Source organism: Rhinolophus ferrumequinum, chromosome 5, assembly GCF_004115265.2.
Source record: "Rhinolophus ferrumequinum isolate MPI-CBG mRhiFer1 chromosome 5, mRhiFer1_v1.p, whole genome shotgun sequence".
NCBI classification, from domain to species: Eukaryota; Metazoa; Chordata; class Mammalia; order Chiroptera; family Rhinolophidae; genus Rhinolophus; species Rhinolophus ferrumequinum.
Window position 1 is genome coordinate 14,961,163 of NC_046288.1, and position 144,179 is coordinate 15,105,341.

Consider the following 144,179-nt stretch of genomic DNA (forward strand, 5'->3'; position numbering starts at 1 on the left):
TTCTAAGATAAATATTTGGAGTATGCCAGAAATACAAGGTCTCATATTTCACCATTTAGTGATAAGATTTGAATGAAACACGGAGATAAAATGCATTAATGAGTTTTATTTCCCTTCTCAGTTAGGGAAAGTATTAATTTACAGTGTTTTTGCTTTTTGCTAACTTACCATTTTTTAATTAAAAAATAATGGATAATCAGGATTGCTTGGGAATACCTGTATTTTGAATCTTAGTTACCCAAGAGATGAGTCATTTTGAAGAAATACTTATGTACTTGAGAACACCAGTGGTTTCTAGAAAAACATACTGAGCCTGATGTAATTTTATTGCCAACTTTAGAAAAACAAAACAAAACAAAAACAGTTTGTATGGAAAACATGAGACTAAAATTACTGGTTTAAAATATATAGTCACGCAGCATCCGGGCTTTTGAGCTTGAGAGGCCCATGTGTGATTCCTGTCTGTGACAGCCTGGCATTAAACCTCTCCAGAAGCCTTGGCCTCAGCCTTGATTTTACCTTTAAAAGTTCTAATAAAGATTTAGTGAAATAACATATGGTATCAAAAAATAGTTCCTGAGATTAAATAATAGCTCAGTAAATGACTGTTTTTATTATATCACTGAATCTAATTTTCACTGATTCTGTAAAATCAAGTTAAGGTTCTCTTAGATTAATGGTCAAAGGACATACAGAGAAATTTACCACAGAATTATTTAAAAAAATGGAAACGTTACATTCACTAATAAGCAAATGTAAATAAAAATCCCTAAGTGTAATTTTCACGATTAAATTCAGAACATCATAACATACTAAATTACGGTCGAATATCTCAAACATTACAAGCCTAAATGGATTGATGTAATCATTATAGAAAATAATATGATAATATTGATTTCTAATCTTAAGAACAATCTGGGGATCTTAAGTAATTCAACTTTTGGGGAAATTTTATAATAATAAAAACTCTGAATGGATTTCAAGCATACATTTCAAAAGTCTGTAGATCCCTTGGCATTCATATAAATACTGCATGCCAAATAATAATAAAGTATAAATTTTACTAATGAAATGAAAATTTAATATGATCTCAGTAAGTCATATATGCTGCTGTTGAATTTAAGTGTTCTATGTAAAAAGGCAATTAATTCCAAAAAAGTCATTATGCAAGGAATCTATTAATTTAGTTTAAATCAAAACTGAATAATACTATTAAACTGAAACTATGTTAAGAAGTTATTAGCAATAAATGTTCACTTCTTTTTCAAGATTACTGCAATTTAATAGGTCATTCTTACAGCATAATAGGTGTTTGTTTGAAACCTTAGGGTATATTTGATATCCGATTATACATTAAAAAAGCAAAAATTTTCATTTGAAAAAGTGTTTAAATTAGCAAGCTTTATATTTTCACTAAGAGTGAAAAATTATGCAACAAAGTCCCAATTAAAAAATAACTTGAGACAGTTGCTACTTTCATATGTATAGGGCATATAAATATGGGAATATGGCTCTTAGCATGACGTTGCTAACTGAAAATATTAAGAGTTTCTGAGGACTGACGTCCTTAGCTTTCTGCTCGAGTTTAAACATTTGGAAGGATGCTGCTACAGCTGCTGGGGTAGAACAAATACCTATGTTTAAGTCCAGTGTATTTAAGCTAATCAGTAAAATTTTAGGATATGGCCTGCCGTATTATGACTATCACAGATTTAAGCCTAATGATGTTTTATATAAGTCTATTGAATACTGGGCATCTACTTTTCATGTTCTCTTTTCTGCATTAAGAACTCTGTGCTAAGATATAAAAATTGGGCAGTAAAAGCTTCAGTATCACAGACTGGGGTCTTCATAGTACTTCAACAATTTATAAATCAAAACCATTTGCCTTCTGTAATAAAAGGACAAAGCAATTGAGAGAGAAATGGTGACGCTTTTTCAACTACTTAGTCATGAATTTCACAACTTTAAAAAGGTTATTTTGAACTGAAAAACATCTTTACTTTCTATACATGAAGAAGACTATTTTTGAAGAAAAGCACGGTGACATTAGAAAGCTAGTATCAAAATATCAGTAATGCCTTCTTGAGCTCCCTTTACTGATTTTTAGACAGTTGTTAACCTCACTGAGAGGTTCAACAAAACATATATAATTAACAAGATGTCCCGTTGAGTGCTAGTAGCATCCAGGGCAGTTTTCACAGCTGGGCACACAGTTCTACTCCAGACATTATCAATTAAGTTGTACTGATACAGGAGAGTTAGCATGTCCCTAGGTAGACAGGGAGGTCCCTGGTGGAATAACAAAAGACAGCCATACCCTAAAACTTCAGGTTTTGAAATCACTCCTTTGCTCCAGGACATAATGTAACAAAGCCTTGAGGTTAATCATAAAATTCATTTTGGCCTGACACATGGAGCTGATCTGATAGATAAGAGTGGGTTACACTTTGCTAATTCCTTTAGCATGGGCAAGCAAAACCAACCTGGTAGACCATTAGAAGGCGCCAATTCCCTTCCTCAAACAGTTCCCTTCTCCCAAAAGCTCCCCTGCCCCAAGCAGGCAAGGGAAGGTATAAAAGTAAGAGCTTTTGCCTCAGTCATGGGGCACCCCCCATTTGGGACCCCCTCTCACTCGGGAGCTGCAACCTCTTTTCCTGCCTCTAATAAACTATCCTCTTTTTAAAATTTTTTGCCTCTCCCTGGTCCGTGTTTCCATTCTTCGGCTTCAGGAGACACGATCTCGGCCCACACCCAGAAACTGCCGGCAGATCCAACATCACCTACATCAGTACTATTTGTGCAAAGACAGGGAAACAAACTCAATGAAAGCCTTTCACCTTCCTTAGGCCCCAGGGCACAGAGGGAAAGAGGGCACTTGCCAAAAGAAATTAAACAGTTCTAGAGGATATTTATTGGGGACCTTTGTTGTCATAAATTGTAAATATGTAGACTTAATGTGCAAAGCATTTTCTAGAATTTTTTTCTCTTCACATTTTAATTTTTTAGCTCAATTAATTATAGTTTCATGAGAAATGTCACCAAAAGAAATAATTCAGGCAAAGCATTGGCATAACGTGTGCAAGTTCTTTCAAGCCTTACTTTTTGGTAAATGTACTAACTTTTGAGACTCTGCCAAAGGATTGAGATTTTGTACATCTAATTGTTGCAATTATTTTTTTACAGATGTGCATAATTTTTATTACATTCATTTCCTTTTGATTCTTTCTTACATGGTCCCATGATGTCACAGTTTTTGTAAAAAGAACATAATTATAAAGTAACTGATAAACTGGTTTCTCAGGCATGTACACAAACCCAAAAGGCATTCTAAGCATTTCTCTTTCCCTAATAATGCCAGTGTCTGGAATTACTGGTTCATTTGATATAAATACCAGCTCCCTGGATCATTGCCCCAAAGGAACATAGATTTTAGAGCACTTAGGTTTTCTACGAAAGAATATGAAGTTCTGAACAAATAAACTGTACAGGGCACAAAGTGTACAAGTGAATTTTCAGAAATTAGCTTTAAATACTAGAATTTAGTTGCAACATGCTCTGTATAGTGTGTTTAAAAGCAAAAATAAAAATTAAATATCATACACGTATTTTAAATATGCTGTTATGCCAAAAAAATAAATAAATAAGGAAAGCAAATTTTCATTAATGAGAAAATCACAAATAATCATGTTTTTCATGATGGGAGCCTTTTGGTTTTTGCCAATAATTTCACATTTAAGAATAAGAGAAATGCTCCACACAACACATACAAAAGGCCTACATGTATATGAAAAGTTGTTCAACATTACTAAGCAGAGAAATGCAAAGCAAAACCACAATGAGATATCACTCCACACCTTTTAGCATGGTTATCACCAAAAAGAAAAAAGATAATGTGTTTGTTTCTGAGAAAGAAATGCTTGTGTTCTGTTGGTAGGAATGTAAATTGGTACAGCCACCATGGAAACTACTTAATGGGTACCTCAGAATGATTAGGTTGGCACCTGTAGTAACTCTGTCTTAGTTAGCACTTTTGCTTTTTAGTAATCCTTTATCTGTCCTACTTTTCATTATGACACTTATCAAAGCCAGACATTACCTTTTGTCTTTATTGGTTTGTTTATTGTCTGTTTTTTCACAGAAATAGTAGAGAAGGAACTTTGTCTATCATTCCTTCTCAATCCCCAGCACCCAAAAGGGCACCTGAAACATAGTAAGTACTTAATGAATTCTTATAAATAATGTATTTTATAATAAATATGATCTTAATAATTTGAAAGTATTTATTAAACTTAAATTTTGAACTTATATACTAGTTAAGTTTCTTTAGCTTTTGTCAAAATAAAATTACTTTAATTGTATCTAAATTATAAAAGATATAAGTGCAATGAAGTTATTAAATATAATTAATGATAGTAAAGGAATTGTCCAATTAGTTACCAAACTTTAGACCAAATCAGAAAGAAAACACTTAGTATTTTTTATTTGTGATTTTTGTTTTTGAAGATGACATTCTTTCAAAATGTGGCTTTTCTTTCAAAGTAAATATAAAATAAATTTCTTACTTTCTAAATAGCAAATGTATATGTCATTGTCACCTTCTACATAATTTCTATATCATTTGTAAATCATATTAAATGTCAATTCCTGATTTGCATGAAAAAAATTCCATGTTTCATGAAATAAGATAAAATCTCTTTGTGTGGTTTACAGATAGTCAGAGACTCAAAAGACTGGAAAACAGAGTAGATTATCAAAATCTACAATTAGAATTATTAATCAATCCATGAGCAGAAATTTATTATATTACTACATGTACAAAACACTGCATAATAGAAGCAAACATAAGAAAGTAAAATTCAGAGATAAATAATATGTTTCATTTTAAAAAATAGAGTTTAAAATTAATTAGGAAAACAGCTTATGACACATTAAAAAATTCACAAGCAATGACAGACTGTCCACTGCAGAGTTCAGCTCATTAATTCTAGAGAGGAGAGAAATGAGCTCAGAGGCACTACAGTGGTGAAGAAAGACTCTGAGATTCAAGTAGAACTTGAACCAGATGTGTAGGCAGAATTCCAACATGAATCTCAATGACCCACATGCTTGTATAATCACCTCACCTTATGTATAGGCAGAACTTTTAACTTGCTTTTGACCAATAGAATATTGCAAAAGTGATGTGATATTGCTCTTGTGGTTATGTTGTGTTACACGATAAAGAGGAGAGATTTTTAAGATGTAATTAAGGTTCCAAATCAGTTAAATTTATGTACATAGAAAGGAAGATTGTTCAAACTGGAACTGACCTAAGGAGGTGAGCCCTTTAAAAGCAGATCTAGAGGTCAGAAACTGAAGGAGTCAATGAGATTATTATCTGGCCTCGAACAATCTTCCATGAATTCTGAGCTACAAAGAAAGACATCCTGCCAAGGGCCATTGATCTTGGAGGACCTTGAGCTTCAGATAAGAGCCCAGCCCTGGCTGAAACTTAGATGCGAGATCCTTAGAGGGCAGAGGACATAACTAGTCTGTACCCAGACTTGTGATTCATGGAAACCATGAGATAATAAAAGTTTAAGCCACTGAAGTTATAGTGATTTTTATGCAACAGTAGAAAATAAATACATACATGTAAAAAAATTGACATCTTAGCAATATCCACAGTGACACTGACAGGCCACTTCTTGCAACAAATAACTACAGACTGTGAAAAGCACATATGAGCACAGTATGATTTTATACTGTGAGAAAACTTGGTTGGAAAGAAAGGAGTCGGGTATAGGTTGGGACTCTTGAAAACACAACAGTACAGGCAGGCATTATGTTTATATAGAGGGAGGGAATCACGCTTTGTATTTTGACCCATCTCTGTTCTACTGATGTGTACTGTACATATGAGAAAATTGAAAATCAGATTGATTTCTTGCAGGGTGTAGAACCAATTAGGATGATCTTAAAAACAAACAGAATTTCAACTTAATGTAGTATAATAAAACTTAGAGATTCACTGATGATTCCTGAACACAGTGACATCTGAAAGCTTTTAATCAAGAGGGATTTAGAAGACGTTTGAAGTCTGTATCAGCAGAGCATAATGATGATGATGAAGTAGCTGGTTTCAGACAGCTTGGTCTGAGTCCCAGCTCTGTGGGCACCTTAACTCTGTAAGCTTTGGGCTCTCAATATCTACTTCATAAGGCACCTGTGCATATAAAACAAAACAATATTCATAAACACTTAACACCTTGCATGGCATGTTATGAATCATCACAAATTCAGTTGTTATTGTCATTAATTATTATCACAGCAGAAGAAACAAGGATTAAGGAGACCAATGGAGACAATGTCAAAATAATTCTAGCAGAAATGGGACAGTCTGGGTTAAGGCAAACTTGATTAAGAGGAGAGAATAAAAAATAGAAAATGAGATAAAGCTCCATTACGAAGTGAGTCACGTCAAAACTTGAGGGTTCATTACATGTAGTACAGTAAGAATGACGTAAGTTTAAAATGCCTGTGAATTTCCAGACCTGGGTGAATGCGGAAAGAGCGTATCATTAACTGACAGGCAGACACATTAGAATGGGGGGCCCTAGGGACCATGTTAGGGATCAGATGATGAGTTCACGGAGTTTGTGCTGTCACCATGAAATCAGAGTTAAGATGTCTAGCAGACCTTTGCAAATACATTAATGGAGCTCCCATCTGAGCCAGAGCTGTAGACTTGGGAGATGTCTGTGAAGAGAGAATGACTGTAGCTATTGGAGTGAACGGATTTCCTGCGGGGCTCCACAGAGCATGAGAAAGAGTGAGTTAAATGAATTGTACACAAAGTGGTACAGAAATACCGAGATTAGAAGTGTAGATCAGGCTTCATTTCAAAAGGAAAACACTGTGTATTGCAAACCAATAGGTAAAATAGTTAATGAAAGCGCGATACATCTTTCCACTTTAAAGTTAAACATCTTCCACAAATCAAACTTTTCTATCCCCTGTGGGCTCCAGTTAACAAGGACAACCCAAAACTTGGGTAATGAGGATACACAAGGGAATCGGACGCAACTCTAGAGCTCACGTGGGAGCTGTGTCGTCATTACTGCACTCGGGCTCAATTCTCCTACCCAGTCAGCCTAAATGCTGTATGAAAGCAAGCAGCAACCAGTGGTCAGCATTTCCCTTTGTATCTCAAATAGAATAAGAAACAATAAAGTAACGTTTCCTAAGTGTTCAAGAGCTCACATTAGACTACCTATTTTTGTACTGTGTTTCAAAACTACTAATTTTATTTTGATTTCTTAATTTGAGCTTATAGACTATTTGAAATATTAGCAGCTAACTAGTCTGAAGGTTTAAAAGTGAGTAGCTGTTGATAACACAGATGGTGATTAATTGGAGTGGGCTGAAGTTCGACATGTATTTGTATTTGAACTTGGTGCACAGTAGGTCATTTTAAGGAAAAAAAAATAACTTTCAACTCTTAGGAAGCATTAACCACTCTATCATATTGCGTCTTATTCTATGTGAGATACAAAGGGAAATACTGTCTGATGCTAATATTTTGAATAGTCTGTGAGATCAAATAATGCAGCACTTCTCAGCATTAAATACAGAGGAAAAACTCCTCAAGACTTTGATATTGTGCATTTTAAAGTAGCTACACTAAAGATGATATGTTATAAAATGATTTCAATGAAACAATAATTAAGGAGAAGATTTGGGAACACAATAAGAGGTATTCATATTTAGTAAAGAGAATATTATAGAAAAAAAGTTTTAAATAAAACACATTCACTTGAATATTTTACCTCAACAGAGGTGCTAGAAAGTTCAGTGTGGGTGAAAAAAAGGGATGAATTTGTTGTAATTGATGAATCCACCTATTCCTAGTTGTGTGACCATGGGCTTGAGAGGTGGAGAGCTTTGATCTGAGTTTCTGCTTTCTTATGTCTAAAATGAAGATAATATGAACTCTACATGGATACGTAAATGTTAAATGACTTAATATGGATGAAATACCCTAATGTGAATCTATACCTATGTATGTATGAATGAATATGTATGTGTGTGTGTGTGTGTGTGTGTTCATATTTTGAATGGTATTTTGTCTGTCTTTTTCCTCTTCCCAGATGTATAAGCAAATCAAGGCTCAAAGACCTTATGTTCAAATATTAATAGGCAGTCTAGCAGGAGACAGTAAATGCGTTTGTTCACTAGTAGCAACTCACTGGCTCTCTTCCTTTAGAAAGATGAATGGGAACAGCTTTTTAACACTAAACGAGGCAGTTCAGAGTTTAGTTGATGCCAATAATGCAGCACTTCTCAGCATTAAAAAAGCCAAGGTCACAGCAAGTACTGTGGCTTTGAGAAAAAGGAACACATAACCCTACAGTGCACGGGGCATTTGTCTCTTCATGAGAGTAAGATCCTTTACTTTAGGGTTTTAGAAATTAGAAAAAAATTGGGTGCAAAGAGCATTTTATGAATTTGACTCCAAAGGCAATGGAAGTAAAAGCTAAAATAAACGAATGGGACTATATGAAACTTAAAAGCTTCTACACAGCAAAAGAAACCATTGACAAAATAAAGAGGCAACCAACTGAATGGAAGAAGATTTTTGCAAACAGTGCCTCCGATAAGGGGCTAATATCCAAAATATACAAGGAACTCATGAAACTCAACAACAAAAAAACAAACAACCCAATTGAAAAATGGGCAGAGGACCTGAAGAGACATTTCTCCAAAGAGGACATACAAATGGCAAATAGACATATGAAAAAATGCTCAACATCACTAATCATCAGAGAAATGCAAATAAAAACCACAATGAGATATCACCTCACCCCAGTCAGAATGGCTATCATCAACAAGACAAATAGTAACAAGTGTTGGAGAGGCTGTGGAGAAAAAGGAACCCTCATACACTGTTGGTGGGAATGCAGACTGGTGCAGCTGTTATGGAAGGCAGTGTGGAGGTTCCTCAAAAAATTACGAATAGAATTACCATATGACCCAGCAATCCCTCTCCTGGGTATCTACCCCAAAAATCTGAAAACATCTACACATAAAGACACGTGTGCTCCAATGTTCACTGCAGCTTTGTTTCCATGGTGGCCAAGACATGGAAACAACCAAAATGTCCTTCGATAGATGAATGGATAAAGAAGTTCTGGTATATATACACAATGGAATATTATTCAGCGGTAAGAAAAGATGATATAGGAACATTTGTGACAACATGGATGGATCTTGAGAGTATAATGCTAAGCGAAATAAGTCAGACAGAAAAAGCAGAGAACCATATGATTTCACTGATATGTGGTATATAAACCAAAAGAACAACAAAAGAACAAGACAAACAGATGAGAAACAAAAACTCATAGACACAGACAATAGTTTAGTGGTTACCAGAGGGTAAGGGGGGGAGGGGGTTGGTAGATGAGGGTAAAGGGGATCAAATATATGGTGATGGAAGGAGAACTGACTCTGGTGGTGAACACACAATGGGATTTATAGATGATGTAATACAGAATTGTACACCTGAAATCTATGTAATTTTACTAACAATTGTCACCCCAATAAATTAAAAAAAAAAAAAAGAAATTAGAAAAAATGAGTCCCTGGTGGTCATTAAAACACCATCCAATGTGTTTGGTGGAAGTGGTCCAGCCATGAAAGGTAAATTATTTCCATTTCATCATCATCTTTGGGGAACGTAATTCAGGTTTGTAAGTTTTAATTGCTACTGTATGTATGTATTAATTGCTACCTTGGTGGTGATATGCACACAAAAAACATATATCCCTAAAGTAATTTTCTCTTCACTGTCAATTGCAATGAATATATTTAAATAAATGTCAATGAAAAAAGTATTTTCAAATCTTTTCCATTTTACTTGAGATTTACTGGCAGTGCTATGAACCAATTACAATTTGGAAAAATATTCTCTGTATTGATATGCAAATAAACTCACTAAGCAACCACTTTGCTTTAGAGATTTACATAATTTGATACCAAAAGCCACATTAAATTAATATAAATTACTTGATTGTAAAGCAAGAAAGTTCAGAATTAAGGTGCTCTTCCTCCCATATTTCATCACATCTATGCATGAAAACATTGATGCACAAGAAATAAAAATCTTTTAGGTGTAATATACAGGCTCTATTCCTTGGAAGTACAATACACGGTTTATTACCCCATGATGTGTAGGAAGTACTCCTGACGTGTCTCTTAGACAGAGTCATTTTGAAATCCTTTATCAGAACTCATATTTTCGCAGAATCAATACACTACTGTAAACTCTTCATTTGTTTTTGCACACATCTGTTTTGTTTCTTATTTCTCGCAAATTTTCATTTCCAATTGTCCCTTACCTTGCTAATCAACATGAGAGCTCCTTAGTAATATTTTCATGCTAAAAACCTGGTGTGTGCCCAAGCATACTAGCCTAAATAAAAAAATAACAATACTTGGAAGTCTCATTTCCCACTAAAAATTATGTACTATATTATATCTTTTATTATGTAAATTATTTTCTATTAAGTAGCATTTGTTGAGCCTACATGTTCTAGGTTCCCATTGCGTGGTTATGGTTGAACACAATCTACCAAAAAATCTCTCTCTCCCTCTCTCTCTCTCTCTCTCTCACGCTCGCGCGCGCGCTCTCTGTCTCTCTCTCTCTCTCACACACACACACACACTCATTCAGAAAACCCACTGGAATACTCATTGGAATATTGGAATTCTTGAATCCTGAATTTATTAAAAACATTATCTCATCCATTATAATAATATTAACTTCCTCAATACCAAGGTGATTAAAGCACAAAGGGACCAATTGTTTTGTTGTGTGGTGACCCATTTGATGGGAAAATTAGGATATTCCACAAGAGACCTTACAGCTCATCTTAAGGAGACTATGCCCAAAGGACACTGGAGGTGCTGAAGCAGAATGTGATTCAGCTGTTTGGTAAAGTAAAGTAGGTCACCTGGATGTCAAAATGATGTTAACAAAAGGAGGTACTTTCTTCTAGCTTATTTACAAGTGTTTTTGGAATTTTTAATACACTCATTAATAAAAGCATGGCGATTTGGGGCAAATATGAAGGGCTAGTAGAAACATATTATTCAGGATCTTTTGGCACCATTGATAAATAAGCATTATACTTGGAAAATGGCTATTGTTCAAAAGGAAGTCTCAATAAACTATTATTCACATAATTTTAAAAGTCACTTTTAAAAAGCCAATTCACTCAAACTTTTTATCATATTTCAGGCTTATTACCTTCTGCATTTCTCTATTGTACATATTAGTAAATAGAAGAAAAAAATTAAAAAGAAAGCAATATGTAGCCTTGATACCATAAAACCCAAATTACTTCACCTTTATCTTAAATCCCACCAAACACATAGTTATTGATCTTATGTGTAAGGAAATAAAAGACATCTGTCCGACAGCATTTTTAATTTCATTTTTTTGGTCTATATCCACGTGCTTTAAGAAACTGAGAAACAATTAAGAAAACAACTTGAGCATGTCATGTGATATAAAAAAATTATTTCAGTAACTTTTCTATGCACTTTTTTGTAAAAGTTCATTATCTTGAAGGAAAAGAAGTGCTGTATATACTTGCAGTACCTGTGTATGATAGCTTTAGCAGGCTATCCATTGTTGTGGTACTAAATATTCCTTTGCATTTTACAACAAGTTATGACTCCAAAACATGGTCATTTCTTTGTGGTACAAAGAATTAATGAAGGACCGCCACATTTGAATATCTTTCGTAGGTATCTTCAAAGTTGGCTATTTTATTTGTTTACAGTACGACTCATATTCTGTATCCAAATAGTATTCCTTACATGCTAAGTCTGGGCTAATTATGGTCACCTAATTTTACCTCTTCAGAAATAAGATATAAAAGCTAAATATGTTAAAAATATGAGGGGAAAATACTTCTAACATTCTAAATTTACAATCTCTTTGAATTTACCTTTGACTGATTTCATTATTACCAGTAGCATATTTCGACTTTAGCATTTAACCATCTCACTGTGACAACGTTAAGCTTCATTTGAAAGAATCCCAGATATTGGTAGTTCAAGCTAACTGTTTATACTTGAACAAAGACATCTTGGAAAACTTTATGCAAAAAGAAGTCACTGAAATACTAATACATTTGGATGAACACAGTGTTTATATACGTTACTACCTTTCAAGTGAGTTATAAAATTAAAATATATGTTGACATTTCAATACAATAAAGAAAACAAAACTAAAATCTTTAAAAAATCCATATTTTGTTTGAAATAATTGCTGAAAAAGATAATCCTGCTAGTTGAGTGATACTTATTAATTCTGCCACGGCTTATATTTTACCCATTCCTATTAATATAAGACATCTAGTTACAACCTGAACACTCTCTCTGGAATGTAAAGGAATCTCCATCCCAATATTTTCCAGCCAGCATTTATATTTACTGTAATGTCACTAAATGACATAAATGAAAGATCATAATCCTATTTATCAGATAGACCATCGTGCCTGTCAAATAGTCTGAACAGTAATAAGAAATACACAGCACCAGCTAACTTCTATCATTTAATAATCGTTCACTATGAGAAGTACTGTTTCATGGTTTTTTGCACTGAATTTTTTTTCCATACACATTCAAAACACACTGCCAACTGATAAAAGAAACATAGCGTCAAAAGAAAATCTCCTAAGCGGAGAAAAGCTCTCTGTTAAGCATGCAAGCGGTTAAACAGTGCTGAAATAGCCAGGCATTTTCTCAGCCCACGCTTCCCAATTCTATTCAATTACCAACAGCAGTAGTGACTATAACACAAGCTAAAACTGTATTATTAAATCAGAGCTTCCCACTTCTACCCTAAAGCGGTGGGAGGGGAGGACATTTACTAGTCAACAGCAGAACAAATAGCCCCCAACTTGAAAATACACATGACCTTGGGGTGTAGAATTCTCAGAGACTGAGTTTCACAAGTTTTATTTGGATCTACTGCATAACAACACATACAAATGAACCCAGCATGGTATAAATGCTCCTCTCCCTACCACCTCCCCTCCAAAATGTTAAAAGAGCTCTGCACTTTGCCATCTATGCTTTAAATACCAGAGGTATATTAACTAATCAGAGATTAGTCCACTCAAATATCTTTTTTAAGATTGCATTTGTTTTAAACAACTTGTTGGTTGATTTATTTAATGTAATTCATTAAAATGTTTGGGGGCTTATATTGAATGATTCTGTTCCTTGAGCCATGCTGGAAGTATTGCTCTACAAATATTTATATTTATAAAGCAAGATGTAACATGATGAATTCACAAAAAAAAAAAAACAACAAAGCCCTCAACTTCCCCTCTAGAATTCAGTGCATAATCACCAACAGATGCTCTTGCAATAATAATGGCAATAGTAATTATTAAAATAATTATTGCAATCATTGCCAAAAGTCCCATTTAAAATTATAAAAATATCAACTTGCTTTTTGTATGGCAGTCTGCTTTTCTCTCCCATTTGTAAATATTTATAACAATATTATTTTTCGTACCTTATTTGAAGTCAAAGAAATCTCCCAGAGAGATTGCAAAAAGGTGTGAACATATATATGACAACAGTAATAATAATTTTAAAAAATGAAACGATCTTCTTAGCTGGAGAAAGATGAAAATCGTTTGGTTTAAAACTATAGGAATCTCCAAAGTTACGCCTGAATGGGCGCCCAGGTGGCAAACTGAGCTCTCTCCCACGTCCCTCCGATACCACACTCCTTTGTCAAGTTGATATAGTCCTGCTGATGAAGCGGTCCGGGGTCCGGCGGGGCGCAGAGGGTGCAAGAGGGCGTTGACTGGAGGTGCTGGAGCAACACAGTCTGCTGGCGTCCCACGTTCAGCACCGACAGCACAGAGACAGCACCAGCTCCTGTCACCTCCAGTTTGTCTCACTCACTGAACCGGGCTGATTCTCCCGCCTCCTCCCTAAGCAAGAGCTGCTGCCACTCAACCGGGCGTGCCCCACCCCCTACAGCTGACGTAATATTTTGCATATCAACTCCCTGAGAGGTATGGGGCCGCACCCTTAGCTGAGACAATCGAGGCGGAGAAATCCAGGCTTATGAGCTACAGGAGCGTCATTGGACTTCACGATCCATCCACCACCAGTCCTGAAGAAACTAAATGCTTTCCGCGTCGCATGAGCCTCTGCCTTCACTGGGACTGCCGTTTTTGTGCACTCTAAAGATCGCTGCTGGCACAGCTCCGGCAGAAAGGTGATGGGCGGGGGAGGGGGCAGTGGACCACAAAAAGGCTGGGGAGGCGGGTGGAGAAGGGACAGGGAAATAGAATTAATCAATTCAATCACTCCAAAAGAAGAAGAAGAAAAAATCCCCGATCCGTTTGATCTTCCTGGCCAAACTTTCTTCCTCTTTCTCCCTGCCATTTATTTACTGGAAAGGATGTATTTCGTGTGTCGTTCCCTTTCCTCGGTTCATGGAACTGCTAGAGGGAGTTACTGCAGCAGAAACTTGTTCTAGAGAAAAAAAAGTGCTTTGAGCACGGGAGGAAATGTGAAAGCTTGAAATGCTTATCATTCGTAAACAAAATATTTTCTTAATTTTTTTATATGAGTGCTGCGTAGTATAGACTTCTTATGTGTTCCTACAAAATTTGCATAACCCTCCCTCTTCACTCTCATAGTTTAAATATATCATAAAGGTAAATGGAATTGGAGATTCCAGGGCAAAAAAAAAATCATTTAATAATGAAAAAAGTGAAAGTTCTCAGCTTCAACTTCCACTGCCAACGTTCTGAAGTTATGCAATATTTATTATGTCTTAATATATCAAGTATTCTATGAAAGTGGAGTATACTGGAAACACTTCATAGCCTTTAGCAATTCTCTCCGTATATAAGTATGTGATGTATCTTGTCCCAGTGAGGCTCTAAAGGCCTTGACAGCAAGAGAAAGAGGGGCTGCCAGGCCAGATCCCTGACTGCTTAAAATGGTAAAGAAACAGTGAACTGAACCAATCAGTCATCCCAAAGGGTCATTATTCATACACTATCCACATGTCCCATCTACAGCCATCGGGACTTACTTGTATAAAGAAACAGGCAAATACAATTAACCCTAAAATTTTCTTCACTTGGTTAAAACATTTTTCATAAAAAGTTTATTAAATTCCTTAGCACTCAACATATTGTTTTCCATCAAAATGCACACATACTGATATGTGCCATTATATTCCTGGAGAGTAACATAAATTTGTACTAAATCTACTCATGAGTGTTTTCAGGGACTCTGTTGAAATGAGTACACTTGTACATTTTCCTATCAGGAAAAATAATTAATAAATTTGATTTTCTGCATTGTTTACGAAATTACTTGAGGAAGCATGTTTACTTTGTGGGCATATACACCCAAATTGCATCTTAAGAATTACTTAAGCGGGAGCCAAATTGAGGAAAAAAATCATGGTATTTTTGCATTTGAGGGAAATTTCCTTCTTCTGCTTTACATCCGCATAAACCTTTCTTTTCAGCTTTCTTCCAGAATTTGTCAGTTTCTTTCCCAACTATTAAATTCCCTGGGGATATATCTCCAACATGTCTAGAACATATTATATCCAGGTAATCTGCAATATATTATTTTCTTCTGACAAGTATTGATTTTATGTAAATATATAAATCGTAAATGCCATACCTGTTTGCCCTGCTTACTATTAGGTTGGTGCAAAAGTAATTGCAGTTTAAAAGGTTAAAAATAATTGCAAAAACCTCAATTACTTTTGCACCAACCTAATACATAGACGTACTTACATGCACACACATTCTAATAGTGCCTCAGTTCCCAAAGTGATTTTAAGTGGTTTCTGACACCATGGTAAGGACATTGAGATGCAGATGGGCATTTTACAAATACGATAAAAGCCTATTGAATAATCTGTACTTAGGCTTATAAAGTATGCATGTTATGCTTCCTTGGGAAATGCCACATGGCATCTTTTGTTCTGCTTCATGCCAACATGTCAAAATGTCAGAGAAGACTTAAAAGTTCACTGTGGAAACATATAGAGTATGTTATAAAATTCCACCCAAGTCTATGTCATATGTTGTTTAACAGACACTAATTTTCAGTTCACTCCAGTGATCAGATTGTTTCAGGCTATGAATTCAATTAAGGCAGGCATAACATTATTCAAAAGCCTAAGGGGATGAAACTGGAAAGCAAACCGATGCTTCAAATATGGAAAGAAAAAAAAAACCAGATCACTTTCTCATGGTGTCAACAAAAGGATAGAGAAAGAAGAAATAAAAGAAACAGAACTATTTCGTCATACATTTATGAAGATGCATACATGGAGGAAAGTATTGGGATGACTGCACCCTCCTAGGGTATCTAGGTTTTGCTCTGTCTTAATTGGCTATGTGAGCAAGAGCAAGTTATTTAAATTATTTCATCACAATTATCAAACTGAAAATTTGAGGATTGCACTAAATTATCTCTAAAGTTCCTTACACATCTGTCATTCTGTGATTCTATGTTAGAATTAAAAACTTCAAAAATTTCTATATTAGAATGCAAGACCTTAAGAACTCCCCCCCGGATGCAATAATTAGAATCTGGCTACTAATACTACGAAAATGGTAGCATAGGGCAAGTAGTCTGGGAAGTGTGGAAAGGGGACGAATGACTAGTACCAAGGATGAGGTTAACGAGGTAAAAAAGTAAAATTTACCTACCCAGGAAGGAACTGAGAGGATTAAATGGGTCTGCTAAAATATTCATTTATTTTTATATAAGCAATATTATATTCTCACATATAGTCACACTTGTAATTACTTTAGAATATTTAAAGTAATTGTAAAGCAACAATAAAATGTAAGGCATGCAGAAAGTGATTAAATGGATTTTTATTTGTAAATTGCCATTGGAAAGATGACAAAAATATTAAGGAAATATACTCAAGGAAAATACCTTTAAAGCTGAATGACCAACAACTATTAAGGATTTTAATTTAGGTAATCTACATGAACATATTAAAATGTACTACACAAAAATTATGAAGCTCATTGTGTTGTTGTCTTGTGTGTGTGTATTTATACTTGTACGAAATGTTAACCTTTTAATCATATTGCCTTCTGGTTCTCTATTTTTGGACTTCTGTAGTGTCACCAAATTTTACAAGCTGCTTTCAAATAGTAATTATTCTAATGTGTTTGTAGTATATTAGAATTATAAATACTCTAAAGATAATCACAGTGCATGCTTTGTTAATTTTTCTTTTTGAATCAATTAAGAGAAGGTTTGCTGCAAATTAAGAACATGTTTATTTTGAAAAGCAAATATTCACTTTTCTCAAGGTAATTTTCACTATTAATTTTAGGGAATTAAAATAAAGCAGGGCCAGGAAAAATGTCGTAGCCATAAATGACCATGCCTTCCTTAATTAAAGAGAGCAGTAAGATCAAAACATAAGTACAAAATGTATCTATGTCAGCGATCTCAACTATCCTGCAATATGAGCTTCTAGATGATTGTGCTTTTTCCTGATATATATACCGGGGGTGCCAAAAAAATGTGTACACATGATTTGTATTCGTCTTTTGTTATTGGTATATATTGAGTATTACAATTTTAATATAGTTTTTTCCTTTCTTAAAATGTGTATACATCTTTTGGCACCTTGTGTGTGTGTGTGTGTGTGTGTGTATGTGTGTGTGTATGCGTGTGTATATAGAAATGGATATAGATATAGATATATGGATACATATAGATATGCATATTGATATATATATATAGCAATTCCAAATGCTAAATATGTAATGTTTTACATTTTTTGAATATTTGACACTTTAAAATGTATTTCCTCTTAGCTTCCTCTCCTGTTTTTCTTCCTTACTTTCATTACTTCTTTCCCTTTTTTCTTTCTAACTCTGGCTCTCACAGGGCCTTTCTCTCTCTCATTACCTATCTTTTATTTTAATGTCTTATTAATAAAATATTTATTAGTGATATATCTGTCGTGTTATGGGACATTTAAAAAGAGTATTGTGTTATTGAATGGAATTTTGATATAATGAATTTATGTTTAAATTTCTTAGCTAATCTAGAATTGTGACCTTAAATGCACTTTGTGCATAGTCAGGATTTAGGGGGGAGGGAAGCATTCACCAAAGAACATTTTCAAACATGTTTTCTTTAAAATATGGACATAAGGTTTAGTATATAAAAGTCAAAACCTAAATACTAACATATAAAGCTACAGACTGAAGAACAATATTGAGTTACACACACACACACACACGTTTTTTGACCTAAATGGTATTTGCAATCAACTGCACGGTTTTCATGGGATTGTATTGACTCAATTTTTAAAACTCTCTCTATATGCTGAAAAATGAGAGTGTGCTTGATTTTTGGTCTTCACTGTCTATCATAGTGTGGGCATTGTGTTAGTTTTAAGTAAGAAATTATTACATTTTTCATGAGTAACATAAAAGTCAGTTTTGTTTTTCTTACTAGTATTTACTTTAACACACAGGGAGATACATTAAAAAAACATTTGTATAATTTTCAATCATGAATATGTTGGGACGGTTTTTTCCTGCAGCCCCCCCCCCAAGAGCTCAATCCCCTTCCCCCTCCCATACCTTATCGGGAGATGTCTCCCGCGGGCACCATAGTTAGAGGCGTCCCTGTCAAAACAAATGTTGAAGAAACACAGCTGCTAGGGACAGATCTCCCTGGCACCCTGGCCCTATTTCCCCTCCAACCCGGAGGCCTAAACATATAAAACAAAGCGCCTGACCCCAGTTAGTGCTCAGTTCTTTGGGAACAATCAATCCCACTGAGCCCGCTGGCGTAATAAAGCTGTGTTCTCCCTGATCTCTGCGAGCCGCTTGAGTCTCTCGGTCCTCGTCATTTCTTCCGCAACAAATTTACCATCAAAATGGTACATTTCATAAAGGATTAGCAGTCTTTTTCAGACATACCATGCTAAGACCTGCATGTAACTCTTTATTTATCCCTCAAATTCTCAGACCAATGGACATACGAACTCTGATTCCCACCATGTAAATGGGCTTTTCAAATTCCAGAACTTGTGCAAGTGTATAATGTGATAAAAGTTATAAATTCAAGAAATTCATTGATGTCAATCTATACGGAGATAATACTGAGTAGAGAAAAGCTAGAAGATGTTTCAATAAATGCTGCTTAACTGGAAAGCTAAAACCTACAACATTAAACAGAACAGTCTAGATTGGTTTTTAAAGAATAGACTTGTGCATTATCGTCTGTAACCTGGGGTACATTATTATCTATAATTATCATCAATAATTTGGGGTCAAATTACAATTCTGAATTCAGATTCAGGATGAAACCCTGATGGGCCAAAGGACCAACGTAGACTACAATGGAAGGTATGTACCATGGGGACTGAGTGTGGGCAGACCCATAGAGCTAATATTTATCTTAGGATAAAATAGATGCTTAACTTTATAAGTTTTGTCTTCTAAATGTAAGGAAACAACAAAACTGACTCTTTAAGCATATTGAGGAAATGAACATTAACAGACAGATTTACCAGACTCAGGTTTGTGTTATTAAATCTAGTTTTTAATATTTCATGTACTTTTACCTTCCTCATTTAAAAGCGCCTTTATAGACAGACAGCCTCTGACTTCTAAGTGATACAACTGTTTATCACTCAGAGCTATATTTTTAGAGCTATATTTTCCTCAGAGCTATATTTTACCTTTCTTTTTTGGCTTTTCAAAGAATATTTTTTTTTCTTTTTTAGTCTGAAAACAATGGGAATAAGCTTTCAATAAAACTGTCGTCTATCAATATGTCCATACACAGAATTTTCAGGCTCATAGGGATCGTGTCAAAATGTGTTGTTCTCTAAAAGGGCGTATCAAATGAAATGAAGATTCAAGGAAATATGTTTATAGTACATGTAACTGCAACCTCACTAACCATCAGAGAAATGCAAATAAAAACCACAATGAGATACCACCTCACCCCAGTCAAAATGGCCATCATCAATAAATCAACAAACAAGTGCTGGCGCGGATGTGGAGAAAAGGGAACACTTGTGCACTGTTGGTGGGATTGCAGATTGGTGCAGCCACTATGGAAAACAGTATGGAGGTATCTCAAAAATCTGAAAATGGAACTACCCTATGATCCAGTAATTCCACTCCTAGGTATCTATCCGGAGAAATCCAAAACTTCAATTCAAAAATCTTTATGCACTCCTATGTTTATTGCAGCACTATACACAATAGCTAAGACATGGAAACAACCAAAATGCCCATCGGTAGATGACTGGATTAAGAAACTGTGGTACATTTATACAATGGAGTATTACGCAGCCATAAAGAAGAAAGAAATCTTACCATTTGCAACAACATGGATGGATCTAGAGAACATTATGTTAAGTGAAATAAGTCAGACAGAGAAAGATAAGTACCATATGATCTCACTTATTTGCGGATTCTAAAGAAAAGAATAAGTGAATGAACTAATCAGAAACAGTTTTGGAGACAATGAGGAAAAACTGAGGGTTGCTAGATGGGCGGGAGGGGTGGGTGGTGGGGGGGAGGGTGAGGGGATTGGAGGGCAGTTGGTGATCACAGGATGGCCACGGGTTTGAAAATTAATCTGGGGAACGTAATTTGGTGGTTACCAGAAGGTAAAGGGGTTGGGGGGTGGGGGATGAGGGTGAGGGGGATCAAATGTATGGTGATGGAAGGGGAGCTGACTCTGGGTGGTGAACACACAGTGTGATTTATGGATGATGTGATACAGAATTGCACACCTGAAATCTATGTAATTTTACTAACAATTGTCACCCCAATAAATTAAAAAATAAAAAAAAATAAAAAATAAAAAAAAATATAGTACATGTAACTGAATAATTAAAAAATTGTTTTTATATGGCCATGTGGCTATTCAATTTGGGATAGCCTCATTAGGAAGATGTCACATATTGGCATAAGCCTACAGGGAAATCATTTAGTCCTTGGCTTAATAGAAAAATTTTTTTTTCCTAAACTAAAGGTGAAGAGGAAACATAATTCTATTTTCCAGATTTATATAACAAATATATCTGAGTAATCTTTGTTCCATGCATAAACTTTAACATTAAAAAAATCTAGAAATAGAGAACTATAGTTAAAATAACTTCCACTAATTGAGCTCAACATACTCTGCTAATAGTTTTGTTATAGAAAATAATATAAATTGTAGTAAAACCAGAAAAATCTAAATGTATCAGTTAATTCAACCAAATGCTTTACAACTCAACCTTATCTTCTACGATTAAATTAACCTTAGAGTGATATTCACGCACTATAGTTTTGGCTGCATTTATTGAAATTAGAAATAATCGATTTAAGTGGATCAGATGTATCACTGCCTTCACTGTAGTTTTTAAATTAATTCTGGAAAATTTCCCTTTTCTTTCTTCTTCTATTATTTTAATAATCAGTGTCCGGGGGAGGTAATTTGGTATTTGGTGATCTTAAGAGTGTTTGGAATCTAAAAATATGCTCTTTCACAAGTATAACTGAACTGTGAAAATAAAGTCTAAGAACTTACTGATGCTCAAACAGATGATTTTAATCCTTAGAGTTGTGTTGAAGAGATCTCTTAGGGCACCTATTGGCCAACGATAGTATTGCATTTGAGAATTTGAGTACAATGTGAACCCTACAGTTCTGCGTTTCAAAACAATGATTTAAATACATGATGATAAAGAGATTCATGGTGGAATTTTTTAATATTTATTGTTGGATTTAAAATATTAAGCAAAGACCTGAAAACAGTTATGGTGTGGGAGTTGGTCTTATAAAACTTTTATAATACAATATGTGCATTTTAACATTTTCTAAACTTCCATTGCTTAGAATCTGTAGATCACTGTTGGGATGATCTGCTTTCAGGATTTGATGTAAACTTCTGTATTTTTTAGGACTATCAGAATAATTGTCTTTTCAGATTGCAAAAGAAGCACACAGAAGCATGTGTTTTATTGTATACTCTGAGAGAAGAATGTAAAAGGATATTGAAAATATGGCTATAAATCTTCAGTTCAGAAAGATTATAATATGTAAGGATATACTGCTAGAAGTGGAAATAATCTGTAAATTTGGCAAGATGGAGCAGTAATGTTGCCCAAACTATCACAGATACTTGCTACACATTTGGCACAGCAATGAGAAAGAATGCTGGATCTTAAGGTCCAGCATTTGTGTATGTCGAACATATAAATATATTACATATTTAATAATATATATATTAATAACTCTATAACTAACATCATGATAAATATAATTAACACAGAAATAAAATACCATTGGAAGTATATGTAAAAGGTCACAGGTAAAAATTAATAAAATGTCACAGATGGAAAGTGATAAATCCTGAAAAAGAAGAAAGATTTTGGTGAAGTGAGCAATTACTACTGATCTTTTTCCCTTTCTCATTTAGCCTTCCCTGTATATAAGATCGTCTCAGAGTATATGGATCAGAGCAGCTGTCCCAGTTCGTTCCCCAGAATGGTTCTAGCACTGTCTGGGAGGAAATATGCTAGCGACAAAACAGACCTATGTGTTTTTTAATTGAAGTCTCACTCCATTAATATCTATTTCTGTTGTTTATTAATATTATACAGAAATAATTTGCACTTAAAACGCAAATAACGAAACTTGAACACAATTCTATGGAACTGATTAGGATTTCACCATCTCGTCTGTATTCGTTTAATGCTGCTTTCCTCATGTGAATGTGTCTGAATAACACTTTGTGGTCTCCAGTGGGTGAGTGGAGCCATGTGCCTTCTTTTATATGAAGAATCTGGGCTGAGAATTTAGCAAGATCCTGCAGAGCTCCTTTCTCTCAGAGAAACTGGCAACATTTGAGATAATGGCTCAGTTAGCCTGGATTCCTGAGGGATAACTATAAACTGAGAGGCCTTTGCTGGCCATGATGATTAATTTTATGTGTCAAGCTGACTGGGCATAGGAATGCCCAGATAACTGGTAAAACATTTTTCGGGGTGTCTAGTGAGGGTGTTTCCAGGAGATATTAGCATCTGAATTGGTAGACTGAATAAAGAAGATTGCTCCCACCCACGTGCATGGGCATCATTACAGCCATTGAGGACCTCAATAGAACAAAAAGGTGGAGGAAGGGCAAATTCACTCTCTCTGCTTGAGCTGGGACATCCATCTTCTCCTGTACTCAGACATAGGTGCTCCTTGTTCTTGGGCCTTTGAACGCAGACCAGGACTTCCACTATTGCCCCCCTCCTCCCAATTTTTGGGCCTTTGGACTTGGACTAAAATACACCAGCAGTTTTCCTGTTTAACCCACTTGCGGATGGCAGTCCATGGTACTTCTTAGTCTTCACAATTATGTGAGCCAATTCCTCTAAAAAATGATCAATTATCTATCTGTCTGTCTGTCTGTCTATCTATCTATCTATCTATCTATCGATCTATCTATCTATCTACCTATCTAAACCTTTTGGTTCTGTTTCTCTGGAGAACACTGATTAATGCATTGACCCATGAAGGACGTGTAGCATGAGCAAGAAATAAACCTTGGTTGTTTAGAGTCGTTAAGATTTGAAATTTGTTTTAGGCCACTGAGATTTCAGGTTTGTTAGTCTGTTACAACAGCATAAATAGCTTAAACTAATTGATAATTATCAGCAACTGAGTTGATTTTAAAATATTTATATATGCATCAATCCCTCACAACACATTAATTATACATTAGCTGACTTCTCTTGCTTCCTACATGAAAGATGTCATTGATTTTTCTCACAGGTAGGCTTATTTATTCCCTACATTTCATATTTATCTTGAATTAGTTAAAACGAACCTCATCCTCTTACAATCCACCCTAAAATAAGTTTAGGTTACACTGGCAAAATAAAATTCCCCTATATTGACCAGAACCAAGTTAACTTTTGTATCATTCTGACCCAGATGCATTACTCTAATGATTTGGCTTCTATTCTAGGCTTCTGTAATGGCTCACTCTCCTTTAGTTAAGGATTTCATTTCCACCTACTCACATTTACCCAGAATAAGAACCAAGCCCCTTCCTTGGTGGTTCTTTTAAACTATGCCTTCAATTATCCATTCAACAAATAGAAATCAAGTTCTTACTCTGAAACAAATAGGCTGGGAATTAGAGATACAAAAATAAATACTATCTAAGGCCATAAATAAGACCTTTCCAAGGCATTACAATAAAATGTAGCAAGTACTAAAACAGAGTCATGTGCCTACATCACCTCAGTCCAATAGGAGCCTCATGGTAGTTTATATCAATCAGTACGTCAGGGTGAGTTTTAAAGGCAGACTAAAGTTCTGCCTTTAAAACTCACCCTGAAGTACTGCCTGGTACTTTCCATGGACATTTCTCCTAGATAGAAAATACCTGACCTCTGGATTTCAACATTTCGCCTGCCTATATTCTCTGTTCCAATACTGCACCCAGTCAATTAAGCAACAGTTAGTTAAATGCATATTACCCTATACTATCTACCTAAGATTAATGTTAAATTACTTCCTCCTTTGAATGTTGTAACTTGCTCCAATGGCCGATTTTCGGCAATTAGTCTCCTCGCCTTTTTAAAGCTGGTGAGCTGGTTTCGTTTTGTCAAGTCCACCTGCTTTCTTCCCGTTCTCATGCTAGTCCTAAATTGCAATGATGAAACTAACTACTTAATAAATTTCTAAGGAATTTCATCTAGAGTGCTAAGAAAAGTTAGGGGAAAGAGGACTAGCATTAAATGAGAACATATTTTGCATCAAACACTGTTAGGTACTTTGAGTGTATTTCTCTTCTAATCCACTGTGACACTGAGCTTATTATTACTGTCACAGATTTACGGTTGAGAGAATGCAGAGAAGTAAATTAGTGAGTCCATGGTTGAAGACAAAGGAAATGAAACACACCAGGATGAATCCAAGCCTAGCTCAGAAAGTCTTTCCACTCTACCATCATAGTTTCCAGAACACTTAGTATTTCAAAATTGTTTTGTTGATGTACGATAAAAGGAGTTAGGGGACAATCACTTCTTTTTGAAGAAACAAGGGATTACTTCACAGAAGAGAAAATAAGTATTTTAGGTAGAAGGTCAAAGTGCAAAAAAAGGGGGGGGCTGAAAGATGGTTGTTTTATGATTTATTAAGTAATCTACTCTAGAAAAGCATGGTATGCATAAGATTCATGGATAAGAATCCAATGAGAGAAGAGTTTCTTTTTTCAAGTCAATCCAGTCATTATCTCCAATTTCTCCTCTTCCGTTTAATTCTCCATTTACTGTCATCTTTAAAGTGTTTGCTACAAATATTCTTTGGAAACTGCTTTGGTCAAGATCAAAATGATCACCTTTTCAATAAATGGCAAGGACACTTTTTCTGCTCTGAGCTCTGGGAATCATTTAGCATTACTCCTGCATTGAAACACATTCTCCTTTTGGCTTCTGTGATACTATACCATCCTGTTTTAAACAAATGGCCCAATCATTTTCAGTTTTCCTTCTTTTTTAAAAATTTTCTTTGTTTTGCCTCTTTTGTCCTTTATTTCTCCCTTTCCTCCCTACCCTTCTTCCTTCCTTCCTTCCTTCCTTCCTTCCTTCTTTCCTTTCTTCCTTCCTTCTACCTTTTCATTCCTCCTCCTTTTCCATTCTGAGGTGTTGTTTCTTAGGGATTGAATCTCCATTCTTTCATCATTATTTTTCTATTTTTTTATTGGGGAATATTGGGTAACAGTATATTTTTCCAGGACCCATCACCTCCATGTCAATTGTTTTAAATCTAGTTGTGGAGGGCGCAGCTCACTGGCCCATGTGGGAATTGAACAAGTGACTTTGGTGTTATGTGCACTGCTCCTAACCACTGAGCCAACCAGCTGCCCTCTTTTATCTTTTTATTCTGCATATCATCTTGGAATTCTCCTCTACTCCTTCCATAATCCTCTATATTTTGTTGACCCTATTCAGAGTTCAGAGTCATGTGCCTCACTCAACAACTGCAATTATCTCATTCATAGGCATCTAAAAAGCATCATGTCCCAAATTAAATCCATCTGTCACAATGAAATCTTTTTTTTCTTTTCTTTTTCTTATTGTTCAACATCTCTATCTATTAAAGTTAAAGTTCAAAAGCTGGTTGTAATTTTTCAGTTCTTTGTATCCCAGCTTAGATGTCACTTTCTTTAGGAAGAATCAACGATTCCCTCTTTGCAGTCTTAATTAGGCATCCCAACATTACGATCAATTGCATCTTTAATTCCTTAAAATTATTACTTTTATTACATATTTAAGCATGTCTCCTGTTTCCTACACTATAAGCTCCATGACAAATTTCATTATAGGATCTCTAATCTTAGCCCATACCTGGCTCATAGTATAGAATTAATACTTAATGAAAGTTGTATTGAATATACTGAATTTCATAAGTTCAGGAATTTGAGAGATTCCTACATCCTAAAGGATGTCTTTAACAGGGGACTGACAACATGCACATTGAGGGTAGGCTAGAGAGACAGGATAAAATAACAGGCATTTAGCTCAAATAAAAAGGTAATAGTTGTCATAAAGATAATCAGAGGGATGACAAAAAAGTGATCATCAGGTATTAACTATGAGCAAGTTAGGAAAAATAGCAATTACCCACTGGAGTTCCCAAAGAATTATACCAACTGCATGGGATTTAATTTCCATAAGGTATCAATAAAACTTCACACAACAACTTTCTCTGATACAATAACTCTTGATCTTTCAAAGAAGAATAATAAAATACCACCACCATCACCAACAAGAAAACACTTTTAAGGGATTACTATTGTCTACTAAATAACTCCTGGCTTTGCCTTAATTCCTTTCAAACCTCCCACACAATTAAAATTGAATGGGAGTGACATCATAGGAATGGCGGCAGCAGGGCGCACTTTCTGAGTTCTCCTCCGGATCTTATTACAAACGGGACCTATAACCCAACAAAGAACTCTTTGCTCATCACACAGAACAGCTAAGAGACTCGTGGATTACTTGAAGCTAAGGATTACTTGAAGGTGCGCTAATTGGACGAGCAGGGGAAGGAAGGAAGGGAGCGGAGTGAAAATTCGCGGCCCGTGGCGGCATCCCATCCCCCGGCGGGGTCCCAGCCGGCGGTGGCGGCGAAAACCGTGGTGGCAGCCGCAGTTCCAGGCACGCATGGGATCCCAGGGTGGAACGGAGAGCACAGAGACAAGGAGAACTGCTAAGAGACTCGTGGAAGGATTACTTGAAGGGCCCAGCTTAAGAGGCACAAGATTCAACATATCCAGAGGCCAACTCCAGACCAAACCAGAGTACTACGAGGTTTGACCTACAAGTCACACACCCAGAGGGAATTCTCTGCAGGCACTAGAGCCCATAGAGGCCAAACCACATTTAAGTGGTCAACCCTCATGCAGCAGAACGCCCTGCGGGGCGCAGAGCCAAGTCTCACAACAAGTCAGCCCAGGAGTTAACCCCACCTACTCACAAGCAAAAAGCAATTAAAGATCTTCTTGAACAGGACAATATACACAACACAAGAGTCACCTTTGGAGCACACGCAGAGGAGAAGAACGACGTAGTGCAAGTCAAATATGAAGGACACATACTACATAAGATAATCTAGCAAGAACTAAGAACTCTAGGGGATCTACCTAATACATCAAAACAAACACAGAGAGTCAGCCAGAATGGGGAAACAAAGATACACGTCCCAAATAAAAGAACAGAAGAAACCTCCACAACTGGAACCAAATGAAGCAGACGTAACCAACCTTTCAGAGACAGAGTTCAGAACACTGGTGATAAGAATGTTTAAGGAGCTTAGAGAAGACATAAAGAAGGATGTAGAAATCATAACGAACAACCAGTTAGAACTAAAGAACACAATTACCGAAATTAAGAACTCACTTGAAGGAATTACCAGCAGGTTAGATGAAGCAGAGGATCGAATCAGCGACTTAGAAGACAAGGTAGCAGAGATCACCCAAACGGAACAACAGAAAGAAAAAAGAATAAAAAACAATGAGGATGGCTTAAGAGACCTCTGGGATAACATCAAGCGCAACAACATGCGAATCATAGGAATACCAGAAGGTGAAGAGAGGAAGCAAGGGATTGAGAACATATTTGAAGTAATAATGTCCGAAAACTTCCCCAACCTGATGAAGGAAACCAACATACAAGCCTAGGAAGTGCAGAGAGTTCCAACCAGGATAAACCCAAACAGGTCCACACCAAGACACATTATAGTTAAAATGGCAAAGCTTAAAGACAAAGAGAGAATCCTAAAAGCAGCAAGAGAAAGACGGAGGGTTACATACAAGGGAACTCCCATAAGACTATCAAATGACTTTTCTACAGAAATATTGAAGGCCAGGAGGGAGTGTCAGGAGATACTCAAAGTGATGGAAAACAAAGGCCTACAACCTAGATTGCTTTATCCAGCAAGGCTATCATTTAAAGTTGATGGAGAGATAAGGAGCTTTCCAGAAAAAAATAAGCTAAAGGAAATTATTACCACCAAGCCAGCATTGAAAGAAATACTAAAAGGACTTCTGTAAATAGAAGAAAGATCAAAATAACCTAACTACAAATTTAAAAATGGAAATAACTATGTACCTATCAATAATCACTTTAAATGTAAACGGATTAAATGCTCCAATCAAGAGACATAGGGTGGCTGACTGGATAAGAAAGCAAGACCCTTGTATATGCTGTATACAAGAGACTCACCTCAGAACAAAACACACAGGCTGAAAGTGAAGGGTTGGAGTAAGGTATTTCATGCAAATGGAAACAAGAAAAAAGCTGGAGTTGCAATACTTATATCTGACAAAATAGACTTTAAAATGAAGAACATATTAAAAGATAAAGATGGGCACTATATAATAATAAAGGGATCGATCCGACAAGAGGACATAACCCTAGTAAACATCTATGCACCCGACAGAGGAGCACCTAAATATATAAAACAGATACTGACTGACATAAAGACAGAGATCAACAGCAACACTATCATAGTAGGGGATTTCAACACACCTCTGACAACAAGGGACAGGTCTTCCAGACAGAAAATCAATATGGAAACAACAGCCTTAAATGATACATTGGACCACTTAGATTTAATCGATATTTTCAGAGCATTTCACCCCAATGCTGCAAAATACACGTTTTTCTCAAGTGCACATGGAACATTTTCCAAGATAGACCATATGTTAGGCCACAAAACAAGTCTTGATAAATTTAAGAAAACTGAAATCATACCAATTGTCTTCTCTGATCACAATGCTATGAAATTAGAAATGAACTACAGGAAAAAAACTGGAAGACACACCAACTCATGGAGGCTGAATAACTTATTACTAAATAATGAATGGGTCAAGCAGGAGATCAAGGAAGAAATCAAAAGATATCTCGAGACAAACGAAAATGAAAACACGATGACCCCAAATCTATGGGATGCCGCGAAAGCAGTCCTGAGAGGGAAATTCATAGCTTTGCAGGCCTACCTAAAGAAACAAGAAACATCACTAATCAACAGTTTATCTTCACACTTAAGGGATTTGGAAAAAGAACAGCAATATAAGCCCAAAGGGAGCACAAGGAAGGAGATAATAAAGATCAGAGCAGAAATAAATGAAATAGAAACCAGAAAAACAATACAAAAGATCAATGAATCCAAGAGTTGGTTCTTAGAGAAGATAAACAAAATTGACAAACCTTTAGCCAGACTCATTAAAAAAAAAAAAGAGAGAGGACCCAAATTAATAAAATCAGAAATGAAAGAGGAGAAGTGACAACGGACACCGCAGAAATACAAAAAGTTTTAAGAAATTACTATGAGCAACTATATGCCAACAAATTTGACAATGTGGAAGAAATGGACAACTTCCTAGAGGCGTACAACCTTCCAAGGCTAACTCAAGAAGAAACAGAAAACCTGAATAGACTGATTACCACCAAGGAAATTGAATCAGTAATCAACAATCTCCCAACAAACAAAAGCCCTGGACCAGATGGCTTTACAGGTGAATTTTACAAAACGTTCAAAAAAGAATTATCACCTATTCTCCTCAAGCTCTTCCAAAAAATCCAGAAGGAGGGAAGACTCCCAAACACTTTTTACGAAGCCACTATCACCCTGATCCCAAAATCAGACAAAGACACCACAAAAAAAGAAAATTATAGGCCGATATCTCTAATGAACATAGATGCCAAAATCCTCAACAAAATATTAGCGAACAGAATTCAGCAATACATTAAAAAGATCATACACCATGATCAAGTGGGATTCATCCCTGGTATGCAAAGGTGGTTCAACATCCGCAAATCAATTAATGTGATACACCACATTAACAAAATGAAAAATAAAAATCACATGATCATATCAATAGATGCAGAAAAAGCATTTGATAAAATCCAACAGCCATTTATGATAAAAACCCTTAAGAAAGTGGGAATAGAGGGATCATATCTCAACATAATAAAGGCCATATATGACAAACCCACAGCTAACATCATACTCAATGGGGAAAAGCTAAAACCATTGCCCCTAAGATCAGGAACAAGGCAAGGTTGCCCACTATCTCCGCTTCTATTCAACATAGTGCTGGAAGTTCTAGCCACAGCAATCAGAAAAGAAAAAGAAATAAAAGGCATCCAAATTGGTAAGGAGGAAGTAAAATTATCATTATATGCAGATGATATGATACCATATATAGAGAACCCTAAAGACTCCACCAAGAAACGATTAGAGCTGATAGATGAATTTAGTAAAGTAGCAGGATACAAAATTAATATTCGGAAATAAGTTGCATTTGTATATACCAATAATAAAACATCAGAAGGAGAAATTAAAAAAAAAATCCCATTTACAATTGCTCCAAAGACTATAAAATACCTGGGAATAAATTTAACCAAAGAAGTAAAAGATCTATACTCAGAAAATTATAAGACACTGAAGATAGGAATGAAGGAAGATATAAATAGATGGAAACACATATCATGTTCATGGATAGGAAGAATTAATTTAGTTAAAATGTCCATACTGCCTAAGGCAATATACATATTCAACACAATTCCTATCAAACTACCAATGTCGTTTTTCACAGAAATAGAACATATAATTCTAAAATTTATATGGGACCATAAAAGACCCTGAATAGCCAAGGCAATCTTGAGAAATAAGAACAAAGTGGGAGGTATAACAATACCTGACTTCAAATTATACTACAAGGCTACAGTAATCAAAACAGCATGGTACTGGCATAAAAACAGACACATAGATCAATGGAACAGAATAGAGAGTCCAGAAATAAATCCATGCCTATATGGCCATTTAATCTACGACAATGGAAGCAAGAATGTACGATGGGGTAAAGACAGTCTATTCAATAAATGGTGCTGGGAAACCTGGACAGACACATGCAAAAAAAATGAAGCTGGACCACCTCCTTACACCATATACAAAAATAAATTCAAAATGGCTTAAAGACTTAAATGTAAGATATTAAACCATAAAATACCTAGAAGAAAATATAGGAAGAAACTTCACAGACATTACCCGGAGTAAGATTTTTACTGATATATACCCTCGCACGAGGGAAGTAAGAGAAAAAATAAACATGTGGGATTATATCAAACTAAAAAGTTTTTTCATAGCAAAGGAAACCATCAATAAAACAAAAAGGGATCCTACTGAATGGGAAAAGATATTTGCCAATGATATATCTGATAAGGGATTAATATCACAAATCTATGAAAAACTCACTCAACTCAACTCCAAAAAAACAAACGACCCAATTAAGAAATGGGCAGAGGACTTGAGACATTTTTCTAAAAAGGACATACAGATGGCAAACAGACATATGAAGAAATGCTCAACCTCACTAACCATCAGAGAAATGCAAATAAAACCACAATGAGATACCACCTCACCCCAGTCAAAATGGCTATCATCAATAAATCAACAAACAACAAGTGCTGGCGCGGATGTGGAGAAAAGGGAACGCTTGTGCACTGTTGGTGGGATTGCAGATTGGTGCAGGCACTATGGAAAACAGTATGGAGGTATCTCATAAATCTGAAAATGGAACTACCCTATGATCCAGTAATTCCACTCCTAGGTATCTATCCGGAGAAATCCAAAACTCCAATTCAAAAATCTTTATGCACTCCTATGTTTATTGCAGCACTATACACAATAGCTAAGACATGGAAACAACTGAAATGCCCATCGGTAGATGACTGGATTAAGAAACTGTGGTACATTTATACAATGGAGTATTACGCAGCCATAAAGAAGAAAGAAATCTTACCATTTGCAACAACATGGATGGACCTAGAGAACATTATGTTAAGTGAAATAAGTCAGACAGAGAAAGATAAGTACCATATGATCTCACTTATATGCGGAATCTAAAGAAAAGAATAAATGAATGAACTAATCAGAAACAGTTTTGGAGACAAAGAGGAAAAACTGAGGGTTGCTAGATGGGCGGGGGGGGTGGGGGTAAGGGGGAAGGTGAGGGGATTAGAAAACAATCAGTAACCACAAGATGGCCACGGGGTTTGAAAATTAATCTGGAAAACGTAATTTAGTGGTTACCAGAGGGTAAGGGGGTTGTGGGGTGGGAGATGAGGGTAAGGGGCATCAAATATATGGTGATGGAAGGAGAACTGACTCTGGGTGGTGAACACACAATGTAATTTATAGATGATGTGATACAGAATTGCACACCTGAAATCTATGTAATTTTACTAACAATTGTCACCCCAGTAAATTTAAAATAATAAAAATAAAGAGCAAGAATTAAATGAAAAAAAAAAATTGAATGGCACAAGTTCACCAAACTTTGTAAGTTTATTTTGTCACTGCGGCAAACCTTAATCTATCATCATCTATGGCCAACCATCATCTAAATTAGGTATCATCTATCATTTACTATCATCAGGTTGCCTAACTGATCTTTTTACTTACTGTTCTACCTTTCATTACAATGCATTTCCCATTCATCACCTATAGTTCCTTCTAAAACATATGTCACATACATGTTTCTGTGCTAAAATTTTATATTTCATTTTTTAAAAATCTAAAATACTTAACATTGTTCACAGGTCTTCCACCATTAGGCACTCACATCTTTAATGTCAGGTTCTACTGCTTTGGTTCTCTGCATCAAGTTTTAGTCATTGTAGCATTCTTACTGTTCATTGAGCATATGAAGTTCATACCCATTTTAGTGCCTTCATACTTGATGCTTCTTCTTCCAATCTCCCTATGGGTGAGACCTTAACATTCAGCCCTATGGAACGGCCTTTTTCTGCCTACCAATACTCTATACTACCAACACTTAACCATTATGCTGGCACTTTTTCTTCATAGACTATATTAATATTTGAAAATATCTTATTCATTCATTCATTCATTCATTCATTCATTCATATTATGTCTTTTCTCACTCAAATGTTAGCTCATTGCAGATAAGACAAAATTTTCTCATACCTGCATGGATATTGTTTGGTTACAGAGCTGCCTATACGTGGTCAATATATATTAACTGAATGAATGTATTAATAAATTCGGCAATGCATTAATTCACTGTACCTTTTAACTGTTTTCAAAATCTACCGATTCTTCAAGAGTATATTAAATGTTCTTACTTCATGAAATTTAACCTGATTTGCAAACTGGTTTTCCTTTGAAAACCTGTAGAATTCTATCATAATGCTCATTCTGACTTTATTCAAAGCTCTTTGTTTCAAATTTCTCTCTGTAATCACTAGATAACTATCACCTCAAAGAAAACAACTAGGATTTGTAAGTTTAATTCCTGTAATGTGATGTGAATTACTAGCTCACAGTAAACATATAATCTGGAAACATATAGTTACATATTTATACATTTGAATTAGTTTAGCATTTTTTTTCCTCACATTGCTAGCTTCATCTCCTAAATAAGAACTGGAAAGTAGGAGAAACCCAATAAAAATGAAAGTCTGAACATGATCCCACTGAATTCAACATTTCCTAAAATATTCTTCTACCATGTCAGGGAGAATATTAGCAGCATCATCTAGTAAATTGATTTCAAACCTGCTATATTTTGTTCTAAACATTTAAAATGCTTATTTTAGCAAGCAGTGTCTTAAGATTACCAGAATTTTAATTATGATTAATTATCTGAGAGATGGTTAATATTAATTTAATATTTTATTAATAGTTTAGAATAAAAAAATGATATATTAGGTTCTAGGAATAGTGTGGATAGAAAATATATCATCTGAGAGTAAGCAACACACCTTTTGATTCGTAAGTTTCAACTTATTGACACTGACTCAGATGTCTTACCTTATTCTATTGAGCATTTTATTGGTTCTTAGTCTACTTACATTTGGTAAATTTAGGCAGGAGGGCTGTAAACCAGAATAACTTAAATATATATATTTCAAACTTAGACTGAAGTATAGAAATTTTAAAGTAAATTTACATGGAAAACACTGACAAAACAATATTTGTTAGTCTTACATGGACACATATTCAGTTCCCTTTTACTTCTATGTTGTTAATGACAGAAACACATTTTATAAGATTTTGCACCTCTGTGTTCACTGCAGCATTATTCATGGTAGTGAAACATGGAAACAATCAAAGTATCTTTTGATAAATAATTGGATAAAGAAGATCTGGTATATATATACAATAGAATATTACTTGGCCATAAGAAAAGATGAAATACTGCTGTTTGCAACAACATGGATGGATCTTGAGATTATTATGCTAAGTAAAATAAGTCAGACAGGAAATTCGAGAACCATATGATTTCACTCATATGTGGGATATAAAACTGAAAGCAACAAACAAACAAGACAAACAATGAAACAAAACTCATAGACACAGACAACAGTTTAGTGGTTACCAGAGCATTAAGAAGGGAGGGGGTATGTGGAAGAGGGTAAATGGGGTCAAATATGTGGTGATGAAAGGAGGACTGACTCTGGGTGGTGAATGCAATAATAGATGATGTATAGAAATGTACACTTGAAACCTATATAATTTTACTAACCAATCTCACCCCAATAAATGTAACAAATATTATTTTAAGTAAATGGATGCCCAATTTTTCAGACAGGTGTACAAAATATGGCTGGCTATTATATAGAGGCTGTTTATATGCCCGCTTAAAATAAGTAAATAGTAATGTTTAGGTTGAGTGATCTGTTAAACATGCGATCACTAACAATGATTAGTTGGATTTAATGTATTTGTTGAGTGGTTTTGCTTAAGAGCACTAGAGTAACTGGCAAACTTTAATTTCTACCAATGTGATATTTCGTCCTGTCAGTTAAAAAAATGGTAAGAACTATATCTTGCTTTATGAAGGCAAAAATCAACAGACATTATTTGAGATATTTAAGGAAGCTATAACCTAGTAATAAGAGACAACTTGTGTTAAATAGAATAAATATTTCTGTAGTATAGGATTTGAATGTTGTATACTGATTATTTGCCTACTAATAGAGATTAAACTAATGTAATCTTCGTAAAAAATAAAAATTTAGAACAAGTACAATATAGTTGTTATACATGAAAACAATTATACTGAAATCCTCAGTGGTGCATATCAATTATGAACAATTATATAGTTACTAAATTGTGTCATACAATTTTAGCCAAAAAAGTTTTATAATATTATTTATTTTACATAATGCTGCTTAAATTACTGAAAATAGTTCAATGAGGACATTTTACACTGAATAAATAAAAGTATTTCATTAGCAAGTGAAATATAAGGAAAAAAATTAAAAGTTATAAACAAAGAGAAATAACACATTTTATAAATTATAAATTATGTAAATTATAGTGAATAATACTTTCTTGGAAAGTATTTTCTAGGAATTACTTATATAGAAAGGTAATATTACTAGTTTTTACTATTCTATGTTCAGAAAAATAAATATGGTGTATCTACTTTATTTGCTATTACCATTTTTATATTACTACTACTTTATTTACTAGAAAAAGTAGTTTTACTAAAAACTATTTTTAATAAAGATACTACAACTATATTTACCAAATTGATATGAAACTCCGATATTAATATTAGACTTTTTTTGCTATTATTAGGTAAAGAAAAATTCAGCATTCATCAAGGATATTATGTTGGTGATGAAATTTTTCTATATTGATATATTATTCAAAACCATTCAATAATGAGTAGCTCAAAAACTTCCATTTTAAAAAGAACATGAGGTATCATGCTGCCTGATATCAAACTATATGCACTAGACGGTTATAAAATATAGGAATCAAAATAGCATGGAACTGGCATAAAAACAGACACATAGATCAATGGAACAGAATAGAGAGCCCCAAAATAAATCCATGCCCATGTAGTCATTTAGTCAATAACGAAAAAAAAGAAAAAAAAAAGAAGGCAAAGATATACAATAAGGTAAAACTAGTCTATGAGTATTCAATAAATACTGTTGGGAAAACTGAACAGAAAAATACAAAAAAATGAAACTGGACAACCTTCTTACAACATATATAAGAATAAACTCCAAATGGACTAAAGACTTAAATGTAAGACCACAAACCATAAAACTCCTATGAGAAAACATAGTCAGTAAACTCTCTGACATTGCTGTTAGTAATATATATATTTATATTTTTTCCTAATGTATCTCCTCAGGCAAGAGAAACAAAAGAAATAATAAACAAATGGGACTGCGTCAAACTAAAAAGTTTTTGCACAGCAAATGAAACCATCAACAAAAACAATATATTTCATACATACAGTTATAAGAAGCGGAGTACAGCATTAGGAATAGAGACAGTGGAAAGGTAATGGCTGTGTGCGATGTCAGAGGGGTAGCGGATGGGGGGAGGGGGGTTGTCACTGTGTGAGGGATATAAATGATAAATGTCTAACTAGTACATTGTTTTGTGCACCTGAAACTAATAAAAAAAAAAAAAACAAAGACAGCCTACTGAATGAGAGATGATATTCACCAATCATATATAAGATAAGGGGTTAATATCCAATATTTATGAAGAACTCATACAACTCAATGCAAAAACAAACAAACAATTCAGTTATAAAATGGGCAGAGGACCTGTATAAGACATTTATCCAAAGAGGCTATAAAGATGACCAATATACGATAAAAAGATGCTCAATGCAACTAATCATCAGAAAAGTATAAATTAAAACCACAATCAGATCTCACCTCAAACCTGTGGGAATGGCTATTATCAATAAATCAATAAACAACAAGTATTGGCAAGGATGTGGGGAAAAAAGGGGAACCCTGGTACATTGTTGGTGGGACTGTAAATTGGTGCAGCCACTATGAAAAACAGTATGGAAGTTCCTCAAAAAATTAAAAATAGAACTACCATATGTCCCAGCAATTCCACTTCTGGGTGTTTATCCAAAGAAATCCAAAACACTAATTCAAAAAAAGTATATGCACCCCTATGTTCACTGCAACACAATTTACAATAGCCAAGATATGGAAGCAAATTAAGTGCTGATCAGTAGACATTTATATAAAGAAGATGTGGTACATATACACGATGGAATATTACTTGTCCATAAAAAAATGAAATCTTACAATTTGCAACAACAGGGATGGACCTGGAGGATATTATGCTTAGTGAAATAAGTCTGAGAATGACAAATACCATATGATACCACTTATACATGGAATGTAAAGAACAAAAGAAATGAAAAAAAAAACAGAAACAGATTCATAGATACAGAGAACAAACTGAGGGTTGCCAGATGAGAGGGGGTTTGGGTGGGGCTAGGTGAAAAAAGTGATGGGATTAAGAAGCACAAATTGGTAGCTACAAAACAGTCACAGGGATGTAAAGTACAGCATAGGGAATATGGTCAATAATGCTGTATCCACTATGTAAAATGCTAGGTGAGTACTAGATTAATTGGGAGATCCTTTTGTAAATTATATAAATGTCACCACTATGCTGCACACCTGAAGCTAATTTAGAATAATATTGACTATCAACTGTAATTGAAAACAAAATTTAAAAAGAACAAAAACAATGTAAAATCTATTGTTGAGGTTATCTTTAAAATTAACATGAACTGATTTCACTTATGAAGAAATGCAAATGTCACATTTAACTTTTTATTTATTTCATCCTCGCTGTTTATAAATTGAATGGCATCTATCATACAAAATATATATAGATTATTGAATCACAGTTCAGAATATTGGGCATTTGTGAAACATTAATTACCTGAAAAGGAATTAATTCTTTAATTGGGCTAACATAAATTGAGGACAAGTAGCGATTTTTTCGCTGTTCGAATGTCCATTCTATTACTGACTATATTATTATAGTTTGCCCCTTTTGCTCAAATATATATACAAAAAAGATATTCTGACTCATTCTTATGTCTACTACATGATTATTTTGTTCATTTGGAGATTTCTTGGTAGATTAATGAAATATTTACAAAACATTGTGATGTACTTATCAATGTGATTATTTAAATTTTGAACTGTAAATATTATGACTTTTGCCTTCATTTTGCTGATGTTGCAGTATTCCTATTTTGACTTAATGTTTACTTAGGAAGGAACTGTATCAGTATAGATTTGCATTGGGTTGTGCATGGAATCACACCCACAATCTTGATGCTTGGGAGTTGTACTTTGTAGGAAGGTCATAACTTGCATTCAAACATTAGTTTTATGTTAAAGTTATGAAAGGCATATTACATTATAATGGTTTGGTTGGTTTGCCCTTTACTATTTTTAACCCCTGAATATCTTTCTTTATAAAATTGCCAGTGAAGGTCTTACATTAATAGACATCAGATTAAGTGGTCATAACTAAAATGTCGCCTTCTGCTTGTCCTTGTTTGGATAGGAAAGAAAAGTAATTTCTTTTGTTTGGTTTGAAACATCAAATTAACTTTTTTTCAGGCCTCCATTTTATGAGTTTCAATTGTACTTAATTTTCGTGTTAGGAGGCTTATGCTCTGTGAAAAGGATTTTTGTGCATGTGTAGGTGAGGTGACTAATGTGCTCTGGAGTAGTTATGTAACTACTTTCAAGAAGGTGCTAATTTTGGTTTTAAAAAAAGACATTTATTCCATTTTTACTTGAGTCCTTGTGAATTGTTAATAAACATCATAATCCATAGAGTTAGTTATAAATGCTAATTACCTTACAATCAGTGAATTTAAAAGCTAAAAATAATCCCTCTGCTTCTTTAGAAGTTAATAAACAACTGGGGCTATTTATTTTAGCCATTCAATTACTGAGGACTTATTGTGTGACAGGCAGGAAAAAAGAAAATAAATACCTTTTTTCTCAAGGATCTTACACACACACACACACACACACACACACACACACACACACACACACCATGCAAAATGATAGGTGCTGATGAATGCTATGAGTAAAATTAAAGCAGAGAGAAAAAGTGATAAGAATAATTATTTCAGGCAGGGTGTTGAGGGAAGACATCTTGAAAATGAAACATTTCCATAAAGATCTGAAAGTTGTGAATGAGAAAGCCAGATGATCTCTGACAGGCAAAAAAATCAGTAAGGGCAGGGGTTCTGAAATAGACGGCTTAGCAAGTTTTAGCAACAGAAGAGGCCACTCTGAAGTGGTGGGAGAGAAAATAGTGAAGGAGACAAAATCTGAGATGTATAGGAAAACGAGGAAGTAGGAGGTAGAAGATAAAGCAGAACAACTCAAGGCAGAACATTTTTTACCACCTTCACTCCCCCGACCCCCAAGTTTCCTCAGACCTAATCTTGAAACTCATAACAATAGGACTATGAAATACTTAACATTTTGATCTGGCTTCCTTTCCTCATCACAGTGTTTTAGAGATTAGCTCATGTTAATTAGTGTGTATATAATGTATTATTCCTTGTTGGTGGGTCGTATTACATTGTAGGATTATATAATTTGTTTTCCATTTTTCTGAAGCTGACTTTTATTTATTGTTTCCTTTCTGAGGTTTGTCAGAAATAAAGCTGATACCAACTTTCTTGTTCAAGTCTGTTTGTTGACATTTATTAGTTTTTCTTAAACACTGCATTCATTTCCGAGAGCTGTCATAACAAAGTGCCATGTACTAGATGGCTTAAACAAACAGACATTCATCATCTCACAGTTCTAGAGGCTCACGTCCAAAATCTAGAGGCTCAAGTCCAAAATCTTTGGCAGGGCCTGCTTTCTCTGAAAACCATGTGGGGATCCTTGCTCACCTCTTCCCAGCTTCCTATGGCTTACTAAGAGTTTTTGGCATAACTTGGTTTAGAATTATCCCAATCTCTGCCTTTATCATCGTGTGAAGTTTCCCCTGTATGTTTCTGTCTTCACAAGTCATCTTCATAAAGTCCTCACTCATCCTGGCATAGGGACACACCGTTCTTCAGAATTACCTCATCTTGACTTAATTAATTATACCTACAACAACTAAATTCCTAATAAAGTCAAATTTTGAAGCACTAGGGGGTCAGAATCTCAGCACAACTCTTTTTGGAGGAAAACAGTTCAATTCATAATGGACACTTAAGAGTAGAATTACTGACTCATGTGGTAGGAGTGTGTGTGTGTGTGTGTGTGTGTGTGTGTGTGACTTTACATGGGTCGCCAAGATGTTGTACCACTGTACACTCCCATTCCTATGGAAAATGAATAAGAGCTCCAATTTCACATAGCTGTCCTAGCAAGGGGGAAGTGATAGCTAATTTTGGTTATCTCTCCATTTATTGATATATTCTGCCATTTCTTTAATTTCAAAACTTTAGTGGCAAAGTTTGGAGTTTTCAGTATAAAAATCATGCACATTGTGAATGGGAATTGCCATAATAGTGCCATTTATGTCAAGGGAACTAAATGAAGCCAGGAGTCCGGAGAGAAATGTGCCTTATGCTCATCCCACCCATAAATTTCTGGACTTTTGAACCAGCAGTGAAACCACATCATGAAGTTAACTTCCTCTTTATCGTGGCAACCAGACCATATGCAATTTTCACCTTGATAGGAGCCAATCTGTTTTATGCTTCATTTGCATAGAGAATCTAAATGAGGTTTGACTTCTGTGTTTGCCATAGAAGCACACTGTAGAACTTGCTTACCTCAGGGTCTAACCATCCAGATTTGACCAATCCTTTTTGAATTAGTCATCACACCATGTTAGTCAATAGGAATAGTTTCTTTTATTACAAGTTGTGATTTTTTTTTCTTTCATAAGCTCTTGCTTTCTTTGTCTTCCCTGGAAAAAAATTTGAGTTGCTACCTGAATCTGTGCCCTGTGGATTGCAATCCTTTCCTCAAATAAATGCTCTTCGTTCTTTATTACAGCCTAAACCATTTTTTTTTTTTTTTTGGTTGACAACATATTATTATTATATTAAATTTTAGCTCAGCAGGGATAAATTTCAGCTGTGGGGTTGGTATTGTTATAAATAGAATTTTTATTCTATATTATTTCAAATGTTTTTTGCTAACATACAGAAATGCAATTGGTTTTCTGCATATTGTCTTAGTCTCCTAAGAATTTTATAAATTTACTCATTAATTATAGCAACTTTGCGTACATGTTTAGGATATTCTAGATAAACAACTGTGTCATCTGCAATTTCTTTACATTCCTTATTCAATCTACTGATTTTTCTTGTGTTATTTCTGGTAAGTCATTGAATACGTAGATGTGAATATGAATACTGTGGCATTTTTTCGTTGATATTACAGGAAAAGTGTTCAACCATTGTGCCATTAGTCTTAATATTGTATATAAAACTTTGTAGATGCCCTATACAAAATGTAGAATCTTCTCTTCTATTTCTACTTTGTTGAAAGGTATTTTTTTTAGCCATAAATGGATGTGAGATTTTGTCATATAATTTTGATGCATCATTTGGGAGGATTATGTGGTTTTTATTCTTTATCCTGTTAGTGTGGTAACATATTTTAATCAAATTTGAAATGTTAAAAAAACCACTTGATCCCAGGATAAAACCCATTTTCCCTTATTTTATCATATTTTTGTGTATTGCAGAATTTGATTTGTTATGTGATGAAAATTTGTGTAACAGGGTTTATGAAATATATCTGTCTGCCGTCTTCTTTTCTTGTAATGTCTGAGCCAGCCTTGAAAAGAGGATGAAGCTAGCTTTACCATATGTGTGAGTTTTGTAGTGTACTTTTCCTCTCTACTTTATGAGTTTCTCCAAGCATATTGTTTTGTCACCCTTAAATATTGGATAGAAATCAACATTCAACCCATCTCAGTGTAAACTTTTCATTGAGGGTATTATATGAATACAAATTTAATTACTATACTTCTAATTATATTTAGTATGACTACATTGTGAGAAATAGTATTTACTATCGGTATTCCTAATCACATTTACCTACACTTCTTTTTCATCCTTTATGCAAAGGTCTTTTCACCACATAATAAAACTATTGGAGATAGCCTCATTCTTCCATAGTTTAACATTAAATATGTCAATAAAATCACAAAGAAGGAATTATTTTTGTACCCATGCTGATGACCTTCACATCTTTAACATTTTTAGGATTGGCAGTGTATGTACTTTCTAGGCATGTGGAACTACACTAGAATTTTATTAGCATTTCACTTTTGAGTAAATCATAATTCATTTTTTTCTCATGGGAATCACATATTGCTGGAACTGAAGTAGTCTCTATTCAAAATGAGTAAAACTTTTCTAACAAAATGTTTCTTTGATGAGAGTGATGTACCAATTGTAAATTGGCAATTTCTCTTGTCTTTAGTTGAACCACATGGCTTATAATGATAAATCTTTTCACTCATATATAATGACAAACTATAACACAGCTTCAGGTACTTGTGTGTTTCTTGTTTATTTTCAGGTCCTAAAGACTACTGTTTTTTTTTTTTGTTTTATTTTGTTTTGTTTCCTTGTTAGGAAACATAAAACTGTAGACATTTCTCAAACAATAAATACCAGTTTTACTATATCAAATGTGAACCCCCACTATCTTTTTCAAGTCTTTTTGTACAAAATAACTTTTTCTTTCAATGCCAAATCATAGTATAGTCTTTTTCTGGAAGGTGTTAAGTGAAACTCATCATGTGTAGTTCCAAAAACATACATAACTCAATTGAAGTAAAGGCAACATTGATAGCTCTGGCCAAGATGTTGTACGCATGGGCATTTGCAATTATTTTGTGTTTGGTTGATCATGATTATAAGAATCTATGGACTTTAAAATACAACCTGATTTTCAACTTTTTCATAATGCACAAATTTTAAAATTTTATTGTCTTATAATATTAGCTAAATCTTCTAAAATTGTGCTAAAAATATTAGTAAAAGTTGACATCATTATCATATTCTTAAATGTAATAGAAATATCTTCAAGGTTATTTAATATCATATTTCCTGTTATTTGAGGTAATTAAATTTTATTATGTGGAATTAGGTTCCTGAATTTATGTTTTGAGTTTAGCTTTTATTTTTATAAAGGTATCAAAGTATAACACAGATTTACTTTAAAGTATTAAGTAATTCAGTAACATTCGTTAAACATATGTCCACTGTCTTCCATTTATAATTTCCCAGAAGTATCCCATTGCTACTTTTTTATGTGATGCTTTGGCACTAATTACCCCATCTCTAAATATGCTTATATGTTATTTATTATATTATAACATTTCATATATTTTTTGTTTTCATTTTGGTTTTGTTTTTTATTCTTCATTTTGGAAGTGGATGAGTTAGCTCTATTATGCAACACTCAACACACACACACACACACACACAATTTCCATTCCCTCAATATATTTTGTGTATAATATTTATTAGATCAAAATTCAAAATTAAGTGACTAAAATACTTTAGGTAAGTCAAAATTTCAGAGAATAACCCCCTGGCATTTTTGAAAGGTTATAGGAGCCTTGTTCTTGGCATGCCAAATTAAGCAGATTGCCGGGGTGAACTGATGGAGCTGAGAAGAACAGAAAGATGAAAAGAAAGGAAGTTGGTTCTGCATTTCTCCTGCCTTGATTTATATAAAATAGCTGGGACCACCATGTCCCATCCACTTTCTACCAGGAGCTTCAGCCAACTCATCTCATTGGACCAGTGGCTTCCTCTCACAGGGTGCAGAGGCTGTCTTTTCTCCCAGGTACCAACAGTGATGGAAAGCCGTGTTTTTAAGAAAAACTATGTAAAGAGGTAGAATTTAAATCCTGACTGCCTGGCTCCAGTAGTTTACAAATAACATGTTGAAAATGTTATATGTAGAAAACAGAGTAAAATGATTAAATTCCCAAAGCTGCATATCCGATGAGTGTCCAATTGCAGTTCCTGACTATAACACATCCCTCTGTGGGTTAATGGGATGGTCAAGAATCTTTGCATTCTCTTCTTGAGCTTTGGTTTGCTTATTTTTCCAACAAACATTATCTGTAATTGTATATCAGGTTCGCTTTAACCCAAGCCCCAATGCCTTTGACATGCCAAATCATATTATTCTTAAAATGAAACAACGGTTTTTATTAAACAAAATTTCTGTATATATTGTTTTATGAAAGGGCTTTTCAATACTAAAGATATGTATTATGTGAAGAATTAATGATTATGTTAGTTTTCTTCATGGCTAAGTAGATTGTTGAGAGGAGAAAACAAAATGAACAAACAAAATAATTACAAATACATACCAGCTGTTGTATTCTTAAAAAAAATCTATATGGTCAATTCCTTAAATTGAATTTTTGAGTATGAGCAATATGATTTATTAAATAGTGTATATCAAATCAAATTACAAATTAAGATAATTATATTCAACCATTGCAATCACTAATCTGCAATGAACATTGAAGTACATATATCTTTACAGACAAATGTTTTCAGATTTTGGGGGTAGATACCCAAGAGAGGGATTTCTGGGTCATATGGTAATTCTATTCGTAATTTTTTGAGGAACCTCCACACAGCCTTTCATAGTGGTTGCACCAGTCAGTATTTCCACCAACAGTGTATGAGGGTTTCTTTTTCTCCACAGCCTCTCCAACACTTGTTACTACCGTGTTTCCCCGAAAATAAGACGTAGCCGGACCATCAGCTCTAATGCGTCTTTTGGAGCAAAAATTAATATAAGACTCAGTCTTATATTATATGATGTTAGATAAGACCAGGTCTTATAGTAAAATAAGACAGGGTCTTATACTAACTTTTGGTCCAAAAGATGCATTAGAGCTGATGGCCTGGTTAGGTCTTATTTTGGGGAAACACGGTATTTATCTTACTGATGGTCGCCATTCTAACAGATGTGAGGTGATACCTCATTTCATTTTTGATTTGCATTTCCCTAATAGTTAATGAAGTTGAGCATTTTTTTCATATATATATTGGTCATTTGTATGTCTTCTTGGGAGAAGTTCATGTCCTCTGCCCATTTTTTAACTTGGATTGGTCTTTTTGTTGTTGAGTTGTATGAATTCCTTATATATTTTGGATATTAGCCTCTTATCTGATGTTCTTTGCAGCTTTATTTACTGTGGCCAAGACATGGAAGTAACCAAAGCGTCTTTTGAAAGATGATTGGATAAAGACGATGTGCTGTATATACACAATGGAATACTACTCTGCAATAAGAAAAGGTGAAATAGTACCATTTGCGACAACATAGATGGATCTTGCAATGATTATGCTAAGCAAAATGAGTCAGACAGAGAAAGTCAAGAATCATATGACTGCACTGATATGTGGGATATGAAACTGAAAGCAACAAAGGAATAAGGCAAACAAATAAAACAAAAACTCATAGACACAGACAACAGTTTAGCAGTTACCAGAGGGTAAAAGGGGAGGGGATTGGTGGAAGAGGATAAATGGCGTCAAATATATGGAGATGGAAGGCGAACTGACTCTGGGTGGTGAACACACAATGTAGTATATAGATAATGTATTACAGAATTGTACATTTGAAACCTATGTAACTTTACTAACAATTTTCACCCCAATAAATTTAATGAAATAAAAAGAAAAAGAAATCACTATTCTGAGCTCTGAAGGCAGGCAAGTGCATAAAGCTATCTCGCCAAGATTCTATGGTGGGGCCGGCCCGGTGGCTCAGGCAGTTGGAGCTCCATGCTCCTAACTCCGAAGGCTGCCGTTTGGATTCCCGCATGGGCCAGTGGGCTCTCAACCACAAGGTTGCCAGTTCAATTCCTCAAGTCCCGCAAGAGATGGTGGGCTCCGGCCCCTGCAACTAAGTTTGAACACGGCACCCTGAGCTGAGCTGCCACTGAGCTCCCGGATGGCTCAGTTGGTTGGAGTGCATCCTCTCAACCACAAGGTTACCAGTTAGATTCCTCGACTCCCGCAAGGGATGGTGGGCTGTGCCCCCTGCAACTAGCAACGGCAACTGGACCTGGGAGTTGAGCTGCGCCCTCCACAACTAAGACTGAAAGGACAACAACTTGACTTGGAAAAAAGTCCTGGAAGTACACACTGTTCCCCAATAAAGTACGGCTCCCCTTCCCCAATAAAATCTTTAAAAAAAAAAAAGATTCTATGGCTATCTTGTTTATTAATATCTTATTTAAAACTGATAATGAAAAATGATACTTTTATTGTACGTCACATACTTTTCTGCTGTAGAAATCACAGGCAATACTTGCTTTAAATCATTCCTATATGCATGAATTTTAGTTGCCAGGGGTTAGTTAAATAATACCAATCTTCCAACAACATGGGGCAATTTTCAGTTACCATGGTCTATTACTGAATAACTGTGTGAAGTACAGAATTTACTGCTACATTTTTTGTCCACGAATCATGAAGTAAATAATAGATACACATAATCATCTGTGACCAATTATGTCACTCTTTTTCAAAATCTAATGGGGATTGAACTCTGCCTGTTATTTAGTTCACACACGTCAGCAAAGCATGCAGTTGTGTTGTCTCCTTCTCTTCCAGTCATAAACTCATGCGACATTTTCCTAACCTGGATAATGGAAAAGGGAATTGGCCAACTAAGATGAAAATGCAGCAAAGAGAGAAAGAAAGAAAAGAAAAAGAAATAAAAAAGGAAGGAAAAAAAATAATGATGCTGGAAGTAAAATTCAAAACAAATGAAATTATAGAAAAGCACTGGGTGTGAGAATGTTTACAGTGACACTTTTTGGGGGACTCTAGATATGCAGCCACATTCACTAAATAAACTGAGTCACATTAAAAATAGAAATAAATGAGCAAAGTGATTGTGATAAAAAGAATGAAGTGATGTTGGCAAAAACTCACATTGGAAGAACTCTAGAATATATTTCATGACATTAAAAACACAAAGGATAAAATGTCAGAGCTTATCCAAATTTAGAAAGGCACAAGAAAGATATTTCCTTCATGATGTGTTACACACTGAAAAGAAGGTAAAGACTGTTGATGCTACTCTGATACGTTTCTTTTTTTTTACAAAGGAATATAATACTTTCATTCTAAAAGGTTCTAATGTTTAAAATTAAAGTGTACTACAGAAATAATAATTTACTATCTATTTTTCCATTCATATTTTATCCCTTAGACCCAAGCCAGTGCTTGACCTCTAGTTACCTCCTCATACCTATACAAAACATGATGGGTGACCATATGTTTCTGATAAATCTTCTCAAAATATGGGAAAATGATAATAAATATTTGGTGCTTGACATAATAAAGAATCAATAATTGAAAAATAAAAAGGAATATATTAGATAAAGTACCTTCCAAACTTACCATGAATAATGTGTTAAAGGATCCCATATGAATATGTGAGTGAGACTAGCCCTGGACAAAGTTCCCTTTATTCTCCCACTCTGCCTTTATTTTCCCCGTACGTTTCTCCCTTCTTCCTCCTTCCTTTATTCCTGTCTCCTCTCTCTCATCTCATCTCTCCCTCTTCCTCCATTCCTCCCTTCCATCCTTCCTTCCTCTCTGCTACTTCTTTTTGTTGTGGCACCGCAAGATGTTCCATGTTCATCGTATATTTTTTCTACACCAGCCCTGTAATCCACCACTTCTGCAAGATATCCAGGTTTCTTTTTCAAATACTCATGTTTAGAAATGAAGTAAAGCCCTTAAACATGACTTTTACTATGAGAAGTCTTCACTTCCGGGTCCTGCCAATGATCAGGCTAGGAAATATAAGGCTGTATAATAACCCACCCCTATACATACATTTGCACGTCTGTGCTTGTGTGCATATACATATCCATATTTACATTCATAGCTATTTATCTATCACCTATCACTGATCTATCATTTATCTAAAACCATGTGCTCATTCTGATACCTTTGATTCCAATCCAATACCACAAGATTAAGTGCAGCATTCCCTTGTCCTCATTTGTAACTTCCCTAATATTGTGAAACCCAGTGCTTATTGTCTACAATACATTTAGTTATATTTTTTAATTTCAGTATACACATATGGTTGTTTCAGAACTGTGAGAAACATATTTACTGATGAGATTGCAGTATTTATGATTACTTTTGTCTTAGTCTTACAACATTCATTCAAGATAGTGTTTTCCATAGTTCCTTAGGTTAGTTCTTTTCTTTCTCAACTCCTTCAATGTGCATAGCTTACTTATTAATTATAAGGTTAGGCCCATTTGTTAGGGATTATATTCCATTTTGATTTCTCATATCCTAGTTGGTTTGAATTGCTTGATTTTCAGAGTATGTGAAGTCTATATAAAAAATTTCTATGGTTCTAAGATGCAGAACTATACAAAAAAAGATATATTCAGAGAAGTGTCACTCACTCCTCATCCCAGCTCCCATGTTCCCATTCACCCTTCTTTCCACCTCTTTCCCAACAACCCCCATATGGGCAAAAATTCTCTTTAGTTTCTGGTTTATACTTAATTTTTTTTATCATTTATTATAAATGGGCACACACATGTATTTTTTACATCCAAATTTTTGTTACACAGAGAGTAACACATTATAGATATTCTTCTGTTTTTATTTTTTACTTAATAGCATGTCCTAGAAATCACTAGATATCAATTTATAGAAATCTTCCTCACTCTGTTTTACAGATGCATATACTCAATTATGCGAATGTAACATAGTACCTTCAACCATTTTCCTTCAAACAATCTAAATGACTATTTAGGTTGTTTCCAGCATTTTGTGATTGCTGCAAAGAATAACTATGTGCATTTGCATTTTTGAAATTTTAGAAGTGTATTTTCAGGGTATACTGTTAGAAGTGAGATTAGTCAAAAGGTAAGTGATGCAATTTCTCCAACATTTAAAAGGTATTCTATACAAGAGAATTCTGTGTATCAAGTGTGCCATATTGAGAGAAATTAAAGATCTGTATCCTTTTAAAAAGTAATGTTATTTCTATTTGGAAAATTCTGCTCTATAGCATTCAGGAAAGTTTCTGAAAAGCTTCTTAATTATGATAATAATTCTGATTTCTTAGACATAAAAACCAGTATATTAATACCATCCATCAAACAGTAATGTGGCTATTTTTAGAGACGTCAGAGACCATGAAACAGATTTGTTCTTTCATTTGTGTACCATGCAACTTGTACTTCAAAAAAAATGAATGCTTTTAGTTAATTTGAATCTAAGTGCTATTCTCATATGCTTATGCTTTATTACGACTATTTATAGCTCAATTAAAAACAAAACAAAAAATAAACAAAAAAAATGAGCTATGACTTAATATTCACTAGGATTAACTAATTAATTTTTAAAAAGGCAACAAGTGTTGTTGAGGGTAGAGAAATCAGTGCCCTCATACATTGCTGATGGGAATGTAAAGTGCCCAAACACTTTGGAAAATAGTTTAGTAGTTCCTCAAAAATTGAATATAGTTTTACCATGTGAGTCACCAGTTTCACTCCGAAGAGAATTGAAACCAAGAGAACTGGAATCAAGTATAAAACCAAGAAAATTGAAAACATATATCTAGGTAAAAATGTGTACAGAAAGTTCAGATCAGTACTATTCATAATAACTTAAAAGTGGAATCAAGTCAAGTGTTTATAATTGATGAATGGATCAAAAAATATGGTACACCTACATGATAAAATATTATTTGACAATAAAAAGGAATTAAAGATGGATACATTCTACAAGGATGAACCATGAAAATATATTGTAAGTGAAAGAAACCAGTCACAAAAACCCACAAATATTGTACAATTAGATTTATATGATATATCCAGCGTAGGAAATCACAGAGACAAAAAACAGATTAGTCGTTACTAGGGGCTAGGATAGGGGAAAACAGAGACAGTCTTTTCTCACACATAAGGTCTCCCTGGGAGTGATGAAATGTTATAAAATTAGATAGTGATAATGGTAGCATAAGTCTGTGTACATACTCACAGCCACTGGATTAAAAGGATGAATTTTATCATACGTGTATTTTTATCTCAAAGCTGTTATGGCAAAAAAGAAATAGTCAAAGAACTTATGATTGTATTTGATGAAGTGGATTTGAAAAATGAAGCAAGTTTTAAGTCCTTATGTGAATAAAATTTTCAAAGAGCAGAAAAAATATAAACGAATTTCCTCATTTTGATCAGGAGGAAATTTAAATTGATCTATATAAGTGATTATAAAATTGATCTATGTAAGTGATCTATATTAAAACAATGATCACACTTTTCGTTCTTTGTTTTTTGAGGCTCTTTTCTGTTTTATTTAAAGCTGTTTACACTAGGATTTTGCTACTGCTAATGAGTATTTGCTCATATTGATTTTTCTGAGATGGTATTTTATTTGACATATTAAAGGCCTTATGCAGGTCTTCATGCTCCAGGGTTGTTGTAATGCACGCTTGAAAGCACAGGAGTCTTTTATGAATCTCCGTTTTTCCTCCTTTTTCTTTGTCTGATATAATGTGAATTATGCTTATTAGTGAATTGCGTGTATACATGAATTCTAATTAGGCTACAAATTATGGCATTAATTACAATTTATTAAGGATAAAAAAGGTTGTTCAGTATAGAACCACAGAGGTTTATTTAATCATTCTGAGGAAATAAAACCGGTAGTACAATGTATATGAACAATCACTTAAGTTTTTGTGATTAAAGTGTTATATTTTTAGTATTTTAAAAATGTAATACATTGTGATGTATTAATGCAATTATTAAATGAGGATACTTTCTTCAATTCAAAACAGAAATCTTAAATTACATATAATACAATAAATATCTATAAATGAGTTATCTTACAGGGAATTAAAAAATTCCATGTATATCAATGATTGCCAAATTTTAGCCTTTATTATTCACTTCATGTTATTAACACTTGCATTTGCCTTTGGCTAGTACAATGTCCCTCAAAATATGTGTCCTATAGGAAACTCAAATAGTTATATTCACTAGCAATGATCAACTCTGTCTACCTGTTTCTCTATCCCTCCTAGGACAAACAAGATAGCAATTGTTTATTCAACCTTTCACATAATATTTCTCATACGTTGGTACAATGGTTCCTCGTCTTTACTGGGTCATCATTATTTTTGAAAATAAATACACTTATATTTCTCTAGAAATAGAGTTTATACCTTCATGTGCCTGTGCGTACACACACGTGTGCACACACAACACACACATGCACACACACACACACACCCTAAAGCCAGAGGTACCAGAGTGACTCTATATGGCCTTTATATAGACTTAGATAGTCCTGATCTACTCGTATTCATCTGTATCCTCTTCTTTCTATTGCTCATATCCAATTTTTCATAAACCAAATAATATCAATTCTGTCACCCAATCTCTAAAATAACCCCCATCTCACTGCTGCTTTAGATCTTGACTACATTATCTATTAACTTTTATCATCTTGACTTATTATAATAATCTCATATTGTTTTTCTGCCTTCTGATCTCATGCTTTCCCAATAATTTTTTATATTGCTACCAATTTTTATTTTTAATATATGTATTGGGCAATATCAGTGCACTTAAGACCTCCAAAGCCTGTTATTGTTATGCCCACTAAAGGCCAAAAACCAATCAAGATATTTTCTCAATCCCCTTATGTACTTTCATCTCCTAAAATTCCCTTCCACAAAATTGGCATTAAACTCCTTAAGACATTTGCTCTTTGCCATGTTTGGGCTATTTTTTTTTCTTCTTAAGTCTAATTTCAGGATTAATGTAATGCTGGAAAAAGTCATTGTATAAATGATCACAGACAATGGCATTAAAGTAGAAAAACCAGTTATCTGAGCCTGTTGAAATTTACGATTGTGATTAAGTTTCAAAGGAAACAGTATGCTACTCACTGCTTTCTTATACCACATCGTTATTGGACATCTACTTTGTGCTTGGCACTATTCTCAGCACCAGGCTCATCAACAATGAGGAAGAAAAAAATACCTGCCTTCACAGAACTTAGATTCTAGTACTAGTAAGGAGATGATAAAGAAAAGAAATATGTACGAGTAAAGTCTATATAGCAGGCTAGATTACACAATGTTTTATTGAGGACAAAAATATGGGAAGGAAGGGGGATAGAGAGATATTTGTGGGGTGGGATTTGCCATGTTAAAATAGCATAGTTTTTTGTGTGAACAACTGAAGGAGAGTAAGTAAGTTCTTCATATTATCTTGAAGAGATGCATTCCTGGCAGAAGAATATTAAATAGAAAGAAGACAATATGGAGTCTCCCTGGTTGTTACGGAAAAAGCAAAGAGGCAAGTGTGTATAGAAAAGAGAGAGTGACTGGTGGGAACAGACTAGGGCAGAGAGGTTTGATGAAATTGTGGCCTTGTAGTTCACTGTGGAAACATTGTTTTTTTGCCTAAAATGAGTAGATGGTGGCCACAGGCTCTGAAAAGGTGAAAGTCAGTTCTAACAGAAATCAATCTGTCTTTTCCTATCATGTTACCAAAATTGCTGAAAGAACAGTCAAGACCAAGTTACAAAACAACTGTCCTTAAATGTTATTGCTTTCTGACTAGCACCAAAACATGCTTCTTGGTTTCTAAACAAAGTTTACCAAAATACCTAATTGCTAAGCTGCCCTGCTAATTAACAGTATCTAGTCAAGGAAGGAAAGAAAGGAAAAAAGGAAGGGAAGGAGGGACGGAGGGAGGACACAAAACCTCTGCTTTTCAAACTCTCCCCTTAGAATCTTATAATAGGGTCTCCCCTTCAATCTTGTCTTACTGAGATTCTCCAGGCTTCCTCTGATGAGCACGTTCTCTTCGTGCAGCAAGCTAAATAAATCTTGATCACAAGTGTGTTACTTGTAGGATTAGATAGTTTTTGACAGAGAAGTGATAATATTATACTTTAGATTTCACATATCATCCCAACTGTTGTGCTAAGGGTGGACTGCAGTTGTACGAGGGAGAAGGAAAACGAATTAGAAAGCTAATGCAAGAATTCATAGGAGAGATGCTATTCTTACAGGAAAAGGGGGTCCTGGGCTTCACGTAGGAAAGCATTCAAACCCGAGCTGATACAGCGTTTAAAGAAAGTAAGTTAATTTAGCCTAGAGTAAGAAAACAATGGCCTCCCCATAGACAGAATGGCGGTCAATCGCTAGTGGAAGAGAGACCACCCCCAACCCCCAGGCTAGCATTTATATGTGTTTTCTGCTCACATGGAAAATTCATTGGTATTGCGAGAAAGGAAGATAGAAGAACAATGGCAAGTTTATCTTTAACTTCAGTAAGATGCAAGAATAGGGGCAGGTTTGTCTTTAACTCCTGTAAAGCACAATTTGCCATGGGCTTAACTACAGGGATGGTCCTAATGGAATCCCCGGTCTTCTGGGTGACAGCTCTGTGTCATTAACAGCTGCCTGAGTTCTGTGTCCTGGGGCACATATGCAGTGGGCTTGGAATCCAGCCTCTTAGTTCCTTCTGCAAAAATAGTCCTCATGCCCCTTCTCTATATTGATATGGCTTTGAGCACAGAATGGGGGAAGTAATTGGCTAGAGAATCTATTTGAGGGCAGAGTTGACAGCATTTCCTGAATGACTGCATAGAAACATATAGAGAAAAGAATCTAAGAACTCCAAAGATAGATTGGGCCTAAATTTCTGGTAGAAAAATATCGTCATTTACTCAAATTGACAAGACTGTAGGATAAGCAAATTTACAGGGGAGTTCTGATTTGGACATGGTAAATTTGAGATAGCATTAAGGTGAAGATACTGAGCAAGCAGTTGAATGAATGTGTGAGCCTATAATTTAGGGGAGAGTTTGGGCTGAAGATGTAAATTTATGACTTCTCTCCGTATAGATGATACATAAAGCCATGAGACTGGAGAAAAATCAATGACGAAGTGACTGCATTTTTCTTGTATTAATGTTTTCCAAATTGATTTGCAGATTATTTTATTGCTTTGGTCAGATTTGGCTTTGTATGGTATAGATGTTGGTTGTGGTCTCTGTAAGAGATGCTCTGTAAGAGAGGTCTCTGTACGAGATCCTCCCCATTCTGTCTATGGGGAGGCCATTGTTTTCTTACTCCAGGCTCTAAGTTGTGTAAATACTTTTAAATATCCAGAGTATTTGTTTCCAATTTTTAAAAAGTGAAAGACAAAATCCAATTTCGTAATTTCTATTGGAGAGAGACCTTGTAACTGAACAATACATAATGCATGCTACGCATAGAGGTATGCATAAAATTCTACTTTGGAATCAGAAAAAGGATAATTAAGTTAAACTCCAAAACAGTGAGGACATTCAGAGAGTTAATGAGTCTGTTACATATTTAGAAATCATCCAGATAAAGAAATAGAAATAAAGACGTTGCATTCAAAAGGAATAGAATGTATGAAGACATATATGGAAGCATTTGACGGGAGGTCTCATTTGGGCAGCCATGAGTAGTCTGAAAGGGCTGAATAGCTATGTTCACATGTATAACTATGAAGAAAAGCCGACCATGAGGCTTGAGATACAGACGTGAGCTAGATGATTAAGAGCTTGGGTCCTAAGCCAGGGGCTATGAATATATATTTATATTCATTTCTGTGTTACTGAGCTTTGAAAAATGAGAAGATGTGATACCTAGAACTACAGTATTGTAAAAAGCTGACACTAAAGCAAATCTTATGTGTCAAGAGAAGACATTTCAGTGACTTTTGAATTGTTCTGCAACATCTGCCTCTTATTTACAAACACCTTTATGGAGTAGAATTGTTTACTGGGGAAAGAAAAGTTGTCCTAGTAAAATATATTTGGGTTACTGGGTTGCCTTGGGGTGTAGAAAGGATTTTGATTCATAATTAGACCCATATCAGAATTACAATTATTATGTCACAATAAAAGCTCATCTCTATGTAGGTTTTCAGGGAAAATAATTTTAAAACGAAAAGAATTACTAAGTTTTTGTTTCTTTGTTTGTTTCTTTTCCAGCTGCTTTCTAATATTATTTTGTTCTGAGCAGCCATGTTACATGTTATATGCATTTATGGTGTAATTAGAAGAACAGAGAATGTCACATGTCCTTTTTTGAATAGAACATCACATCACAGTAATATTAGAGCACGCATTAGAGTATATTTAAGCCAAACGACTTTTAAATGAAGAATAGGAGACATAGAGTGTTAAGGGGAGGACTCAAGGTCACAAACAACTGGGTGAAAAATTAAGGTTTGGAACACAGATTTTCTCAGCTTTACAGTAATAGTTTTACTTTTTCTCCCATTCCTTAGTTTGATTCCTGGGTAGGTTCCCTGATTTTTTTTTTCCCCCAGGAAATTACTAAGATTTTAATAGAGTTATATGTTAAATATGGGTACTGTGAGGAATAATTTTACACTATTGAGAGCAACAATTCTCACAATATGCGCAATACCTAGAATCATATTATATTTAGTTTTGAAATATTCTTGTTAGAAAGGAACTTGAAAGACAGTATGAAATGTAAAGTATGTGTTTTTTTCTCCCTCCTACTATAAGACTATGTTAACAGTTTACTAGGAAAGATCTTTCTATATACATAGAGCTGTTATTTGATTAATTTTGGTAAGCAAACTCAGAAGAGTTTTGTTTATCCAAAATGTTCTCTGGTAATCTAAACAAATAGGATATATAATATTTTTCTACAGACATCACAAATTGCTTTGCTTTTCCCAAGATACTTGGTATTTTATTTTTAGTTGTAGCAAACTCTAGATATGTAGTTGTATAGAAATTTTAACATAAATGCTAAGTTCCTACTGACTTCTTTAAATTTTTGAAAAACAATATGGGTAATTCCTAAAGAAAGTAATTACAAAATTATTTTTTACCCTGCCAAAGACAATTTCAAAGAAATACTAAATGAACAGATAACTAAAAAGGAGTATGTTTTGCCTTTGAAAAGAGCATAATTTTATAATTGCAGTTCTTCAAACTTATTATTGCATATATTTTTTGATTTTTGATAAAAATACCAATTCTTTGTATACGGATTTAAGAATTATTTTAAAATCATTTTTTTTGTTAAAATTTTACAGTTCATACAAATATATAAAATGAACTCACTAAAAGGGATGTGGGAAAAAGTTCTAAGTCATTTTCGATGTGATAAAATATGTTAAGACTAAAGGCAAAAAGAATTGTATATAAATACATTACTTGGTATAGTGATTTTACACAGGGTTTCAGGTTAGCAATTTTGGTACTATTATATATGCATATGGAACTGAGCACCCATGTAAATAGATGGTAGATAGTGGGATCCAGGTTTCTCATTTTTGGACTGGGCGATTACAAAGAAACTAGGAGAGGAGACTAGAATAATCTATGTGGTAGTGGATTAGAGTTGGAGATATAAATATGAACTCATGTTTAGTTTAACATAGATAGAGATACATGTACTCGTATATACACAGATGTATTTTGTTGCTCTGTCATCTGAGAGAGCGTGGAAGCAATGACACCCATAGAACAAAAGCACAGATAACACTTAGAGCTTGTTTCCAATATTATTCTCCCATAAAGGGAAGCAGGGATTCCTGGGACATGGTTGCTTTTAGGACTGAGGAAGGAAATACACAAGAAGAGCCTGGAATATCTTGTAGTGCCAGAAATTAAAGACAAACTAAAAAACAAACAAACAAAAACCCGCACAACTGAGTCTATAAATAAGTAAATGGGGGGAAGACACATGTTTCATACAGAATTCTATATGATTTATGTAGATACTCTGCTCTCTAGAAGGGGAATCATAACTCCCAAGTCCTAAGTGTGGGCTTTGCATATTGACTTTCCTCTAAAGTTCCCATAGGGGGAAAGTACGAAATAAATTACAATGGAGAAACTGGAAATACTACACACTTATGGGATCAAAGTCAATATCCAGCAGTAAAAATCATGTTGAGAGTAGGTACCCTTGATATAATACCATGAAAATGGCACTTTCATTCTGTGGTCTCGCTCCCAAACCCCGTAACTTCAATCTAATTATGAAAAATACATCAGAAAATCCCAACTGATGGACATTCTAGAAAACATCAGACCAGCATACCTCAAGATGGCCGAGGTCATCAAAACCAAGGAAAGTCTGAGAAACTGTCTCAGTTAAGAGGAGCCCAAGAAAACATGACTACAGTAAAACTATATTAAAAGAAATTAAGAATTTTTTTAATTATGAATTTTAATTAATAATGCAGCACTATTGTCTCACTTACTATGACAACATGTATCATACTAATAATATGAGACTGAGTAATGGGCAGACAGTATGAAATATATGAAAACTGTACAATCTTTTTTTTCTGTTCATCTAAAATGAATCTTTTATTCAAGATATGATGGTCTAGTACCTATAATCCTGTCAGTCTTACAGAAAGGGAGCACATTTCATTTAAGCAATAATAATGATGATGATTATATTGTTAGCATATATTTACTGAAATACTTTTTATGTTGGCCACAGTTCTAAGTCATTCAAATGTTCTATTTCATTTAGTTGAATTCTGTAAAATAGTTCAAATAGAGTTTCATGTATGACAATTTTAATGTCTTACTTGATAGAGGGTTGAGTTTTTCCCAACACTTTTGTCTTTACCTCACTCTTCTTCTCCCACCCCAGTAAAACTGAGCAATATCATTGTATCACCAAGGAGTCAGTCATCATTTATGTTTGATGACATCATTCCAGCATCAAACCCTATCCTGAACTACAGGTTGGTATTTACAACTGCCCGTGGAATATTTTTTCATTAATATATCCCCAAATGTAAAAGCTTTCTTATAGAAAACTAAAATCGAACTAATTTTGTTCTTCCATATCCCCTGCCCCAAACCTACTCTTCTTATACTCTCCCACTGTGTATGAACATTGACTTCCACCTAATCACACAAGACACAAACTTTTGCCACATTTGCTTCCTTCCTCTTCCTCCACATAACCAACACCCATTTCATCACTGTCAAGAGTTTACATAGTGATGGAAGGAGAACTGACTCTGGGTGGTGAACACACAATGTAATTTACAGATGATGTGATATACAATTGCACACCTGAAATCTATGTAATTTTAATAACAATTGTCACCCCAATAAATTTAAATTAAAAAAAAAAGAGTAATAAAAAAAAGAGTTTACATAGAATTGTACAATTGAATCTTATGTGATTTTATTAACCAGTGCCACTCCAATAAGTTAAATAATACAAAAGAGAGTTTTTAACTAAACTACTTCATGAAATTGCTGCTGCCATTTTGTTTGCTCAAGCAGCCTTCAGAGACCTTACACTGATCCTGGCCCCTCCTGCAAACACACGCCCTGGATAGCAGCCACAAGTCACAGGCAGATGTGAGTTCCCCATATGACTTCCCCAATGGCTGTGTGATCAAAGGTCTCCCTGCCCACTCTGACCTCCTCATTATGCTCTCCTTAACTAAGACCCCAGGTGACTTAACAAAATACCACTTTTTTGGTGTGAATTGACCAATTGACCTTAGCCCAGGAACCCCAAAGAACTCCACCCATGGACCCTAATAAATGCATGTGCCCCAATGTTTCCTTATAACTGCCAAACCGTTTGTTCCCCCACACTCTTCCCAGGATTTCACAAGGCAGCGTTTCAGCAAACTGAGGCCCTATGGAAAGATATAGATAAAGCTTCCTTGAGGGGATGTCTCAGCAAACTGAGACCCGATGGAATACTATCAATCCCTCCCGTTTAATGGATCCCCTGGAGTTATGCATGTGTGTGAAGGCACAGTACATGCTGGAGCACAATGGGGACGTTTGGAAAGTCAGTCTGCAGGCACATAATTCACAGATCTTGAGATTAGCAAGCTTTACTTCCTCATTTGTTAACCAATAAAAGCTATGCATTGGCCCAATTCAGGACTCAGTCCTTGAGGCTTGAGTCCCTTGGACCTGCTTGCACTCTATTCTTGGCTACTGTCTTTCTTAACACTGCCCCGCCCTTCTCTCTTCCCACAGCTCTTGTCGCGACATTTGGCGCCCAATGTGGGGTCTGATTCTGGGGCCCGGACTGTGGCACTCACTTGTGCAGATTGAGAAGGAAGGTCAATTTCCAGTAGCAATTCAGAGGTTTCACAGCGTGGGAACCCAAGAGAGAGGTTGCGACAACTACCGGAAAAAAGTCGTGTAACTCCCAGAGAATTTAACCAAGGTAAAAGGGGAAATTTTCTCTTTCTATGTGCAAGGGTATGAATGTGTGAGTGTGTGATTATAGTTCCACAGCTATGGCTACAGAGCTTGCTTGAACCCTAATCTCCGGTTCTGTGGTCAAAGTCATAAGGCAAAACGGTGACTTAACACCTGACAGCATTAACCAGGCCAGGGGTTTATACGGGTGCGCCATAGCCAAGAGAGACCTTAAAGTCCTGGGAGGGACATGGCCAGATGGGCATCTGATTTCATTCTGAGTAAGAGTCTTCTTCTCTATCCTTTTCTCTACACATAATGGCAAATGTTAATAGCCAACATAGATCTTATATTTGTTTGCTTAAACACCTTCTCGAAGCTGGAGGAGCTCGAGTGTCAGATTAGAAATTAGAGGAGCCTCTCAAAGTAATTGAAACTTATTGTCCTTGGTTCCCAAATTTAGAGACGTTAGATTTTAAATCATGGGAAACAGTTGGTACAGAACTCCGCGGATTATATCATAAAGGAGTTTCTCTCCCAGTAACCATCTGGGATACATGGAAATTAATCCAGTCAGTTTTTAGAACCTTTACAAACTGATGAAAAAGACAAAGGAGAAAAAGAAGTACAGGAATCTGAGGAAAAGGAGGAAGGGTCTCTGGAAGCTCCCACTGTAATTGCCAAGTCGTTATATCCCCCAGTGGAGCCCTCAGTTCCTTCCCCTGATCTGTCGCTACCTCAGGCTTTTCAGCTGTGAACAGGATTCACTAGCGCAGCAGGAAAAGAAAAATGCTAATTCTTTTCTTTCCGCCATGTGCGCACCTCCCCTCCTTCAGGAGGCTCTCCTGCAGCTCTCTCTGCTGTGGAGAAGGGTATAAGACAGGCTAGATTGGAAGGGGACATGGAGGCATTTGCCTTTCCTGTTGTCCTTCGGGAGCACGTTACTCCTGACGTGGATCCAAACCACCCTAACATTGTTCAGGAATTTTTACATGAGCCATTTTCATTTAAACTTTTAAAAGAACTTAAACAGGCTGTAATTCAGTACAGCCCTACTTCTCCTTACACCATGGGTCTTATACGGAGTACAGCTCATGGTAATCGATTAATTCCCACAGATTGGAATACACTGGTCAAGACTTGTCTTTCCTCATCCCAGTTTTTGCAGTTTAAAACATGGTGGATTGATGGTGCAGAAAGCCAAGCTAGACATAATCAGGCTCACAATATAGCTATTGTCAAAGATCAATTGCTAGGGAGTGGCCATTGGGAAAACACCCAAAATCAATTAGGGATAAATGAACAGGCTGCTGACCAATTACAAAGAATTTGCCTAATGGCATGGGAAAAAATAGAAACCGAGGGTAAAGCCCCAATGTCATTTCAAAAAGTCTTGCAAGGTCCTTGAGAACTCTAGTCTGAATTTGTTGCCAGGCTACAGGATGGTATCAGCAAACAGGTGGCCAATTTACAGGCAGCTGAGATAATTTTACAAATTGTGGTATATGATAATGCTAATGATGACGGCAAAAAGGCCATCGGGACCATGAGAGGAAAAACTGACACTATGGGATACATCCGTTTGTGTCAAGGAGTAGGAACTGAACAATTTAAAGCTGCTATGTTAGCTCAAGCCATGACTGGATTCAAAATAGGTCAAAATAAATATCCTGGTACTTGCTATAATTATGGAAAGTCAGAACATTCTAAAAAAGGAGGCAGAAAGAAAAATAGAAACAGTTCCCGTTTGCTTAATACTAATACTGTTACGGGACCTAAACCACCTGGATTGTGCCCTAGATGCCAAAAAAGAAATCATTGGGTTTCTGAATGCAGATCAGTTTTTCATAAGAATGGGACCCCTATTCAGGGAAATGGGAGGTGGGGCCAGCCCCAGGTCCCAGTGACAAAAACCAGGGCATATGCAAATCAGACTGCTTTTCAGAATTATCTGGCAGAATTATCTCCCACGACTTTCAGTTCAGCAGTTAAGTCCTGCTTCGTAAGGGAGTGCCGCTGAAGATCTCTGTGCAGCACAAAATATTTTATTACTTCCTGGACAATCTCCTTTACGTGTGCCCACTGGACTTTTTAGACTGATTCCCCCAGGTACTGTTGGACTTCTCCTTGGTCGTTCTAGCTTAACATGCAAAGGAGTTACAGTTCACACTGGTATTGTTGATTCTGATAATGAAGGAGAAATTCAAATTATAATGTCCTCATCTGTTCTCTGGACAGCTAAAGAGGGAGAGTGGATTGCACAATTACTTTTGCTCCCACATATTCTCTCAGGAAAAAAGAGAACTCAAAAAAGGGGAACTGGAGGTTTTGGAAGCACTGGACAGACAGCAATTTTTATAGCAGGAAAGATATCAGGAATTTGCCCAGTTTGTCAAATTGAAATACAGGGTAAAAGATTTACAGATCTTTTAGACACAGGAGCAGATGTTTCTATAATCAGCTCTCAGAAATGGCCAAAGAATTGGAAAGTACAAGAGTCAAACATTAACATTGTAGGGGTCGGCTGAACTTTAGGCTTGCGCCAAAGTATCTGTATTCTTCCCTGCCTTGGGCCAGATGGACAAAAAAGATTTTAACAACCCTGTGTTGCAGACATTCCAGGTAATTTGTGGGGTTGAGATCTACTTACACAATGGAAAGCAGAAATTTGGATACCACCTGGACAATAGAGTCCTCAGAGTCAACAAATTATGAGTCAAATAGGATATCAACCAAAAAAAGGTTTAGGAAGATTTAATCAGAGAATTACTCAGCCTTTTCAGCCCCCGTCCCAAAAAGGACGAGTGGAATTGGAGTATTTGACAGAAACACAAAATCCTTTTTTATAGAGGCCACTGTTAAAAAGCTACGGACTCTGGTAGCCTTTAAATGGATAAACAATAAGCCTCTATGGATAGAACAGTGGCCCCTCTCTAAAGAAAAATTAGAGGCATTAAAAAAATTAATACAGACTCAATTAGAACAAGATCATACAGAATCTTTTACTAGCCCTTGAAATTCTCCTGTATTTGTTATTACGAAAAAAAAGGCAAATGCTCACAGATCTGCGAGCTATCAGTACTATAATTGAGCCCATGGGTACTTACAGCCTGAGCTCCCACAACCTTTAATGATTCCAAAATATAGGCCTTTAATAGTTATAGATTTACAGGATTGTTTCTATACAATCCCTTTACATCCTCAAGATTGTCTTCGATTTGCAGTTTTTGTTCCTTCAATTAATAATAAGGAACCTATGAAGAAATTTCAATGGAAAGTTCTGCCACGAGGAATGCTTAATAGCCCTACAATTTGTCAGCTTTTTGTAGCCAAAGCATTACAACCTGTAAGAACTAATTTCCCAGATTGTTATATTATTCACTATATGGATGACATTCTGTGTGCTGCTACCTCTGTAGAGCTTTTAATGGCGTGCTTTAAATTACTTAGAAAACAACTTTATTCAGCGGGACTTTACATTGTTCCAAATAAAATTCAAACTACAATAAACAATACCAGTCCAATATTTAGGAACAGTTGTAGACCGCCAGTCTATCAAACCCTAGAAAGTCCAAATTAGAAGGTATCAAATTTCGACTTTAAATGATTTACAAAAATTATTGGGAGATACTAATTGGCTACGTGCAACTCTAGGTATTCCCACTCATGCTCTCAGTAATTTATTTGGTCTTTTGCGCCCCACACCCCCAACTGGATAGCCCCTGCACCCTAACTCCTCAGGCCAACAAAGAGTTAGAATTAGTTAAAAAGAAAATTCAGGATGCTCAAGTTCAACATATTGATCTCTCTTTGCCTTTCCAAATGTTAATTTTCCCTACTCCACATTCACCTACGGCGCTGATTGTTCAACAAAATGACCTGGGAGAGTGGCTTTTTCTGCCTAACAACTTTACTAAGTCACTTCCGAGCTATGTAGAGTTAATCTCAGAACTCATATCACGAGCTCGCACCAGGGTGCTTCATTTAAATGGACAGGAAACAAGTAAAATAGTGGTTCTCTTTAAGATACAACAAATAACACATTTAAACATTCATTCTGAATCTGGGCAAATTGCTCTTAGTGACTTTTTTGGAATAATTGACAATCATTATCCAAACAATGAGTTATTTCAGTTTCTCCTGATAACTAACTGGATTTTACCTAGAAAACTCAGACAGGCTCCTGTTCCTCAAGGCTTTACAGTTTTTACAGATGGATCTAATAATGGTATAGCAGTAATTGTTAGCAAAAAGGTCATGAACTTATTCACACTTATTGTACTTTAGCACAAAAGGCCGAATTGGTAGCAGTTTTAATTGCGTTACAAATTTTCTCAGACCCTTTAAACACGGTTTCTGATTCTGCTTACATTGTTCATACAGTACAAAGTATTGAAACAGCATCTCTCTCCAATAATTCTAATCAATCTCTTCAGCTTTTGTTTACCCAACTCCAACAGATTGTGAGAAACCATCAACACCCTTTCTTTATCATCCACATTCGGGCTCACACTACATTACCTGGTCCTATGACTCAAGGTAATGCTTTTGCAAATTCATTAGTAGGGAGTGCCCAAGTTACCGAGACAACACATTTTCATTCTCTGATTCATATCAATGCTGGTGGTCTTTGCTCTCGGTTTCCTATCACTAACAAACAAGCTCGACAGATTGTTCAAACCTGTCCGACTTGTCAGATTCTTAATGCTCCCCAGAAATGCCCTGAAGGAGTAAATCCTAGAGGTCTTGTACCCAATGCTCTTTGGCAGATGGATGTAACTCATATTCCCTCTTTTGGATGTTTGTCCTGTGTGCATGTCACCATTGACACAGTGTCTGGCTTTCTAGTTGTTACTGCTCAAAGTGGTGAGAATACTGTCCACGTGGTACGCCACTTGTTTGTCTGTTTTTCAATTATGGGGCTTCCTCTAGCGATCAAAACAGACAATGGCCCTGAATATACCAGTGCCAATTTTGCAAAATTCTTTGCTGAATGGCACATTACTCACACCACTGGTATTCCTTACAAACCACAGGGTCAAGCCATTGTTGAATGTGCTAATGCCATGTTGAAAAAACAGTTACAAAAAACAGGGGGAGAAATAGGGGATCCCCCCCCCACAGATACAATTAGCAAGAACTACGTTTACTTTGAATTTTTAAAATTCATCTGACTCAGATACAAAGGCTCACCTTGGACACACTGCAGCTGAGAGACATTTCAATAGTGCAAAACCTTGGAAAATATACCTATTTGGTGGAATAACATTCAAACTAATCAATGGCATCTAAGATCTTTAGTAACATGGGGACGAGGCTTTGCTTGTATTTCTCTAGGTCCTGAAGAGTTGCGTCCAGTGCAACAAGAGCCATGGGAAATGAGAAGGGTGGTGCAGGGTTAGGAAATACAGTAGCCAAGAATGGAATGCAAGTGGGGCCAAAGGACTCCAGCCTCAAGGACTGAGCCGTGAATCGGGCCAACACATAGCTTTTATTGATTAACAAATGAAGAAGTAAAGCTTGTTCATCTCAAGATCTGTGAATTTCACATATTATGCTAGGAAACTGATTCAAACCAATCACCCTTGCCTGCAAGCAGCCGGAACCGTAAGTCTCAGGATGTATGTACCTCCCCAAGGGACGAAACCTTTATGCATCTGAATAGATGAAGAGCTGATGTTATCACATCATTGAATCTCTTCCCAAGCAGGATGTGGGAAGGAATGTAGCCACAGAGGCAGAGGCTCTCCTTAGCCGGGGGAAGGTGGGGGTCTGTGCCCACCTCTATCAACCCCGTCAGTTCTCCAGATGGCCCTTATGTGACTGTGCCTGGCTTAGGTTGTTCCTTCCTTGAGGAATCTTACCCGTCATTGACTAACCAGCCATCCTTTGGGGCCAAACAGGGAGACATTAGGTGTAAGCACAAAGGTGAAGCAAAGTCCACGAAAGGATCTGTCTCACAGACTCTCCTTTCTTTGGGGGCAGGTACGAGGGGACAGACGGGTAGGCTGCTGCGTGGCAACATCTCCCCCTTTTTGTTTTCGAAGTATGAGAAACACAGACCTTGTAGATTTTTCATTCATTTATGGCCCATCAGAGGGCTTGTTGTCCCCACTTGCGTACTAAATAAAATAGAATAAGAATAATTAACAGAAGTGCAATTGCACCCACAAATCCTCCACCTAGGGTTTTCACCCAAGTCAGTGGATTCAAATGAGATAGTTCTTCTGCAGCTGCGGAAAGTGTCTACTCTCCTGGGAGGAGTGAGAGTGCGGCACGAGACATCTGATCTATTTTCTGTTGTAGCTGTAGAATATCCACAGTAAGGCTGGGAGCATGTCCCTGGAGGGCAGTTCATACCTCCAACTATGGGGTCCTTGTTTGGTTGTAAGACAAAGGAGTCTCATAGTAAGTAGAAACATTCCAATCACATTTTAAAGTAATTAAAGTATGGAGATTTTTAAATTGATCTCTAAGAGAAACTACAGTTGTCTCTAAATCAGCTAATCTAACACTAATTTTTTGGTCAATTCTAATTTGTTGATTCTAAATCTTACTAGTATTTCCATGCCAATTTTGAACAAATTAGGTTGTCTGTACAGTCTGATATAATGCTACTCTAGAGACTGCAGCCATGATGGCTATTGCTATAATTCCCATAATTGCTGCAATCAAAATTTTAATAAGTCTTTTAGTCCTATGTAAAATCTTATGAAGCAGGTGTAAAACAACATGAACAGTTGGGGAGCCTTCCCACGCCCTTGGGGCTTGGATGGGTATCCATAAACATCTTCTCTTCCATGGGCTGTCACTCATGGTATGATTTGACACATCGACCATGTATCCACAAAGGTCTTTCTTCAGGACCTGGAGAAATACAAGCAAGGCCTCGTCCCCATGTTAATAAAGTTCCTAGATGCCATTGATTGGTTTGAATGTCCTTCCACCAAATAGGCACATTTTCCAAAGGATTTGGACTCTGGAGACTATTGAAATGTCTGTCAGTTGCAGTGTGTCCAAGGTGAGCCTTGGTATCTGAGCCAGATGAATTCAAAAAACTTAAAGAAAACATAGCTCTTGCTAATTGTATCTGTGGGGGGTGGCTTATATCTCCCCCATTTTGTTTTTGTAATTATTTTTTCAACATGGTGTTAGCACCTTCAACAATGGCTTGACACTGTGGTTTGTAGGAATACCAGTGGTGTGAGTAATGTGCCATTCAGTACAGAATTTTGCAAACTTGGCACTGGATACGCAGGGCCATTGTCTGTTTTAATCGCTAGAGTAAGTTGATGACCTTTTTTGTTGACAATTACTGCTTTACCATTATTAGATCCATCTGTAAAAACTGTAAAGCCTTGAGGAACAGGAACCTGTCTGAGTTTTTTAGGTAAAATCCAATTAGTTTTCAGGAAAAACTGAAATAACTTATTGTTTAGATAATGATTGTCAATTATTCCAAAAAAGTCACTAAAAGCAATTTGCCAAGATTCAGAAAGACTGTTTAAATGTGTTTTCTGTTGTTTTTTAAAGGAAACCACTATTTCACTTGGTTCCTGCCCATTTAAATGAAGCATCCATGTGTGAGCATGTGATATGAGTTCTGAGATTAACTCTACATAGCTCGGAAGTGACTTGGGAAAGTTATTAGGCAAAAAAAACCACTCTACCAGGTCATTTTGTTGAACAATTACCACCATTGGCGAATGTAGGGAAAATTAACATTTGTGAAGGCAAAGAGGGATCAATATGTTGAACTTGAGCATCCTGAATTTTCTTTTTAACTAATTCTAACTCTTTGTTGGCCTGAGGAGTTAGGGTGCGGGGGCTATCTAGTTGTGGGGTCCCTGCAAAACACCAAATAAATTACTGAGAGCATTGGTGGGAATTCCTAGAGTTGGACGTAGCCAATTAATATCTCCCAATAAATTTTGTAAATCATTTAAAGTTGAAATTTGATACCTTCTAATTTTGACTTTCTGGCGTTTGATAGACTGGCGGTCTACAATTGTTCCTAAATATTGGACTGGTGTTGTAGTTTGAATTTTATTTGGAGTAATGTAAAGTCCCACTGATCAAGTTGTTTTTTAAGTAATTTAGAACACTCCATTAAAAGCTCTATAGAGGGTGCAGCACACATATAATGAATAATAAAATAATCTGGGAAATTAGTTCTTACAGGTTGTAATGTTTTGGCTACAAAAAGCTGACAAATTGTAGGGCTATTAAGCATTCCTTGTGGTAGAACTTTCCATTGAAATCTCTTAATAGGTTCCTTATTATTAATTGAAGGAATAGAAAGTGCAAACCGAGGACAATCTTGAGGATGCAAAGGGATTGTATAGAAACAATCCTGTAAATCTATAACTATTAAAGGCCAATTTTTTAGAATCATTGAAGGTTGTGGGAGCCCAGACTGTAAAACACCCATGGGCTCAACTATAGCATTGATAGCTCACAGATCAGTGAGCATTAGCCATTTTCCTGATTTTTTCTTAATAACAAATACAGGAGAATTCCAAGGGCTAGTAGAAGATTCTATATGATTTTGTTCTAATTGAGTCTGTATTAATTCTGTTAACGCCTCTAATTTTTCCTTAGAGACGGGGGAGGTACTGCCAAATAATTCTAAAAAGCAGTCTGATTTACATATGCCCCGGTTTTTGTCACTGGGGCCTGGGGCTGGCCCCACCTCCCATTTCCCTGAATAGGGGTCCCATTCTTATGAAAAACTGATCTGCATTCAGAAGCCCAATGATTTCTTTTTTTGGCATTTAGGGCACAATCCATGTGGTTTAGGTCCCATAACAGTACTAGTATTAGGCAAATGGGAACTGTTTCTATTTTTCTTTCTGCCTCTTTTTAGAATGTCCTGGCTTTCCACAATTATAGCAAGTACCAGGAAATTTATTTTGACCTATTTTGAATCCAGTCATGGCTTGAGCTAACATAGCAGCTTTAAATTGTTCAGTTCCTACTCCTTGACACAAACGGATGTATCCCGTGGTGTCTGTTTTTTCTTTCATGGTCCCTATAGGCTTTTTGCAGTCATTGTTAGCATTATCATATGCCACAATTTGTAAAATTATCTCAGCTGCCTGTAAGTTGGCCACCTGTTTACTGATACCATCCTGTAGCCTGGCAACAAATTCAGACTAGAGTTCTCAAGGACCTTGCAAGACTTTTTGAAATGACATTGGGGCTTTACCCTAGGTTTCTATATTTTCCCATGCCATTAGGCAAATTCTTTGTAGTTGATCAACAGCCTGTTCATTCATTCCTAATTGATTTTGGGTGTTTTCCCAATGGCCACTCCCTAGCAATTGATCTTTGACAATAGCTATATTGTGAGCCTGAGTATGTCTAGTTTGGCTTTCTGCACCATCAATCCACCATGTTTTAAATTGCAAAAACTGGGATGAGGAAAGACAAGTCTTGGCCAGGATATTCCAATCTGTGGGAATTAATCGATTGCCATGAGCTGTACTCCGTATAAGACCCATGATGTAAGAAGAAGTAGGGCCGTACTGTGTTACAGCTTGTTTGAGTACCTTTAAAAGTTTAAATGAAAATGGCTCATGTAAAAATTCCTGAACAATGTTAGGGTGGTTTGGATCCAGGAGTAATGCGCTCACGAATGACAACAGGAAAGGCAAATGCCTCCATGTCCCCTTCCAATCTAGCCTGTCTTATACCCTTCTCCATGGCAGAGAGAGCTGTGGGCGAGCCTCCTGAGGTGGGAGGGTGCATGCGCGGCAGAAAGAAAAGGATTAGCGTTTTTCTTTTCCTGCTGCACTGGTAAATCCCATTCACCTGCTATAAAAACCCTAGAAAGCAGCAGTTCCGGGGAGAGAGCTAAAGGCTCCAACGAGTTGGGAATTACGGTGGGCGATTCCAGAGACCCTTTCTCTTTTTTCTTAATTTCTCATACTTCTTTTTCTTCTTTTTCTTTCTGATCAGTTTGTAAAGTTTCTAAAACTGACCGGATTAATTTCCTTGTGTCCCAGATGGTTAATGGGAGAGAAACTCCTTTATGATATAATCCGCGGAGTTGTGTACCAACTGTTTCCCATGATTTTAAATCTAACATCCCTAAATTTGGGAACCAAGGTCAATAAGTTTCAATTACTTTGAGAAGCTCCTTTAATTTCTGATCTGACACTCGAGCTCCTCCAGCCTCAAGAAGGTGTTTAAGCAGACAAATATAAGACCTATATTGGCTATTAACATTTCCCATTATGTATAGAGAAAAGGATAGAGAGAAAGAAGACATTTACTCAAAATGGATTCAGATGCCCATCTGGCCATGTCCTTCACAGGACTTTAAGGTCTCTCTTGGCTATGGCGCACCCGTATAAACCCCTGGCCTGGTTAATGCTGTCAGGCATTAAGTCACCATTTTGCCTTATGCCTTAGACCACGGAACTGCAGATTAGGGCTCAAACAAGTCCCGTAGCCGTGGCCGGAACCATAATCACACACTCACATATTCAAACCCTTGCACATAGAAAGAGATAATTCCCCTTTTACCTTGGTTAAATTCCAGTAGTTGTTGTGACCTCTTCTGGGTCCCCACACCGTGAAATCTCTTTGAAACCTCTTTGAATTCCAACTTGAAGTCAACCTTCCTTCTCGAGCCCCGCAAGTGAGACCCAAAATCGGGCCCCAGAATTTGGCCCCACATTGGGCTCCAGATGTCCCTCCAGCACAACAAGACCTGTGGGAAGCGAGAAGGGTGGTGCATGGTTAAGAAATACAGTAGCCAAGAATGGAGTGCAAGCGGGGCCAAGGGACTCCAGCCTAAAGGACTGAGCCCCGAATCGGGCCAACGCATAGCTTTTATTGATTAACAAATGATGAAGTAAAGGTTGTTTATCTCAAGATCTGTGAATTTCACATATTATGCTAGGAAACTGATTCAAACCAATCACCCTTGCCTGCAAGCAGCTGGAACCGTAAGTCTCAGGATGTATGTACCTCCCCAAAGGACAAAACCTTTATGCATATGAATAGATGGAGAGCTGATGTTATCCCATCATTGAATCTCTTCCCAAGCAGGATATGGGAAGGAATGTAGCTCAGAAGCAGAGGCTCTCCTTAGCTGGGGGAAGGTGGGGATCTGTGCCCACCTCTATCAACCCCATGAGTTCTCCAGATGGCCCCTATGTGACTGTGTCTGGCTTAGGTTGTGCCTTCCTTGAGGAATCTTACCTGCCATTGACTAACCAGCCATCCTTTGGGGCCAAACAGGGAGACATAAGGTGTAAGCACAAAAGTGAAGCAAAATCCATGAAAGGATCCGTCTCACAGACTCTCCTTTCTTTAGGCGTAGGTATGAGGGGACAGACGGGTAGGCTGCTGTGTGGCAACACTGAAGAACGACCTTTGTGGATACCTGGTCGGTGTTAAACCATATCATGAGCAGCATCCAGCGAAAGAGAAACCTCACTTGGCTGAAACCCTTCACAGGGTACACAGAGACAGTGGAGCCTACAACAATCAAGATGTCCAAACTGTCCTTCCAACCTGTTTGACTGATCACTCATCCAGTGCCCTCAACCCCCATTCGAACTGTGATTCGACAGATAACACAAATGATCGGTGCCCAACCTCCCACTTGGGGGCAACTGAAAAAGTTGACTCTAATAGCAGAAAAAGGTTGAAGAAAAGGGAGTTCTTAAAACTGACGTCAATATGTTTTAATTTATTACTCAGCTTTCATGTGATTCACAATTGTTCAATATTGGAACCCATGTTTTTTAGAATTTTATACACAAAAACATTCAATTCTCAATGTGAAAAAGAGAATTATTTGTTCTTGTTAAGCTTTGGTTGCTAAGACAGAATTATTTCTAGTATATTATTATAAGGCACCTCAGGGGCACCTGTGACATATAAGCAAGCAACTGGATATACTTATTTTGCTTGCTTCTGGCTTCTGTGTTGTGTTCCCATAGAAGCAAATAAACTGCCTTCAAATCACTTGTTTTTCAGAATTCATTCAGCCCATTTTTATAAATCACAGGTAAGAGGCCGGATACTTTTAAACTCATGAAGGAAAATCCTTTCACAGGTTGACAAAGGGCCCAGAAGGAAGGCAATCTGTTTGCGCCCTAAGTGAACAATTGTTTTATTCCTTTCACATAACTCTACTCTTATACTCATGATGTGCAGTACGTTACAGAACTAAACACAAGTTTCAGTCACTGACAGGAACACCAATACCCTCATATTCAAGTTCTACATTTGGCCAAGACATAACCACAATTTAAAAAAAGCACATAAAGGAAATCTCTGAGAGAAGGCAGTAGGGCATGGTTTTTAATTAAGCAAGCATTGGAGATAGAATCCTGCTGCCCATCTGTCCCCACTACCAGCTAGCTTCACTAGCTCAGACAAGTCCTTTATCCTCTCAGCCTTCATCTCCTCTTTTGTAAAGTAGGAAAAATCATAGCCCCTACCTCCAGGGGTTGTTGTAGGGATTACATGAGATAATATATATTAACAACTACAGACAGAAGTCAGTAAGTATTAGAAACCTTTTTTTTCTTTTTTGAATTGGATAAAAAAAATAAATCATGTTATCTTTTTTTTTTTTTTAATTAGTAAATATATCAGAATGCTACCTGAGGATCCTTATAGAGATGTAAATAATGGGAGGATGGGTTTAAGGATTAAATGGATTCACTATGAATTGTGATTAGGCTAGAAGTCCATCTGTCTTCTATAAAAAGAGTTGGGAAACAACTCTCTTTCATTATGAGATTTGTTACAAAAGCTAACATTTAAAGTACTTTTACTATTTATTATCATTCTTAGTTAAAATATGCTGAATTATTCATAATTGTTGATATTGTCAGTGCTTTGTTAAAATTTGAATACATAGTATTTCTATAGTAATCAATAGAGTTTTGTTATTTATTAGTCAAACATTGTAAATGACAAAGTTTTGGCCTGACTGGGCAAATGAATCAAACAAGAAAAATTAAATAAAAGACTTAGTACATATTAGTACACATTTCATGATCCTTAAGATCGTGCCACAATTACCAAAATAATTTCACTGTATAGATGAGAATGATTTCACAAAGACATAGCTTCATCCTCTAAATATACTTCTCGCTGAGATCTTTATCTTTTAGATCTGTGATTATATTCGCATCACACACACACACACACACACACACACACACAAAGTGATATCTGTCTTATAGATATCTTTTTGCCAAGGTTGTTTGTTTCTGTGGGTAGGGAGATGGCACTGTAGTTTCAGTAGAAGGAACGTTGGGGGGTAGATGGAGAACTCATGTTCACCACTAGCCATCAATAAACAATATCCTCAAGCAGAAAACCTCAAGGGTACTCTTATCTTCCCAACCACCATCTGTGTGATAGTCCAGCAAAGCACACAAAATCGACTCTTTGCAAGACTTGGAGGAAACTTCAGGAGAGCTGGTATTCTGTAATGTCCAACTTTTAAGAAAAGGGTCAAAGTAGGCTCTGTCTTGTAGGGATTATGTACGGAAAATGCTTGCAGGGAGGCAGAGTGTTCCTGAGACATAGACTGACTTATTTAGCAAGTGAGAGAATTGGAGGATGAGTTGGAGGACTAACTGAGTTTATTGTGAATTGTGATGAGACTAGAATTGCATCTGTCTTCTCTAAGCTCCCACTGGGATTTGGGAGAAGATTAGCTTTTATTAGTCCCTTGATATAAGAATTAGCTTGGAATCATAATCTAATTACTTGCTATTTTCTACTTTGCACATTTCATTGACTAAGAGCAACATTTTGATATGTGAAATACACTGCATAGTATGTTGTTAACTTGTTTTTGTCTGCAATGAGAAAAAATTCTAGTAAGTATAATGTTTCTGAAAGGTGTCAATAGGTACGGTTTGTCATGATGAGAATGTTTTTGTCTTTATTAAAAGTGATAAACTACTAAGTAAATTACAAACATTATTTCACTTATTTATTGTAACAATTAGCATCATTATCCCTAGTTTCTATATGAAAATGAGACTCAGAAAGATTTAAGGAGCATCAAGTTCATGAAATGGCCAGAAATCAAACCAAGGGGAATGAATTCCATACACGTTTACTGTACTATAAAACACTTCCCTACTCCAGTTTCTGTTTCTAGTTTAGCTCTTTTACAACATATCCCAAAACACACAGTCATATAAACCTTTCAAAAACAGCATGTTCATTATTTGACTACTTATTTTCAGGGATTGCCAGTGAATTTTGTTACCTTTTATACCGAAACATTTATCATATCAGCAAATCCACTTGCTATTGTGTGCCTCGGGCACCCAGATCTATTTCCTTTGGTTCCCTATTGGAAATAAATGTGCAGCCCATTAGACCAATGCAGCCCGCATACACAAGCTCTGCATTGGGCACACATTTACAATGACACTTGTTCTACTTTTCCTCTAGTCTATAGGGTCAAAAGTTTAAATGTTTGATTTTCCCTAGTGCCCTAGCAGCTAGAGGTAGCCATATGACATAATTTTGGCCAATAAGATGCAACCGAAAGTTTCTTAATGAGACTTCTGGAAAGCAATATAAAAGAGACAGACTCAAGCGGCGTTCCTTTCTTTTGTTTGGCCTCCAAGTCTTACCCTTATTCTCAATTGGAATGCATGTACCAAACCTGGATGTAAAACAGATATATTACAACCATGAGGAACACAGTGATATGCTTCAGATACACAGAGTGTGATGGAGTGATAATATTACATATGGGCTACACTAACTTACCTCTCCCTAATTCTGGACACACTTTGCTTTAGACAAAAAAAAAAAAAAAGAAATATTTAAGATTTTACACTACTATTATCAAATTTTCTGATATAAATATTTCTCATCTTATTTCCCCTTCTTTTAAATACCCATTTCCACCCCTTTCTTCCATAGTCATCAATCTAGCATGTCCAATATATGTTCTTAATACACAAATGTTATTAAAATACCATTCCATATCTATATGCCATGACAAAGTTGCCATATATACCATGTTACGTGTCTTCTCAGGTCCTTTCAGAATTTCCCCCCCTTTGGGAACATATTACTGAGGAATGTTACTGAGGAGTAGGATCACCGAATCTTGAGGTACACACATGCTTATTTCCCTAAGTATTGTCAAAGGTTCCCAGCCTTGTCAGCAGCAGATTGTTCACGTTTCTAAACTTTTTCTTTCAGATGTTTTGATTTGCATTTTTTTCTGACTACTTAAGAAGTTAGCACAGCCATTGGGCTACAACTTTTATAAACTTCCTGTTCAATTCTTTGTCAATTTTACCATTGAAAGAAATATATATATGTATGTATATGTGTGTGTGTATACACACACACACACACACACACAAAATTGTTATATATATATATATTTTACTGTCCTGTAATTAAAGCATTTTCTTATTAATATCACTATTTTTAAAAAAACTTTGTTTTTACTTTTAGATCTTTAGAAAATATTTAGAAAAAGCTTTCACTGGTTATTTACCTATAACTTTGATTATGGAGATTGTTAGTAAAGATAATTTTAAATAAATTTTTGTGTTGTGAAATCTGCCTTTTCATTATCTTATGTGTGCTTTGTGCTGTTTAGATCCCATTTAAAAATGAAGCTTTTCCCACCCTTGGTAATAAATGAAAAATTCTTCCCAGCGGTCTTCTATTATCTTTATACTTTTTCTTTTCTTCTACCTTTTGAATATGAAAACATTTTGAGTGCAACACGATTTTGAATAAAGTAGTGATACAGCTATGTTCTTCTCGTAGAGTAGGTTGTTTTCTCAAAACTATCTACTAAAATGACCCATCCTTTCCCCATTTGTGAGAAACCATTTTCATTTTCATATACATATATGAAATACACACAAAGAAATATATATACATACACGTTTTTGTGATCTTTATTTTGTTCTCTTTGTCAAATTCCTTGTTTTTGTAATCGTTTAGTATAATGGTTTCTTAGAACATATCAGTATTTGTCAGTGAGAGCGCTCTCATCTTCTTTATTGAAGTTGACTTAGCCATCTCTGCAAGAGAATGCTTTCATATCTATTTTAGAATAAGGTGGTCAAATGTTTCAGAGTACACAGATTGAAATCTTACTTTGATTGTATCGACAATATGTCTTATTTTGGAGGAAACTGATATGTCAAATGTATAAATGTGGCTATTCATCCCTGTGTATAATATACTTTCCCATTTATTTAAATCTATTTTTATTACTTTATTTCAGCTATAATTTACATTATAAAATGTTAGCTCTTTATGTAGTTTCCTAGGTATTTTATATTTTGGTTGTTATTATGAGTAATATTTTTAGCTTATTTCAGAGTCAGAATCCAAATCCTATCGATTTACTCCAAAGCCAAATAGATACAGCTAAGATTCTATGCTTCTCTTTTCTCAAATTGATAACAAATAAATGTGACTGTCTTTTATTTAGCACATAAAAGTATCAGAGTATAGTAAATCATTTATATTTAAAATATCCTTCATTCTCACAGCAACTCTATTCATTCATTATTCCCTACAGAAAGCACTGAATACAGTATCTGCTGTAATTAGCACTCACTATTCACTTCTCATACTATGAGTATTATTGTTATTCTTGTTACCATCTCTATTTTACAGAGTTAAAAACATTGAACTCAAGAACTGAGTAATTTCTCCTCAAAGTTAGATAGATAGTAAATGACTGAGTAAAAATTTGAAAGCAAATCCGTCAATGTGATACATCACATAAACAAAAGACAAAAATCATATGATTACATCAATTGATGCAGAAAGAGCTTCATGGACAAGATACAACATCCGTTTATGATTAAAACACTTAATAAAATAGGTATAGAAGGAAAATACCTTAACATAATAAAGGACATATATGACAAAGCCTCAGCTAATCTCATAATTAACGGTGAAAAACTGAAGCCCTTTGCTCTACATTCAGCAACATGACAGGGCTGTGCCCTATCACCTCTGCTTTTCAACACAGTGTTGGAAGTCCTCGCCAGAGCAATCAGGCCAGAAAAAGAAATAAAAGACATCCAAATTGGGAATAAAAAAGTTTAATTGTCACTCTTTGCAGATGATGCTATATATAGAAAACCCTAAAGCCTCAATCAAAAAGCTATTAAAAACAGTCAACGAATACAGTAAAGTAGCGGCTACAAAAATCAACGTACAGAAGTCCATTGCATTCCTATATACTAACAATGAAATCTCAGAAAAAGAAATAAAAAATAAACAACAATTCCTTTTGCAATTGTAACAAAAAGAATAAAATACCTAGGAATAAATTTAACAAAGGATTTGAAAGACCTATATGCTGAAAACTATATGACATTTTTAAAAGAAATTGAAGGAAACACAAAGAAATGGAAAGACATTCCATGCTCATGGACTGGAAGAATCAACATAGTTAAAATGGCCATATTACCCAAAGCAATATACAGATTTAATGCAATCCCCATCAAAATCCCAATGGCATTTTTTAAAGATATAGAACAAAAAAATCATCAAATTTGTTTGAAACCACAAAAGACCCCAAATAGCCAAAGCAATCCTAAGAAAAAAAGAACAATACTGGAGGTATCACACTCCCTGACTTTAGCTTGTATTACAGGGCAACAATAATCAAAACAGCATGGTATCGGCAGAAAAACAGACACCTAGACCAATGGAATAGAATTGAGAACCCAGAAATAAAACCACATAAATATGGACAGATAATTTTTGACAAAGAAGCAGAAAAACATACCATAGGTAAAGACAACCTATTCAATAAATGGTGCTGGGAGAGTTGGAAAGCCACGTGCAAAAGAATGAAACTGGACTGCTATCTGTCACCATGTACCAAAATTAATTCAAAATGGATCAAAGACTTAAGACCTGAAACAATAAACTGCATAGAAGAAAACATAGGTACTAAACTTACGGACCTTGGGTTCAAAGAGCAATTTTACGAATTTGACTCCAAAGGCAACGGAAGTACAAGCTGAAATAAATGAATGACACTATATCAAACTTAAAAGCTTCTGCACAGCAAAAGAAACCATCAGCATAGCAAAGAGGGAATCAACTGAATGGGAGATGATTTTTGCAAACAGTGCCTCCACTAAGGGGCTAATATCCAAAATATACAAGGAACTCATGAAACTCAACAACAAAAAAACAAACAACCCAATTGAAAAATGGGCAGAGGACCTGAAGAGACGTTTCTCCAAAGAGGGCATACAAATGGCAAATAGACATATGAAAAAATGCTCATTACTAATCATCAGAGAAATGCAAATAAAAACCACAATGAGATATCACCTCACCCCAGTCAGAATGGCTTTCATCAACAAGACAAATAGTAACAAGTGTTGGAGAGGCTGTGGAGAAAAAGGAACCCTCATACACTGTTGGTGGAAATGCAGATTGGTGCAGCCGCTATGGAAGGCAGTGTGGAGGTTCCTCAAAAAATTATGAATAGAATTACCATATGGCCCAGCAATCCCTCTCCTGGGTATCTACCCAAAAAATATGAAAACATTAACCATAAAGACAAGTGTTCTCCAATGTTCATTGCAGCTTCATTTACGGTGGCCAAGACATGGAAACAACCAAAATGTCCTTCGATAGATGAATGGATAAAGAAGTTGTGGTATATTTACACCATGGAATGCTATTCTGCCATAAGATGAAATAAGACCATTTGTGACAACATGGATGGATCTTGAGATTATAATGTTAAGCGAAATAAGTCAGACAGAAAAAGCAGAGAACCATATGATTTCACTTATATGTGGTATATAAACCAAAAAGAACAAGACGAGCAAAAGAGAAACAAAAACTCATAGACACAGACAATAGTTTAGTGGTTACCAGACAGTAAGGGGGGAGGAAGGTGGTAGATGAGGGTAAAGGGGATCAAATAAATGGTGATGGAAGGAGAACTGACTGGTCGGTGAACACACAATGTGATTTATAGAGGATGTATTACAGAATTTTATACCTGAAATCTATGTAACTTTACTAACAAATGTCACCCCAATAAACTTTAATTAAAAAAAAAGAATTTGTAAGCAAATTTGTTTCTTGCTCTATTTAATAGAACCTTCCAAACCAAGTCTGCCAATTCTTAAGTGTCAAATTCAAAAGAATGGCATCCTAAAACATTCTTGTTTCTTAGATCTTCATCGTCCTGATAGAAGTATGTCATCACCTTAATGATGTATTTGCCCCTTAATAAAATCTCCTGGACATGATTGAAAAGAAATTCTTCCCATATTTAATTAGGTTGTAAAATTATTAAGTCACCAATCCCAACAGCTATTTTCCTGAGCATATAATTTACTTTTGTGAATTCATGTCACCAGAAATACATAAGATTGAAATTGTAATATTAATTTCTATTTGTGTGGCTTTCAAAATATGCTGACCTTTTCATATACATTTTCATTGAACCCCAATAGCAATCGTCTAGAAAAACCTGTGAGACAAGACAAAAAATATTTTACTGCATTTATTGATTAAATAAAGTAACTTTAGAGAAGATGAACAATACGCAAAATCACATAACTAGGAAGTAGCCAGACAGCAACTAGGATCAGGTCTTCTCAGTGTGATTTCTGTGTTTTGTTTTGTTTTTCATCTCATCACACATCTCTGATAACACTAATCCCACTGTGCTTCTGTCCCTGAAGTTAGTTCCAGATTCCAAAAAATATAGTAAAATCGCTCATAAAGGGATGATGTAGCTCTAGTAGATTTTTAACACTGTCCTCTTCTTCAATTGTTGTCTTTTAATTGTTTTCTTTTAGTAAGGGAAACTTATTAAATATGGGATAAAGAATAAAAATGTTCAAAGATCTGTTGTTAGTTATTATTTCATACTCATTACAAAATAAAAATATCTTAAAACGTTTAAATTTCCATGAGAAAAATGTCTTTAAGAAGGAATACCGGCAACTATGGACACTGCTGGTATAGTTTCCTATTAATGTATGAAATTTACACCTCTAATATTAAATATGGAAATCCACTATTTTATTCATTTTGCAGTGGTATTAAAAGTGAAATTGCTAGGGAAAATGACTTCTAATTGTCATTTCTTACTTGTGGCCTGTTAGACTTCTTGCCTCACCACCATTTAATCTATTAGTGTTACTTCAGTATTATTGACATTTGTAGCCTTGTATTTAAATAATAGATTGAAAGTCTTATTTTCAAATGAAGAGCATGCGATTTAAACTTAGTGTAATACCATCTGACTTTTATATGGAAACTAGTATTAAACCACATATGTATGTAGTAGAAAAGAAATACTGTGTGAGTCAATTGGCTGTTTTATTAATTTCCTTTTTTTTAATGTCGAAAGTAAAGAAAGCAATTAATTTAAACCACAAACTTAAGTTCAAGAACCTAATGAGGTATGATGTGATATTAAGTAGAATTTGAAGATGTGTTTGATCTGCTTATACCAAAAGCCTTTTGCATTAAGAGAATGATCAGAGGAAGTCTTACTTCTCAGAGAAGCTAGCTGAGGTTTGTATTACAGCCTCATTCCTAAAGGATTCATGCTTGAGAAGTATGAAAACTAGATAAATGATCAAAAAAAAAAAAAAAAAAAAAAGAAATACAGGAAAGATTGTCTGCCTAAAACTATCTAAGGCAAGGTACACTATATTTCATGTGAAAGTCTCTAAGTCTAAGAGAACGTGTCACTGAAAAGAGAACCCCACTCTCCTGCACTTGGCCAGTGGTGGAGGGAAGCAGCATTGGAACCACTCCCACCTCCACACATTTCTTGGGGTGTATAGGGGACAACAGCCACCGCAGCAGCAGAGACACCAAGGTACTCAGAGCAGTGGCAGCACCTGTCAAAGTATGCACTTCCTAAAGCAGCATCAATAGTGTCTGAGTGGACATGTGGACAGGGACAAACCAAACATACTCAGGATGGCCCCACATCTGCCAGGGTGAACTGTGCAATGACTGCTGAAGAGTGGTGAAACTAGTAGGGAGCTAACAGAATAGCACTTAGCAGAAAATAACTGTACTTGTAAAAGACAAATGGGACACCTCCTGGGGCCTCCAAAAAGTCCATGAGCAAAAAGAATAAAGAAACATTTCAGGGGAAAGATAAAGGATACAAAGGACCTCCATGAAAAGGTGTCGGTAAATGCCCGTGGGTTTCAGGTTAATTTTGCTAATGTAATCCACAGACTTGAGATCTTGGGAAATTCAGGTTACATGTAGGTAACATTTTTTCAAGTATATTTTTCTACAAGATATTAAATTAAACTTGTAACTGCAAAAGAATGGATGGTTTATTTAAATGATTTATTATATTTAAGAAGTTCAATAATTTCCTGAGTTACTACTATTGCTGACTCTTAAATGCTAAAATAAATTTTTAAAAAGTATAACTTGAAACATTTTAAAAGTTACATTACGGAGATGAAAAAAATTTAGCTATTACTTTAAAATCTTAGTATTGCCCAAGAAAAAAGATTAATAATTTATCTGGAGTAAATCCAACAGATTTCTATAATGTATAAAAAGCACTCTTTTATGAAAATATCTTTGCATTCAAAGAGAATATATTTCCTTTGCTTTTTCATGAATTACAGATGTTTTTGATACACAATACTGAAAAATATTGTCAAAGAACTTTCCTTTGATATATGCAGTCCTTAGGTTGTGCATGAGTTGTGTATCGAGAGTTCTGGTTTACTCAATTTGTTCAGTTTATTTGAACACACAAATGCATGCTCCCACACAATCAATATTATAAAAAGTACTTATGTCCTCAGTGCAAAACCACTTTTCTGCCTAATATTCACAATCTCTGAGAGAAGTCGACATCTAATTGGTGGTAATAGAACAGTGGCAAGATTAAGGAGAAGAAAATGGGAATAAAGACTCAAGACCACCATATTACTTTCCTTCATTAAGTCCGTGGGTCACTATATTTATTATCCCTTATACTCCATCATATTCCTTTATTCACTGGCTTTAACATTTTTATTCCAGCCTCACACACACCCCACCTCACCCCTCAAACCCAGGTCTACTTGAGCCCTGTTTCAGGTCCCAGAGAAAGGTACTATGGAAACCTACCTTCCTACTTCCTTGTAAGTACATAAGAAAAGAACAAAAGAAATTCCTCAGATTTGCTTTCAGAGCTAGAATGAAGGGTAGAGGTTGCAGTATGAATAGCTGCCATTCCAAGGTGAACCTTAGCAGGTGATTTATTTCGTCAACAAAAGTGAGAAGACATGGACACACGTAATTATTTCTATCACTTGTACACTACATTTAGTTAGACTCCTTTGCCAATGTCCCATTCCCATGATAAAATGGATTGCTACTTCACTGCCCAAACTGAGAATTTGTCATGTCTGACACAGTGAGTTCACAAGGGTCAGCTTGGAGCCCACAGTCATTCACTGCCCTGTGGTCAGGTGCTCAATCTGTCCTGGAACTTAGAAGCATATCAAAAACTGCTGGTTTCTGCTACATAAATCACAAACTTTCTCCAGAATTGGAGGAGTCTTCACTGCTATTCCTTTATTATTGTTGCCAGAAACTCCATACAACATCCTGATTTACCTCTGGGACTTTTTGGGTCTGTCACATAATGTAAGTGAGCTGAAGAACTGCTTGTACCAGGGCCTGGACCTGCTGCACAGCCCTGTCTTGCTCCGGGTCCATGGAAAACTGTCAGCCTTGAGTTATCTAATAAATAGGTTGAAGCTATATTCCAAAAAGAGCTATATTCTACTCCAAAATCCAAAAAAGCAAACAGAATGCTGTTCCTTTTATTAGCAGTAGGATACGTGAAATGTAATAATTTGTCCTTTCAGTGAAGGAATGTCCTGGGGTCTCCAGATAATTGGAATCCCTAAAGATTCAACAATGTGACAGGTCTTTGAATCACGGCGAGATTTATTTTCTATTCTTCATTGCACATGAATCTTACAGGGGAAGTAAAAGTACTACTTTTCAGATCCTTTTGATGTGATTCATCAATAGAGTTAACTAATCTGATCTAAGGAATATCAAGGTGACCAAATTTCCTTTAAATCTATTTTAAAAACGTAAAGGAAAGTTATTATAGCTCTGAGGCAAGACACTAAATGTGTACTAGTTCAGATCTTCTTTCCTAATGGAGATTGAAAATAGCATGTTGTGAGGTCATTAGCTATATTCCAATTTCCAGAGCTGATTACATCTTTTCTAATAAAGATATCACACCCACCACGGCAGCCAGCTGTGGAACTACCACTTCCCTATATTTAGGCAGTCCACTGTCTTCTGTCAATATCTGTTTGGCTTTTGCAGTGGTTTTATTGAATTAAATAAAATGTGGTGAGGACTAGTAACACTGCATTCTTTCAGAAATGCATCTCTGACATTCCACATGGGACATGACATTGATTTTGATTTACTATCTTCTCTAGGTAGGGGGCGTAATGTTTCAGAGACTTCCATCTGGCTTTTCTCACCATAATGATTTTCATTTCCTGGACCAGAAAACCATTGTGATAGTCCTGCCAACTATGAATTATATTCATCTCAATTGTACTCTTACAGACTAGAGAAATATCCAAAAGTTTGGTCTGCAGAAACACAAGACACCCAGGAGATGGACTTGTAACAGCATGACATTTATTATTTGGCCTTTTCACATCTCCACACTAAGTGGAGAACGCCATGATGGTGTTTTGTGTCAGCTGAACCCTGTAATTTTCAAAAGAGCTTGGATTCCTTTTTCTTCAAGTGTAGTAACTTTGAGAAAAATTTCAGTTCCCTATGGGGAAGACTTGGGCAGATATTTACTTGTGATGACATTGAAGGGCTCTTTCTCAAATGAACTTTGCCTCCCTTTCAAGCAATGAGTTCCAGGATTAGGAACCAGTTAGATCTGGAAATTATGTGAGAGAGTCTGAGTTTCCATTAGACCAACTGGCCTCAGTATTTTGCAAACTGACTATTGATATTTTTGTTCCATAAATTAATATTGCCATGGGATGCCGATTTATTATGTCCTAGGAACACCATGGATCCATGCAAGTTAGTAAACCCATCTTGCTTCTGAGTATTTAGTGCCACCACTTACTCTCAATTCTTCCAGAATAGTATCCTCCCACTGACACTACTGAGCCTAGTTCTAGAGCAGCAACTCTTATCATCAGTTCTAGTCTCAGAGGATTATTGTATAAATGGCCCACAGGTACCTAGAAAGTCATTAAACAAAATAATTTTCAAAACAACAACTCCTTCCTCACAACACACTAACGTTTAAAAGAAAGACTGGAGAAGGAGCAGAAGGAGAAGGAGCAGAAAGAGCAGGACAAGAGTTAGGAAGGCAAAAGGGAGATAGGGGAGAAAGAAAGAGGGAGAGCAAGAGAGACATCATTTAAATACCCAAGTAAAAAGGTCAAATCACTCTTATGAGAGTGATATAAGCTGCAGACAATTGGGAAAATAAATCGAGTAGAGCTCAGATCTCAGAGAAACAATATGACTAGGCAGACACTGACATAAAGACTCATTGTGAATAGTATGTAAAAATTAGCATTTAGTACAAAATTAAATGAGGATTTTAAAACTGAAAAACTATTATGTACAGTCTATATGTTCTTAAAATGTAGATATATAACTATTTAAAAATGGAATGAAATGAGGAGTGCATGTGAACAAATACATACATTCTTTTTTGAATTAATTATTGTAGTAGTATTGGTATGGTTAAATGAGAATAGTGAATAATTATGTGAAATTCTAAGTCTGTTATCTTCTCTATGCTTGGAAGCTAGAACCATCATGTAAATAAAGAGACATATATGTATCTGGGGCAGAAAATATAAGATAAATTTAGAACATCTTGTCAGACCACATAACAAGGAAAACTATCAAAGACTGGTACTGTATCAAAAGGTATCTAAAGTCAATGTGGAGAAGCGATGCTGAAGGTTTAGGAACAGATAACATTAATATCTTTCATATATCTTTAGCTTGAACTTAAGCAATCAAGTAAAATGAAAAAATAAGGTAGGATGGCCAGCCTACAGTGCCTGTCACAGTTAGTCAGCAAAGATATAAAGCACAAACCTGAATGACGAGGAAATATTTACAGAAGTATTTTTCTTACTTTATAATAGAATTTAAACAACCAGATTTTTAATAAATCTTCGACTATCCTTATGACCAAGAGTGATACAAATATATATATATGTGTATATATATATATATATATATATATATATATATATATGTGTGTGTGTGTGTGTGTGTGTATATATATATGTGTGTGCATATATATACATATGTATATATAGATATGTGTATATATATATATGTGTATATATATGTGTGTGTATATATATATATATGTATGTATATATATATATACACACACACATAAAATCATCATTATTGTAGAGACACCAAACCATCAGCAAGGACCCCAGCTGTAATTATTAAGAGGTATCACGCATGCTCATAATATACCCCATATATTTAGGAACGACACCGAGGTAAAATCCAAATCAAAACAGAACAACCTGAGAAAATAACTCACTAATATCCAGTAACACATCACATAATATAATTTGGTCAATGCCTGTCATACTCTAGACACTGTAATAAGCATTTAAAATATATTACCTCTAATCCAGCAATCCTATAAATTGTATCTCTCTTACTTTCCATATGAGGGAGGAAATCAAAAGTCAAAGAGTTTAAATGACTTACCCAAAGCCACATTTTCAAAAGTAGAAAAGTCATATTTCAATTCGTTGGACAGGCTCAGGAGTTCATCATTTTTTTTCTCACTACAAAATATAAAATATTTTCCGCTATAATATGTGCCAAAATAGCTTTCATTTGAGTACAACCTTTTTACTAAGAACTAATTAAGATAATCCAAATTATTTCCTGTTATTTTACTAACATAAATGGATGACTTCTTCATTCTGAGTATTAAAATAACAATATTTTGTCAGTGTTTTGTGATAAACAAATTTCAATATGCTTAATATTCCCATAACAGCTATTAATTCAATTTTGAACCAGTTAGGAATCTAAATTACAAGCTACACGGAACCACATCTCTGATTTTAGAATAAATGCTTCTAAAAATGGATTTGGTTAGTTCACATAACTGCCTAGATGACTAGAAAATTATGTTTGAAGACACACAGATGGGAAAAACACACCAAATTTTCACTGTGATTACTCATCTGAGGACATAATTGCCACAACTGATATGATGCTAAATACTGCAACTGGCTTGGCCAATTCTACATTTCTGGACACCAGTGCTGCCACTGATAACCTAAGCAACTACTTCCTGGAGAGAATCCCTAGGTCACACACACTTGCACACTAGATTCCCACTTTAATTCTGGGGTGAATGAATTTCATTGGTACAGTTTGGGTCATGTGCTTTTGTCTACTGCAAGTGATGGTAAGAAAGTGACTTGCTATCATTTTCTATCATTTTCGTCTCTGCTGGCACTGTTTTCTGGCACAACTCACATAGGAAAGAATGCCCAAAATGTCAGAGAAGGCTTAGATGCTGTGCCACCAAAAGAAGGACGAATAACCACCACAGCCATATTTCCTCCATTTTAAGTAATAATTGAACTTCCTAATATTTCTACAGTTTTTTCTTTAAACAGTATATTTTGCTCAACTATAACTAAATGACTTTTAAAATTATTTGTTAGTTCCCTTCATGTATTTGTAGGACGATATATATTTTAACTAGATAAAGAAAATATGCCTTCCTTTATTTTAATTAGTAAAATAGTCTCTCTCGTTTCATTTGCTTTAATGCTGTAGGACCAGAGATTTGCTTTAACTGCAAATCTCACAGACCCACTAGGGCTAGGAGAGAACAGTGCTGTTTCCCCTCAGAAATCCCAGGAGCTTAATGCTATTTGTGCTGAAGGGTAACCTTGTCTATTCATATCTCACAGAGCAATTTCAAGTAGAAGGAAGCATTGGACTAATTAGATTCTTTTGTATTTACAAGGAATGGTAAGTGATGAGAATAGTTGCTTTAGATATCCTGCTCACTTCCTCAACTTAACTGAAAAAAATAAAACTCCTTCATATCTATGAAGCACTTTTGATATAAAGAGATCAAACTGTTTTAAGACTCTCATCTCATGAACTTACATAACACACTTTAAGTTAGGCAGGTAGTAATTATGACTTTATTAATTTTACTGTTGAAGAATATGAAATGTAGAATAGGTAAGTATAAAAGTATGCCTTGTCCCAATAAATACGACTTCAAGGGCAGGGGAAGAAAGAGAGGTAAGGTCTCACTGGCACTAATTTTTCTCTAATCAAAATAATTTTGAAGAATGACGTTCCTCACATTAACTAACAATCAAATTTCAAGATATATATTGAACTCATATAAGCTTATTTTTTAATGGAGTAACAACAGTTCATAGCTGACACACAATTCTTGGTTGGGTGTATAATTTAATAAACAGATAAATATTAAGGTGAAAACTAGTTCCTAGCATTAGGGAAGACTGAAATCATGAGAAATGTAATTGCTGAGATTTCAAATCACCTTTTTCTTCCCAAATGTAACAGCTAAAACTAAGCGTGTTTGCCCATCCTTCTGACATTCCAACTTAACAATTGAAGCTGAAGTACCAAACTGCACTGCGTGAATGGAGTAGGAAGTGAATCAAGGTTTGAAACACCAATAAACACAGCAGCAACAAAATTTTATACATGTATATATATTAAAAAATCACAACAACCTAGCTATTGTTTTTGTTGTTGTTGTTAGGCAAATAAATGGAGAAATGAAAACTTTTCATGGGTTAAAGGAATATGTTTTATCTCCAGGTTTCGATCTATTTCCATATAGACAGTGAGTTGCCATCAAATTATTTAGATAGTTCTTGGAGATGATCTCTGTTATTTCCTTCATCTGTGTGACATAAAAAAAGGGATCAAATACATGGTGACGGAAGAAGGATTGACTCTGGGTGGTGAACACCCAATGTGATATATGGGTGATGTGTTACAGAACTGCATAGTTGAAACCTATATAACTTTACTAAAAATTGTTACCCCAATAAACTTTAATTTAAAAAAATCATTTCCTTTTTCTTTCTCTGTGCTACAGCAAGATTTTCTCCTTTTAGATGGGCACTACATAAGAATAAAGGGATCGATCCAACAAGAGGAGATAACCCTAGTTAACATGTATGCACATAAGAGCACCTAAATATATAAAACAGGTATTGACTGACATAAAGACAAAGATCAAACAACATTATCATAGTAGGGAACTTCAACACACTTGACAACAAGGGACAGGTCTTCCAGACAGAAAATCAATATGGAAACAGAGGTCTTAAATGATACACTGGACCAATTGGATTTAATCGATATTTTGAGAGCATTTCATCTCAAAGCTGCAGAATACACATTCTTCTCAAGTGAACATGGAACATTTTCCAAGATAGAACACATGTTAGGCCACAAAACAAGTCTTGATAAATTTAAGAAAATTGAAGTCATACCAATTGTCTTCTCTGACCACAGGACTATGAAATTAGAAATCGACTACAGGAAATAAAACTGGAAGACACACAAATACATGGAGGCTGAATACATGTCATTAAATAATGAATGGGTCAACAATGAGATCAAGGAAGAAATCAAAAAATATCTTGAGACAAACGAAAATGAAAATACAACGACCCAAAATCTATGGGATGCAGAAAAGCAGTCTTAAGAGAGAAATTCATATCAATGCAGGCCTACATAAAGAAACAAGAAAAATCACAAATTAACAGTTTTTTCTTACACTTAAGGGATCTGGAAAAAGAACAGCAAAATAAGCCCAAAGGAAGGACAAGGAAGGAGATAATAAAGATCAGAGCAGAAATAAATGAAATAGAGACCAAAAAAGCAATACAAAAGATCAATGAATCCAAGAGGTGGTTTTTAGAGAAGATAAACAAAATCGACAAACCTTTAGCCAGACTCATCAGAAAAAAAAGAGAGGACCCAAATTAATCAAATCAGAAATGAAAGAGGAGAAGTGACAACAGACACCACAGAAATACAAAAAGTTTTAAGAAATTACTATGAGCAACTATATGCCAACAAATTTGACAATCTGGAAGAAATGGACAATTTTCTAGAAGCATAGAACCTTCCAAGGCTAACTCAAGAAGAAACACAAAACCTGAATAGACTGATTACTACCAGGAAAATTGAATCAGTAATCAACCAGCTCCCAACAAGCAAAAGCCCTGAACCAGATGGCTTTACAGAAGAATTTTACAAAACATTCGAAAAAGAGTATCACCTAGTCTCTTCAAGCTATTCCAAAACATCCAGAAGGAGGGAAGGCTCCCACACACTTTTTACGAGGCTCCTATCACCCTGATCCCAAAATCAGACAAAGACATTACAAAAAAAAAAAAAAAAGAAACCCAAGAAAACAAAAAACTACAGGCCCATATCCCTAATGAACATAGAGGCAAAAATCCTCAACACAATATTAGCGAACAGAATTAAGCAATACATTAAAAAGATCATACACCATGACCAAGGGGGATTCATTCCTAGTATGCAAGGGTGGTTCAACATCTGCAAATCAATTAATGTGATACACTACATTAACAAAATGAAAAATAAAAATCTTATGATCATATCAATAGTAACAATCCCATTTAAAATTGCTTCAAAGACCATAAAATACCTAGGAATGAAGTTAACCAAAGAAGTAAAAGATCTCGAGTCAGAAAATGATAAGACACTAAGAGAGAAAGCAAAGAAAATACAAATAGATGGAAACACAAACCATGCTTATGGATAGGAAGAATATCGTTAAAATGTCCATACTGCCTAAGGCAACATACAGATCCAACGCGATTCCTATCGAACTACTAAGAACATGTTTCACAGAAATAGAACATAAAATCCTGAAATTTATATGGAACCATAAAAGACCCCGGATATCCTTGGTAATCTTGAGAAATAAGAACAAAGTGGGAGGTATCACGATACCTGACATCAAATTATACTACAAGGCTACAGTAATCAAAACAGAATGGTACTAGCATAAAAACAGACACTTAGATCAATGGCACAGAGTAGAGAGCCCAGAAATAAACCCATGCTTATATGGTCATTTAATCCATGACAATGGAAGCAAGAATTTACAGTAGGGTAAAGACAGTCTATTCAATAAATGGTGCTGGGAAACATGGACAGACACATGCAAAAAAATGAAGCTGGACCACCTCCTTACACCATATACAAGAATAAATTTAAAATGGATTAAAGACTTAAACGTAAGATCTGAAACCATAAAATACCTAGAAGAAAATATAGGAAGTAAGTTTACAGACATTACCTGGAGTACGATTTTTACTGAACTATCCCCTCAGGCAAGGGAAGTAAGAGAAAAAATAAACATGTGGGATGTCAAATTAAAAATTTTTTTCACAGCAAAGGAAACCATCAATAAAGCAAAAAGGGATCCTACTGAATGGGAGAAGATATTTGCAAATGATATATCCACTAAGGGGTTAATATCCAAAATTTATACAAAATTCACTCAACTCAACTCCAAAAAAACAAACAACCCAATTAAAAAATGGACAGAGGACATGAAGAGACATTTTTCTAAAGAGGACAAACGGATGGCAAACAGACATATGAAAAAATGCTCAACCTCACTAATCATTAGAGAAATGCAAATAAAAACCACAATGAGATACCACCTCACCCCAGTCAAAATGGCTATCATCGGGCCAGGCCCGTGGCTCAGGCGGTTAGAGCTCCGTGCTCCTAACTCTGTAGGCTGCCTGTTCGATTCCCACGTGGGCCAGTGGGCTCTCAACCACAAGGTTGCCAGTTCCATTCCTCGAATCCCGCAAGGGATGGTGGGCATTGCCCCCTGTAACTAAAGATTGAATATGGCACCTTGAGCTGAGCTGCCACTGAGCTCCCAGATGGTTTCAGTTGGTTGGAGCACGTCCTCTCAACCACAAGGTTGCCGGTTTGACTCCCGCAAGGGATGGTGGGCTGCGCCCCCTGCAACTAGCAACGGCAACTGGACCTGGAGCTGAGCTGCACCCTCCACAACTACGACTGAAAGGACAACAACTTAAAGCTGAACTAAGATTGAAAGGACAACAACTTGACTTGGGGAAAAAAAAATAGTCCTGGAAGTACACACTGTTCCCCAATAAAGTCCTGTTAAAAAAAAAAAAAAAGGCTATCATCAATAAATCAACAAGCAACAAGTGTTGGTGAAGATGTGGAGAAAAGGGAACCCTTGTGCACTGTTGGTGGGATTGCAGATTGGTGCAGCCACTATGGAAAACAGTATGGAGGTGGAAAACAGTATGGAGGTATCTCAAAAAACTGAAAATGGAACGACCTTATGACCCAGCAGTTCCACTCCTAGGTATCTATCCAGAGAAATCCAAAACTCTAATTCGAAAAAATTTGTGCACCACTATGTTTATTGCAGCACTATACACAATAGCCAAGACACAGAAACAACTGAAATGCCCATCGGTAGACGACTGGATTAAGAAACTGTGGTACATTTATACAATGGAGTATTACGCAGCCATAAAGAAGAATGAAATCTTACCATTTGCAACAATATGGATGGACCTAGAGAACATTATGCTAAGTGAAATAAGTAAAACAGAGAAAGACAAATATCATATGATCTCCCTTATATGTGAAATCTAAAGAAAAGAATAAATGAATGAACTAATCAGAAACAGCATCAGAGATATAGAGGAAAAACTGAGGGTTGCGAGATGAGAGGGGGGTAGGGATGAGGGAGAAGGTGAGGGGATTAGAAAGCACAGTCGGTAACCACAAGATTGCCCGGGGATACGAAAGTCAGTTTGGGGAATATAATCAATAATGTCGTAAAGATTTTGTAGGGTATCCGATGGACACTTGTCTCATTAGGGAGACCACTTCAGGATGATGTAGATGCCTGATCACTGCACTGTACACCTGGAGCTGAAGATGAACAATAATGAATGCGAACTTAATTTTACACACACACACACACACACACACACACACACACGAAGTGGAGTACAGCATTAGGAATAGAGACAGTGGAAATATAACAGCTGTATGCGATATCAGAGGGGTAGTAGATTGGGGGAGGAGGGTTATCACTTTGTGAGGAATATAAATGATAAATGTCTAACTGTTACATTGTTTTGTACATCTGAAACTAATAAAAAAAGATTTTCCCCTTATATTACATTTTCCCTTATACATAAAATAATTTCCTAAATTTTATAAAAATTCCAACACATGGGTGTAAGGGGTAAGGGAATATGTGTACTGTAGCAACTTGTTTACATTTTGAGTTGTGATGTGTAATTTTAAATGACTAAATAGCTTGTTTTACTCTTGTAGTGCTTTAATATAACAAGATGCATTTCTGTTCTTGAAAACAAATGCAATTTATTTCTTGTCATTATTAGGATAAAAACTCTTCTCATAGAGCATTTTTGACTGATATGTACATGGATATGACATAGAACAAATGATTACAGACTAATTCAGGTACAAACTAAAAGAAAAATAATTCTAGTACTAGTCAACCTTTTCATAGAGGCATTTAATAGGGGCATGTTGCATCTCATCTAATAATAGTGCCTTTTCCATGCCATGGGTCAGATGCCATCAAACAGGAAGATAACCTAAGGGCAGAAAGAAAGAGGGGGAAGAAAGGGAAGGGAAATCATAAACTGGATAATTAACCCTTGAAATAAACCCATGTTGACAGCTGTGAATCAATGACAATAGCTTGTTATTGTTTAAGATTCTAAAACACTTCACAAATTTAATAAATAGTTTAGGTCCTTTTTGCATAATACTTCAGGAATAACTACTCAAGTACAAATCAAGTAAACTATTCATATCTATTCGACTGTGACTTAATAATTGCACACACTTTAATACTGTAATTAGGAAAGAAGCAATTCAACTTCTACACTTAAAAGACAAATTCTGCAACCAGACACAACATGTATTTCTGATTTTCTTACTTTAAGGAAGATTTTTTTTTTTTACTTATGTAAATTGTAATATTGGTTTTCTGCCCACTAGAAAGTCAAGGGGAAATATGGAAAGAAGTTTAGTTTACTTTGATCAAAACTGCACAGAAGTTGAAAATGAAAATGTGTCCTGGTGTTCGTATGTTTTAAATACTAACAGTATAAAGTCATGCACTGTAACCATTGCGTATTCTATTATATATTTTTGGATGCATAATACAGTGGTTTATAAAGAATTTTCAAGTTGGGAAACTATTTTTATTTATTCCTTTACATCAATTAATTTGAGGAAGTTACGGTACAATAACTTCTGACATCCTTCTATTTACCTTACATGTGACTCAGCTGTAACACATTAGCAGTATGGAATAAAAATGGGTTTAAAACTGAAAATAACAGAATGGAATTTAATGTAGTAACACTACAGTATATAGATTGTAGAAAATCTATCTCATAGACGTGTGGTTGAGAAATGGTTTTAGAACACTGATAATTCTGTTCTTCTCCCTCAAGTCTCTCATTTGAGACTCTTAGAGATATATTTGACAGGGAGTTGTCAAAATTAATCATACAACTCAAATGCCAAATAAATGGCTTCTAACTTAAAGTATAAAAACATTTTATATATAATTAAAATGTAATGCAAACTGCAGAGTAATTTTTATCACTCCATCTAAACAAAGCAAAATAAAACAAAAAAAAATTGGCAAATATTCATAAACTGCAAGACCTAAGAGAACACTCTAATGTGATGGAAAATCCGGAAGCAAGCATTGAAGCATTACTGGGTTGTTAGAGGAGGTACTATATGCTCACAGATTGCCCTCTCAGGTGGGACTCAGGAACATGCAAGAGAACATGTAACACCAGGATGAGACAGGTATAACTTACTTTATGTTATTTTACATTATTTCATTGTATCTTTTCACATTGCTCAGTTTCTCCTACTCGTACGTATTTAATCTAGTCTTGGACAGCTCAGAACAAAGGGCACTATAGTCCATCACAGATAAAATACAAGATATGAGCCTACTCAAAAAAAAAAAAAAAAGAGAGAAAGAAAAGAAAGCAGAAGTAAATATTCTATTTTTCTATTATTGATGAATAGATCAAATAGTATTCTAAGGAGGTGAGATGTTAGATTCCTGATTCCACCCGGAGGTGCAAAATCCTAATAGGCATGGAGAAAACCTAAAAAAGGGAGACCTCTTCTAACTTCCTACTTGGGAATCTAGGTGGAAACTGCTGCCCACAGTCCACACATCCCAACAAGGGGGTCAGCAGCCACCTAGAAAAGTGGTGTGGATTAGGTAAGGCCTTCATGGTTCCGGTGGTGTGGATGTACAAGGGCAACCAGATTTCATGCGTTCTGACCTCAGCAGCATTTGGATACACAGCGGGAACAAGAGATAGCACCACATAGTTAACTAGGTCCAGAGAATACAGCACAACAGAATAGACACTAATCGCATAAGCCTCGTCCCCCAGCAGCTTTATGCCGTTGCCCTATGGAATAAGAATAAAAGGAGAAATTCTGTAAGATTGTGCATTTACACTAAGGAGGTTTGAAATGGAAAAGTGGAAGAGGAATTTACTTGTTAAGCTTAACCTCCGTTCTATTCAGTCCTTGTTGTTCTACCCACCTCTCACTGCTCTCCAGAATAAGTAACTCTACTGTAAAGCAGTGTATCATAGTGAATAAATAGTAGACTTGGGATTTCCAACTAAACATGGAAGATTAACCACGTGTATTACTTTTTTCCCCACCCAAGACCTCCATAAAAATGACAACATAGAATTTAAAAGATATAAGAATACAAGTTTAAATAAAATGGGAAAGGTGACTTCAGTGGATAAGAGATGATTAACTACACTTTTAGAAGTTAGAAAGAGGGTGGTAAAAAGATAGGCAGAACAGAAAATAGAGAAACTATAGTTTGTAAGAAAATACTAAATAAGACTCATTAATTGCAAATACCAGGCATAGCAGGACTTTGGACAGAAGCATCCACCCCTACACATGAGACTAGTAGTTTATTTCTCTATAGAAATTGAACAATCTGTTTCTCTTTCAGTCACATCAGACATAGCAAATGGAAGGAATGAGTTACGGACTAGAAAACAGGAGATTTATTAAGTTTTGCCCACATAAAAATGGAACTCCAGCCTTCTCCCTTGCAATTCACAGAATGTTTCCAGCCAGGTATTGGCATTGGGGGAGAATGGGAAATTATTCTTCAGCAAAACTGAGAGGCTTCAAGCAGCTCTCTGAATATTGGCAATTAAGGGGCTTTAAAAAAATAGCTCTATAACTAAGCAGCTTTTCTCAAAATGTATCCATTCACCAGCCCCAGCAGCACAGCTTCTACTGAGCTTTTTAACTCTTAAATGGATATGTAAGGATCACAAAACATTTGAGAATGCCTGTCGTACTATAGACACTAATAATAATAATAATAATAATAATAATAATAATCTGTAAGGATAAATGAACACTGCAATGTAAGAAGCAAAAGGTAAACACAAATAAAAATTGTAACAATTAAGTTTTCTGGAAAGGATTTGGCACTTATAAAAAAATAGAAAGCTATGAAAGAAACCAATCTGAGATCAGGAAATAACTACTTGAAATGAAAAATATGAAAGCTTAAATAAAGCAAGCACTAAAATGATGAAAGCATACAAACAAGAAATCTTCCTAAGTGTACAGCCAAAAGATAAAGGAAAAAATATCATAGAAAATAAAATAAAAACAGAGAGAGTGAATATAAGAATTCCAATAATGGAATAGCAGAAGTTCCTAGAAAGTGTAGGTATATAGAATAAAAAGGAAGACTCTTGTTAATGGACAACTGTGGGCTTAGCTATAAAATAACAGTTGTGACCATTTTTGAACCTAAGTACTAAATATCTGTAAGTGTTATTTAACATTCTCAAAATAAATTGCAAATGAGATATTAGTGCCTCCTCTTTACAGATAAGGATACAAACACTCCAAACATAGAATATACTAGTTCCACCATGCAGCTTTTAATTAATAGATCCTAGTTTCAAACTTAGGAATGTCTGATTCCAAAGTCTATATTCTAGACACACCATAATGTGGCCACTCAGAAAATTATGATACAATTGACTAGATACTGGTGAATTTATACTTCACTGTGACCAATACAACTGCAAAACAGCTCAATGAAATTTATTATATACCTGAGATGGATAGGCAGATAAACAATAGCTCTAAAATATTATACATATATATGATTTATTATACATATATGAATCTATGTATAAACCTTTATATATAATCAACCATACACATCAGGTATGTGCAAATGTTTCCAAGTGACCAAGGCACTCTTCTCTGGAAAGTCTTGAATCAACTTCAAAATTCTCAATACAGTTGTTTGAGAGCAAGCATCAGAGAGGCATATTTCTTACAGTATTTATTTTCAAGTTATTCATGATCTGTACATATTATTTGCATACTTCTACCTTTTTCTGCTGATTTCCTTACCCTCATCTTTAATCACTCTTCCCTCCAGCACTACACACCCACTTGGATGGCTTTCTTTCTAATCTTTGAACTCTAAAATACATCAACCTAGTTCTATCTCTGGGCTTTTACAGTCTTCTCTACTTGGAAGTTCTTTCCCCAGACCTTCACTGGGCTATTTCCTTCAGCCCCAGTTTAAATGTCAACTCCTCAGAGAAGTATCCTGTGACAAAACTGGGTATAGTAGCTACTCCCTGTATCTTAATAATGTTCTAGTACATTATCCTGTTGTTTTCGTAGGACTTATCATTATTTGAAACTATTTTATTACATTATTAGTTTTCCATCACATTTACCCTTAGAATATAAGCTTGCTGAAGGTAAGTCCTTGACTTTCCTTATTCATGTTTATATTCTCATTTCTAGAGTAGTTCTTTGAACACTTGGAACAAATAAATTAACAAATTAATAAAAATATGCATTCATTATATAGGTTGAAAAATACATTCTTGGCATTTTTTAGAATGTATATACATATGTTAGTTTGTTTTACTCCCCTTTTAATTTAATGAGCTTGTGAATAGATGCCAATAAGCATGTCTTTGAGTTGCTTCCAGTTTGATATCTTGGAAAACAAACAAAATATGTGTCACAATTTTTTTTTAAAACTTGATATGGGCAAACATGAGACTACTGAGATTTTCTTCACTACAGTTAATTTAACAATTGGTTTGAGCAGTTTCTATGACTTCAAGTAGATGGCATCTATTTTTACTTTGTCTCATGCAATTGTAAAATTACTTGGGTTAATTTCTTTATCCTCTGAAAACCATGGAAACCTCACAAAACATTGTTTCAACCTACGCATAGATACATACTTCAAATGTCCTCGTTTCAGGAGAGTTCATTTCTGTAATATTTCCCCTTACACTGTGATGTCTTTAGTTCCATGTTATATGTACCTCAATTCTAAAATTCCTTTTTCAAAAATAATTAAATGTAATGTACTGAAATAAACCCTATTTAGATTTCCCATGTCCAAATGTTTTTAATTAAAATTGAATTTAGTATATTTCTCTTCTGCTTTCTAATTTTATACTGATTCACTCCTTCATTCTCAATCTAGACTCATATTTTTTCAAAACAATGATTTTTAACATAATGTTACTATTCATTTATTTTCTACATGGTAAATTATTTCTTTATTTCTTCAATAAAATGCAGTTGATAAAATGTTGGCTTCTTGTCATGAAGAAGTAACTATGACCAGATTTACTCTTTTGCCAAAAAAAAAAAAAAATGAAAACAGGACAAAATACGTGACACAACTTTTTTCTGACATTAAACAACAGGTAGTGTGGTACTGAGATCCTTAAGAGAAAGGAAAGAAACAAATAAGATGATATTATAATTGCTTCAGTTTCTGCCTGATGGCAATCTGAACTCTGAAGAAGGATGGGATTCCAAGTATAATACGGGGATTCACACTGATATGAGAAGAGAGAGATTGGAGTTTAGGAAAACTTGGGAGGATGAAATCTCCCTTCCGCAGAAATCTGAAAAGAATGGAACCCAGAAAGAGCCACAGAGGTGCTCATAGGAGTCCATGAGTATTTTGCTGAAAACTAAGCTACATATACATATCGTGGAAATCCATGAGGCTGAGGAAGAATATACGGGAAGCTGTAAGATGAATAATTCTTAGAACTAACAAAGGCTGGGATCTTTAAATTCTAAAGAACTGGATGAGAGTCTTTGTTAAACACCTGTGCATCCAGTAAAAGTCATAAAAGCGTTATCCCTTACTATCAGGGCTAAATTAGATTTGGAATAAATATTAATCTAAACCCTAAAATGCTTCTTTTAAAAGGCTTTAAAATATTGAGTATAAACAAATGCCTTCTAACGTAACATCCAACATTATTTAAGGGAACACAGCAAAATTCAATCCCCCAAATTAAAAGAATTACAATATCAACATCTAAACATCTAAATACTAGGAGTGGCTGCAAAGATGGTGACATAGGAGGATCCTGAACTCCTTCTTCCCATAGACAAACCAAATATAGTTACACATGGAGCAATTCCCTCTGAAAGAAATCCAGAAACTAGCTAAGCCACGCCTACACATTCCACGAACAAGAAAATAACCACAGAGAAAGAGGTCCGAAGGTTGAGACACGTTCAGCCATACACCCCACCTCTGGCACAATGCCATACAATCGGGAGGAAACCTACAACTCCCAGTGTCTCCTCGAGAAGTGAAGGGCTTGGACCCCACATCTATCTAGTACCTCAATTTTTAAGACTCCCGCCTGAAGGATGGGCCCCCAAAACAGCTAACTCTGAAGCCAATGGGATTTAGCTATTCACCCACAGGAAACACAAGGCTACAGCAAAGAAGCACTCGCTTGGATATCCTCACAGGGTTAGCACAGAGGGAGAGGGCAGAAATAACTACTCTGAATCTCTCCATGAAAGGGGTCTATTTGCTTATTCAAAAAGCTGCTGCCTGTTGGTCAGGCTTTGGATAGGAGAGTTAACATGCATTTTCAAGGTAGAAAGAGCAAGAACTGACAGCTGACAAAATATTTTTAAATGGCAAATATAGCAAAAGAGTGACTATTACTTTTACAGCTAACCATTTGATAAAGTTGTAGGGATTTAAGAGTGGGAGCACATCCTGGATTATCCTCTAGGGGACCTTAAATGTATCCTTGTACTCGTAAGTGAAGAATTAACACAAATTTTTCTCAATCACTCCTAATAAATGGAAAAGAAAGAAGTACTTCCCCACTGAGTCTGTAAAGTCAGTATTACACTGACACCAAAGCCAGACAGAGATATCACAAGAAAACTAGAGACCAGCAACAAATATACTATCTCTTATAAATATTGATGAACAAATCCTCAAACAATACTAACAAAATGAACCCAGCAGTATATAACAATTATACATCATTATCAAGTGAGATTTATCCCAACAATGCAATGCTGGTTCAACATAAAAAATTAATATAATACACCATATTAATATATTAAAGAAAAATACACATAATCATTTCAATAGATGCAGAGAAAGCATTTGACAAAATTCTACAACCTTTAGTGATAAAAATAATTTAAACTACAAAGAGAGGACAACTTCCTTAATAAAGCTGTTGTATCTCAATATAAATCAATCTAATTTAGTACATTAACAAAAATAAAAGGAGAAAAATCAAATGTTAATATCTGGGAAAGATTTGATAAAATTCATCCATTTTTACTTAAAAAACTCAGCAAATTAAAAATGAAAATAATGACTACAAAAAACCTACAGTAAATATCACACTCAATTATGAAATACAGTCTTTCCCTTTGATTTTGGAAATTAGATAAAGATATTCTTCTCACAAATTAGATTTAACATTCTATATACACAATGAGGTCAGAAATGGAAATAAACAGCATAAAGATAGGTAAAGAAGTCACAAAATTGTCACTATTTTCTTATGATATAATCATATCTTTAGAAAGTCCAAAAGAAATCTGTGGGAGAACTATTAGGATTACTAAGTGAATTAAGCAAAATATGGATACAAGGTTAGCATACAAGGTAAATATGTGAAAACAAATTTCTACATTCCAGTAACAAATACAATAAGAAATTCATAAAACTACCATGTCAGTAGTATAAAAAACTTCAAATACATAGGAATAATGCTAATGAAAATATCCAAGGCTTCTACATTGAAAACTGCAAAGCATTGTTGAAAAAAATTTAAATAACTTCAATATATGGAGGGATTACACCATATTCATGTATTGTTAGGTTCAACATTATGGATAACTCTACCCAAATTTTTCTACGAAGTCAATCCAAAACTCATATGAATGAACAGGAAAAAGGGCAAAAAAAAAACCCCATTATTAAAATGAACAGTAGACTTGCACAGAGTATTTATAATAATGTATATCCAAATGGATAATAAACAGTTTAAAAAGTTGCTCACCTTCACTAAGCTTCAGAGAAATAAATAAAAACACAATGAAACACCACCACATAACCCACCCCATCAATAAATGGCTAAAGTATTTTTTAAAATATCATGGAATATACCAAAGTATGGCAAGGATTGGAGCTATTGAAACGTTCATATACTGCTATGAGAGCACAACTATTCATACTTTAGTCATTTGTTTGGCAGTACCTAACAAAGTGTAACACATATATGTTATTACCCAGTAATTCTATTTCTAGATGTATAACCAACCAAAATGCCTGTACACATTCAGCAGATATACAGGGCTAGATTCGAATTTTTATAGCAGAACTACACATAACAGTGTCAAATTTTCAACTTCCCAAATGTCCAACAACAGCAAATGGATATATATTATAAATGGTGATATATTCACATATCGGAATGTGATACAACAAGAAAAAAGGTAAAACTACAACTTCCTACATCAGTATGGATGAACCTCATAGCTGAAACGTTGAATAAATGCCAAGCATGAAAGAGACCATACTGCATTTATGTAAAGTTCAAAAATAGCTGAAACTACTCTTTAGTTTTAGAACTTGTCACTGTGGTGACTCTTTGGGGAGCAAAGAAACTGGCACGAGGTGTTTCTAGGGAGATGAGAACATTGCTTATCATTCCAGTTATGCTTACAGGACTAAGAGTTTTAAAAATTGATCAAGTTATACAATTTACTTGTATATTTTTTTCTATACAAGTTATTCCTTCATACATGCTTTACAAAACAAGCATAGATATGTGAGTGCACACATATTTGGTTTTAATAAATAAAAATATGTGGAGCACCTGAATATAGGAAAAGTATTCTGAAGAGAATGCATAAACACAACATGCCGCATAATGCAAACTAGAAAAATCTTGCAATAAAAAAAGGAAAGAATTTACATCAAGTTCATTTGTCTATACTTTCAAAAATCCAACCCATAATGTTATCTAAAAATCAAGATAATAGAATCATCTGTTTTTCTCTAACCTCTTTTCCCTTTCATGATTTCTCAAGGATGGTCAGCGGTTACTGAATCTGTAAAGTATCCCAGTATCATGTAATATAAATTGAACAAGCCTAGAAGCTAATTTTTAAAAGCAACTGTGCTATTTACTAATGACTCTTCACCTTTCAGAGAGCAGATCTCTTTTTGAATTCTTTGTACTGTATTTCCAGGTTTGAAAGCAAATTCTCTTTTTTTTAGAAGATAGAAACAAAATAGGAGTTGCCCATTTTTTATGTTCAACCTTGTTTCAAGTCAGTCAGTTGACGTGTTCCCAGTTGTTTATTCTAACATTAGATATAACATTAAACATATGGTTTTTTTTGTTTGTTTGTTTGTTTTTTTGGAGCGTATAGTTATTTTATTAAATTTCAGGGTTTTTTGTTTGTTTGTTTCTTTTTTTATTGGGGTGACAATTGTTAGTAAAATTACATAGATTTCAGGTGTACAATTCTGTATCACATCATCTATAAATTACATTGTGTGTTCACCACCCGGAGTCAGTTCTCCTTCCATCACCATACATTTGATCCCCCTTATCCTCATCTCCCACCCCCCACCCCCCTTGCCCTCTGGTAACCATTAAACTATTGTCTGTGTCTATGAGTTTGGTTTTTTTGTTTTTGTTTTTGTTTGTTTTTTTTTACTTAGACATTTATCATTTATATCCCTCACACTGTGGACCCCCCGCCCCGCATCCACTCTCTCTCTGACATCGCACCGAGCCATCCCATTTCCACTATCTCCACTCCCAATGCTGTACTCTGCCTATTGTACATGTATACATACCTATATATACATATATATATAACATTATAGTTGGCATTCATTATTGTTCAGCTTCAGGTGTACAGTGCAGTGATCAGGCATCTACCAAACATATGTTTTTAATTGAGGAAAGTATTTTTTCCTTTGAGCTTCAGCTCATTTCTCATTTAAGGATGTTATTGTGACAGGATTCATAGGTTTATGTTGCTCTTTCATTCTCAGTTATTTAATGTTCTTTTAATGGTCTGAACACTGTATCATAGCTTCTTGAATACAACAATTTAAATTTTCACTTACAAGAATAATATAAGATTTTTGGTATCATAGAATGTAATAAAAACAGTTTCTGAAACTTAGGAATAAAAATGACTGCCAAAGACAGAAAAAGTCAAGAACCATATGAGATCACTGATATGTGGGCTATAAAAGTGAAAGCAACAAAGGAGCGAGACAAACAGAGAGACAAAAACTCATAGACACAGACGTTAGTTTAGTAGTTACCAGCGGGTAAAGGGGGAGGGGAGATACAGAAGAGGGTTAAGGGGGTCAAATATATGGTGATGGAAGGAGAACTGACTCTGGGTGGTGAGCACACAATGTGATATACAGATGATGTATTATAGAATCGTACACTTGAAACCTATGTAATTTTACTAACGATTGTCACCCCAATAAATATTAATTTAAAAAAATGACTGCTTAAAACACATCAATGAATGCATCTGAAGGAAGAAAGTCTCTGCTGGGCATACAAGTAAAGAAATAGAATTTGATGAGTGAAATCAGATGACTTGACAATCAATAAACATATTCTATACGTTAGTTCAGGACACATGCCAAACTTTATTTTGCTAGATATATACTCAGAAAACACTGCCTTTCAATTCCTACACTCAAGCATATTCCTGATATAAAGATTACAGAGGCAACTGCTTTGATGATCAGTGATTATATTGTAATATCAAGGTACTTAGACTCTACACTTCTTGTGACAAGGACTTCAAGCTACTTTATTAACCTTGTCCCTTTCTGGAATTTTTAGAAGGATGAGTTATCATTGACTACCATATTCATAACAGAATACCTAATGAGCAGAGCAAATTTACTTTCAAATGTAATATTTGGCATCCAACTAATCTAATCAGCTTATGGTGTCAAAATTATTTTACTAATTTATGTTGATTTCAGTAAAACATCTTCCAATAATGTATCTAGAGATTTTTCTGTATGAATTTCTTTCAAGTCAAAATAAGTATCTATTCCTTGAAGAAAATGCATGAATTGTTGATTGTGCTTTATGTTCTTTTTAAACAAATGAGTACATTTTGCTTTAACTACTCTCTATTTGGCACCTATTATTCTATCAAGCAAACTGTCATTACTCTTTTTTTTTCCTCTTAATTTCTCCATCACATTTTTTGCTCCACTGGAACACGGTCCCCATCTGTTTACTCTGACATCGTTTTTGTTCCTTTAACACAAAGTATTCCTCGTATCTGTTGCTTTTCCTATCAATTAATCTCCTTTTTCCAGGAACAAATGCCAGTTTTCATCCGTAAATGGTGAATGCTAAGGTACCAGCAGTAGGTGTTGTTTTTTGTTTGTTTTTACTTGTAGCAAGAGGTTTGAATGCCTCTAACTGCAGAGTTTCATAGGGTTTCTCTTGTGACAAACATAATTGGCTAAGTAAAGTCTGGCATTGTGAATTAAATCAATGCAATTAACCTTCATTTGGCTGCCTATTTTGTGTTTTGCCTACGTTGTTATTTCATTCTCAGGACAAACAACCAATAACCATTACATGAACCTAAGTATTTTGCAGTCATTCTCTCCTCGTACATCCTAATTTCAGAAATTGTCTCATGTGCATTTAAAATTGTAATGTGAGATAAAAAGTGAAATATCAGCCAGTAAGGCATTACATACTCTAGTATTATAACAAATCATCCCCATTTATTCTAAAAGACAAACGTACTTTCAAACCACCTAATTTAAAGATACCTTTTGTTAAAAAAAGGGACTTTGAAACATGTTGTGATTCAAAACATGTTGCAATAGTACTGCCATATATTTTCCCTAAAATCAGCACTGATACATGTGCATTCAAATAAATTAATATGTATTTTCTTTTAGTTAGGACAGCCGTTTATAATATGATGGAATAGAATATGCTACATAAAGCGAACCAATGTAAATTTGGGAACATATAGTTACTGAGAATCATTTCGCTCTTGATTTTTCAAATCACGTATATTTTGTAAACTTCAACCACAGACTTCCCCCCCAACACATACACATTTTCATATATATTTCCATACATATTATGTATATATATATGTATATCTGTGTCTATATACATATATATGTAAATATATATACACAAAATTACTAATTTCATAGGATAATTAGAAATTTTTCCTAGTTATGGAGATATAAATATTTATACATCATTTACCGCAGAAAAATCAATAAGGTCAATTATACTAAAAAATAAAAAAATCAGAAACTTAAAAGCATTGTCATCAAAGGTGAAAATTAAAACTCTTTGTTTTTCTTGGCTTCATGGGTTTTTGTTTGTTTCTTTGTTTTAGTGTGTCAACTTCTTTTCCAATATTAAAAACATCTACTTAAAAGTTTGGCAAAAATATCTCTTTGGTCCTAATTAATTTCCTCTTGCAAAAAGCATTTAATACTTACTAGAGTCATTAAGAGTTTCAAGAACGAAAGACTTAGACTTGTTTCAGATTGTATCCTAAGAAACAATTTTATCAGAAAGAATGGTCCTGACCTTTCCTAATAAATATATATTTATCTCTGGAAAAGCAATATTAATCTTGAACATCCTGGATGGTATTTTCACCCTATTTAAACCCTGTTTTTGTGATATATAGCTATTTCAAAGAGACCAGAGACATTGCATTAAGATCTATATACATATATATCTATACCACTATCAATTACTAATCTGCTTATATTTTAAATTTATGAAATCTTTTGAGTTCAAGTATACTGGTGTTTTGAAAAATGTCATGAGGTATTTTCACATAACATGAGATTTACATGTTAGTTAAAATATGCATGTAGACAGACATTTCTCTAGCATACAAGGTATCAGATAACCCTATTAAACTGAAGCATTCTCAAATCCAATGCTTTGAAATGTGAACTCTAATAAACTTGCTATTAGACAGTTTCAGAATATTGTTCTAATAAGTCCCTATCAACTGTGCAGGTTGAAAAGAGTTCAAGGTAATTGAAATCTCTAAGTGTCGAAATGATTGCTTGCTTTAACAGCAGTTGGCTGTTTTCTTTTGTAGTTAAAAGCCGGCCAACTTCAGTTTCTCTTAAAATAAATGTTTAAAGTAGGTCACAGTTGTCTGATATTTCCTGTTGCTAAAATTATAATTCATACTGGAATATTGTTCATCAAAGAAGCCACTTAAACTAAGTCCTTGAATATAATAATCTTTATAAAACTCATGATTTAAAGCCACTGTTCATCGAAAGCCATGATGGTGATGTCATCTTTTTTGTACAGGTAAAGAACTTTGCAAAGAGTTCAAGACTGTCCTCTCTTTGGAGGATGTCACAGGACAACAATGCCTCTATGACTTCATGTACCTTTTGACGTAAATAAGTATAAATACGTTTCCTGGTCATAAAAAAAAATGAAACCTTATTTTGGTCTTTTATCAATAAATGATAAAATATAAAATTTAATCTAGTTAATTGCTGCATTTATGCAGCATTTCTTTAATTTACTTGATTTTGAGAAAAATTGGGGACGCTTTTTTAAACTGCATCTTCCCAAAAACCTCCATCCTTTGGAGTCTGGGAAATGGTCTAGAAATTTATATTTTTAATAAATTCCCTAGGTGCTCCTAATCGTCAAGCGTTTAGGAAGGAAATACTTCACTAAGGGACAAATAAACTTCAACATCTTAGTTAAAATATGCCAAAAACTAAGCTGAAGCCCTGGTACAACTCAGGTAAATTAAGTCATTATATATAAAATCCTTGGAGCAGAGTATAAAGATGAGCATTACAAGTCATGTACCTTAGGCAGAAATCCTGGGATGAGAGGAGAGGTACTTACGTTGTTTACGTTTCCACTCTCTCTCTCTCTTTTTTTTTTCTGAGAGTAAAAAGTGATTTTTTTAAAAATTATAGTTGACATATGATATTGTATTAGTTTCAGTTGTAGAACATAGTGATTCAACATTTATATACCTTACGATGTAGTCACCATGATAAGTCTAGTAACAGTATGTCACTGTCAAGGTTACTACAATATTATTGACTATGTTCCCTGTGCTATACGTTACATCCTCATGACTTATTTTATAACTGGAAGTTTGTACCAATTTCCACTCTGTTCTGAAAGTAGTTGTCAACTTAACTGATTGATAGAATTAGCTGAGAGCTTCTAATATCCTGATACCTAGACCATGATACAGACCAATGAAATCAGAAATTCTGGAGGTGGTCCCCAGGCATCAGAAATTTTGAAAGGCCCCCCACATGATGTTCATGCGCAGCCAATGTTGATAACTCCTGTGTTAAAGACTACTTGGTCAGAGCTGCCTTTTGTGTGAGTAAAATGCAGCTTCAACACCTGATCTCATGCAGATCAAGGAAAGCTAGTAAACTTCACGTTCATTTCTGGATCAGGGCACAAACCTATAAATGCTACAGTCAGAATTAAATGAACTTCAGTAAACAAATTTCTCCCATATTGATCTTGTATCTAGGTATCTTTCTGAACTCTATTATTGATCCATTTTTTTTCTGTATATAATGTTGGGGGTTTTTGTACATAAGCATGTTATCTGCAAATAATGAGAGTATCATTTATTTCTTTAAAATACGTATTCTTCTAATTTATTTATCATTTATTTATTTGTCTATGATATGGGCAGAGTCATGAACTTCCAGCTCAGTATTGTCTGGAAACAATGATTAAGTGTGCCCACCTAGTTCCTGATTTTAAAGGGACCACTTATGATGTTTCTTATTAATATTAGTGCTTGCTGTAGGCTTTTGATAGATTCACTTTAATAAAGAAATGTCCTTCTATTCCTAATTTGCAAGGAACTTGCAATAATCTACTGAGATGCCTGTATTTACATGCTATGCCTATCCATTGCATCGTTTGCCATATCCTTAGTTTATGTTTTTGTATTTAGCCTCATTATCTCCACATTGCTTGAATTTATTCTTTTATTATTTTCCTAACGGATTCTATTATTTTCCTAACTAACTAGTTGGAATATTACTTCGTTAAAATCTGTTTTTTCTATATATTTATTGTAAACATTATGGCTATTAAATTTCCTTACTATAGAAATAGCCCACTTTTTATATTAATACTTTCCTTCTCATTTAGTTACAATTATTCAACCCATGAACTATTTAAAAATTGGCTTAGAAATTTAAAGACTTGTAATCTTAGGTTTTCTTTCCTTTTTTGACTTTTAATTTGATTAAGGAAAATATCAGATATATAGTAAGATGAAAAACAGTGAACCCCTATGTGCCTATTACTGAGTTTAAGCAACTAATGATTCATACCTAATATTTTATTCTTCATATGCCCAACTATTTCCTCCCCACAACCGATAGATTATTTTAAAGCAAAAGACATCCTATCTTCTAATATGTAAATGCTTCAGTAAATATCTTTAAAAGATAAAGATATGTTTCTTTAAACATAAAAATAATACATTATCACAACTAAAAGTTTGCAATAGTCACCAAACATTAAATATTCCATCACTATTCAAATTTCCTTGATTTTATAATATTTTTACAGTTCATTTGTTCAAGATAAAAACAAGGTTCACCCTTTCTATCACTAATATATTCATTAGATGTATTTATTCTATAGGTCTACCTGTCTCTAAAGAAAAAAAAATACACTATTTGTTGAAGAAACTGGGTATTTTGTTTTGTAAACTTTCCCATATTATAGACTTTGCAAATTGCACTTCTGAGTTGCCTGTTTTCTATATTCTGTATTTCCTGTACCCTTTTAAATAGGTCAAATTCAGGTTCAATTTAAAAAAAACAAACTTCATATTCATAGATGGTACTATATATATCATAGAGTACTACATGAAATGTGATTCTTATTAACTCTCACTCAGTAATGTTAGTATTCATCAGTGATCTGGGTCTTCCCAACCCCTTTTTTTTTCAAAATAAAATTTCCAACAGTCTTTCACATAAAGGTATTGGAAGCCATTGAAGATCATTGCCTCAATTTACTATTCCATTAGGGGTTACAAACTGGTGATAACCTTAATTTTATTAGTCCTTCTTCATTTGTTTTCTGAAATTCTTCTCCAGAGAATCACATTTCTCATCAACAATTAACTTGTTATAATTTGTAGACCCAGTAGGAAAGCTAAGTAAATGATTGATGCTTTTCCTTTGTTTAGCAGTTATCGGAATAATCAATTGGTTTGCAAGCAAATCCAAATGTGTAGAGTTTCACACAATTTTTTTCATTTGTTATTTTCAAGGACACATAAGATTTTAATATATTTTTTGCCTTTTATTCTATTGTAGTTTTTGTTCTTTTTAATGTTTAAATTAGCCAATATTATGCTAGTGACAGCCCCTTCGATATGGCTCATGTGTCCTTCTAAATACAACCCCATAGTCTTTGCTTTTTGCCTTTATATTCAACAAAATATTCCAAGCTCATCTTGCATGTTTCCTACCCGATGTAAAATGATATGTTTCTGCTGTCAGCTTCCCTTTCATGGAAAATGGCACTTACAGTATACAATCTGAGCACTGAGGGGTGCTCATTGTTATTGGATAGTTACTTTTTCTAGGCCTATTTAGAGAAAATACTTGTAAGCTTGTAAGTATTAACAACTCAAATTTAAGATTACAGTGCTTTTACTAAGTTCTTTCATTATGTTTCTCTTACATCTACATTTGTGGGTCCCAATAATTTTAATAGAAATACTCTCTTATCCACATACAATTTATATTTATATTTCAAATATATTGTATCATTATTCTTAAAAACTACATTTTTATAGTTTTGTATATAAATATTATAAATACGTAAAATTTCCAAACAGTGATACTCATATTGCTACTATTATTTAGAACAGCTTAATGTACATATGCATTTTTAACATTAAAATATATTCTATTGTGCATATAGAATATACTGCTGTATTTTAAATGCATTTGAAATAATTCACTTCTATAAAATTAAACCATAATATATAGTTCAAACATCCGGGTCAATTCCGACTCTGGTTCTGTTATTGCTTTTTCTTTTGACAATGGGTAATTTTTTCATGTGTTTCGGAGTGTATCATAATTTTTTTCCTCCCCAAGATGTAGCAAATCTCTGCTTTATATCAGTGCAAACTTTTTTGGTAAAAGGCTTTCTGCCCTTCCCACACCACCAGTTGGCCTTTTCTTCCCCCATAGCTTATACTCTAAACATGTGGTCAGATGTTAGTCGTATGGCTACTTTCAGTTGCAATTGTGTCTGAGAAATGTAGTATTTACTTTAAACAGCTAAAAAATAGGATTTTATTATTAAGAAAGACGGGGGAAATGAATATTGGAGTAGTCAGGTACCTCTCCCTAAAAACAAACAAACAAACAAAAAACCTCGCCAAGCACCTATAAACATAATACAAAATAACTTCTGTTTCATTTCAATTTTTAGAAAATCTTTCAAGTAGTTGTTAGTTAATTATTTAACAACCCCGTGGAGCAAAAAGACAGTCCTCTACTGCTAGTTTTTGTTTGGGACACACTTTACAAACCTCAGGCTGAAACATTCTATGAGATGCCTAAGATTAGACTATTTTTAAAGGAAGAATTACATAATCTTTCGCTAGCGATGCATGTAAGGAGAACTAAAATGGGTTTCATAAAAGGTGAGCTTTTTCTGATTTTTCCTTGTAATAGTTCTATGACCTTATGCTTAGTTCTATGACCTTATGCCTCCCGGAGCCTCAATACTTGCAGCTAAAAATAAGCATTATCGTTCTTGAAACTTTGAATTGCAAATGAGAAATGCAAATGAGAAAAAGAAAAATGTTGTGACAAGTAGGGAATGGTGAAGAATAATATGCAATAGGATGGTAAGGTACACCCATCTGTGATAAGTTATTAAAATAAGTAATATATGTGAAATACTGTACACACATTGCCTGGAGTGTTGCTGACAATTGATAAATATTTGTTTACAAAATCAAAAGTGTGAATATTTGTAATAGGTATGGTATTTTGTTTTTATTAATGCACTTTTCTGTTTGTATTTTCATGTACATGAACTAGCTAGCCTCTTGCCCCAGGGTTTTGGGTAGATACTATTAAATTAGTTAAACAGGAGGCTATTAAACCAAGGTGGCTCTAATGCCTTGTTAGCCTATATAATTGGAAACCTCAGCTAGAGTCAATTCCTATAAATGCCTCAAGATTTAGTAACCAAAACTTGAGAACAACCAATCACGAAGAGACTACTAGGCTACGTCAATAAGGCGCCCGCTTGAGCTATCAGCAATCAAATAATTTCCTTATGTGTTTCCATCTGCTTTACAAAAGCCTTTCCCTTATCTCCTGCCGGTGGAAGGCTCCTAACCATTTTTGGTTTGACACTGCCCAATTTAAATCAATGTTTGTCCAAATAACCTATTCAAAATTTCAATATACCTTAGTTTCTCTTTTAACAGTGTGGAAATTTAGTTTGCTAAGATAAACTGGAAAGAAAATAAAAAGAAACTTAAAATTTAGCTTCTAAATTAAAAATAGTAAGTTGAAAAAAAATGACAGGATTTCCTAGAATTCTAGAAGAATTCTGTATATTTATTTCCCATTTTACATATTGATAGCTAGCCTAGCCCACTAATCCACCGAGTTTCTTTCATAGAATGGTTAGGATATTACTTCCTCTGAGGACTGTTAGCCAATGAAGCTTATTATGCTAAGATGGAAAGGATCTTGTTTAGAGAAAGTGAAAAACTTGAAACTCTCACCTTCCAGCTGAGAGGGAGTGTGGGGAAATATGTCCAGATATATGTCCAGATCTTCTCGGACCAAGGTCCCAGATGACAAACTATGCTAGTTAAATCTAGAGTAGTGGTTCTCAAAGTATGGTTGCTCTGACAATATTTTATTATTCACAGCTTAGAAAAAAAAGGCAGAATATTGTACGTTTCTAATGAAGTGGGACACAAATAACTGAAATCTTTTGGAGGAGTATGTCAAAAGTGGCTACTTCTATAGGGAAAAATGGCCTACAGCTGAGGGCTACAAGATGGGACGCCTGTACCAGGACTGGGTATTACAATCAGGTTTTAAGGATTAAGCAAAGCAGGCAGAAATCACACAGGCCTTGTAAAGCATTGAATAGTGTCCTCCAAAAATCCATGTCCATTCAGAACCTCAAAATGTGGCCTTATTTGGAAATTGGGTGTGTGTAGATATAAGTAGTTAAGACAGAGTCATACTAAATTAGGATGGGCCCTAACTTCAAAGACTGGTATCTTTATAAGACAGCCATGTGAAGAGACATTAAGAGAATTAGGTTATCTATAAGTAAAAGGTACTCTCAAAAGACTGACAGACCTAGATTTTCAAGATAGAGAGGAATGACATCTCATCAGAAGTAGTCATGTTCTACTAAATTAAAAACAGAAACTAAATATCAAATATTATGTGTAAACAGTATTAACATATAACAACATAGAATTGTTGAATGACCAGTGAGAGTAAAAGGAACAACATCCTACGTATTTTGGAGCCATTTTACCATTCCTAGTACAAAATAATATCCAGTTATTTTTAAAGTGTTATATTAAATATGGCTGAATAATTTTACTTGCAATAGCTTCCCTTTCTAAAGACCAGCACATTTAAATTATGAAACCTGAAACATACGGACTTGTACCATATGGACTTAATTTCTTTTCAAGCTTTACAGCCTTTTTCATACCTTAAATGAATATTTTTTTCTAGAAAACATTTTATTGCTTTACTTAATAAAAATCCTTATAATTTTTCCCTTTCCTCATTCTACCTGTTCCCAAGCAATAATTCTACAAGACCCAAATCAAATAAAACATTCTGTTATTCCTGACGACGTTCATTACATGTGATTTCTTTCTTCTGAATTCTTACATCTTTTGGTTATGTGTCTTTATCACCAGTATATGAAAGCTTATATAATAGTGATAGTTTCCATTATATCTATTCTCATGCAGGGTGTCATGTGGGGTCTCAGCTCCCACTCCCCACACAAGAGCGCAGGATATGGTAAGGCCAAAATGGAACACCCACGGAGCCATAGATGGGGAGTCATACCACTAGATTTTCACTGAAGTCTGGGTTGGAGACACAGGAAGCAGGAGCCACACGATCCACAACCCGCCGGCCGCTTTTCTGCCAACCAACCTCTCCTGCTAACTGCAATCCGCAACTCCCTGCAATCCCCGTTTGCTAGCTCAGCCACAGCAGGTATATCAGTGGCCAATGGCTAACTGGTTACAGCTGACGGCCAACTAGTCACAGCTGATGACCATCTACTACCCGAGCCAGCACCTTCCCACATAAGGCCGAGAGCCTGGAAACTGCTCTCTGAGACTGTCCCCACATATATATTTGTTTTTAAAAACAAACTGTCTAAGCAGGAACATGGTTTATATGTCTTTATACCCCTTCTCTTCACCTCATAATACCTAGAACAATGCATTTACTTGCGTAAATGAGCTCCTGATTGTTTACTCAATTTCACATACCATAGCCATTAAGAACCTGATTAGATAAAGCTGTCAAACCAAAACTAAACCTAAACACAGAGTAGACATTGATTATTGAGGCTGACAAATACACAATAGGAAAGAGGAAACATGTTAGGAAAGTCCAAACAGGGTGGAATTTTTTTTTTTAATTTTTACCTATTTCCAAACAGAATTATCCTCACATTTATAGCAAGAGTCAGTATAAGAATAATTAAGAATTAGTGTAACTAGATACTGGAATTTAAGAAACTTTGCCAAAGATAATCGTGTCTTATGTTTTTCTATCAAATTAAATGCTACCTGTATTTCTGGCCTTCATTTCTGATTAAATACTGTAAGTTGCAGGTCTGCCACACCCTCCCTGAGTATACTAACTTTCAGCTGCTATTCTTAGGTTTTCAGCTGATCAGAACGGCCCTACAAAGACCCTTTACTAACCCTTCAGACACCTGTGAAAGAGGCCTCTGAATTTTCTTTTTCATCCTTACTCCTGAGTAAGGATATTTCAGTGCAGCCATTTGCAAATATGAGTGAGAATTTTTCATAATATTTTCAAAAACAATCACCAGCCAAGGAACGAATTATCTGTGATACCCCACTCTTACAGAGTATCCCTAGGGCCAAAAATGTGAATAAGGATAATATGCCCCTCTCTCCCCCCATATCCATTTTATTTTACAATATAGAGGTTATGTAGGGTAGGGAAGAGTAGTTGAAACATTCCTTTAAGAACACTGCCTTCCTTTCCTCTTATTTTCTATACAGAGTAATCTTTGGGATAAAACCACTAGTCACACAGGAAATCAGAAATACACTAATTGAGGTTGTTGAAATGGAAGCCAAGCTCGGAAATCATGAATAAAATGAAAACTATTCTCTGTTTGCACGCTCAGGCTCACAGAGAAAGTATATTGCTTCACAGAGCATACTTACTCCTTATTTCCTTAAAGAGTACTATCAAATCTTTGCATATTTAAAGCCCCATTTCCTGGCCTTTCACAGCACACTAAGTAACTTGAATTAATCACCACAGACTTTTTTGTTAAAGAAACATCACTGCAGCCAACAGCTAGCTTTTTCAAAAGCCATATCCTCTATTTCAATTAAACATGAAAAGTTTAAACATGATACGTGGTCATAAAACAAGATTATCCCAGCCTACTTCAAAGGACAAACAATGTAAGAAAAAAAGAAAAGGAAACATTCCACTCACTTTTGCTAGTAGATCTAGATGAAGGCACTCCAAACATCTTGGGACTGAATGATGACAATTGAGAAGACTCATAATCTCTAATTTTCCTCTGGTTATCAAGTAAAACAACAATACCATAAATGGCCTGATGTGGTGAGAATAAACTGTTTCTACCTCCTCTTGTTTGCCGGCTGGTATCTTTGATGGTAGAGAACTATCTCAGTGGCATATGTTTTATTCAGTCTTATTTCTAAATAAAAGAACTTTAACACATTGAAGTGTTAAACTGATTTATCAGGAGGTCGTTAGGACAAGGAGGCTTGAATGCCTGGGCAGCTTATGGAAGCACCCAGAACAACGCCAGCTTATATAAAATCGAAACCTAAGGACAGCCAATCACAACAGGCAGCTAGGCTTTAAGGCTGTAGCCAATCAATAATTTCCTTGCTTTGCGTCCACCTGTCTCCAGAAAAGTCTCTCCCAGAGACCCTATTGGTGAAGCATTCTTAGCCACTTCCCTGGTTGGTGTTGCCCAGTTGGAATTGAGTATTGAGTTTTGCTCAAATAAACTCTGAAAATTGATGTGCCTCAATTTATCTTTTAACAAAAGTAAACAAGGGTTGTAAAGAAAAATATACTGATTTCTGGTTTTAGTCATGTGTGTGTGTGTTTTAAGAATTTTACCATGAACATCAATTACTGAATAATATTGGAATACATCAGTGCTTCCATGGGACTGTGATATCGGCAAAGCTTGCTTGCCTTGGCACTTTCCTAACTCATACAACTTACCCTAATGGTCCGGTGGGGCTTCTGCTGCTTCTCCTGATGCCTCTTGTGATTTGCTAGTTGATGCTTCTGCTCTTTCTTTCTTTGTAGCTGGGTTCTTGAGGGCCAAATACCTTGTCTCTGGGTAGGTTTGTTTCCAGGTATTGCTTCTCAAATCTTTATTCTAATTTGGATCTTCGGTTTGTAAAATCACTGCCCAAATTTCTGATTATAATCTAAGGAAGCATGTAGAAACAAAGTAACCAGAGGTTGCATAATTATTAATTATACAAAATATATCCATCTGCCATCTATGTTTGTGGGGACAGAGCACCAGAGAGCAGTTTCCAGGCTCTCGGCCTCACGTGGAAAAGTGCTGGCTCGGTTATTAGATGGCCATCAGCTATGGCTGGGTGTCCATCAGCTCTTACAGGTTAGCCATTAGCCACCCATATAACTGCCGTGGCTATGCTAAGGGGTTAGTTGATTGACAGAGAAGCAGATGGCAGATTGCGGATCATGTGACTCCTGCTTCCTGTGTCTCCAACCCAGCTGCCAGCGAGAATATAGTGGTATGACTCCCATATCTATGGCTCCATTGTTGTTCCTTTTTGGCCTCTCCATATCCTACGTTCTTATGCGGGGAGTGGGACCAGAGTCCCTGCATAACAATGTTATATTCAATAATAAATAAATTATTTCTTTCCTAAATTCCCATTGCAATTTTTCAGTACTTTTATAGTTCTACATTGTAGCATATTTATTTGTATGCATGTCTTAGCTTTCACACTAAATTTTAATCTTTTTAAGGACAGATGCAAATACTTAATGATTTTTATCTTTTTTTACTAGTTCTAAATTTGTATTTTAAATGAATGAGAAGTATAAAGTACATCTGCTTTGAGATAAAATTTTGTAGATTTACAAATAAATTTTAGCAAAATAATACCTGAACAGGGTAAAACAAACAAGCAGATAAAAACAATACATTATAAAACACTAAACATAGTACCTATAAAGCCGAGTTAGAAAGGGTAGCAACCCTTCCCTATGGCATGTTTCCCCAAACCTAGGTTTCCTCCCGAGTCAGCTATGCTCTCTTCATTTAGCTGTATATGCTTTTAATTGTTTTTTGGTTCTTTCATATCACAAAGTAATTTGCTTATATTGCTATGTCTTGATGTTTCAGTTTTAAATATTAAAATTGACTTATTGTCCATTTTCAAAATCGCTTATCAATAGTTTTCTTACTGTCTTGTCATTAAAAGTATCTTGCTTTACATTATAACCATTCTCTCATCCCTTTTTATCTCAATACAGTTAAGTAGGTATTTTAATGTATCTGTCACCTCTTCATTTAAGGAATGTACTTTAAATCAAACACATATCACGATTTTAAAAGCGAATCACAATAGTAAACCTTTGTTGATGGTGCCTAGTTGCATAAAATAAGCAATCACCCCTCTCCCTCATACCCAAGTCCTGTGTTAGGGTCATTAATGATACTAGCAAAAACTACATTTCCTGGCATACCTTGCAAAAGGGGTAGCTAATAAAATTAGAATAGAAATAGTTTGACGAAGTTCTCAAATAATGCTCTTTAAGGGAGTTAACTCAGCTGATAAGTAGACCCATTTGCCCTTTTCCTCTCTTCCTTCTGAACTTGGACATGAGAGAGTCCATGACGGTTTGCCCTAATGAGTTCATGCTGGGAATGGAAAAAAAATGTGCTAAACAGGAATGGTACAAAAGAAAAAAGAAAAAGATCTTGGCATCTTCATAAACCATGGACCTGCCATACTATTCCTTGGTTACCTATTTCTGAACTTCTACTAAAAGAGAAAAAAAAAATATTTATATTATTTAAAATCATGTTATTCAAGTTTAAAGTCATACCTATTTTGACATATAATTGTCAAACTAATATATAACAGAAAACTTTGAAGTTGAATTCAGAGAATTAGATGAAAGACTGAAACAAGTGGATTATAAAATTTCTGGAACTTTAAATAGCATTGGCTTGTTGGAACACAAGGTTGAAGAAAGAGTCAATCACTTAGATATACAATCTATATAATTAACCACAAGGGGCTGGAGGGATAACATATAATACACTAAGGTAGTGTATGTTCTAGGTCTGCCTGGCATTGATTGAGGTGATAAGGCAGTAAGAATAGAAGCCAAAACAAACCTCTTAATTTTTGTAAGATGTGTGTTAATAAAATTATGACCATTTCTTTGAAACCTCCAAGGAAGCTCAAACTAGTTTTCATTTAGACAGATCTGGCAGCTCTCTATAGGTTATAAGATTATAATCGTGTGTGTGTGTGTGTGTGTGTGTGAGAGAGAGAGAGAGAGAGAGAGAGAGAGAGAGAGAACACCATTTTATGAGTAATAAATTTGTTATAATAGAAATTCTGTATACTGTGTTCTATTTTATAGCTAAAGTACTACTGATAAGCATTAACTATTATCTAATACTATGTTCAGGTACAATTATATTAGTGTACATTTAGTAACTGCTTTTAGTCCTCGAAAGAACCCTCTAATTATGGCACTATTATTATCCTATTTGAGGAAAGTTAGACAGGGAGATACAGGTCATTTGCGCAGAGTCAGGGAGCTAATAAATGGAATTTACCAGGATTTAGATATGGGCAATTTATCTTCAGAGTAAGTACAATTAACCACTTGTCTTCTCATATTATACCGGCTTTTAACAACTAATAAATATTTTTCGAGACATTTTCTTTAATAACCCCCTGCCAACCTATTTACCACCCCTTCCTAAGCAACCCCTTTCTGTGTTTCTTGCATATTCTTTAATTAGTTCACTTACACTGTAGGAAGCTGGTTACTTATAAATTGCCTTCCAAATGACGTCATCAATTCCTTGAGAACCAACTTTAAAGCAATTATTTAAAAAAAAAAGAAATTAAGCTGACCTATAGACAATCATACATGAATATCTAATTAAATGCATGGTTGTATACTTTCATTCGAATGTTTTTTCCAGCTCTGCACTTCCATGTCTATGATACATAAAAAAACTCCACAATACATTTTCACTGATTCATCTGATCCTATCATCTTTTTAAAATCAACTTTTTAGTATTTTTATATTTGTTTCTGACCACTCCACACTTGAAGTTAACAACTTCCTCTCACTCAAGCCTTTATAAACCTTTTTTATATGCTAAATTACTTATATGAAGCCAGATTAAATTTTGTCATTTGCTGATCAGCCTTTTTCTGCTGTCTCCATAAGCAGTATCACTTTATACGTGCAAACACATGTTCTCTCAGCAGCGTTTTTTTTTGGCCCCAGCCATCTCTTTTATTCCAATCTTGAACCTGTTTTATACCAGTTTAATACATTTCATCCCATCCTAGTACTCACTTCCTCATTTCTTCTTTTTAATCTTCTCTTCACTGCCTATAAAAAAGGTTCCCCAAATCATCCCAAAAGGCAGACAGGAATGTATGGTATTTAAGACCTTGTTAGTGATAAAGTTAAATGATTTTTTTAATATAAAATTTGATATTATTTTATATTGATTTAAGAAGCAAAAATGAAAAATTAGATGGCTGAATTGCTAATTATTGAATTTTGAGTACTGATTCCTTTTTTTTTCTTTAATTATAATAAGGTACTATAAGCACTTGCTTCTGGTATTCTAGTAAATACTACCAGTATTCTAGCAAATACAACTATTGTTAGTTATATCCTTTATAAAGAAGACATAAAATCTAGTGACACTTTTTGCCATAAATTTGAAATATTTTTTTAGAAATAAAGCAGTTACTCTACAAATGGAGGTTATAGTAGATATCACTGAATATTAACTAAAAGATTAAGAATATGTGTCAAAAAAGGATTTATTCATCATATTTGTGTACTTTAAAGCAAATGGACAAATTCTCAGTTTAAGGAGGAAAAGATGGAATGGGAAGGGAAGGATAGGGGAAGACAGGGAATACTGGGAAGATAAATTTTGAGAGTGCAAACCTACCAAAGGAACAAAACTCTTCCTTGTGTTTTGATTACTCATTATTCATAGACACTTGTTCTAAACTTTTTGATATAGAATTCCTGCATCATTAACTGGAAAAAGTTCAGAGTCAGAGGAAGTAGAATACAGAGAGCAGCCAATAGCAGTACACAGAGAAACAGCAGGCACGGGTGGATGTCAGACTCCAGGCATGAAACCCAGACCCTTGGATACTGGGGTTTTGTTTTGTTCTGTGTTTTTAACCTCTACTCTTTTATTTACTACATACTGTCCAGATAAGCACACACATAACTTTTTAGCAAAGATGATATTGTACTAGGTTATTATTTTACTGATTTTAACTTGCTTTTTAATTCAACAATATTTTGCTAACACTTTTTAAATAAACATGTCATCTCTATTCTTATTGATGTCTGCATTGGTATTTCACTATATGGATGCACCATAATTTATTTAACCAGTTGCGTTCTTAGAGATTATATGCTGTTGCTAAGTAATGCTGAAATAAACTTCCCTATTTATAACATTTTTCAGCTCTTGTCAAATTCTTTTTCTTTCTCTTTCTTCTCCCCCTAACTTTATTGAGGTATATTTGACATATAAGATTGTGTAAGTTTAAGGTTTACAGTGTGTTGATTTTATGTATTTATATATTGCAAAATGATTACCACCATAATGTTAGCTAACAACTCTATCTCATCACATAATTACCATTTCCTTTTTGTGATGAGAACATTTTAGATTTTACTTTCTTAGCAACTTCCAAGTATATAATACAGTATTATTAACTATAATCACTATACTATACTTAGATCCCCAGAATTTGTTCATATAACTGGAAGTTTGAACTCTTTAATCAACATCTAATTTCCCCACGCACTGGTAACCACCTAATCTCCCAAATCTTTCTCCATCCATCCATCGTTGATGGATCCTTAGGTTACTTAGCTTGTTGTCATACCTTGGCTATTATGAATAATGATGCACTGAACATGGGCATGCAGACATCTCTTCAAGATCCTAATTTCATTTCCTTCAGAAAAATACCCAGAAGTGGGATTGCTGGATCAGATGGGCTTTTAAAGTGCCTAACTATGGAAACGCCAGCTTTCCCTGGTGAAATTGAGTATAGTGCACAACAGCAATACCATGATAAGAAATTCGCATGATAAGAAAACAAAATTCCGATTTAGCCCTATTGTACCATCTCAGGTTTCATGTTTGGTGGGGACAACAGCCTCACTATTAGGCCTATCACAAGCCAGTGTCTGAGGCTTAGTTGTAGCTCGGTGACATGACAGAGCAGTGAGAGCACTTTCCACATCAGTGTTTACACTTGGGGAAGCACCAGACTCCATCAGGTGGGACAGAGCTTAGATCCAAACATTGCTTTTAACTGGGACCGGTTTTCTGAAGCTTCGGGCTGTGACTAGTTTCTATAGAGGTTTTCACAAAGTCGACTCTTTTCTGAGAGGCCAACCAACAGGAAATCTATCTTAAATAAGTTAACCTTTCCCTCTCACTACTCTGTTAGTCATTAGGAAAACTACCATTGTCTCGTTCATCTCACCCCACTGCAATCTACCCCACCCCTGCATTGACACTGTTCATTCAAAGGCAACAATAAGTACCCTTCGGATTGACAAACACATGGTTTTAATTCATTAATATGCTTTATTGCTCTGATGTATATAAAATAGTTGACCTCTGTGTCTTTTTGAATCAATATAAACTTTTAAAATATTAAGAGTAAGAATGCATGCCTCTGGCATTCTCTCAATTCCCTCTCTCAAATAGACATAATGAGATTTACATTATAAATTTTCTTCAAATAATCACCTTAAATTTTAAAAATCAAATTCTCCACTTGAAAAATCAAACATTCTCCAAAATGTTTTAAAAAGCATTTTGTATTTATTGATTTATTTTCCCATCTTCCTTATCATATGATTTTTATATAACTTTTTTCATTTTTTAGCTTAAATACATTGCATTTTTTAAAAATCAGTAGATAGACACCAAAGAGGCATTCAATAAAATATCAATCTTTATACATTTTTTGAAAATTAAAAATAACAAGATACTTCCTAGACATGATGTATTTAAAATTATCTAAACTTTACCCAAGAAAATATATGAAGAGTAAAAACAATAAACAAGTGTTAATTTTCTGAATTGAAATAGAGCCTTTACAAATTTACTTTTTAAAGAATACCTGTGCTTCAAAATGGGCAAAAGGTATGAGAAGGAAATGAAAAAAAAAAAAAAAAGGAGGAAATGAAAGTACTTAAACTATGGGAATGATATTGTCTAACAGCTTAAAAATGTTTAAAAAAGTATTTCATATTTATTTATTTTCCTGTTTTCCTTAATTATATAATTGTTTTTCCAAATTTTAAATTTATGCATTGATTTTTCATTCTGATAAAGTAAAATGAAAAATATCATTAGTTTTTAGAATCAATAACCATCAATATATTTTATAATTTATCTGAATTTGTTCATAACTCTACATCAAAATTCTTTTAGGCTACAGTTTGTCTTCCAAACAGTTACTATGACTGGCATATTCTATTAGTTCCTAATGTTTGAAATGACTTAATTGAATCATCAGTCTTTGTTAGTGTCTATTTATGAGAAGTGTTTGAGCAACAATGATGCCCGCAGTCAGTTATTTCTGAGCCGTAACAGGATTTTAGGCGCAGGTAGTAGCTTTTGCTTAGTGAAAGCAAAGGTGAGATTTGAATAATGATTTTTTTTCTGGCTGCCCAGGGACCCTCTTTAATAAGGCAGGATTTTGAACACATGAGATAATTCATATAAAGGATCTGCCAGGCAGTATTTGCTTATTTTAGTTTTAATTAGTTAATAATAATAATAATAATAATTTTCTGAAAAGCTTTTAATTCAGGAAAAGCTTCCAATTTCAAAGTCTTTAACAACCATTAACAATAACAAAAGCAATAAAAACTAGGCTACTGAGCCCAGCTTTTAATTAACAATTTAATTTAAACTAAGTTGAGTGTCCATTTACTTCAGGAAATTAAAAAGGAATCCCAGTGCCCAACCTTGGGGTGGGGGGTGGGGGGGAAGCATAGTTCTAAGTGTCTCCGAGCAACCATTTAGCTGGTTTTAGAAAAAAGTGTCAAAAGGATTCATTCATCAAGCTCCATCTACTATGTGATTCACATTACACTTTTATATTTTCTAGGTATCTCGAAGCCGCAGTCCTTCTCCAATAAGATGCGGATTGCCAAGTAAGTGGGATGATTTAGATGGAACAGTTTTTTGCTTTTTAATGCTCTTTCTGCAGCAAAATGTTTTGCTTCCTAGGGAACATCTTTTACCTCCATCTTTCATTTCTGGGCAGATGGTACCTGAGCAGGTCCCATGAGTGACACAGGAGGAGCTTAGAACTGAGAGATTTTACTGACGTAAACTTAGATGAATTAACCTGTTTTCATGTAGGCCCTCCCCAAGAAATTCTAAGAGTGACCATAATAATGAACTGTTGATTTTTCTCCCTAGGGTTTTAAAACCACGCGACACGTTCCTTTGCCACAGGACATCTGCAACAGCCAACCTCCCCAGCGCCTCCATCTGCCTGCAGTGTCTGCCTCAGACCTCACTTAAGATAATGTGAAAAGGCAATTCTGAGTATCACTCCACACAGAGTTAAATGTTTTGGCTTAGCGCATTTGTAATTTCAGATACATTGCATTTTATTTCATTTTATAGATACAAATTCCATTAATTTGATAAAAACTCCTGCCTAAGTGTTTAGGATCATACTCATTTGAAGCAGAGTCCATTACGCGGGTTCAGGATTTTCATCCTGAAGTACTAGGCCCTTTTCTAGGAACTATATGAACAAAAAAGGAAAACCTTTACCATACTTAATCCAAAAGACAAGAGGAGTCATTTTAGTTTACAAATTGATCATAAGTATTATAGTTGCTGCTATTAGCTTTAACTTGAAAACAATATTGCTGTTTTCATTTTCCTTTAAGGTTTGAGAAGATAGCCCTAATCTCGGGTTGGGGAACTCTTAGCAGTCGCACTGACTTCAGGCTAAATGCAGATGGTGATGATTTAAGAGACTACATAGTTCGTTGGTTTGCTTTTCTTTCTCTATTTTGAGTCCCCAGTTTGATTTAACTGAGTGCTGTATGACGAAGCTACTTGAAAGAATTTTCTTGCTTCATAAATGTAGAGCAGTAATTTGGAAAGAAGCCAGATTTGAGATAAATGATAATTACCTAGTGTTCCTCTCCTGGAAATGTTTCATACAATTTTAATGTACGTGTTAAATATAAAAGCTACACTGGACATGCTCTTTACCTATTCCACCTCGTTGTTTACAAATTCAGATCTCCTAAGAACTCCATCTTACTAAAAAATACCTAAATTCAAGGCCTAAAACTGGGGACACTATTTATTGATTTTAAATTGAGCGTATATCCCCTGATTTCTTCACTGTGAAGTACTGTTGAAAGTTCAAAATAATAATGGAATGTGGCTTTCGCAAGACAGGTAATGTTCTTTCTGCTTTTCTTTTCTTTCACTTTAAAGCCGACCTTAAACAAAGCCTTACAAATGACTTTTGTTATGTGCCTTTTAGAGAGAAACTCTGAATTAGCCACAGCTCAGTTTGCATCAGCTCAGTGCCAAAACCAGCACCTGAAGCTTTTCAGGTGAAAAAAACCCCTAACTTCTCTAAAGCATCTTGTCCCTTGTGGTGGGAGATAGAGATGAGGGAGAGACCATCTCAGTTCCTGCCCCTTGGGCCTAATGGTCACCAACTCATTCTGAAGAGTGAGATTATTTTTTTCTCTCTTGTGTAGTTATGGTGTCATCACATTGAGGCAATGCTCTAGGGAGAACTTGGTGCCCACGTAGCTCCAGATCCAATTTGGTCATCACCTTGATTTGTAGCCTTAAGTGAGTTACTCCACCTCTCTGAGCTTTAGTTCCATGGTAGAGTGAGAAGGTTGGATGAGATTAGTAGTTCTCTTAACCCTCCCAGACTCAATGCTCCCTTTTATAACAAATGTTTTCTTCTGTCTATTCTGAAATGAAATTCAAAGTTAATATGAGCTATTCTGCATATATACTTTTAAACGATGGATATAGTACTATTATATAGAGCAGAAAAAAAAGAAAGCAGTTTTTAATAAAATAAGATGTATTTCAGTTAAAAAGCTTGCCTATAACCATCCTAGAAGATAAAATTAAATGATCAGATGCTTGCACCTGTACGTAGAATCCTAATGCAGATCAATGTGTGTTGTATTGGCAACGTCAGTATTTTCACTGGATCTGCTTTTCCTGAAATGGTGGGCAATTCCGGGTAAAGTTTTGAACAAAAATCTTATAGTTGTGCCTTGACCTACATAGTAAGTGCATTCCTGGAAAAGTTGGTATATATTAAAACCATGCAATAATTACTTTGTGTTATATGTTGAAAGGTCTTTTCTAAAATCTCAGTAAGGAGAATGCCTACCTATCAGAAGTGTTTCAGGAGTTGAATGTGGAAATGCATGCCCTGATTTGGAAACAGGTCACCCGTATTCGTTTATTTGCTATGTACCCTGCCTGGCCATTTGCCATTTCTTAAGTCTCTGATTTGAACTGTAATCACACAGGGAATGGTAAATAGTCTAGAATAACTTTTGGAAAGGATCCACGAAACCAAAGGAGGTTGACCTATACTCTAATCTAGGCATGCAATTTAACCTTAGTGGCTTTGAAAAATGAAAAGCTCTTACTTCATCATCTGGGTAAATGTTAGTTCCTGTATTATTGGTTTAATATCTAATAATAAAATCAAGAAAAAGAGTGCTTCTATACCTGTAGGTAGGTTCTTTGTAACGAAGTGCTTTCCTTCTAGATTTCCAAGTTCGAAGTCCTTCAGCCATCTCCACTCTGTGAGGCCTGAACTGCGGCCAGGAATTCATTCAGTACACACCACTGCATGCTTGCTCTGGGGTTGACCCGTGATTGCTGAATTCCGTGCTGTCTCTTAATTGCCAGTTTTAGTTTGTTTTGTTCGCAGTTCATTGTCATATTCAAGACACTCTGAGTACTTTACCATTTCTATGGAAGTTTCACTTAATTATTTCAGTCGCTCCCAAAACAAATCCAGATGCCTTCAGTGTTATAGGTAAGGAAACCACGCAGTCTTCTTCCAACGCCTCACATTTCAGAATATTGTTCTATCCTGTTTTCTTTTGTTCATCTATGGACTATAGCATCAATACTTTCATTTGTTCATTCATTCATTCATTCATTCATTCATTCATTCATTCATTGATTCATGAATACTTGTTCAGTGAGTACCTCCTGTGTGCCAGATACAGTACATACTCTAGGAACATGGTGGTGGACAGGCTTCCGGCTCTTATGGAGCTTGCTGTCACGTCCAGTTGCATTCCTTGGTGATTCATCTGTCGTAGAGAACGGATATGATGGAAGAAAAACAAAAGGGAGTCACATAGCACATTTAAAAGGGAGAACGTCACATATCAATTGAAGAATTTAAGTCCATTAACAAGGAGGCAAGTACCCATGTATAAGAAAGTTATGCGAGACAATAAGGGAAGTGGGTGAACCACACAGAGAATGTACCTCAGTGTAATTCAGTTATGTCATCCATGGGGGAATTACTCAGTCTTTTAATAAATATCTACTAAACCCATGATCCTAGCATTCATAATAAAAATGAGTGTGGGAGGAGGAGCTCCTAAGATCGATTCCAGCGCTTTCCACTGCCATAGCTGTGTGCTCCACCTGCTCTATTATTCCTAAGTAACGGCAATTTGCAGACCATGCTAATTCCCTTTTAGTCACCGAATAAACCCTTCATGTGGCCGATCGCTGCCAATAGTGTTCTGTCAAGTTTGGGTTGAGTGGAAGATTTCTTAGTATCACTTTGAATAATAGACATATCTATAATTAAGGGTAAAGCTTTTAAGAAACTAGTATTACGAACTGCATTAGGTTGTTGAAGTGTGAGCCCAGGAACCACATGGGTAACATTCAGTATATGCTGTTTAAATACCAAAGCAGTGAAGTTTGTTGGCCTTAGTACAGTGAGTCAACAGGGCCTTGAAAATGAAGCAGGAACTACTTTTTTTCAATTTTAAAATAGAATGTGATGGGACAATTTCACACTTAAAAAATTGCCCACTGGGTGCCAGCTCGAACATCATACTTTCCATAGTAATACTGGCAGTTGTATATCAAAACTGGATAGCTAACTCTATTTTCTACTGGTTAAGCAACAAAAGAATATGATAAATGGGAATGTTATAGCTTTATTTATTTTGATGTAGGTTAAGCCATAATTTTAGTGATACAACCAAAATAATGTATTGAAATGTGATGTGAAATGTGTTTTAGAAAAGGTCTTTTAGTCATTGAGCAATAGTCAGATCTTGAGTGCCAGTTGATGAATGAGACCCTTTTGCAGTTGATTTCTGGTGTTGGGAGGCTGGAGATGGGACATTACATTTTCCTCCTACTCCTCCTGTCTTCTGAGACTAGGTAACAAATTTCAGATCCATGGCTTCAGAATAACAGATTTCAGGATTTGGCCCAGTCAGTTCTGTGAGTCACACATTAATGTGAGAATGGAAGAAGTTATTTGTTCACTCATCACTCATTCACCTAAGAAGCATTTTCTGATGCTTGTTAAATGTTCCAGGCACTGCGTTAGGCCCTAGGTATACAATGGTCAACAAGACTTTCCGTTGTGGAGAGAATGCGCTCAGCACTCCAGAGCAGTGTGTGCCTGTGGCATGGGGTCTGTGATCTCTCTGAAAGATGGAGCAACGACTGGTGACGACTTCTTGTTTGGGAGATAATTTTCAGTCCATTATGTTGGTAGCGGGCTAAATCAGTCAGTCTTCCATGGCACTGTCACCTGGAAGCCCAGACTTAGCACCAAGTGATAACTCATTCAGGGAGATTTCCCAGCTTAATATAACATATGGAAAAAATGATTTGAGAAAATGCAACTTAAATAATGGGCTAGAAATGGTAAGGAGGGGCATAAAAGGCTTTGTACTTATCCTTGGAAGGAGGCATTAATTAGAACAAGAGAAGACACTTCGTCAGGGTTGTAGAATCTACTTTCCACAGAGGTAATTTTAGGAGCCCTCCCGGGAAGGCCTGGCCACTCACTCACACGTTCTTAGCAAATCCTTGACATTTCATTTTCAAAGGTTACTCAAACTTAAGACTTTGAAGATGGTTAGCATGCAAAAAACTTGGAGTAGTAATCCATAGTATGAATGAGGCTTTGGATTCTTTCCTGAAAGTCATATGGAGGGAGAGTTAGGTCCCTTAGTATGTGATTAGGGTTGGCAGGGTATGTAATGGGAAGGTTTTTCTCTTTGACTGGGATGGTCGAGGGCATGAAACCCAGGTTTCACCTATTCTGTTGCGTCTGGCATGAGCACAGACTTACTGGCCAGTGAGAGTTCTGTCTTTCCAAAAGGCAGCTTATTTGAGAAGTGGTTGCCATAGACTGGGTGTTTCTGTCCCTCACAAATTCATATGGTGACACCTAATCCCCAGTGTGATGGTATTAGGAGGTGGGGCCTTCAGGAGGTGCTTAGCTCCTAAGGGTGGACCACTTAGGAATGGGATTAGTGCCCTTATAAATGATACCCCAGAGACCTCCCTGGTCCCTCCTGCCATGTGAGGACACAGCAAGAAGATGGCAGTCTGTGAACGAGGAAGCAGCCTCTCACCAAACACTGAATCTACTCGTGCCTTGGTCTTGAACTTTCCAGCTCCAGAACTGTAAGAAATAAATGTTTCTTGTTTAAGCAATCCACTCGATGGCATTTTTGTAACAGCAGCCTGAATAGACTAAGACAATGGTTATCTTTGATCCAAGACCCATTTGTATCCGTACTATGTCCTGTTGCTTGTTGACACCTCTTTGCTGCATGTCACTGGCCTTGATGTGATGTGACTGATTCTGGTTTTTTTTGGTTTGATTTGAAATTGTCTAACTAAAACCAAAAAGAGGGAGCGGAATAAAAGAAAAAGTTTCATGTTTTCTTTGATTGGAAAATAAATTTCCTCTGGATGTTATAAAAGTGGTGGCATAATTTAATTCATATATTTTATATTGATAATTTGTTGGAAAGCTTAAGATGACCTTCAGTTTCCCAGAATATCCTCTGTAGAACACTAATAACTAGTACTTAATCCAAAATTTACTATGTGGCTGTCATGAGAGGGGTCCTGCGGGGCCTCTGGTCCCACTCCCCACACAAGAACGCAGGACATGGTGAGGACAAAAAGGAACACCCACGGAGCCATAGATAGGGGAGTCATACCACTATATTCTCTCTGGCGGCCGGCCAAGACACGCACAGTAGTAGCCACACGATCCACAGTCCGCCATTCACCTCTCTGTCTGCCAACCAACCAACCAATAAATGTAACCCCACAGTTACATCAGTAGCCGATTGGCCAACTGGTTACAGCTGATGGCCAACCAATCACAGTTGATGGTCATTCACTACCGGAGCCAGCACCTCCCTCCCCAGTGAGGCTGAGAGCCTGGAAACTGCTCTCTGGGACTCTGTCCCCACGGTGGCACTTTACATTCTTAAACTCATTTTACAGATGGAGAAGCTAAGGCTCAAGATCATTATTAATCACTAACTCACCCCAGGTCACGCAGCTAAATGTTGGAGCAAAATTTCAAACCCAGGTATTATGCAGGGTCTCTGGTCCCGCTCCCCGCACAAGAACGCAGGATATGGTGAGGCCAAAAAGGAACACCAATGGAGCCATAGATAGGGGAGACATATCACCATATTCTCGCTGGCCGCTGGGTTGGAGACACAGGACGCAGGAGCCACAAGATCTGCAATCTGCCATCCGCTTCTCTGTCAACCAACCAACCCCTTGCTAACTACAATTCCCGCTTGCTAGCTCAGCCACAGCAGTTGTATCAGTGGCTAATGGCTAACTGGTTACAGCTGATGGCCATCTATTACCTGAGCCAGCACCTTTCCACATGAGGCCAAGAGCCTGGAAACTGCTCTTTGGGACTCTGTCCCCACACCAGGTATTCGTATGTTGAGCTTACCCTCTTTTCACTGATTCTGAGGGATTTTACCAAGAAGTGGAGTGAAAAAAATGTACCCTATAGCTGTATAGGTTTGGAAAACAATGGATTAAAAAGTAAGTTGAACAAACCACTGCAGGATCTGCAGAGCCCTTCATCTTCAAGGCACCTTCAAGGAGGATGTCATTGCAGCACTCTCCAAATTTATTTCGCCATGGAACACTTTTTTTTTTCATGGAGCTATTGTAGAGGTACTGTTCTAGAAGATGCACTTCAGCAAATGCTTCCTTAGGACCTATTTATTTTTTTGGAATTACAGACACTGTTGAATTGGGAGTTAGGTTTTACCAACTTTTACAACAATGGAAGAATCCTGACTTTATCACCTGATAAGACTTTCATCCAATAAATTAGTTAATAAATAAAAGGCCCCAAATGGAAATCTCTTATTTATTTATCCCTGTTCTTTCTTCTTTTCTTTATTTTATTTTATTTTATTTTATTTTATTTTATTTTATTGGGGAATATTGGGGAACAGTGCGTTTCTCTAGGGAACATGAGCTCCAAGTCGTTGTCCTTTAATTTAGTTGTGAAGGACACAGCTCAGCTCCAAGTTCAGTCACCATTTTCAATCTGTACTTGCAGGGGGCAGAGCCCACCTGCAAGTCTCATGTCCGGAATTGAACTGGCAACCCTGTTGTTCAGAGCTCGTGCTCTAACAAACTCAGCTATCTGGCTGCCCCATCCCTGTTCTTTATACTTCTGCTTATCTTTTTCTTTTGTCTTATTTTCTTCACCCTTCTATCAATTGTATTATAAAATAAAATTCCCTTAAGCCCAGTATTTATGTCAGTGTTGTTTTTCTGGCATTCGTATTTTTCCTTAAATCCCTTACCATGTTATATTTTTGCATCTTCACTTCTATTTTCTTTCTTTTTCAGGGTTTCTGTTTTCCTAGTTAATCTCCCATATGCACATCAATTTACACTTAAAAATAGGCATCTAAATAATGTAGCTATAATCAATGAAAGAGACAAACGGATATCATTTAAAACTAGAACACACTGAATAGCATTCCATATAAAGATGCATTTATATCCTGATTCATATAATGCATTAATTTTACGAAAAATTCAAATAATTATTTTAAAATTTTTGAATGTTTGGTTTATTAAAAATGACAATTCTTAAATTGTACTTAAACTTCCAATAATTCTGAGCTATGCTTTTATTTACATCTTACACCACTTCAATATACATGTTGACAAGTATTTCCCAAATTTGGTGATGAAAATCACTTGGCATGCTTACCAGAAATAGATTCTTGAACTCCTCTCCAAGTATACCGAATCAGAATCTCCAAGGACATCTGTTAACATCACTAGACAAGTTGTAAAACACTGGGCTAGATTTGGCTTTAAGGTCCCACAAGCCAAATATTGGATGAATAATTTATTGTATATGTGATGCTGCCCTTAACTTTCTGAATGGAAAATACTGTATTAATTTAAAAGCCTTTGAGAATATTAAATTATTTGCTATACTCCAGTAATAAATTACTGAAATTTAGTAAATGTATTCTTTATCTGCATATATACACATAAAAATATGACCAATTATGGGCTATACAATTAGATTTTCTAGAAAATTAGAGGATGAAAAAAGAATAATTTAGTTTTCTTCCCTACATTTAAAATTTTTCTCTTGTGTTTCATATTTGGACAGCTTCTTTGTTGCATCTGTATTTCTGTCAGAATACGTATTTCTTATTAAACTCATAAGTCATTCCCTTCCACCCTGTAGATCTGTGTTCACTGTGTACACTGAGAGTTAGAGTCATGGTTAGAATAATGAATAATGCGTCCCCATTGGCCAAGTTTGCCTCGTCATGGTTGTCTGCAAAATGGAGCTAGTCACCTGGATGATTCAGAGTCAGGAACATCTTTATTAATATTCATGAGTCTCTAGAGAGAAATCTAAAATAGAGTGAAACTGACATCCAAATATGAGACCTCACAGGTGGCCTAACCTCAACTGGAATTTTCCCAAACATTGAACAGAGGAGAGAAATTTGGTTTTTTTGTTTACTTTGCAAAGTACCAAATGTCCCAAAGACTTGAAATGACCTCTTTCAACTTCCATTCATGGAAAGTGAAACACTATTTCATTTCGTTTTTAGAGCCCAACAAAATCTTTCATCCCACAAAATCTTTCATCATGATAGTGTCAAAGTTGAAAAGCACGTCCTGAAAAGCTCCTGGAAGGAAATATTGATACAGAAGGCTAAGTGCAACCCCAATTTGCCAGTATTTGAAACACATAGGCTAATAGTTCTAATAGAGATGCTTTGGTGGCAATGATGATAGACTTTCTTCTTAATGTTTTCCTTGTCTCAATTCACCTTTTTTTCATTGAATAGCCAAAGATAGTAATGTAAGACAAAACAACATTGATTATTAGAAACCAAAGTTGTAAAATTTCTTGGGATGACCTCTCCCTTCCTAACCAAGTGAATCCACAATTGGAGGAAATTCTAGGGTCATAAATCAGTGCGAATCTTTGGTGCTCTTTGGGATCTCCAGTTCATTTAGGCCTGGACTTTTCCTGGGAAATGTATAGACATAGCCACATGATGGCAATGTTGCCTAAGAAATGAGAGGATACTAGTAGTAAGACTCAACTGGGAAATAAACAGTAATTCCTCAGATAAAATCTGTAACTTATTTTTACTGCTTTCCATAAATTTGGGGAATAACTTAAATTGCTGGAGGATGGCCAGGCATAAAATACAGAGTATGGTAGAAAAGGTGAAGTGTCAAATAACTATATTATTATACCTAATAAAGGATTTATGCATTTTATCCCCAAGGCTCCGAAAGCAATTCCTCTGCTAGAAAAATTTTTTGTGTGTATATATGTTAATTTAAAAATCCCTTTATGCAACCTAACACCATCATCTTGTGAACTTAGAGTTCTTATTGAGATACAATTCAGTGTGTTAATAAATGTTTTAAACACAGCTCTTTGCTCTTAAACATGGAAGAGGAAAAACTGATAGTTTAATGATCCTCTAAGATTTCCAAGATTTTTCAAATTGTTAGCATTTCACGTGGCTCAAACTTTCCAGGTCCTGGACAGGGAACTCAGTTTCGGAAACCCTTAGGGTTATTTCAAGCGAATATTTCAGTTTTCACCTGGAAGAGAGAACAATATTGCTAAGACACTCTAAAAAATTGCAAGGACTCACCAGAATAACATTGCTAGAATGTTTGAAAAAGCCACGATTCTGTATGAAAGTAAGAAAAAACTTATAGCATTAATAAAAACTATTTTTTCCCTTAAAAAAAAAATACAGAAGCAGAAATGTTTCCTGTCTAAAATGTAGATTTCCATTTTGGCTTCTCTAGGCCTGCTTTTTTTTTTTTCTATTTTATTTTTTAACAAGATAATTTTTCAGAGAATGTTGATCTTAAAATTTATGTGTTTACTGTCAGTGAATTGATCAGTTAAATATGCCTCCTATCAATGACACAGGCCTAAGTTTAAATACGAGTCTCCAAGCAAAATTTTAAAAAGAACTTTCTATTCTCTCCTCCCTCACCGAGGCTTCACCTCCAGCTCTTGAGGTTCTGCGCCATCTTGGGTCAGACTTTTGGAAAATGAGCTCAATCCCCAACTTTTCTGGCACCCTCAGAGATAAAACAGTTCTAGGATATTGTCCCCGATGGCTGAAGGCAAGGAAACATCTTTGGTGTGGGTTTTTTTGTCAATAACAAGGGAGCTGTTAACTGATATCATAAGCTCAGCAAGCCTAGAGCTGTAATAATGCTGTGAGCCTCTACCTTATTGCATTTAATTTTAACAGCTAGCCATTGTGCACTATATCAGCAATACAGAAGTCATTCTGGATAAGGTCTTTCTTAGCCAGAATAGTGTAATAAGACCTTTGCCCCTGAGCCAATCAAGGAAACAGAAAAGTTTCAAATGTTAACAATTGAAGGACAGGGGGTGAGGATGAAAGGAGAGGTTGAAGGGGGCGGTGGTCAAAGAGATCTCTTTGCTAGTTTTGCTTCTGGAAATCTGTCTCACTATCAAGGTGAGGAGAGGTAAAAACAGGATGTCAACATTCAATTGTGAAGATTTTGTTTTTCAGAACCCCAGGGAGTGCGTCTTATTTGGATCACGGGTACTCAAAGTGACAGTCTACAAGGAACTTGGAACAGAAAGGAAATGAAGGCCTGGTTGTCTTCATTTAGCAAGTCTTGTTATGAAAAAGAAAAAAAAAGAATAAAAAAAGCTGCATCAAGCAGCATGCTGAGGGACACAGCTGATTTAAATTCTGATGCAAGCTTCTTATTTAATGGTAGACCTATAACCAACAGCTGTGGACTGGCAGTAGTACTGAGTAGCCCTGATTAGATTATGAGGACAACAGTGTCCCCTGGAATTGTTCATTGCCCAACAGTATGCAGTGGACCTGAGTAAGAGGAGGAGGCTTTAGTGTTCGTTTAATGGCATCTTCAAAGTCCTTGGAAAGCCTCATATAAGAAGAGATTATCAGAACCATTTTGGCTATTCCCCCGATGAGAGAATATAAACCATATTCTTCAAATAAGACTTCTGCCTTTCTTCTGAGATCCTTCAGGAAGAGAAGTATGGACAAGAATCTTAACTAGAGTGAAACAAGTAATACAGTTGCATTGGGTACAGAACAGCAATAAAATCATATTTTAATGTAATATATTTTTTAAAAAAATCAAAGTTAATGAAAAAGTCCATCATGAATAAAGTGTCAGCATTTTAAATAAAAACAGGTGATATTGGTACATTCTCCTGGGTTCTGAATGCATGCTCTGAATTGTCTGCAAACTAGCTCAATATGGCTAGTATCATTGGGCTCTCATGAGAGAGTCACCTTGTGATCTGTATCCTTTCAGTAAAACAGATTGGAAACAAAACAAATCCCAAGGTAGCATGTTTCTGGTCTCAGTGAAACTGCACTTATCAGCAACGTATCTCTGAAGCTACAAAAATGAAAAGTGTAGAACTAAGAAATAATGACAACTTGCCCAATTTCAAATTTCTGTTCACGTGAACTGTGTTACATGGATCTGATCAATATACTTCCTTTTCATACCTAGTCATGTTTCAGGCCAGTACGGGATGGAGTTGCCAGGACCTTACTCCTGGTGGACTTAAAACACATTTCTAATCAAGGGTACAGTGAATAAATGTTTAAAGAGATTCAACAACACACGAACTGTTTTATTTCAGCAAAATATAGTCTCTGATATTCACACTCACAGAGAACATCTTGTGTCAGTAAGAGAGACATTTTCTTGAGAAAAGCCTAAGATAACAGGGGTTTGTTAATTACTGGTTGCAATTCCATTGTGCATTCTTTGCTGGAACTTTCCGAAAAATGTGTCTTGTTTGGCTTTGGCCCCTGTATACTGGAGAGTTGCCTTAGAAAGAGTTAACCTAGTAATTGCAGGATGGGGCAGTGTATAGTAGCACTTGAGTGATTTTGGAGAACAACGAGAATTTTATAAAGCAACTTCAGAAAGACATGCTATTTTCAGACAATCCCGATGTCCCACTAAACCTCCTCTCTTGGAACACCCCTTTTCTAAGAGCAGTAAATGCACTTAAATGAAGTTTTTAATTTCTAAATATTCTTGTGATAATAGAATTTTGAAAATAAAACAAAGCTCACTTTTCCCTCTTCCCATGAACTTGCAGATCTGTGTGTGCTTGTAACCCAGAGGCCCAGGAGTGATGCTGTGTTTTGATTTTTAAAGTTGGATAAAAAGGCCCAGTACCAGTCCTAGGCTGCCACAAATTAGACTTAAAATGAACAAGGGTATCAGCCTAGACTAAGTCTAGTGTCTTAGTCTAGTGTCTAAATTATTTTTTAAAGTATTCTAAAGTACTATTCTTTTTAAGGCTTTAGGAAAAATCAGAATTTGGTTGGGCTACCTTAAGCTTTTAGTTTAGATTGTAAAAACCAAAAAGCATTAAAATGGATGTGAGGGTGATACACTATAATTTCTTCAAGGCTCGAGGTCTCTGAAGGCAAAATAACAAGCACAGGGGCAAAACGTGAAGCCCATCTATCGACGGAGGCCTTTGGACACAGTGGTCAGCCTGCACGGTCCCCACAGCTTCCCAGGGATCAGGGGCTTGCTTGTTATTACCAGAAACCCTGCCTGGAAAAGAGGTCCTTGGTGTTTTGAGAGTTCCCTTTGTTCCCGCTCCTGACTGCCCACGCGCAGTGATAATCCTGCGTGACATCGGAGACCCTCTGCATAGTACGTCTCACCGAGTCCTCTTTGCAGTGCCAGCCCCAACCCCACCACATTGTCTGAGGAGGGAATTCTAGCCACAGAGGCAGCTTTGTGCACAGTGTCTCGGAACCACGAGGGAGTCACACCAAAGAATGTGGAAACAGGAAATCGTGTGATGCTAGCTCCTTAAATAGAATCCTTTTCCCGGTTTCATTGAGAGAAGAGAGCTGGGTTATCTACTTCATCATTTTTCCTCTGGCTAAACTTGGAGAGGACCAGCAGGCTGACGTTCTGGGCAAAACGCAGGGCTAGAGTTATGGGGGGAGGCGGGGCGGTACAGCTGATAGGAGGACCCTGCTTCTCCACCGGGTAGGACCCTGTGTTAGTCAAGGAAACCCCACTGCACAGTGCACAGGTTCTAGGTCAAACCTGGTTCTTCTATGGGCTGCCGTGGAAACACATCACTGCTGGTTTTTTGTTGTGTTATTTTTTAGAATTAATATTTTTGAAACAGTAGTTAAGCATTGTGCATAAAATAAAGTACTGAACAGCACATTGTTTTAACAGCAAAGAAAGCAGACATCTTAAAAAAAACAGGAGCACCCTGCTGCAATGCTGTGGGGACAGAGTCCCAGAGAGCAGTTTCCAGGCTCTCGGCCTCGTGTGGAAAGGTGCTGGCTCGGTCATTAGATGGCCATCAGCTTTAATCAGATGGCCATTCACTGTGGCTGGGTGGCCATCAGCTGTAAGCAGTTAGCCATTGGCTACTAATATAACTGCCATGGCTGAGCTAGAAAGCGTGGCTTGCAGTTAGCAAGGGATTGGTTGGTTGGTTGGCTGGCAGAGAAGCTGACGGTGGATTGTGGATCATGTGGCTCCTGCTTCCTGTGTCTCCAACCCAGCCACCAGCGAGGCTATAGTAGTGTGTCTCCCCTATCTATGGCTCTGTGGGTGATCCTTTTAGGCCTCACCATCTCCTGCGTTCTTGTGCGGGGATTGGGAGCTGAGTCCCTGCATGACAAATGCTATTGTTCTATTTTGAAATAGTCTACACTATTGTAATAAAAAAGCAAAACATTTATGAAGTCAGGCAGCTTTACCTCTAAGCTTTTTTCCCTACAGCACAAAGAACTCCTGAGCACTTAGGACAAAACCCATGCACCTTCTGTGATGGGACCTCAGTGCAGAGATTCTCCCTGTGATTTGTCTGTGTCATGCCGGGTGTCATGTGGGGTCTCTGGTCCCGCTCCCCACTTAAGAACACAGGACATGATGAGGCCAAAAGGAGCCTATACCACTATAGTCTCGCTGGTGGCCGGGTTGGAGACACAGGAAGCAGGAGCCACACGGTCTGCAACCTACCGTCCTCTTTTCTTTGCAGTCCGTAATACATACTCCACCACGCCACGCCACTACACCATCTTCTTGCCAGCCCCCATTTGCTGCTAGCATAGCCACAGCAGTTATATCAGTGGCCAATGGCTAACACGTAACAACCGATGGCCAACTAGTCACAGCTGATGACCATCTACTACCTGAGCCAGCACCTTTCTATGTGAGGCCGAGAGCCTGGAAACAGCTCTGTGGGGCTCTGTCCCCACAGTCTGTCAGAATAACCAGTGTAATTTCTGATCTGGTCTAGCCTAGAACTTTGACGACAGGAAGAGAGCTTCCTTGTATGGCTCGTTCCTGCAGCAAATGGAAGTGTTTCCTAGGAGAAGTATTTTGTCTCACCCTAACAGAATTCAAAAGCTAAAGGCATTATCTCTTCCTTTCTGTGGCTGCAAGAGCTTAGGAAAATTCAAATGGTCTCAGCTCCACTCCTCCTTTTCTATGAAAATATATGACAGCCAAGAGTCTCCACACTCACCATGTTGAGGGACTTCGGAGGACATTTGTCTCAATGATGTGTTATTTTAATACTTAGTTCACTAAATCCCTTGCCTGGCTGCACTCACTTTTAATAATTAAAATCTCAATTAACTCAAATACATAAACACAGGAAATGTGCAAGCTCGAGTTTCATTTGGAGACCAACTTCAATGAGTGGCAGACAGTTTATTGGTTCTTACTTTCTTTAGCGTGAGCTTGCAGGGGCTTATTACCCTCCGCGCCTCTGACTGCCATCTGCTTTCCTCACAGCAATTTTAATCAAGACCAGACTTAGCTTGATGTGAAATAAGATCTGAAGGCCTTGAGAAGTCATCCTCATGAAACTTGAGCAGCTGGAGCCCACAGACTGAGAGAATCTGATTTAGAAACATCATTTCAGTGCTAGATTCCCAGTCCTTCTTAAAGGGAACACAGCTCGATTCTTTGGACCCTGGAAAAGTTGCGTGAGATCTTGGGGCTTCCAGTGAATCTGAACCTGGCTGTATAACTAGTGTAGGAAGTGAGAAATACGTTTTGGATCATCATAGAGTTGGGTCTGCAGTCCATGGGGTTTAGTAGGTTTATGTACGGTGTTCCAGTAAATTAGCAAGGAAGAACAATGAATATCGTTATAAGTCCTGTATGGGAGTTTTCCCAAGACTTGATTTTATTTAAATCAGATCAATAGAGCTATAGTGAGAGGCCTTGTGGGAGTTGGGAAAGCTGTAAGTTAATTATCGTTGGGATAAAATGAAATGAGAAATGGGGTCTGGAGCTTGGACAGGGTTTTGTGGATGCTTGGGGAGAACAGAACACTGAGACAGAGGGCAGCTGGGTTGTTTCTCTCCAGGCCTTGGTGTGTGGGGCCTTCTCTGTCCAAAGACTTACGCTTTGGTTGGCGTGAAAAACCTCAATATGTCTAGACAGCAGTGTCCACGATGTGTCCATTGCCCTGGCAAAGCTGTTTTCCAGTCTTCGGTGGCAAAGCTGGAGCCTTTCACATTCATTTACTCAGTGGGAAGAACTAACTGGAGAAACGGGATCCTGTGCCCCCCGTTCTGCCACTTCCTAGTTCATGACTTGCATCCTTTATCGTTCATGATTTGAGCACTGCAGGTAGTAATGTCTCCAGACCTGCCTCAAGTGAGACTCGCATGGGACAGCAGTTATGGAAGGAAGCTGAACATTTCGACCTTTAGATTATTAAAGAGTTTAGCAGTTCTGGTGAGGTTACAGGTGGCCTCTCCCTAATCTGATATGCAAAGAAAGCTTCTTTTTTTATGTATAACTGGTAAGCTCTGCCTCAAGAACTCCTCTCACCCTCACTTCCTTTGGGAAGTGGGAAGGGGGAGTGGGAACTGATTTAGCCAATCCAATTTAAAACTTGGTATGATCTCATGATTTGAAGTTATTCATGTTTAATCCGGTGTCTCAGGCAATAATTTCTTAGTGCTTTCCAGATTTCTTTTCTCTTTCCCCTACTGGTTTCCAAGTTGGTGTCCAAGTGTGTGGGAGATGGGCTTCCACAACCTCACGTTCTTGTAGGAAAGGGGTCTTGTGACTTTGTGTTGGACTTTTGGTATGCAGAACTTGTGTCCCTGATGTGTGGCTGGCCTGGTCCTGTCCTTGAATGTCCTGCTGGCATCTCTGCAGATTCGGTTCCACACATGTGGTCTAGCCTTTCTTAGACAGGTCAAGGTCTGGAGGTCCTTCCCTGCCTCCCACCACCCCGTCCTTTTTTGGGAGTCTCTGTCATGGGTCCATCCAGTTCCTTGTCCAGGCTGTCTAGCCTGCAGTAGGGGCTATGGGTATACTTGTTTCTCCCAAGAAGCTGGGCACCATGCAGGCCAGCTGGTTTCAACCAAGCATTCATGAAACACAGGAAAAGGCGGCACTCAGGAGGGCAAACCGAATCCTCTCCTCCTGAACATTCCACCCGTTGTCTTCCAGGCACCACAGATACAGCGGTACCTTGCACAGCGGGCTTCAGCTAGTCCCAAGCAGCCCACAAGGCAAGAATTCCTCCTAACGTGGCCCTTATACCTTCTACCCAATTAGCAGTAGGGAGATGGGATACATTTCTGATCTTCTGTCTCCCCCAACCATGTCTCCTCTGCCTCCCCTCACAATCCGTCCAGACCAATGGAGCAGTCTTTTCTTCTACTTGCCCTTTCTGTCTACTTGGGCTTTCTTGTGTCAAACTCCTTTTGTGGGTTTCTCCTGCAGTCTCCTCCTCTCTGCTTCTCTAAGGTATTCTTTTACCAAATTATTCTCTTTTTTCTTCTGGATTAGCTAAGAAATAAATATAATATAATAGACATTAAGCTTTTTATGGAAGGACACACAAGAAATGTCTAAGAACAGTTATCTCTGAGGAGAGCAATAGGAGAATTTTTATTTTTATTTTATGCACTCTGGGCTGTTTGAATTGCCAAATCATATGAAATATTATTTTTACTCTTTCTGCACTATCAATTGAGGTAGAATAAAAAAAATTTTGAGATAATTTTAAAGTGCAATATTTATACTAGCAAATTTAACTTTGGTAGAGATACTGTACACAAAAGAAATTTCACAGTGGTATAAACTATATACTGGTAAAATTTGATAGGGACTAATTTGTGGGAATGAATAAAAATCTCCATTGTAAATGTTAAATAAAAAGCAATTAATACTAATTAGTTTCAGTAAAATGAAAAATGAGGGGGGAAATAGAAGCTTTGAACTGTCCCAAATAGAAAATTAATCAAAGAATTAAAATGAGGTGGTTAGATGAAATGTTGCCTTCCAAAACCACTTTCCCAAGTTCTCAGTGGAACCCTGGGCAAGGTGCCTTGCTGAAAAACTACAATTCCCAGTTTTTCTTGCTGTAGCTATGTGTCTGTGATCCGGCCAATGATGTGGGTAGGATTTCTAAAGAGTCTTATTAAGATGAGAGGAGAAGCCCTTTATCTTCCTCTCTTTTTCCTCCCGTTGTAAGTGGGTTTACAGCAGCCTTCAGACCAGAATGGGACCTGAAAGGTGGAAGCCTCAGGCTGAGGATGTAGGAGTAGGACGATGAGTGAGGCGTGCGTCCTGACAACTGCACGGAATCTCAATATCATTCCTGAAGGACCTATCTTCAGACTTCTTTTACGTGAGAGAATAAACTCTCATGAGTGTGATCGATACACTATTCTTGCTTCAGGTCTCAGTTTACTGATAGCTGAATATAATTTCTAACTGGTATACTAGCTTGATTAAGTTTGCACTGAAAAATGACATGTGAAATTCACCAATATTAGTACCATACTGATTAAAATATATAGTGAAATAGTCCTTAAAGTCAAGAGCTTGAGATAAAAATTCCCACCAGGTCAAAACGACAAAATGTCCTATACTTTGAAGACATTTAAAAGTAAAAATCTCAGTGCAAGTTAAGGATTTAGTTATTCGTTCATACCTCACCTAGAAAACCCAGATTCCATTTTCTCTTAAACAACTACTTATGCAAATCTTGAATTACAATCTTCTCTAATTGCAGATGTTGCTGGGAAAATACACACAGGGCCCACACATTCCTTCTGTCTGGACACCCTGCAATCCCCCGGAAGGTCAAATACCTGTGGTTTGCATTTGCCTGGGGCAGGGAGAATGGAACCAGACTGGAGATTTCAGTGGGAAATTCTTGATTAAACACAATGGTTGTGTAACTTGGGTGTTATCTGGGGTTTCTTGAATCCTTATGATCCAGACAAGAATGGCTTAGGCCCCTAAACAAAGATCTCAAATAAAGTTCAATGTCCACTTAAGATTTTGAAATTCATTGTCATCTGTGGCTCTGATTCCCTGGGTTCTCTGAAATCTTGTTCTGTACTTCATATCTAGTGCTGTTTCTATTTTCTCTGCCCCGTATTACTCCAAACTTAGGGTCTTCTTCTTGATATTTCTCCCCCAAACAATTGTAAATACACAGCTGTGGACCGTAGTAGAACTTTTACTAAAAGTCTGTGGATTGGTATCTTCGCACCATCACACTGAAGAGTAATCAATGTAAAACTATAAATTAAATAGTTTTATTCTTTTTTAACTTGACATATGCATACACCTGGGATATCAACACCACAACCAAAGTATTAAACATATCCATCATATCCAAAAATTTCCTTGTGTTCTTTTGTGGTGTTTTTGTTTTTGGTGGTTGTTTTTTGTTTGTTTTTGGTTAGAGTACCTAATATGAGATCTATCCTATTAACATTTTTTAAAGTGTATGGTGCCGTCTTGTTAAGTACAGGTATTATGTTGTACAGCGTATCTCGAGCACTTAACCATCTTGCATAACAAATTTATACTCATTGAAAACGTTTTCATTTCTCCCTACCCCCTCACGACCACCATTCTAGTCTCGGCTTCTTTGAATCTGACTATTTTTAGATACCTCATATAAGTGGTATCACGCAGTATTTTTCCTTCCATAACTGACTTATTTCACTTAGCATAATGTCCTCTAGAGTCATCCATGTCGCAAATGGTGGGATTTCCTCTGTACCCCAACCATGCACTGCACAGTCTCCCTCATTTTCAATATCACTAGCCAGAATGGGACTTTCCTTTTTTTCCTAAGGATGAAACTACAAGGACATATCATAAACACCTGAAGTCCATAGTTTACCTTAGGGTTCACTCTTGATATACATTTTATAAGTTTGGACAAATGTATAATGACATATAGCTATCATTATAACATTATATGGCACATTTTCACTGTCCTAAATATCCTCTGTGGTCAGCAAATTCATCTGCCACTCCCTGCACCCTTGGCTACCACTGACATTTTTATTGTCTCCATAGCCTTTTCCAGAATGTCATATAGTTGGAATCATACAGCATGCAGCCTTTTCAGATTGGCTTCTTTCACTTAGTAATATACATGTAAGGTTCTTCTATGTCTTTTCATAGCTTGATAGCTCATTTCCTTTTAGTGCTGATTAATATTCCATTATCTAAATGTACCATGGTTTATCCATTTACCCCCTAAAGGACATCTTCATTGCTTCCAAGTTTTAGTAACTATTTAAAAAGCTGTTATAAACATCTATATGCAGGCCTCTGTGTAAAAACATAAATTTTCAATTCCTCTGGTTAAACACCAAGGCGTGTGATTGGTGGACCATATGGTAAGAGTATGTTTAGTGTAAGAAACCACCTAACTGTCTTTCAAAGTGGCTGTACTATTTTGGCTGAACTATTCTGTTGCTCTACATCTTCACCAGCATGTGGTGTTGTCAGTGTTCTGGATTTTGGCCATTCGAATAGATGCGTAGTGGTATCTCATTGCTGTTTTCATTTACACTTTCCTAATGACACATGCCATGGACCATTTTTTCATGTACTTATTTGCCATCTGTATATCTTCTTTGGAGAGGTGTCTGTTGATGTCTTTGCCCCAGTTTTAAAAAGCGGGTTCTTTGTTTTCTTATTGTTGAGTGTTAAGAGTTCTTTGTATATTCTAGATAACAGTCCTGTATCAAATGTGTCCCTTTGCAAATATTTCCTCCCAGTCTGTGGCTTGTCTTCTCATTCTTTTGATATTGTCTTTTGCAGAGCGGAAGTTTTTAATTTTAATGAAGTCCATTTTATCAATCATTTTGTTTAAACTCTCTATGCTCTAGATCAGGACTTCCCATGTGTTCAGCACTGTCCTGAGGCAGCAAGATATGGTAGTTACATTTTATTCAAAGACCCAGATGAGCTGTTTTATATTTACCGCTGAACCTTACATTCACCCTGTAAGACTCCCAGCTGGGGCCAATGGCATCTCTGGGGGAGAGTCAGTGAAAATTCAGATACTACTGGGGCCAAAGAAATCATGAAAATAAGTGAATACAATACAATACACATTGAATACAATGGGGAGTGGTAAGGACTCTGGAGAAGGCAAGTTTCATGTCCTAATGGGGAGGTTGCTATTTAGCTTTAGCCAATTATTGCTGTTATGAACTGAATGTTTCTGTACCCCCCACCGCCAAATGCATATGTTGATTCTCTAACATTCAATGTGATGATATTTGGAGTAGAGGCTTTTGGGAGGTGATTAGGTGTAGACGAGGTCATGCAGGTGAACCCCCATGATGTGACTAGTGTCTTAATAAAAGGAAAAGAGACCAGAACTCCCTCTCTTAGTCACACAAAGACACAATGAGAAGGTGGCTGGCCATCTGCGAGCCAGGAGGAGAGCTCTCACTAAGAACGGAATCTGCCAGTGCCTTGATCTCCGATTTTCAGCCTCCAGAACTGTGAGAAGTAAATGTCTGTTCTTTAAACCACCCAAAGTACGGTATTTCATTATAGTAGGCTGAATGTGGCCTCTGGGCCACCACTTTGCAACTTTTTCTGTGGTAGGTAAGATTTCTGGTTCTAAAGTCAGGTATGCCTGAGTTTCTCAAGCTTCAGAACTTACTCGTTGTGTGTCTGTGGGCCAATTAACTTATTTTCTCTGACTTTAGTTCTCTCATCTGTAAACTGAGTATAGTAATAGCACCCTATGGGGTTAAACAAGATAATTTAGGAAATGTAGCACAGTGTTAAACAAATAGAAAATGTTAAAATGAGCCAATCTGAAAAGGATACATACTGTATGATTCCAACTACATGACATTCTAGAAAAGATAAAACTATGGAGATAGTTGCCAGGGATTCAGGGGGAGGGAAGGAGGGATGACTAGATGGAGCACAGGGGATTTTTAGGGCAGTGACACTATCCTGTATGATACTGTAATGGTGGATACACGTTTGTCAAAACCCGTAGAATGTACAACACAGTGAACCTTAATATAACTATGGACTTCAGTTAATAATAATGTATCAATATTAGCTCATCAATTGTAACAAATATACCACACTAATGCAAGATGCTATTATTAGGAGACACTGGGGGTGGGGTGAGAGGGTATATGGAAAAGAATGTTAAAATGAATGATGGTTATTGATGATGAAGATGATTGTGCTTGTATCAGTTAGTCATTGCAGCATATTAAACCACCCCAAACTAATTTTTAGTAAGGGGCCATAGCTTCTTTTAGTAAAGACAATAAAGT